At 40.0% G+C, this 144,179-nt stretch overlaps 2 protein-coding genes across 9 annotated transcripts; both read right to left on the reverse strand.

The window, feature by feature from the left end:
• On the reverse strand, positions 8,700 to 18,312 carry PHLDA1 (pleckstrin homology like domain family A member 1). Its single transcript, XM_021092050.1, has 2 exons — positions 13,568 to 18,312; positions 8,700 to 13,120 (listed from the first exon to the last, which is right to left on the reverse strand). The coding sequence occupies exon 1, from the start codon at positions 14,758 to 14,760 to the stop codon at positions 13,594 to 13,596; it is 1,167 nt and encodes a 388-aa protein (XP_020947709.1). The 5' UTR covers positions 14,761 to 18,312; the 3' UTR covers positions 8,700 to 13,120; positions 13,568 to 13,593.
• On the reverse strand, positions 28,627 to 62,698 carry NAP1L1 (nucleosome assembly protein 1 like 1). Of its 8 annotated transcripts, none has more exons than NM_001244316.1 (16): positions 62,553 to 62,650; positions 53,984 to 54,020; positions 49,015 to 49,100; positions 47,508 to 47,610; positions 40,498 to 40,639; positions 39,825 to 39,905; positions 38,884 to 39,012; positions 37,804 to 37,875; positions 36,291 to 36,430; positions 35,704 to 35,849; positions 35,594 to 35,613; positions 33,744 to 33,866; positions 33,015 to 33,044; positions 32,452 to 32,502; positions 30,896 to 30,968; positions 28,627 to 30,209 (listed from the first exon to the last, which is right to left on the reverse strand). In NM_001244316.1, the coding sequence occupies exons 2-15, from the start codon at positions 53,998 to 54,000 to the stop codon at positions 30,933 to 30,935; spliced, it is 1,176 nt and encodes a 391-aa protein (NP_001231245.1). In that variant the 5' UTR covers positions 54,001 to 54,020; positions 62,553 to 62,650; the 3' UTR covers positions 28,627 to 30,209; positions 30,896 to 30,932. The 8 variants fall into 8 exon arrangements, 6 of the variants coding, with proteins under 6 accessions (NP_001231245.1, XP_005664048.1, XP_020946741.1 ...); XR_002343815.1 differs by having other exon boundaries at positions 28,631 to 30,209; positions 32,452 to 32,778; positions 62,553 to 62,688; XM_005663991.3 differs by having other exon boundaries at positions 28,631 to 30,209; positions 30,925 to 30,968; positions 62,553 to 62,698.

A 144,179-nucleotide genomic window follows, 5' to 3' on the forward strand; every position in this document is an offset into this window, starting at 1 on the left:
AACCTTTTCTGGGGAATATTTCTCCTACACAGGAGAGGCTAGAAAATTTAGTCAGTCAAGTAACCTATATATAAACATTGAAATCACTTCAACATTTTTCAGCTTCAACATTTTTCAGCTGGAAACATTCTGTGAATAGTTTAGGAGTCAGGTGATAAACCCCAAGCAGCTTTTTAACCCAGTTTCTAAATGAATGATTTCCAATAAATTTTTGAAGAAGAATATATTCTAACAACCCTATTTTTATATATGTCCATTTCAAAATATACATCTTCCTTCTTTCATGAATTTTCTTCTTGCTTAAGGTTTATATTAACCCACATGGATTATACCTGGAAAATCTCAGTCACAAATCACTTTTTATATATTTATTTTCTTATTTTTTTTATTTTTTAAGGCTGTACCCATAGCATATGGAGGTTTCCAAGCTAGGGGTCCAATGGGAGCTGCAGATGCCTAACTTCACCACAACAACTCAGGATCCAAGCCACGTCTGTGATCCTGAGATCACAGCTCACAGCAACACCAGATCCTTAACCCACTGAGCAGGGCCAGGGATCGAACCTGCATTCTCATGAATACTAGTCGGGTTCATTACCACTGAGCCAGTGTGAACTCCCATAAGTCACCTTTTAAAACAGCAGAATTAAATAGTTTGTTTTCAATGTCTATAAATGCCTTAAGACAGTTTCTATAAGTAAAATTTTTAGGTTCCCTTGTGGCTCAGCAGGTTAAGGATCCAGCATTGCCACAGCTATGGCACAGGTCACAACTACGATATAGGTTTGATCCCTGGCTGGAGAATTTCTACATGCCATGAGTGTGGCCAAAAACAGAAAAATTTTAAGTAAAAATGTATGGGTTTTGGGGGGGGGAGGGGAGAGATGTGATGTTTAAATACTTCAAGGGATGATTTGCAAGAATGACATTTTGAATTTATATAAATTATCTTCCAAGCCTTACAAAGGAGAGTCACAGTGGAAAGAGCATTAATTAAGGATCGAGGGAGCTAGATTTGAGTTAAAATCCTGTCTTTGACTTTAATTGGCTGTACAACCAGGGGTAGGTCACTGGCCTTCCTAGCTTCATTGTTTTCCTCTGCGGAAAGGGGAGGGATGAATGAGACTTTGTTTGAACTCCAAAAATTCTACTTTCAGCTCTGATTTCAACTCACCATTCAGGTAGAGAAGAGGTATTATGGTCTCTGATTGTATAGAAAGCAAATACACAGCAGGGTCCACATGCTGTTGAGACAGCCATGCGGCTCAGATCTTCCAGCAGCTACAGGGCACTATTTATAGGCTACATGGATGTTGATTAGAACCCCAGGCAATAATTACAATTATCCTATAGAGAGCCAGTACATTGTGGCGAGGATCAGATTCACTCTCGTGCCTGCAAACACAACTCATACACTGTTACCTACCTTTAGAGTCTCCTTTGCTGTCAGAAGCAAGAAAAATTACTGAGTTGTTCTCCCATGGAGACCAGAGTCATTCTGTCCAGTGGCGGTGTTGAATCATGGCAACAGGAAATTACACAGGGGATCTGACACTACCACAAACCAAAGCTTTGTAATAGAGGTTTAGGTAGGGTGGAGCTGGCCCTCAAAGCAGGGTGCTCAAAGCTTTGAGGAAGCCAGCTGTGCTCAGTGCCATTTCAAATCCTTCAGATGTCTAGTTCCACAACCAAAAAAACTGCCCAGTCCACCTTCATGGAACATTAAAGTTACCAGGAAGAAAAGTGTGTGTGTATACACACACACACACACACACACACACACACACATATATATACACACAGATGTACATACACAAATGATAAATGTGTGCATATATATGTATACATTATATATATACACATACACACACACAAATGTTATGCATACTGGGATTTACTTGGAAGGCTCATTAAAGGCAGGTATGTGTTTAAAAACTGCAGACAAGATTTGTAGAAGTGAACATCTCTCCAGCAGCTAGAAACTAGAAAGAGAATATGCCTCCAACTGTTGCAAGTTTGGCCTCTTTGACTGTGATGATTCACAAAGCTGGTCTGCTCTTTGGAGGTGATGAGTCAGTCTTGACAGAGTAAGCCACACCACTCAGGAGAATTTGCTACAGCAAAGTTCAAAATACTTGCAAAATAACTAAACCGACAGCTTCAGTAGGAACTGAACTGTATGAACTATCAGCTTCAAGAGAAAGCCAGTGGAGGACAGTGACATAATTAAAACTTTTAAAATCCTCAAGAGTCATTTCCTGTTTCTGTAAGGTAGCTGAATACTCCTTTATCAGTTGCTTCGAAAGCCCAGGATGTCTGGTCTTAAAGGACTGTGGAGGGGTTTCCTTGCTCTGTTAAAAATGACTTCTGGCATTGAGGGTATGCAATGTAACCACATTGACTACTTCTTCAAGTTTTCATTTCTGGCATTAACTAATCATCCAATGCATCAGGTGAACACCCTGGCAGGGAGCAAGTCACTTCCACATGGACCCCACCTCAGAGCATCTCATCAAAGGGTATCAAAGTCATCCTCTTTGTCCTTGGGTCCTAGCAATCCCTTCAAAATAAAATCAGATTTAGGTCTTTTTTTTTTTTTTCGTCTTTTTACGGCCGCACTTGCGGCACATGGAGGATCCCCGGCTAGGGATCTAATCAAAGCTGTTGCTGCCGGCTGACGCCAGAGCCACAGCAATGCCAGATCTAAGCCGAGTCTGCGACCTACACCACAGCTCACGGCAACGCTGGATCCTTAACCCACTGAGAGATGCCAGGGATTGAACCTGCAACCTCATGGTCCTAGTCGGGTTTGTTTCCACTGCACCACAATAGGAACTCCAAAAATAAAACCAGATTTAAAATAACCCTCAGACTAGGGAGACTTGCCTCCATCAACAGCCCTCCTGAGATCATCTAAATCTCCAAAGACATCCCGCCCCAACCTATGCCATCTTTGATAACCTGACTCACTTTGCAGGGAAATGTGGCCAGGGGTAGGGCACACACATCATGGCACTCATTGCCTTTCTCTGTTGTGAAGGTTTCCAACTAGGTCTTTGGAACAAAACAAAGAAAGGAAGAACACCTCACTAAATGGATTTATATGGCCAGTGAGTTTATTACTCAGGTTCTTCTGTGTCAATAATTCCAGACAGTTGCAATGTTATATTCATTTGATTCCTTCCATTTGAATATAAATATAAATTTGGCTCAAGTACTACAAAAAATGAGGGATTACCTGATGCTATTTTTCTAGTTTTGATAACTTCTCTTTTCTTTTTGTCTTTTAAGGGCCACACCTACAGCATTTGGAAGTTCCCAGGCTTGGGGTCAAATTGGAACTGTCCTGCCTGCCTATGCCACAGCCACAGTAACACAGGATCCAAGCTGTATCTGCGACCTACGCCACAGCTCACAGCAACATTGGATCCTTAATCCACTGAGCAAGGCCAGGGATCAAACCTGCATCCTTACGGATACCAGCTGGATTTTTTTTTTTTTTTGTCTTTTTTGCCATTTCTAGGGCCACTTCTACGGCATATGGAGGTTCCCAGGCTAGGGGTCTAATCGGAGCTATAGCTGCCAGCCTATACCAGAGTCACAGCAACGCTGGATCCGAGCTGAGTCTGCAACCTACACCACAGCTCACAGCAACTCCAGATCCCTAACCCACTAAGCAAGGCCAGGGATGGAACCTGCAACCTCATGGTTCCTAGTCAGATTCGTTAACCACTGAGCCACGACAGAAACTCCACCAGTTGGATTCTTAACCTGCTAAGCCATACAGAAATTCCAACACTCTATTTCTTAAATCCAAATTATTGGAATTGGAATACACATATGTTTTCTATGTCCATATATAGATATACAGGTATAATAAGTACACAGATGTAATATCTAATCCCTCTTAAAATGGCACCCAGAAAATAACAATGTTTTCATTTACGTAATGCTTCTCTGTGAGTAAAGTATGTAAATGGTGCACTTGAAATCATGTGGATTTCATTGCCACTTCATTGTACATCCATAATAGCTCCTTGAGGGCAGGGCTATTATTTCTACTTACAAATGAGTAGACTAGGACTCAGAGATTAAGCGAGCTGCCTAGTGTCATAAGACTAAGCAGAGTTAGAACTAGAATCCATGGAAAAAATAAAAATCATTAAAAAAATTTTTAATAAAAAATAAATTAAATTTAAAAAAAGAACTAGAATTGAAGTCCATGCTCTTTTCGATATGATGTATGCATGAAGATATGTACTGCAGGAGTGTTGATAGCAGCATGAAAACAAACAATAGATGACAACAGGCAAATGAATGAAATAATACATCAACTCAATGGGATATTATACTGTCATTAAAATTACCATTTTAGGTTCCCTGGTGGCTTAGTGATTAAGGATCTGGTGTTGTCACTGCATGGCTCAGGTTAGTGCTGTGGTTCTGGTTCAGCCCTTGGACTGGGAACTTCTGCATGCCATGGGTATAAGCCCCCCAAAAAATTACCACATTTTTTTTTCTTATATGGCCACACTCATGGCATATGGAAATTCCTGGGCTGGGGAGTGGGTCTGAGATGCACTGGCGACCTACAGCACAGCCATGACAATGCTGGATCCTTTTAACCCACTGCACTAGGCTAGGATCAAACCCATGCCTCCACAGCAACCTCAGCCTCTGCAGTCAGATTCTTAACCCACTGCGCCATGGTAGGAACTCTAAAACTACCACTTTAAATAATAATAATGAGGGTGAGAGCTTCCATGGATTTACTGCTTACTTTGTGTTGTGACAGGAACAGTGACAGCTCATCATGTAAACTATCTAATTTTGGGTTCATAACTATGAAACAGGTACAATCACTGTCTGCATTTTACACATGAAAACTGAGGCTAGAAATGAGGGAAGCAACCCCATTTCCCATCGCATCCAAAAGAATCAAATACCTAGGAGTAAACCTACCTAAAGAGACAAAAGACCTGTACTCTGAAAACTATAAGACACTGATGAAAGAAATCAAAGATGACACAAATAGATGGAAAGACATACCATGCTCTTGGATTGGAAGAGTCAATATTATCAAAATGACTGTACTACCCAAGGCAATCTACAGAGTCAATGCAATCCCTGTCAAATTACCAAGGACATTTTTCACACCACTCGAACAGAATATTTTCAAGTTTGTTTGGGAGCACAAAAGACCCAGAAGAGCTAAAGACATCCTGAAAAAGAAAAATGGAGCTAGAGGAATCAGCCTCCCTGAATTCCCTCCTTATACTACAAAGCAACAAACATCAAAACTGTATGGTACTGGCACAAAGACAGAAATAGAGATCAGTGGAACAGGATGGAAAGTCCAGAATTAAACCCACACACCTACAGCCAACTAGTCTATGACAAAGGAGGCAAGAATATACAATGGAGAAAAGACAGCCTGTTCAATAAGTGGTGCTGGGAAAACTGGACAGCCACATGTAGAAGAATGAAATTAGAACACTCCCTAACACCATACACAAAAAGAAACTCCAAATGGATTAAAGACCGAGATATAAGACCAGATACTATAAAACCCTTAGAGGAAAACATAGGCCAAACCCTCTCTGACATAAAACGACAGCAACATCTTCTCAGATCCACCCTTAGAGTAATGACAGTAAAAACAAAAATAAACAAATGGGACCTAATCGAATGTAAAAGTGTCTGCACAGCAAAGGAAACCCCAAACAAAATGAAAAGACAACCCACAGAATGGGAGAAAATCTTTGCAAATGAATCAACTGACAAGGGATTCATCTCCAAAATTTATAAACACCTCCTGCGATCAATACCATAAAAACAAACAACCCCATCCAAAAATGGGCAGAAGAGTCTAAACAGACAGTTCTCCAAAGAAGACATACAGATGGCCAAAAAGCCCATGAAAAGATTTTCAACATCACTCATTATTAGACAAAGGCAAATCAAAACCATCAAAACCACCTTACACCAGCCAGAATGGTCATCATCAAGAAGACTACAAACAATAAATGCTAGAGAGGGTGTGGAGAAAAAGGAATCCTATTCCACTGTTTGTGGGACTGTAAATTGGTGCACCCACTGTGGAAAACAGTATGGAGATGCCTCAGAAAACTAAAAATAGAACTACTATTTGATTCAGCAATCTCACTCCTGGGCATCTATCCAGAATCATGACTCGCAAAGACACATGTACTCCGATGTTCATTGCAGCACTATTTTCAATAGCCAAGACATGGAAACAACCTAAATGTCCATCGACAGAGGAGTGGACCAAGAAGATGTGGTATATATACAATGGAATATGACTCAGCCATTAAAAGGAAAGAAATAATGGCATTTTTAGCAACATGGATGGACCTAGAAATTATCATGCTAAGTGAAATCAGTCACACAATGAGACACCAACATCAAATGCTATCACTGACATGTAGAACCTGAAAAAAGGACAAAATGAACTTCTTTGCAGAACAGATATGGACTTGCAAACTTTGAAAAACTTATGGTTTCCAAAGGAGACAGGTTGTGGGGGGTGGGGGGATGCGCTGGGGGTTTGGGATGGAAATGCTGTGATGATCATTGTACAACTATAAATGTACTACATTCATGAGTAATAAAAAAAAATGAAAAAAAAACCTGAGGCTAAAATAAATTAAATCTCTTGCCCAAGGGAACTCAGCTAATGAGATCCAGACTTTTTAACTCTACAGCAGATTTTCTCAACCTTGGCACTATTGACATTTGAGGCTGGACAATTCTTTGTTGTAGAGGACTGTCCTGTGCACTGTAGGATACTTAAAAGCATCCCTGCCCTCTACCACCATTTGTGAAAACTAAAAATGTTTCCACACATTGTCAAATGTCTCCTGGGGGAGAAAAATCACTCCAGGTTGAGAGTAACTACTCTAAAGCATAAGCTTAATCATTGTGCTCCCTTTCCAATACCACCAGCCTTCCTACACAAACATGGGGGTGGAAATATATATATTCATTCACACACACACACACACACACACACACACACACACAGAGTCACAGACAAGATTCCCTGAGAAACAGTTTCCAAGACTCTGAGATTTGACAATATGAGGTTTTGAGGGGAGGGGAGAGGATTCTTAGGTACCTCACCTGTGAATAAGCAAGGGGAACAAGGTTGAGCCGAGGGAGAGTTGAACTACAAAGCCAACTCTTTGTTGAGATAGGCCTCAGCCACTTCTACAGGGAGCAGGGGAGCTGAAATGCCCCTTTCCATTTGTCCTGACTGAAGACCACCAGTCCTAGTCTTTACCCACTCCCCACAGGAGGGAAGTGTCCTAGGATGAGATGGCTCCCTGATACAAGGCAGAGGACGATTCCAGGGAAAGGACTCATTGACAGCATGACAGATGCCAACAGTCTCATACCTGGGAACCAAGTACCCTCTCTGTCCTGAGGTGGCAATGTAGGTGGGGTACCACAGAAGCCTCTACAGACACACATGAATATTTTGATTGTTTCATTGTGACTCACTTAAAATACATACACATGTGAACCAAGACTGGAAAGTGATAAGCAAATGAAAATAGCAGTACTATACATAATGGCTTTTTTCTTTTTGTTAAAGTTGAAAACAAAGGTGTTGTCATCATACCGTTCTCATTTAAAAGAAGTGCTGAGGTCTCAGGTAATAAAATTCATATCTTTAAAACACCATATATTATTTATTTATATGGTTATAATGATCCCCAAACCTGCTTATTTGCCTAAAAAGCAAGAAGCTTCCCTTCATAGCAATGCTAGGTACTAACTTATTAAACCTAAGCACTAACTTATTAAACCTTCTCAATAACCAGAAAGCAGAGACCTTTATTAACTCCCTTTTGCAGAGAAGGAAATTGAGTTTCCAAGAGGTTAAGTAATTCAAGATCTACAGAGCATTTAAGTGGTGGACATGAGACTTGAACCCTTGTATATGACTCACAAATCCTGGCTCTTACCAACCCTGCTTTACCACCTACTTCATACATTTATTTCACATGTACCCCTGAAGTTAATTCACAGTGGCAGTGATTTGTCTTCTCAGATTTAATTTCTTCTTTAAAACAAACAAAATAAAAACAGTAGCATAATAAATCTCTCAATGTAAGACTATGCTAAGAGATAAAAATGGGCTTCAAATTTCCTATTTTAAAGTCTTTTTGAGATTTAAAGACTTTTAGATGCCAATCAAGACCATAAGTTATGCTACTTTCCATTAAAGAATCAAGTCTGTTTTCTGCTCTCTATACAACACGGGAAGCTTTATACACCTATTTAAAAGATGACTCTCTCAGAGTCAAGGCTTTACCTTCTTCAGGAGGGACATGAGAGGACTCAAATCTCTCTGGGACCCAAGAGGGAACTGCCTCCAAGCTCATTCACTAGGGATCATTTCGTATTCTCTGGGCACTATGGAAAGAGTCAACGCAAATGCATTAGCATTCTAAACACAATAATTATATCACCAACAAATCTGAGTGAAGTTTTATATCCTATATTCGAAGTGTCCACGTACTTTTTAAAACGATTTTAAAATCTCCATAAATGCTCCCTCTCCCCAGAATGGTCATGGCCTTTACAATGGCCAAGCCCTTTAGCTCTTTCCTCCCATAGGAATACAGTGTATATGCCAGATGAGTAAGACCTTCAAAAGGTCCACAGGCCGGTCATCTCAACAGATACTTTATTTGAAATGGAATGCATTTTAAAAATAAGAAAAATAAATCACATCTCTCCAAAATCATTTCAGAGACATGTTTACACAAATTATGACCACTTCATTAAGCTCACAAAAGAGATAGTTTGTAAAGCATATGATACATGGCGATGCTTGCTTTTCAAAGCTGGCTTGTGCATTACTCTGAAATTTTAAGCAGAAGGCTGATGGGGAATGTAACAGAATAGTTTTTTCTTTCTTCTCAAAATAAATATAGTGATCTGGAAGGATCACCTGTTGTTAAAATCTGCTTCCCCACCACCCAGCCGATCACCAGCAGGCCAGCTTCAAAACAGGTTAAGATTTTTTTTGTTTTGTTTCCTTTCCTTTTCTTTTTTGGCCCCACCTGAAACATATGGAAGTTCCTGGCCCAAGGTCAAATCTGAGCCACAGCTGGGACCTATGCCATAGCTTTGACAATGCCAGATCCTTAACCAACTGCACCACAGCAGGAAATCCCCAGGTAAGAGTTTTTATGCAGCTTTTATGTAGCTGCTTCTAAAGGTCCAGGGTCCTTCTGCTTCCGTCACTGGACAATAATGCCCTTTCTAAGAAACCCTGTTGGTCTAGGACATACCACCCTGAACTCGCCCAATCTCGTCTAAGAAATCCTGTTGGATCCTGTGTACTCCATTTGGCAGATGTCCCGCCCACAAAGTCACAGATCACTTTGCCATCCAATCTCATGTAAATCGAGATTGGCTATTCAGCACTGCACCCTTTAAACCATGTCAAGAATTTGGAAAATAGTTCTTAAAAACCCAACCAATACAATTCTACAATTAATGCATCTTAGGTAAAGAAGTGCATTTCTCTTGAATCATGGCTAAGTTTAATATTGAGCTCTATAATTCCCAAATTTAAATTTTATTCTGCTAAGACCATTTTATTGGTAAAGCAAAAACCAATTAGTTTGATATTTACAAAAAAATCTGAAACTCACATATTTATAGGCCCATCCTCATCCTACAATTTTTATTTTCTATGAGATCGCTTCAGTTTCATTCAAGTCTTAGATCCCTCTTCTAAACCTACCATGGAACAGGACACTGTAAACACTTGGAGCCAAGCTAAAGCCAAGTCACCTTCCTTGGGAACAGGAAAAATGGGATGTGTTAGAAACTCACACACTGGCAACAAACTCGTATAGTGGCAGATTTAAAATGAAGAAGTCTTTAAGAGAAATAGTGTTTGGTATATGACAGCAAAAAAAGTTAAAACAAGCTTTTTAACTTAAACCAGACTTCATAACAGTGTTAGAGGAACTTTTTTAAGCAACAAATTGGGCTTTGTTTTTTTTTTGTTTTTTTTTTTTAACCTCCACTGGAAAAATATGTGAAGTGAAATTATAAAATTAGTTTGATTTCTCCATGATGAGAGAATCAACCTTCCTCTAGGAGGGAAATGTTCATTTTGAAAGGGCCCTTTATAGCCATTTACTCTGACCTCAGCACTCCCTGTAGGGCATACGCAGATCTATGTGGACTTCCACTAAGAAAGTATATCCAAGGGGTTTCATATCAGTGCTAGTCATTCTCAGGGACCGGCATGAGAGCAAGTAAAAGAAGCACTGTGTGAAGCAAGAGAAACTACCTTCTGGGTGCTGGGGTTACATATTTTTTCCTTCTTTCATTCATTTGTCCCAACAAATAGTTATTGAGATCACTGTGTATGAGGCTTGATGCCAACACAATTTCAAAGACAAAAAGTCCAGTTTCCAGATAGGACATTCCTTTAAATTTTCCAATCTTTTACATTTTATGTTTGTTTAAGGGGTGGGTTTTCTAGTGGACCTGTCCTATCCTTCTTCCTTTTTGTGGGATGAAAGAAGTATCTTTACCTTTCTCCATGAAGGTGATTTGTCCGGCCTCATAATCTCCTAGGTGGTTTGCATCGTTCTCTTGCAGATAAAATAGAGCCACCAACACATTAAATAATTTGCATTTGTATTTTCTTTTGTTGAGTATTGTTAAGCATGCTCATTTGTTGTTGTTGTTTATTTGGAAAAATTATTAAGCCATAGTAAGTGTTACGCAACAAAAATCATCCTACTCCTCTCCTAATTTCTGAGGTTTCACAGTTAAACACTAAGAGGGGTTCAGACTAGAGAATCACTAAGAGAGTCAACTCAATATAAATGTCACAGCAGAGCAAGGACTAAGAGCTGTGTAAAAATAAGACAAGGAGCCATGATTCTGGTGGGCATGTTAAGAACCACAACTACTGCAGGAAAGAAAAAATTCTAGCAGTCAGGAGGGAGCCTGAGGTTTTTTTTGTTTGTTTGTTTGTTTTGACAACCCTACCTAGCCTATAAGTAAGCTAACAAGATACAAATGCCTTAAAAACCTACATGAATCTTAACTTTTAAAGTATTTGGTCTGGATTTTACTTTTTTTAATTGAATAAGAATTTGAAAGAACAATCCTAACCTGGAAAAAAGGCTGTGGTTTAATTGGGGTTAGAGGATCTGCATGTATTAAAACGATAGTACAATGAGGCATTATTAAAACATAACAGCAGTAGTTTCAAAGAAGTCAAACCCAGCTTGACTTAAGAACTCTTGAGATCTGCTCTCTGAGCCTCCTATTATGTATGGATTTTTTCACAACTGCAACTTAGCCTCTTGAAGTGGGAATCCACTTAAGTTTTGCTTGCCATTTGCTTGAATTGTATTTCCCCCTGGCACTTTCTGGATTAGCATTATGATCTCAAATCTTCATCATTTACATATTGCACTGAGAAATAATTTGACCTTGAAACTGCTTTTTAGATGGAGGAGAATAAAGATATTTATTCATTTTATGAAATTCTATTGCTATTTCTCACCTATAGAACTTAGCAGCGGCTTAATACTGACCACTCCAATTTGGTAGCTGGAAAAATACTGATCAAGACTTTGTGAAAAAGATAATGGAATACAGAGACCTGTTAGTAAAGCCATGCAGATAGGAAGTGATTTTCCCCAAGAGAATTTGGGAGCATCTATGGCTCTTTTTAAACTTAAGTAGCATCTGCCCTTGTGGATTTTGACCATCCTTTTGATTTAACACAGAAGAGGGTTTGTTCTACCTTTAAAAGCACATCCTCTTCTTCCATCCCCCCAACACGCTCCTCCCTCAGAATCTTGAACAAGCTGCTGCTAAAACAAGACTGGGGTTGTTTTCTTACTGCAAATCCAGTGTTTATCCAGTCCTTCCTTTTTCAATTTCTGAGTTTAGCTAACCTAACAACAAAACATATAACCCTCGGATTTCTCACAGAGCAATAAAAAGCAAAACAGTTGGTGTCTCTGATCAACATTATTCTCAGAATGCAAACAAAAAGCTATGACTAGTCCTTTGAAATATTTACAAACTGTATTTCAAACTATGAGATATTAGAATATGCTTTTAGAACAAAGGAAAAAGGCCAAAAAATGTGATTCATGTAAGTGTGCAAAGCTCTTAGAGAAGGGTAATCTCTACTGTGGATAAGAACACAAATGTGCTCTCCATCAAGTGAAATAATTATTTTTCCCCACTATGTTTTTTGAAATGAAACATCTAATGCATTCATACTCAGAAATCATAGAAAACTCCTTATTAAAACCTTCACGTATAGATGATCTAAGCAAGGCTTTTCCTATAGCAAACCCAGCTCTCTCATATTTTCAGGATATGATCATCCTGCCATCAGTTGGGGTTATGGTTTAAATATTTTGAATTAGACATTACTACTGATTCCTTTTAGAAAAACAAGTAGATTTTATAATTATACAATTCTGAACATTTAGCTTCTTTAAATTTCTATTCTACACAAAATATATGTCGAAGAAAAAAAAAAAACTTCCCAAAAAAAAAAAAAGTAACATCAGAGAGTTTAATTTCAACTACCTGGTATAACAATGAAGTGTCAGACCTTCTGAAAATGCCCTAGGAATAATGGACTCTCAACGTGTCCCCTCCACCACCCTTTTACTTTCTTCTTTCCCAAGATTAGAACTTACTAGGGAGCAGGTTTTTGAAAATAAAGTTTCTTTTTTGAAAAATGGCCTACATTCAGAAATGTCTTAGAACAAGCATTTTAAAAAAAAACCTAATAAATAATCATAAATCAAAATACATTAAAATAAAATTACAGTACATCATCGCTCCTAGAAGGTCCATCATACTGGAAGATCCTTTTCAAAGGTTCATAAATAAAGCCTTCTGGACTCGAGATCATTTCTTGCATTGTGATGAAGAGTATGCAGAAAACTAAGTGAAATCACAAGTTATCAGTCGGGTTATGTCCAAACTACTTGATCTGCTGCGGACTGGGAGACTGTTTTGCTTTCGATCCAAGTGAAGACAATAGAAAGGTGCTTGTCCCACTTCCTCAAGTCCTCAAAACCTGAAAAGAAATGACACGGATTTAAGTGAGTGGCTCAGACTCCTCCAAGACCCAGTTCTCTTCAGGCCTGGCCGGCGGACAAAGCACGCTCAGAAAGACATCGGGATCGCTCCCTTGAGTGCTGAGACACAGTCCAGTGGTGCTGGTGACAAGGAGAGAGTCAGCAGCGACGCTGGGTGCACACCACAGAACATGCGTGTCAGCGTGGGCGGGAGGCGATCCCGAAGTCTCTGCCTGGCCGGAATCCCGCCACCCTCCCCTCTCTGCCCTCTCCTCTCCTGGCTCCAGCTTGCTTCCCTTCTTTCCACCTCACAGAAAGCTGGATTGATTTCTCATTTTTCCACTCAAGAGCCAAACCTGTGAACAGGTTTCCTACTCCTAACACCCTCAACTCCCCAGACCCACCCCTCCGAAGGGTCCTTAGTACCCAAGTTGCCAGAACCTCACCTTGTCTGGCCCAGGTGCTGCCCTCTTCAGGCAGAGTTGGAGGTGCTGCGGAGAAGCCGGTGACCGTGCGGCTGCGAAAGCGGTTGTTGGTGTGCGTGTGGATGCGGATGCGAGTGTGGATGCGGATACGGGTGCGGGTGCGGATGCGGATGAGGGTGGATCTGCTGCGGCTGAGGCTTGGGTTGTGGCTGGGGCCTGGGTTGGAGCTGTGGCTGGGCTTGGGACTGGGGCTGAGGCTGGGGCTGAGGCTGGGGTTGGGCTTGGGGTTGAAGCTGCGGCTGCGGGGGCTGCTGCTGGACCAGGTGCTGCTGCTTCTGCCGCGTGGACTTGACCGCCAGGATGGCCTGTCGATTCTTGTACTGCACCATCTGCAGCGTGATTTCGGCGTTCCACCCCTGGTCTTGCGGGCACCGAAAGTCGATCTCCTTGCCCTCAGCCATCACCACAGTGAAGTACATATACTTGCCCTTGCGCTCTACGCAGTCCACGGTCTTCATGTTGGAAAAGTGCAATTCCTTGAGCTTGACTGGCGGCTCAAGGCTGGCCACAGCGGGGCCCCCGGATTGGGACGGCTCAACCGACCCCTGACCGGGTTGTTGCTGCTGCTGCTGCTGCTGCTGGTGTTGCAGCTGCTTGGGCGGGATGAGCAGCAGCCCCTCCTCGGTGAGAATGCAGCACTTTTTCTTCCAGAGCTGCAGCAACCCGTCGCTGCGCTTTTCCAACACACCCTCCTTCAGCGCCTTGCAGCCGCTGCTTTCCAACATCCTCCCGGCATAGGGCGAGCCGCCGATCGGCTCGGCCTCTCTACTTCCAGCTGCCCTGGCCGGGGGCAGCAGCAGCAGCCGCGCGCCGTCCTCGCCCCAGCGGCTCCCGCGGCCACCCGCCCGGAGCGCGCAAAAGAGGCTAACGCGCAGGAAGCAGAGAGGCTGTGGCGGCGGCGGCTCGGGGTCGGGGCAGCAAGGTAGCCGCGTCCTGATGCGCCACAAGGTCCCAGAGCTGCGAGCCGCCGGGCCTCTGCCTTCCTCCTGCAAGCGCTCACTGAAGGGCACTGGCCGGGCCCCCTCGCGGCGCTTTTGAATGGACCATCCCCCCCACCCCCGAGTGACACCCAGCGGAAAAGGCGGCTCCTGGCGCCCGCGCCGCGGGGGAAAGCCCAGCTCTGAAAGGCGCTCTGCCGCCGGCGTACGCCTCATTAACTTGGGGCCTTTCCAAAGCCGGCCGCGTCCACGCCCCCCCGCATCCCTCGCTCCGCCTCTCGCCGCCCACTGGCTTCCGCGCTCCTTGGCCGGGATCGCTGCAGGGCCCTGAGCCCCGGAAACTCCTCTCCTCCGCCTGGGGCCACAGCCGCCCGGCGAAGAATGCCGACGCGCAGAGGGTGCTAAGAGGCCATCCCCAGCCCTCCCTCCTCTCCTCCCGGTGGGGCGCTCTGCTAACAGCTTCAGAAAATGTTGGGACTACGAGGGTGGGTACAACTACCAGACACTGTCTAGTATGCCAATCCTCTGCCCTTGGGAACCAGCCCTGGGGATTCGCGCTGGGCTCCAAGATCCCGTAGAGCCCGCGTCCTGGCCCAGGCGAGTTGGGAGGCTGAGGGTGAGGCTCGCGAGCCGAGAAAGAGTGCCCCCCTTCCGTAAAAATCTCAGCGCACAAAGGCAGTGAGGACAGGGTGTCTTCACGCTCATTCGCTTACGGTCACTAACTAGCCCTTCTTGGAGCTGAGTGGCGATACTTGAGGCAATAGCGCTACCGTCTGTCCCGTTTGGAAGAGGTAGGGGAAAGAGACCCACTTGAGACCTCACCTTCCTTTACTCGGGCCAGGAGCTCAGGCAGGAGCCTCTCTTCACCCGTTCGCAAGCTCTCTAAATTCCTTCTTAACCCATCCGTACAGCCTACAGTATCTCACACATATTTGAATGTGAATTTGTAACTCGTCTTACAAACCCAGGAAATGACCCGCATATTTCAAGGCGGTCGAGCCCTCCAAAACCTGCAGGTTGGCCCTGCGGGCCCCTCTTTGCAAACGCCCAACGGTTTAGATCACTTGTGACCTCATTTACCAGTAATGTGGGGAAGGAAATGCTGCACTCGCCCCTAGCTCCCTTCTACTCCGTTTAAACAATTTCTATAAATTCTGGGAAACATAGCAGAATAAAGAGCATAAACTGAGACCAAAGCTCTTGGGGAAATGTATTAAGTACACAGAGAACCCCAACTAGGTAACGATCTTAAAAATATGAAGAACTACACAAATTAAAAAATAAATAGGAACAAATGTCTTAAACATACCTCAGATAGGTAGTGTTTGATAAGTACTTATTGAACACTTATTTGTTCATGACCCTGTTCTAAGTGTTGGGGATAGTGTTTTAACATAATAAAGAAAAAAATGCCAAAAACAAACCAATAAAAAAGAAATCGGGGTGGACAAGTCAGAGTGGCCCAGGTAAGAGGAAAGGCTGCTCCTTGAGCACAAGGACAAAGGGAAAGCTTGGCTCATCTGTAGTTTCATCTGGCTGGAACAAAGAATTCAAAAGGGAGACAGATGAGCTTGCAGAGCTGAGCAAGAGTCAAATTCTTTGTGTGTCGTGCTTAAGAAATTCGAAGTTAATCCCAAGGTAATCAAGAACAAAGGGTAACTTTTAAACACAGGAAGGTCCTGAATTTTAATCTAAAGAACAACTTTCCAGCAAATGGGACAATTCAAGCACAATCCTGAGACCTAAATTGTACTTAGCAGGTTCTCAGGGCCTTCACATTGTTAATGAATTAGCACTCTTTTAAGAGAATAGCAATTATTAAAATTATGTAATTTTAATTTCTAGTAAGTCCACATTTAAAAAAAAAATCTATACACCAATGACCAACCCTACACCTAACATCTCAGTTTTTTCTCTACCTTTATAGGACAAGTGAGCATTCCTGAGAATTTCTACATGACCAGCTGTTCCTCTTTTTAACAGAATGCAATTCTTCAGCTCATTTAGAAAGGATACTTCTTTTAAATGGGTAATTCAGAGTCTCTCAGGGCAGGTGTAGTTGGAAAAACATTTCATATGGGAAAATGATACAATACAAGCTTGAGTGGGTAAAAATATGATGTATTCTGGAAGTCCAAGCCATTTTCTTAAGAGATACACACGGTTTGGTGTTTGCTCACCTTCTGCAGTTTATCAGGATGTAACAAGTGCATTCTATCTAAATTACTTCACACTGTCTGAACAACCAGCACGATTTTCAAGAGCACTTATTTTTTTATAACTAGACTTTAAAACTCAGAATATCCAGTTGGGTATTTCAGGACTTAGTGACTTTATAAATGGCTCAGTGTACAATTTGCCTTCCCAGACCATAATGGAATTGATTATTAGAGATCTCAGCGCAGGAATCTTGTAGATTGATGACAATTTTGTTCTCAATTTCACCAGTCACCACCAACTCACAAAAATGACCACACTACCATTTTTTAAAGACAAATAAATCCACAGAAAGCAAATTGCAGGAAATAACTGTTTCCCTAAAAAAACCCCACAACTTCAGTTGTATATACTGAAAACCTACAAACGTCACTTAAAAATTACTAAAGTTTAGAAAATTCACTAACAAATCATTGCTTTGGAAAAAAGTCTGGAAAGCCTATTAGGTAGGGCCTGCCAGATAAAGATGTCTGTTGGGAGCATCTGACATGGCTGATCATCTCTTGGATACAGTTCTTCACTGACTTCAAGGTATCACCTAGTTTTCCTTCCACTTTCCTGGTCAGTCTCTCTCCTCTACAGGTTCCTCCTCTTCTCAACCTTTTAATCTTTGAGTCCTTGGTTCTCTTCTTATCTACACTCACTCCTTTGTTGATCGCATCCAGTCTTATCCTTGATTGCATCCAGTCTTATCCTTTTCAATAACAGCTATATGCCCAAGACTCCCAAATTTATCCAACTGCTTGTTGTCAAAGAATAAAACAAAGACCACCAAAGTTAAAAAATAATAATATTAACATGCCAGGCAAGGGCACATATACTGCTGAGTAGTTCACTAGAGGAGAAAATCTGAGGGGTTTTTCATAGAAAACAGGGTTCATAGAACTTTTGCTTAAATAAAAAATTTAAAGAAAGCATGCCAATAGGATGGAGTCCATAGGCTTATATAAGATTGGTTGAAACAAATTCCTAGATAGAAGTGGTTCAGTAAGGATCTGGAGGCAAAGATCATGGTTAGAACGGCTGCAGTAAAAAAAACAGCCTTCAGTTGTTATATATTCCAGGTCACTTGTTACTGTAAATTGAATTGTCTCCTTTACCCTTTCCCTACAGTACTATTTGGGTATCTGACAGAGAACTCAAATATATGCACTCCCAAATTTACCTCCTCACCCTGACCTGTTCTACCTACCTGCAGCCTCTCAGTTGGTAGCAATTTTATCTGTACAGCTGCTCAGGCCAAAACCAAAATTCTTGGAGTGGTACTGCTCTTAAAACAAGCCAAGGGAGTTCCCGTTATGGCTGATGGGGTTACGGGTCCAACTGGTATCCATGAGGATGCAGGTTCCATCCCTGGCCTAGTTCAGTGGGTTAAGGATCAGGCACTACTGTGAGTTGTGGTGTAGGTCACAGATGCAGCTCCTGATCCTATGTTGCTGTGGCTGTGGTGTAGGCTGGCAGCTGCAGCTCCAATTCAACCCTTAGCCTGGGACCTCCCATATGCTGCAGATTCAGCCCTAAAAAGCAAAAAAAAAAAAAAAAAAAAAAAAAGAGAGAGAGAGAGAGAGAGGTTTCCTGGTTAAGGACCCAGCATTGTCACTGCAGTGGTGCAGTTGCATCCCTAGTTCGGGAACTTACAAATACCATGGGTGCAGCCAAAACTAAAAACCAAAAACCAAAAACAAGCCTGTGGAGGCCACGAGCTTTAGAAGAACCAATACTACGTGTCTATCTGGAACTCATACTCTTTCTAGACTACATTTCAGTTATTCAGGATTCCAAATACCCTGCCTAAATAATTTTGGCTATTTCAAAGTGTGTTATATCACCACTGATTTTGAACATATAGGCTAGGATGTCCACACAAATGTGCAGAAGGCCTCTTGCCATTTAATTCAGAGGCAAGGATGGGAAGAGAAGGAAGGTGAGACATGGGCAAAGGATCAGCTTTCTCACAAGAAGTTTCTGGCATAGGACTTTTAAGGATCTGAAATCAAACCTGTTCCAGGCACTTATGAAGATTTATTTGTCAAGAGAGTAGTGTTGGGTGCATTTTCATTTCACAAGGCTTTAAAATATTTAATCATTGGTGTCTCCATTGTACTCTTGCCCCAGAACTACAAATGTTTAGAAGGACGCCTACCTTACAATAATCCTTTACTCACTTGCCAGTTGAGTCAAGAAATCCCATCAGTTATGTCTTCAAACTATATCTATATTCTGTCCATTTCTCTCAACTTCCTTCATTACCGCCCTGATCCAAATCACCTCATCTCTCCCCTGAATTACTGCAAGGGCTTTGCCTCGACTCTATCCTTGTTGTCTTACCATCTATATTACAATCTCTTTGTCATCTCAATCACTTTCTTCAAGTCTTTGCTCAATGAGACCTTTGCTAATCAGTCTAAAATTGCAACCATCCAATTTCCCTTAACTTTTCCCATAGCATGTATTACCTCCTAACATACCGAATAATTTATAATGCCTTTTGCTTATATTTCTGTTTCCACTCTTGTAGAATGCAAGCTCTTTTAAGATGGCAAAGATCACTGTTTTGTTGTATCCCAAACACCTAATAAATTTCCTAGCACAGAGTAGGAGCCTAACATATGTAGAAATTTTAAATGGACTCAAAAGCCTGAATCTGTCATTAAAAAAAAAAAAATCAAATGTCTTTGAATACTTTTAACAGATTTTTCATCATGCATCCTACTTTAAATTTTTTTCAAACTATAACAGGACTTCATAAAAAAAAAAACTTCTGAAACTTGTCTTATTATTTATATTTGGTATACTTTAAAAAATGGATTAACTACTATATATGTTAGACCTCTCTGAACTTTAAACGCTATTATATTTTATAAATGCTATGTAAAATAAGTGCTATAAACCTTTCTTTTTCTGAGCAACATACAATAGGTATTTAAGTATCATCCCATTGCTTGCTTGTAAGAGTAATTTTTTAAAAAATAAGAAACTACACATGGAACTGAATTGCTAGCAGTTTCTCTTAGTTGGCAGTTAGTCAGATATTTGCTTAGAAGTCCATTAATCAACACTGGCTTAAAGACATTTAACAGAATTTAGAAAGTTATTGTGTTCACTTTCATTTACGACTTGATTATAAGATTATAAATTGCTTAACCTATAAACATCATAATTTGCAATATACAGTAGGAACTCATGAAAAAAGACCATCTTGAAAGATTTGGATAAAGTTCAAATATCTAAAAGAAACAGTTAAAAGCCCAATAATCCATGAAAATACAAGTCAGGTCACCCTCAACAGTGCATAAAGGTCCATCCAGACTGCAATGTTCTTCACCATTCAACTCTTCATTTCCTAAAATACTACTTAGTAAAAATACTTTTTTAAAGAGCTTATTTCCAAAATGCCTAGTTGAAAAAGTTAACTCTCTTGAACTGAATACAGAACTATCCAGGTTTCACATGTGTCCTTTTAGCTGCCTTCCTTTTCACCTTATGTTGATCAACTGTGCCTCCTAGTGATCAATTTGTATAACACAGCTTAGAGCAATTCAGAATAGTAAAGGGTCTTAGGTGCTCTATCGAAATGTTTAAAAAACTGTTAATACAACCCTAGATCAAGCACTGCCAATCAGCTGTCTGTCCTTTCTATTCTGCCAATAGCCTAATTTATGTTCTCTTTTCTGTCATTCACACTTTTGTAACAGTCCAACCACTTGAGTCCATACCACCCAACACACTGCCTTGCTACTTCTATTCCTAAAATGTGACAGAAAAATTTCAGTCTCCTCCTACTGCATATTCTAACTCCTTAATCTGGCATGGAAAACCCTCCACAGAATAATAAAGCTCGACTTGCCTTTACAATTTAGACTTTCCTTCTGCTCAACCCTAAGTGAGCTCTATCACTTACCTACTTGTGCCGTCTTAGCTTTTCCAAGACCTCTGTAACCTTTCATTTTTCAAAGTCCACCTTAAATTCCACCTCTTAGCTTTCTTTTGGCTGAGTAATTCCAAATCATATTGCACTACTTCCAAATGGATCAGGAGTTAAGTGTTTTCATCATTGTACCTAGTAATGATGTTAGTAATGTTAGTATCTAGTAATGTTAGTACCTAGTAATGTTAGTACCTAGTAATGATGTTAGTAATGTTAGTAATGATGCTGATTGCTGATTGCTAACTGAGTGCTTAAACTGAAGGCTAAATGTCAGTTCTGTCTGAAAATACACTGACCTTCAAAACAGGGGAGGCACACTAAAGACATTTTGCTAAAAATGGTCAGCAAGTTAACTGGGTTCAGGAGAATCTGGTGGTACATTAAAAGCACTAAATTCAGAACATGAGACACTGTATGCAAGCAAGCAATATTATATTGACACTGACTTCTGAGTCATCATCAAGGGTGGCAGCAGAGAAACACCAGGCATTCTCACAGTGACAGTGGAAGCCCTGAACTTTGAGCACTGCCCTAGCAGATCAGCATCTCAGCCTCTGCCCTCCATTAAGAGCCCACAAGCACCTTTTAGCCTAAATCCACTTCTACTCAAACTAGGAATAATGCTCCTGTTGTTTGCAACTGGAGTTTCTGATGGATAGCCAGTGGGCAAATCTCTTCACTTCAGGGACTGGATTACAGGGGCAACTCCCTCTTCCAGTCTTCAATCACAACATAGCACATAGTCTGAAAGAACAGACTTCGGTTTGATCATTATTGATATATTTTTTTTTTGGCAATTTTTTTTGTTTGTTTGTTTTTGCCTTTTTGCTATTTTTTTGGGCCGCTCCCGTGGCATATGAAGGTTCCCAGGCTAGGGGTCGAATCGGAGCTGTAGCCACCGGCCTACGCCAGAGCCACAGCAACGCGGGATCCGAGCCGCGTCTGCAACCTACACCACAGCTCACGGGCCAGAGCCACAGCAACGCGGGATCCGAGCCGCGTCTGCAACCTACACCACAGCTCACGGCAACGCCGGATCCTTAACCCACTGAGCAAGGGCAGGGACCGAACCCGCAACCTCATGGTTCCTAGTCGGATTCGTTAACCACTGCGCCACGACGGGATCTCCATGATATATTTTTTAAGTGAGTAAATCAGTGAAAGAGCAAAGGCCTTTTTTCGGCATTAGAGGAAAAAATAAAAGTAGGGAGTGTAGATAATTCTTTCCAAAAGTTAAAACGAAGGGAAACAAATGGTATAAACTTGCTTGGGGGCTGCAGGAAATGGCAAGGTTACTTTAGAAGTGGAACTCAGGTTTGTATAACAAGGATTGGAGCACGATGGGTGTGTCACAGGGTAACTGACAAGAAAACCAAAGAGCAAAAGAAATGGAATTTAAAAAATTCTGTAGGGTAGCCGGGTCCAGAAAGGTGGAAGAAGGCTTTTTATCAAAGACAGAACTGGGGAAGCCTTTTTATGGCAAGCTTCCACACTGCCTCTAAACCTAAATTAGGAAAAGAAAATCCCCAAGTTAGAGACAAAATCAAAATCACCATACAACTCATGACTACAAACTAATAATCACTGTCCTTTAACAGTCAGAAATTATAACATTCAGCCATTTTTGTTTCTAATGAGATTCCATTTACGCTTCTGCTTAAGTTACTGTCTCGACCTCACTCGTGCATGCAGTTAAGATATGTAAGATAAAGCAAAAGGCCCTGGACCATGGGTTAAGACTCCAGTTAGAACTCATCCTTCGGGCTGTATCTGTAAGTTAGCTTTCTGAAACCAGTTTACCTATTTCTAAAGTCCAGCTGTTTGCCTCACGTTGTTCCAGGATATCCTCCATCCCTTTTCTCAACCTGAAGCTCTTAAGCCTGTAAGGCTGATGTGGCTGTCTTCCCAGCCTCTGATCTTCCAATTCGTAACAATCTTAGCTTCAGCCTTAGATGCCCAGGTCTATTATATTTACCAGCCTCCCTTTGATGCTTTAAGCACAAATCATAGGTTCATCTCTAAAGATGGCTGGATGCCAGGAGTCTTTTGCCTTGATAGCTAAGAGTGGCAACAGCCACTTCAGACAATAAAGCAATTTTAAAGATGGAAACCATCTGGCATGGACAGCAAAGCAGAGCATAAAGCTGGAACAGGGGGGAGTACAGGCAGAGGCCAAAAAAGTTGACATCAAATGTGCAGCAGTTAACTTTTTTTTTTCTTTTTAGGGCTGTACTTGCAGCATATTGTTGTTTCTGGGCTAGGGGTTTAATGAGAGCTGCAGCTGCTGGCCTACGCCACAGGAATGCCAGATCTGCAGCCACAGCTGCAACCTATGCTACAGCTTGCAGCAACACTGGATCCTTAACCCATTGAGGCAGGCCAGGGATCAAACCCACATTCTCATGGACACCAATGTTGGGGTCTTAATCCGCTGAGCTACACAGCAACTCCTGTTATTTAACTTCTATCCTTACATATAGAATTACCATCCTCAAATAACTCTAAGAATAAAGTATTCTTTCCATTATCTTTTTTTTTTCTCCCAGTCTTTTTAGGGCCACAAGCACCGCATATGGAGGTTCCCAGGCTAGGGGTCAAATCGGAGCTATAGCTGCTGGCCTACCCCACAGCCATAGCAACCCCAGGTCCAAGCCTTGGCTTGACCTACACAACAGCACACAGCAATGCCAGATCCCACTGAGGGAGGCCAGGGATCAAAACTGCATCCTCATGGATACTAGTCAGATTCGTTTCCTCTGAGCCACAATGGGAACTCCTATTTCTATTATCTTAAATGGTTGAATTTTTAAAAATGATGATTAAAATTTATAATGCAAAGTCCCACTGAAACTAAATTTCCATATATAAATTGCAGCCCTTAAAAGATATCAGTTCTTCTCACCTTCCTCAAATCTTATTCCTCCAGGAAGATGTAGAGTGCTCTCCCATTAAACCAACAGAATACAGAAGTGATGACTTCCCAGGGCAAGTCCTAAAAGGATAAAACTTGGCCCAACTCTTGGACTCCAGCCACCACTCTGTGAAGTCTGGGTAAAGTTCTGGACATATCTCACCTGAAGCCTTATCCAGCATAGAACACCGGTGCATGAAGAGCATTCAGATGATTCTAGTCCCTATTCTTTAAAGCTGCTTCCAGTGAGGCTCAGTAGTGCAGAAATGAACTATCTAAGCACAGTCAGTAAAATAAATCTTGTTGATATTTCAAGTTTTGGGAATGGTTTTGTTATGCAGTACTAGGTAACTGCAAGTCACCAATACAACTCTCCACATTCTGATGGTCCCACTGAGTTTACATAATATAATCCAGCTTTGTTGTTTTACTGGTTTTCTCAATATAAGCAGCTCAGCAAGTAGAAATGTGACACCTACAAAAACTTGTTGTATACCTACCACCTTCCTGGACTAGCACTGGAAGTTAAGGGAATACAGTAATGAATGAGTATTCCTAAAGTACTTCTTGAACTGGCAAAACCAGATCAGAACTGAAGAATCAAAGAAAGCAGGTATTAATTTAAAGAAAAAGAACCTATGTTGAGCTAGTAAGATATATGCATGAAAGACCCGGTGGAAAGAAGGAAGTGAAAGAAAAGACAGCCAGGCATGATTGAAAGAGTCCAATTGCAGGCTAGACAGGTGTTGTTGATGTCCAAGTTGCTCTAAAGGTTCTAGGTCCACACTCCAAGCCATTTGTCTAAAATCACAAGTGGTCTAAAGACTGACACGTTTGTCTCTCTCTCCATTCCTAGACTGTCCAATAATGTGCAAGGATCCAGGTAAATAAATGTTGGGGATGGAAATGGATGGGCTGAGTAATGACAACTTGGGTGTTTTGGAGCATGAGCTATCTAAATATAATCAGATTTCACTTAGTTTTATCCTAGATGATTTCTCTGGATTTAACAAAAGAAAATAAACATGCATTTTTTAAATGAGATTTTGTAAAAAAGAAAAAAAAAACTTGACTTTAGGTAAGGGTAACAAATTATCATTCTATTTTTCTTAACAAATATCAAAACCCTTCAAAATAGGGGCATGGGTTTATATTTATTATCCAGTCTTAGTCTCAGGGTTCTTTCATACACCAAGTAGGGATACTTCTAAGCCAAGAGCCATTTTGCCTTTAGAACCAAAAGCAAAAACAAAACAAACAAAAAAAGAAAAACCCTTAACTGCCAAAATCAATTACAAAAGGTGATTCCCAATCACAAATTCTTGGTTTTCTTATGTTTAGGAAGCATGTTCATTAACTGCTCATATTGTACATACATCAGGTTCTGAGTACTCTCTAACCACTCCAAGAACTAATGTGTTCCCTGGTTTCTGCTCACCACCATCTCACAAGACATCAAAACAATGAGGCTGAATGAACAGGTGGAAGATGAACTCCAACGCTTATGTTTAACCATTCTACTAACGTTTTATCAATATAGTCATTACAAGATGGTTATGGTAATTTGTTGAGGGCTCCATGAGGTTTTTAGTACAAAATCTTTTCCACTTTTATTCATGATTTTTTTTATTCCTATAGTGCAACCTCACCTATAACACCCAACTGGATGAGCTACTACTAATCTAATGTTCTTGAAGTTAGTTAAAAAAGCCCACTGAGCGAGTCCAGGGATCAAACACACATCTTCAGATACTAGTCAGGTTCATTTCCTCTGAACCACAACGGGGAACTCCTGTACTTAGTTCTTAATGTATTTCCTAAATCTATCACATGAAAAGGCCTAGAAATACAAACAACCTAGAAAAATGCAAACCCATCATGTGGACTTATCTAAGTACCGCTTCCCATTAAAGGGAACCAGGGATCCTTGGGGAAATAGCCAGTTTCAGAGCTGGGACAAAGCAGACTAAGAAGCCCGGAAAATTTGTTTGAGCTGAACAAATTGACGTTGACACATGTTCCATCCCTGGCCTTGATCAATGGGTTAAGGATCCCGCCTTGCCGTGAACTGTGGTGTAGGTTGCAGAAGTGGCTTGGATCTGGCATTGCTGTGCTGTGGCGTAGGCCAGGGGCTACAGCTCAGATTCAACCCCTGGGACCCTCATATGCCACCAGCAAGGCCCTAAAAAGACAAAAAAAAAAAAAAAAAAAAAAAAAAGCAGCACAATGCCTTCAACTTTGTAAAGTAGCTTAGAAAAAAAGATATATGCATGACTATAGAATTATGCAGCAAAATCAGTAAATGGTGATTTGAGCAAAGAATATACAGGAATTTTTCAACTAAAATAGAGAAAATTTGCAATCAATAAGGACTGCTCCCCTGCAAAAAGCCTAGAATTTGACTTTTTGAAATTATCTTTATGGAAAGATCATCATCACGTGAAATACTCTATAACTAGGTGCTCAGTGTCTTAAACCCTTTAAAAGGACTTCTACAGCTAAGCCTTCCATTCTTTCACTGCCTTGAATGGGCCATCCCACTTAATGACCTTCACCTGAACTGCTCTGTTGAGCAGCTCCATCCCTCACTATACAAATTCCCACTCTTCCATGAAATCCCAGCTAAAAGCTCTCACACAAGGTTTGAGTGTTGTAAGAAATCACTTCATGAAAAACTTGAGCCACAATTGCCTAGCTTCATAGTGGATGAAAAACTATGAATAACATTGTTTTGATGAGTTCTGTCAACTTCCAGCACTTGGCATTTTTCATCACTCACCCCCGGTTCTTTCTTTTTAAAATACCTGAAGAACTAGCCTTGAAAAAAAAAAAAAAAAGTAACACCCCACAAGACAGCGGAAGTGGTACGGAAGCAGCGGACGTTCTTCAAGTTCACCTACCTCGGCCTGGACCTGGACCAGAGCTGCAGGACGTGTCCTATTAACAGCGGACGCAGCTGTACGAAGCAGCGCCGTCTGTGGGAGGCGGGCGAAGCGGCACTCATTGCTGAAGCGCCTGCGAGAGGCCAAGCAGAGACGGTGCCGCCCAGAGAAGCCTACGGCAATAGCCACACACCTGGGCCTGTGATGGGAAAAACATGGTGGGCAGCCGCAACGGTAGGACTTCTAGCAGGTGTAAATCAAGCCTGAGATAATCTGCCACTAAATTGAGTTCTCAATCACCTACTAGCCCTGTGAAGCACCTTCAAGCCCAAGGTGGCGCCACCCACTCCTCCCGCTTCATTTCCCTGAAGTAGCCTGCTGGCCAATAAAGACAGACTTCTCATTAAAACCCAACGAAAAAAATCACACAGGAACTAAAAGGTACTGTTTTTAAGTAACATTTTCTCCTGAGTTTCAAGATAAGACTCAAAATAAGAGCTCTACGAAAGTTATAAACTCTCAACTTTCAATATGAAAATTAAGTAACTGAATTAACAACTTATTTCCTCCTGGCAATTTATTATTTCTAAATTGTTATGCTCCATTACTCACTTATTTTATACTTAGGAAAATTAGTCAATACCTTAATTTTTTTAACTTAAAAACCTAGATGTACAGTATAATGTCAAATGGAAGAAACACAAGATACAGAATATTGTACTTTTTGAAAATGTAATTAACTGAATACATTGTTTTCTACTTGATAAACATTTATCCTTAAATAAATTCCACACTCCAGTCAATGTTTCCATTTCTCTGAAATCAGTAAGTAATCCTTATTAATCAGTCTAAGAACCTGGTTTTTATCCATAAATATCCAGATTTTTAAACCAGTATACAAAATCACCACTATATATATCAATAAGTTAATCTCAGTTAATTTCACCATCATTTACATTTACTTTTCAGCTATTAGAGACTGGGTGCTTTAAGTAGTAAATCACCTAAATTATAAATATGTGTCTTCAAAACAAAATCCATTTCACAATTACCAAGTATATATACAGTGCAGAAGATTAAAAACTACATTAGCATATATTTCTCTTTCCTAAGGTTCCTATAAAGAACATATGCTTTTTCTAAACTACCCATTAATTCTGTACATCTAAAATAACATTTGGCTAGATTTAAATAGTAAAAAATATAAAGGCTAAAATTTTTTATAAGACTAACCCGTTAAAAATGGACTCAAATTCTAAACCAAGCCCTAAAACCAAGCATTCAAAGAATATTTAAATATTAAAGTTTAATATTTCTGCATGGTATGATGAGGTTTTCACAAACAATAAATTCAAGCTTTATTTTTATTCTCAATAATGGGAATGGCCTACAACTCAGATAACCCAGATTCATACTGTCTCACAAGCAGCAGTAATATAAACAAGTCAATTCCATTGTCTTAAGGGCCTTATCATACACCAATCAATACCATTAACCTGTTCAGAGATGAAAATATTTCTATCAAAGCTAATGTCTCCTTTTCAGGTTTACATGTTACTAAATGAGTTAAAAAGGAAAGAGGTAGAATCCCATTTTTTAAAGTACTACTCTGTAAGCCAATCCATACAATTAAGACATTTTTATATCATATAAACACTAGTAGTGCTTCAGTGGACAAGATAAAAGAACTCTGAGATCTATTAAAAACCAATCAATTTATAGAACTGTTGCTGTCTTATTAGCATATTTGAATAATAATAAAAAGACAGTAAAAAATTTTCAAAGTATTACTTTATAACTGGATCATATGGGATTTTACCATTTCGAGAGAGAAAAAATGAGAGAACTTCTTGGTAGTCACTGCTTGGGCTAGAGAAAACCATAAACTGAAAATGTAAAGACAAAATTCAAAGAGTCTCAAAAAATCTGTGGTTTACTCAGTATAATCTGTAGAACTGTAGAATTCCTTCCTTTCTAAATCTTTCAATAACAAACTATTTAGCAGGTTTGCGGAGGTTGCTCTTAATACACAAATTTACAGGCCATCATGGCCAAGGATAGAATATTCTACTCAAAACATCTCTCCACTCTTCAAAAAAAAGTATATATATTGTTTAAAAAAAAAAAACCCGAAATATCACCAGTACATTTTATAAAATTAAATGCAAATTTTATTAAGGATTTCAAATTACACAGTTCAGATTTTTAGAATGGAATAGAACCATTTTGAAACTAAAGAGATGGCAAAGATGAACACTGATATCCCTTGAAACTCCAACTTTATTAAGAAATGACTCCTCTGCAAACCATTCCCCCTTTTACAACAAGATGAAACAATATCTACCTCTTCACTTTGGCAATAGCTATTTCCTAAAGGAATGGGGTTGGGGGGAAAGTAGTGATTCTGCTACTTTTTTAAAGTTCATCAAAAATGGGATTCTATCTTTAGATTAAAATTTTTAAGTTCATAAAAAGCTGTGTTCAGATGAGCTATGGGTACAAAAACAAAAACCAGCAAGAATGTCTAATCAAAACAACCAAAATCATTTTGAAAGTAAAGAGGAAAAAGAGATATTCTCATGACATTTTTTCCCTACAAACTACTGCAATTGGTTAAGGATTTCCAGTAGTAAGTTAAAATCTCAGGAGAGGAATGGATAGTACTATACAAATAAAAAAATGGATAGTACTATATACTTTTATATTCCAAGACCTTAAGCTGTATACCTCTAAAAATTAACCCAATGTAATTTCATTAAGAGCAGGAACTCTAGGTCTTCCTAAAACTACAATTGTTAGTCCACCCTCACAGTCAAAAGTTCATCCCCAAAAGTAACAGTAATTAGCCTGAGGTATTTTAAATGTGGCTCTATAGCTCTAATTAATGGCATTTCCCTCTGCTAAAAATGGTCTTAGTCCCATAATGTCTGTAGTATTTAATATGGTCATAATTAAAATAGCTGGAAAGAAAATCCTTGGACTTCTGTGAAACAGTTGTTGTTCATGAATCCACTTCTACTGAAATAGGAGCTACACAAAGATCTGCAAGTGTTGCTGGAGCAGATCCAGAATAAAGGTATGTAACCTTTGTTTTCCAGTTTAATTATCAAACCTTGGCATAAATAAAATGCTGAATATCACATACTTGTGGTAAAAATAAGTCCAAATTTTTGAGCTTTTAATGAAATTGAGAAACATTTCATAAAATTTAACTTAATATGCCTTAACACATGTGTGAGGTAGTTAAGTAAACAGTACTACCCATTTTAATACATAGTAAAGTAAAAGGCATGGGTAAGTAAATGACATATTCGTACTTTAAGCTCTAAGATTTAGAAATTCATTGTAGAAGGCCTGGGACCTTCTCTATGGTTATAACCAAAGGAAATGAAATTTAACCTTTTTAATTTTTATTAAAAACATTAAATCATTTAAGATTCTCTCTTTTTTTTTCACACTTTATTAGTAGATGTAGTACCTCTTTCAAAGTTGGAAACCTTTTTCTTCAATAATATGGCAAACTGGGTACATAACTTAATTCAAGCTAGGCCTGTGCTACCTGAATTAGTACAAAATTAAGACATTATCTTCTGAGAACTAAAATTATATTTGACATTTTTATTTTAGGCTGTAAAAACAAAAACAAGCAAACAAACAAACAAAAAACTTGAAATAGGCTTGTCAAATGATGTAAATTCATCCTTTCCAGGGAAGCAGAAGGTAGACCCTACCACAAAGAAAAGATTCTTAGTTAATAGAAGTTAAATTTAAAAGTACAGTTAAAATAATGAGGCTTTACTTCAGAAAATACTAAGTTTTATTCACTTCCCTGTGGTAACCAATAACCATACTATGAGTTAATAAGGTGTCTTTTATAGTAGCTATCTCACCTGAAATACAAAAACTGATTAACAATCTAAGTTATCAGGTGTGGTCTTACTGGAAATTCTTAACCATATACTTGTTTTGACAAGGTTTGTTTCTTAAATGATTAATTATCTTGGTATAAGTCACTCTATTTCTGTAACAAAGCAATGAAAGGCACTGGCTAGTGCAAGCAAACTTAAACCCATTCAACCATCAGCTGAAAAAAATACTTTGGTTCTTCAGGAAAGAAATCAGCAAACAAAAAAGTATGTTTCATTTCACAGTTCTGTTCATGTTCATAACTGTAATCTAGTAATTACATGTCTACTTACTCCAAGAAGAACCAAACTATGTAGCAATGAATGAACATGCATGAGAGAATTTGTGCGTTCAATATATCTGGCAGAAAAATTAGTTAAAATGCTAAGTAGAACAAATTGGTCTTTTAAAATATCAGTTCCTTTCCTTTAAAAAAAAAAAAAAAAACTTCTCAATCTACAAAAACATAAGGCTGTAAGTAAATAATAGTTGTGTTTAGGCTATTACAGTGCAGGTTTATCCTCAAGGCCACATACATCCTGCTTCACTGCTGCTTGCACTCTGCTGGGTTTTGATCCTTCTGTTAAAGGAAAACAAGAAGTCAATCTATCTGTTTCTACCTGCTTCAGTTAATTTTTCAATAATAATTATCTTAATTATCACATTATCTCACTGTTATGTCAAAATTTCTGGCAAATTAAAGAAATGATATAGGAATGATTGTAAATTATAAATTCAACCATTACCAAGTCAGGAAAATGCTAAAATGAAACTCCCTGAAATTTTACACTGTAAAACGAATTCCATAAAATCAAACACATTACACATTAAGCCATAATCCCCAAATAAAATAGCCAAGCAATATATGTTGTCCTATTACCAAATATTTTTGCCTTTTAATAGATCAGTTATTCAAAAATACTGGGAGTTCCCACTGTGGCTCAGTGGTAACAAACCCAACTAGTATCCATGAGGATGAAGGTTCGATCCCTAGACTCACTCAGTGGGTTAAGGATCCAGCATTGCTTTGGCTGTGATGTAGGCTCCAGCTGCAGCTCTAATTTGACCCCTAGCCCAGCAATTCCCATATGCCACATGTATGGCCCTAAAAAGACAAAAAAAAAATTCCACTCCTAATTTAGCAGTTAAGGCCAATTCATACCTGTTAGGATATTTGATTTTTTAACTACCTTCTCTTATCTGCTTACTAGGTATCTTCTGGATATTTTACAGCATAAGCAAATGAATGAATATGTTAAAGAGAAACCAGAAGTTTCAGATAAAGCCACGTAACATACTAAAGGAATTTTGTGGGAGATAAAGGCCTTTCCTAACCCTGACGTGACAACTTCCCAGGATTAAGAGACTGGGACTTTTCAGATATGGAGAATAAAGGTGATTGGGAAACCCTAACAATAATATTGCTCCCCATTCCTTTTTTTGTGTCTGTGTGTGTATTTTTTTAGGGCCACACTCGTGGCATTTGGAGGTTCCCAGGGTAGGGGTCTAATTGGAGCTGTAGTGGCTGGCCTACACCAACAGCCACAGCAACGCTGGATCCTTAACCCAATGAGCAAGGCCAGGGATCGAACCTGCGACCTCATGGATACTACTCGGATTTATTTCTGTTGAGCCACAACAGGAACTCTGCTTCCCTATCCCTGAGCATGCTGGCATTCAGATGATTTATAAACTAAACTTTGTTTATAAGCTTTCCTTTGGGGAGAAAACAACCTAAGAACACAATATCTAATTAAAAATTCCTCTTAAAAAACCCCTTTTTTTTTTTTTACAAAAGAAAGTGTCCAAGATAATGTGTCATTAAAATAGAATCCTAGGGTTATTTAGCCTGAAGCTCTGAAAAATTTGTCAGAATCCAAAATAAAAGTTTCTTAGGAAAGGTGCACTGAAATTACATGTACTGTTGAAATGCCAGTGAGGAGAGATTTATTAAAGACTTTTAACAGACAAAAATAAATTTTATATTTAACTTTATATTCAGAATCACCAACTCATATTTAACCTGCCTTAAATTTAATAGAAAACAGCACTAATTTGCTCACCTTTGGGTCATAGTCTGGATCATTTTCCTCATCTCCTTCTTCTTCCCCTTCCTATATTAAAGTTCAAAATGCATCCATGAAGTAGGTACATAGTAGGAAGAAATGGCTCATAATGTAGGGAGAATTTAATACAAGTTACTCTATAAGTCAACAGATTTTCATGATTACAGAGTTTGGAGACAATGCAATTTAATTTGAAAGCTTCTAATATGAAAAATTTCCCAACACAACTTGAGACATCCAGACAGGTTTTATTGAAAAGATTTACTGCAGCCAACGTTGAAAAAGTTTACTGCAGCTTTTGACTTCTTCAAAGAGCTGATAACCCTGCAGCAGAACAGAATTATTTGAAATAAAAAAAAGTTCTGAGTTGTGCAATTTATTTATTGAAACCTCATACATACATTGTTTTTGGCTGTAGAATTCTAAAATCATATTTTTTTTTCAAAAATGTTTTTATCCCGTATCACAGAATTAATGATTATAGCAAAGGAATACATATCACTCAATTTGCTTCTCAATGTGTTAAACAGAGAATTATTTGCTCATTTGGTAAACATTACCTCATCCGCTTCTTCACCTTCTTCATCATACTAAAAAAGGGAAAAAAAGAATGACATTTGAATGACGCTAACAAACATCTGAAAGCTGCATTTAGCTATCATCCCTAAGGTGACTGATAATAAATTAAAACAAGGACAATACCTGTAGGAATCACTAAGCTCAGTGCCATTATCTAAACCTACCAATTTTAAGAACTCAGTATAATCTTCAATAAAGTGTGATCAGATAACTATGTCGGTAATACTTCTTGCCTGTACTTTGTGGAACACATCACACATAAAAGACCTGAAGCCTATTTGAATGATGGCCATTTAACAACAAAAATATTCAAAACATTTGACAGCAGCCTAATTTTTACCTTAATTGTTACTTACTATTCCTATGAATAAAGATTCCATGCTTCCTAATGAAGATTTTTATCTGAAAAATGTCCTAGGTTGTTTTGTTTGGTCAAAGACATGTACTGGATTTACAACACTAACCCAACATAGTAAAGTTTTACTATTTCAGAGTAGCCTTCCTACTAGGAGGAAAACAAAAACTATAATAAATGAACCCCCAAATCCTAGGAGGGCCTCTTTAAGACAATTCAGGAAAGTTATGTAATCAGCCTAATTTTGAATTATTGTATCTTTATAAAAACTGCATCCATTCATTAAAACTCTCACCTACACTGACTATCATACCCTCACCAAAATGACTTCACTGCATGACTCAGACTCACTTACATCATCATCATCATCTTCAATAGCTTCTCCGGTAAAGTATAACACTGATCTAGGGATTATACGCTCACGTAAAAAGTGACCAATTTCAAAGTCTGCAGCAAGGATGGCTTCAGCATCATCATCCTGTTAAAGAAAAATAAAAGCTTACACACACGTAAAAACAACACAAAACCCAACTTAGTTATTTAATTTGGTATATGTGGGACTGTTGGGTTTAAATAACATGCAGAAATTTCCAACTTCATTTTTAACTTTAAATTTTTAAAATTAGCTTACATGTTCATGACCAAATGTCATCTACATATACCCAAGGCTTATAGGCTTTTGACATGAAGAAAATAAGTTAGCAGGCCAGTGTACTTACTCGAGAAATTGTGTGAAATAAAAGCTAGAACTGGTTAACATTTAGTTTTTTCTAGCTTAAAAGATACAAAAACAACTTTGTTTTATGACTAATTTTCTTTTTAAAATCATTATTGAAAACACCAAATGGAACAATAAGAAAGAATCTCAGGCTTTTATAAACAACATCATGCATACATGACATAAAAAAAGAACACAGGATCACTTCACAGTTCCTCAAAGACAAGATCCAAGCAGCTATGTAATGCCAAGTGAGATGTAGTCCTACTGATAAAGGTTAAGTCAGCCTAGGATTTCTATTTAATGGCAAAGTACAGTCCAGAAATGCTGCTAACACTATTCAAAATTAAAATTATCTCAGCATTCCCACTGTGACACAGCGGGTTAATGATCCAGAGTTGCCACAGCTGTGGCTTAAGTCACAGCCGCAGCCTGGACTTGATCTCTGGCCCAGGAACCTCCATACACCACAGATGCAGCAGAAAAAGGAAAAAAAAAAAAAAATTAAAATTATCTCATTTAAGTTCTGTAATACTAAACAATGAGTAAATATTCTGTGAATTTCTGAATGTGTATTCTGATTCATCAACATAATCCACTCTAATAACAATAAAACAGTGAGAGGAACAGACTTTGAAGGAAAGAGGTCTAATCACAGGCAGGGGTATTTTATCTATAACTGTTCAAGACTGTTTTGCTACTATCATCATTATTTGGTGAAAGACTTAAACCAAATTCAAAACATATCTAGCCTACCCTGCCTGTGTAGCTTTCTTCTTTAAGGTTGTTCCTTATTCTAAGCTATTTGCCAAGCACATATAAAAAAACCAAATTTCCCCTGGAATAATAACCACAAAAAGAATCCTAACCAGAATGTGGCTAGAGTTTAGTATAGTACTGTATAAATAAATGACTTAATATATTATAGTTTCAACAAGGAAGAAAACTATTTTGAAAACTGACTGAACATTTGAATCCCTGACAAAGTATTTGCCAGTCTGAAGACAAAGGAAAATCTTTAGCCTTTCATCATTTCTCAGTGGACACACAATTTTTTTTTTTTTTTTGTCTTTTTGCCATTTCTAGGGCTGCTCCCTCGGCATATGGAGGTTCCCAGGCTAGGGGTCTAATTGGAGCTGTAGCCACTACCCTAGCCAGAGCCACAGCAACACGGGATCTGAGTGGCGTCTGCAACCTACACCACAGCTCACGGCAACGCTGGATCCTTAACACACTGAGCAAGGGCAGGGATTGAACCCGCAACCTCACGGTTCCTAGTTGGATTTGTTAACCACTGTGCCATGATGGGAACTCCAGAATTTTTTTAATGGAATAAATTTTCAGACACGTAAAGTCCTTCCTCCATGCACTACAAGCCTCACAACAAAGTGCTAGTGGCAACTATCCCACTCCCCAACACTTAAGAACCAGTCTTTTGACTGCATATGTAGTAAACAATACAACAAATAAGTAACAATCCAGCTTACCAGATCTCCACTCTCAGGAACTGCAAAACAGAGAAGAGAAATTCGAATGAATAAAAACTTAAAGCTTTTAATCAAACAACCATAAATACCCAAAATAAAATACTATTTACCTTCAGGAGGGGCAAAAAAATTAAAGAAAGAGTCATTGGAAACTGTTTTGGTCACAGTACGAACAGTTCCGCGTCCCTTGTGTTTCTGCTTCTTCTTAATGGTTTTCAAAGTGACATTCTTCCCTTTTTTCCAATCTATCTGGCACCTGCCAAAACAAAAGGGAAAAATTACCTATCACAATTAACACATTACTTTCAATTGCTAGGAGAGCTGAAATTGTTCTAATCAAATATTTAATTTCAAATTTTAGAGGGGAAAATTGATTTAAATGCTTTCTATAGCAGTACAAAGAAGATAACTGTTATTTCTAAACAAATTTTTTTCAATAAACATATTTACAATTAACACAAACTCAAAATAGTAAATTTAAGCATGCACTCCTTTGGGAAAATATCTGTAATAGTCTATAGAGAATTCTAGAAAACTGCATAAGCTCTTCTCAGAAAACATTGTACTGAAATGTTTGGAGATAAACTTGTACGTATGTGTGTAACAAGCAGTTACACTAGAAAATACCAAATATCACAAATCATAAGTAAAATTAAAAAGATACAATATTCTGTTAAAGTAGTAAAATTAAACTTACCCTGTACAACCCATAATTTCTGGTCCATCAAAAGAAAAGGGATCAGAATCATCAGGTTCTGACCTCATCCTATATGTCTTTGTCAACACTTCGTTTGTGAAATATTCATTGGGTTCAAAGTGAAATTCTAAGACAAAACTCTTAAAAGAAAAAAAGCATAAATAGTAATTAAATTCCTATATGATAAATTTCAATGCATTAGTAAGTAAAGCTTAATCTGTGATTTTTATAAACATAACTTTAAGCGATAAAAATGTTTTTCCTACTCTGAGAAAGGAAAAAAATAATCCCAAATTGTGTTAAAAGCAAAATGTGGCACAAAATAATGTGAAAATTAATTCAGCTTATGCTGCAATTTAGTAACACATTTATGAAATATTTTAGGTACAGTTTAAAAAACTGACCAAGACCCCCCTTCCTCCCTCCATCTCTAGAGAAGACTTTAAATCTCAGACTAGAATCTGAGCTTGACAGAGAAAAAGCTCAACTTGATCATAGGTAGCATAAGAATCTACAGGCTATAGAATCTTTACTCATGCTTTACATAATATTGACAGTTTTGGGGAGAAGCTATTAGTTAATCTTTCATAATGGAGAACTGGGAGCCCTCTAACATCTTCTATTTTATTTAATTCCTAGACACATGCCTTTTAGTACATAATAAGTATTTTCTTTTCTTTTTTTTTTTTCTTTTTTGTCTTTTTGCCATTTCTTGGGCCGCTCCCACGGCATATGGAGGTTCCCAGGCTAGGGGTCGAATCGGAGCTGTAGCCACCGGCCTACACCAAAGCCACAGCAACGTGGGATCTGAACCGCGTCTGCACCCTACACCACAACTCACGGCAACGCCGGATCGTTAACCCACTGAGTAAGGGCAGGGATTGAACCCGCAACCTCATGGTTCCTAGTCAGATTCGTTAACCACTGTGCTACGACGGGAACTCCGAGTATTTTCTTATTCAAGTTCTTTTGCTATTATCTTTAACACATTTTTAATCCATGATAAAACACTGACTATATTTCAAAAATAGTTTATGTTCAGAGGGAGGAAAAGGAATAAACATTGCATCACAATTATCGACATCCAAACATTTCTTTCCTACCAATAATTAAAAGTATCAATCATCAGGGAGTTCCCCTTGTGGGCTCAGCAGAAACGAAACCAATTACCATCCATGAAGATGCAGGTTCGATCCCCATCCTTGATCACTGGGTTAAGGATCTGGTATTGCTGTGAACTGTGGTATAGGTCACAGACGGAGCTCAGCTTGAATCTGGCATTGCTGTGGCTGTGGTACAGGCCAGAAGCTGCAGCTCTGATTCAACCCCTAGCCTGGGAACTTCCATATGCTGCAGGCATGCCCCCCACCATAAAAGTATCAAGTATCAGTTTTGATTTCTTCTCAATCCCATGTCTAACCCTTGAATGTCACCTCTCTTTAGAAAGTTCCATTTATCTTATCTATAAACATCTAATGCTATGAAATTGAAAATATTTCAAAATTCTTTTTACCATAGGCTGACCAGCATCTGAGAATTTCACTTTAATATCCTTCAAGTGCTTCAGAATAGGTTCATCATGTTCCTTCAAATGAACAAAAAAATTAAAATGAGTATATAAATGGCATTTAAAGCCTAGTGTTCTGTTTTTAGAATAGAATATTATTGCTATAATATTGTCATTATAATATACATAATATATATTATAATATTGTTATTATAAGTACAGTAAGTCTTAGCTGAGACATTTCACGTTAAGTTTTGTGTACAATTACGAACCCTAAGACTTACTCTCCAGGTTGTGCCTTATACCGAAGCTAGTTTACTTAGTTCTACCTACTTCTACCTCTATCAGCTATAAAAAAGGTGACTCAACAGAGAACTACATCATTACAGACTGAAAGCCTGAAAAGTTCAAAACTAAGTCTAAGTAAAATTTAGATGTTTGCTTTAAAATGTTTCCCAATCATAATTGCTGCCTTTCCCAGCTACTTCATGTTCCTTTCCTACTTTGCTAAAGAAAAAATGTAATAAACAGTTATCATTTTGAGATAGTTTCTCTTCCTTGAGATTACCTTCCTACAATCACAACACAAGGCAATAAGTATTACAATGCAGATAGTAATACTGATTACTTCAGATTAGAGAAGCAAATTTTCCCAGAAGGTGACATCAGTGTTGGTTTCCCAGAGAAAGTGACAACTGTTCAAGAGTTAAAGATGTTTACAGTATTCTTTTAAAATGCAAATGTCCCTTGGAATAGCTGTTTCAGACTAAAAGTCTCTGGGGTAGGACAAATGAAACACTTCCCTCCATACTCCATATAGAAGGCACAGGCTGTATGAGAAAGCATCAGACAATAATAAGCAATTACCAAAGGGACTGTTTCATTATCTAATTTTTGAAAATGGAATTATAATTTATCTGGTTACATTAATCAAAGCTGCAATTTTCCTTCTACCAGTAAGAGTTCTTTCAGAAGAAAGCAATCATTCTATAAATGTCTACGATAAAGAGACTAGTCATCACAGCCATTTAAATTTCAAAGGTTTTACCCTTCGAGGTAAACTTGTGTTTTTATGAGTAGAATTACCTGAACCATATCACTGAGCAAGTCAACATTCTTAAAAACAGTCAACCAAAATTCAGGAATTCCCTTGGGGTCTTCTTTTTCTTCATCTTTTTTCTCATCTTCAATCTTCGCCTTTTCTTTTAGCTCCTCCTTAATAAAATAGAGCATTCAGTAATGAATACCTAGATTAGACATCTTGAAAGATTTTTTACATGCCCTTAACATACAGGCATTGATAAAGTTCAGAAACCAACAAACCCTTAATAACTAATTTTAACTTTTAGCCAAAGAAGTTGAGTCTAATTGTGTAAACACTGCTATTATCCATACCAAACTTTACTCCTTAGCATGCCACAGAAGTGACCCGAGCATTGCGGTGACAACACTGGATCCTTAACCCACTACATCACAAGGGAACACCCTAAACCTTACTTCTATATAAATACTTCTACCATCATACTCCAAAAAGAAAGTCACTAGGACCATGAGCTATAGGGAAAAGTTTTAGCTTCATGGGGAAAAAAAAAAAAAGACTTAAGCAGAGTAAACAGGAAAAGCAAATGAAATATAAGACTTGTCCACTGCCTCACTCCCTCGGTGTTCTTAAATATTCTATTCTCTTAAAAAAACAGCATTAAAATATCAATGCTGGAGAAACAGGCCATATATAACAGAGCACTGGATCTGTGTCACAGTTCTGCCATCTCTAAGTTTTGGGTAGGTCACTTAGAAGCCTCTGTTTCCACTTGACAGATGGGAATGATCCTCTGGTATGTCATTATGAAGTTCAAAGGCAGAGTTTATATGCCTGTGAACTTTACTATAAAAATGCAAGGAAAAAGGGAATTTGGGCATAGATGGTGGTAAGCTTAACAGTGGCTCATCTGCACTCACTAACCATCTTACAATAAAGAAAATATTTCCAAGATATAAAAACACACTAAATTAAAGTTAGTACCAACCGAAATTTCATCTTCCTCATCTGGTTTCCATTCACATTCTTCTTCCGTAGGTTCATAAATGGCATTAATGATCTCAAATCGCTAAAATCATTAGAAAAAAAAACTGCATAAAAACACTGGCATACAAGCTAAAACTAGCCATTTCTCATTCAAAATGTTCATTTTTTTTTTTTTAAGGCCACACCCACAGCATATATAAGTTCCCAGGCCAGGGACTGAATCTGAGTCACAGCTGAAACAATGCTAGATCCTTTATCCCACTAAGCCAGGCTGGAGATTGAACCTGCGCCTCGGCAGTGACCCAAGCCGCCCCAACCCACTGCACCATGGTGGGAACTCTAAGAATGCTTATAGATTTAATTAATGTATACCACAACTTGAACTGCTGTTACTGACAGTCCTTCTAAATACCTCTAATAGTCATTTTGTTGAGAGATGTAATGAAAAAAGTTTGTTTACATTTACAAAGCTTTATTATATTCTTGAATTTTTTTTGGCTGCACCTATGGCATATGGAAGTTCCCAGGCCAAGAATCGCTATCCAAACTGCAGCTGCTGGCCTACACCATAGCTACTTCAACACTGGATATTTAACCTGGATATTTAACCTGCTGTACCACAGCAGGAACACCGTATCTTCTTAAATTTTAGATAAAGTATGAGAAAGCATTACCTTATCAAATAGAGGCTGATAGAGAACAGCATATTTTCGTTCAAGATCATGAACTTCCTCATAGAATTTGGCTTCTATCTGTGCACATTTAACTTGAAGGTTTTTGAGAGCATTCACTCGTCTTTTTACTACCCTAGGCAAGCTGAAAGGTTAGAAAGCACCAGTTATACAGCATCACAGTAAAACACAAGTCACATTTCTTTTATCACACTGAAACATAAAAGTTAGTGAGTGATAGGTTTCCTATTTGAAGCAAAAGGAAATTCAAAGTTATTAAAATTCAAGAGATATAGATACACAGACCTGTCCTGACCATAAAATGTTTCAAAGGTGGAAATTAAACCAAGTACAATAAATTGGTAAGAAATTACAAATCATTGAACTTCTTCTGTAGCTCAGCAGAAACAAACCCACCTAGGATCCATGAGGATGAGAGTTCAATCCCTGGCCTCACTCAGTGGGTTTAAAGAACTAGCATTGCCATGAACTATGGTGTAGGTCACAGATGCAGTTTGGATCCAGTGCTGCTATGGCTTGTGTAGGCTGGCAGTTGCAGCTCCAATTCGACCCCTAGCCTGGGAACTTCCATATGCCACAGGTATGGCCCTAAAAAACAAAAAAAGAAAAAAGAAATTGTAAATCCTATCACCAACCCTAAATCTTTCACTGTAATCAAGTTTAGCACTGGACTTGTCAGTGCTGGCATCTTAGGTGTAAAATGCAGTATAGTTAAAAAGTCACAGACTAATTATCCTAACTCTAAGAATAACAATGACAAACTAAATTAAAAAAATTTTTTTTTCTTTTTTAGCCACCTCCATTGCATATGGAGTTCTCAGGCCAGGGATCAGATATGAGCTATAGTTGCAACCTATGCTGGATTTTTAATATACTGTGCTGGGCCAGGAATTGAGCTTGTGTCCCATGCTCCAGAGACTGCCAATCCCTTTGTGCCACAGCGGGAACCCCCTGAATTAATTTTTAAAATATGTATAGGTGACCCTTGAACAACACAGGTTTGGACTACATAAGTTCACCTATATGCAGATATTTTTCAATAATAAATATACAGTACTGCACAGTCTTTGGTTGGTTGAATCCATGGATGCAGAGGAAGTGAAGATACAAGGGCTGACTAGAACTTATATGCAGATTAACTCCTTTGTTGTTCTAGGGGTCAACTGTGTATCTTTTCCTATTAAGGAAAAGGAATGGTATCCAACATCACTATTTTCTATTTTAGTCTATGTGTTTAATTTGGAATTTGAAACTACATTAAATAAATATGTAATGTTTTATAAAGGATGTGGATTTTTCAAATAACAACTTTACTGAGATATAATTCATATACAATTCACCATGGTTACTCAGGTTATACACACCTAGTTTATGAGCCCCTTAAAAAATAATTAAACTTATAAATCCCTCTACCACCCAGAAAGTATTTCACACTCAAGATCTCTAAATTCAGAGAAACTGTACAACAGATCCTAAATCCAGGTTAGAACTTCCTACCAGATAGATTATTGTAAATTAAATAATTCTCTTATTTAACCGCTATTTTAGTTAAGGTATCAGAAGTAAACAAACAAAACAAAATGAAACAAAAAACCCTAAAATATCAACTTTTATTTCTCATAATTAAAAGTAAAATGTTCTGTCAAGGTGATCAACGAGCTTGGTCAATCAGCCTCCCCCAACTCCACATCTAAAAAAACAAAACAAAACAAAACAAAAAACCCACAATGCTTTAGACACTTTAGAACCAAGAAGGAAACAACTATTATTTCACATTCACAACCCCATGAGCGGCTTCTGATTAAAACTGAGGGCTAAGGCTGTCTTTAATTGGTACAAGCAGAGTGAGCAAGGCAGAAATGCGGTAGGGGGTAACCAGGGTGAGGACGAGTTGGAAGAAAGCTTTCTGCAAGAAAACCTGCAGACTTCAACACTCACTGCCTGTCACCTTCACCCTTCACAGAGCCCAGTGCCAGTGTTCTCAGGATAACATGAGGAGTTGATAAAAGCTGGACTGCCTCAGAGCCAGTGAGCACTCACTCTTCTACTCACTCCAATCCAGGAACAATGGATTACAACCAAAATGCCTCCTCCCTAAAAGCCAAGAAAACTGCCTGGAACTGTCAGTCAACTGTAAGTCACAAGTGACTGGAGCTCTCCCATGTCCTTTCTCTTTAAATGCCCTTAGACTGTCAGAAACCAAAGTCTAATTTTCACTCTTCCCTCAATACTCATTATGGGAGTAACTAATGTCACCCAGTGTGCCTGAACTATAAGGCCAAAATAACTGGGCACTTGAGGAGTACTAATATTTAACATCTGAAGCATTATTAGAAAAACTAAGAAATTTCAACAGGCATGTAAATAAATTTAAAGAGATGAAGGAAAGTACTAAAGGGATACTATGAAACGAGACCAAGAAATCTAAAACAAGGTGGGAATATTATTAAGTATGAAAAATACAGTAACTAAAATTACCAACAAATAGGATAAACAGGATAGAAGATAGCTTCAACTGAAGAGAAAAATCCATGAGGTTGAAAAGCTCTCCAGAAAGGCAGAAGAAAAGACAGATATAAAAGCTATGAGAGGAGTTCCCGTCATGGTGCAGTGGTTAACGAATCCAACTAGGAACCATGAGGTTACGGGTTCAATCCCTGGCCTTGCTCAGTGGGTTAAGAATCCGGTGTTGCTGTGAGCTGTGGTGTAGGTCGCAGATGAGGCTTGGATCCTACAGTGCTGTGGCTCAGGTGCGGGCCAGCAGCAACAGCTCCACTTCAACCCCTAGCCTGGGAACCTCCATATGCCAGAGGAGCAGCCCTAGGAAAGGTAAAAAGATCAAAAAAAAAAAGAAAAGCTATGAGATATGGAGACACAGATGACAAATGTAACAATAGCTGAAAAAGAGAAGAGAAATGGATATCTGAAGAAATATGGATGGTAAGTTTTTCAGAGTTAAAGCAATATAAAAATCTTTGCTCAAACCAATAGACCTATTAGTGAGATTCATGACTATCAAAGATAAAAGAAAATTCTAGAGATATTCAATGAAAAAGCAAGTAACCTGCAAAGGAAAAGGAGTCAGAGTGACATGAGGCTTCACAGAGAACACTGTATACAAGAAAAAAATTAACTGACTTTTTAAGATACTTAAGAACTTTAAACTTAGATTTTTTAGTCAAACTATTTCAGATATGAAGGCAAAATAAAAATTGTATTAGGTATTTGAGGCTTCAGGAAGTATGCCACAGATCACTAAATTGATGAAAAATAATTTTGAGGAAGTAAAAAAAAAAAAAAATCCAGGAAATGCCATATAAGGTATAGGTGAGTCAAAAATAATCTTGGTAAATTTTACTGTTGCCTTGATGGGAAAAAAAAAAGAGGCCCAGAGGAAGTATATTATTGGTAAATTTAAGAGACCAGTGGAGATAAATAAAATTAGGTATTAGGTAATGAGCCACTTTACCATAATAACAAAAAACAGAAGGCATTAACTTTGAAACTAGCAGAAGACAACTTGATCTACTCAATGGAAAACAGAAAAAGGAGAAAAAAGTACCATAAATAAAAAAATAAGAAAAGAGAACAGCAATTAGGTTCAAAAACAACACCACTTCTAAGACATGTAAAGGGTTTGAAATTACTAATAAAGAAGCAAACAATCATACTAGTTTAAGATGCAAGGATGGAAAGTCATGCCAGATAAATAAAAACCAAAAGAAAGCTGGAACAACTAAGTATGAGACAAAACAGAATTTATGATACAATCCACAACTGACATACAAGAGAAAGATAATGAAGATCCTTCCCAGAAACTGTTAGATTAAGCAGTTAACCATTAAGTAGAGATAAAGAAAATCTGAAATACAAATTAATTTGCCTGAGCTACTGATTTCAGCATCTAGATCTTCACACTTAACATTCATATAAAATTTAGAAAAACAGAGTATTTTGGCCACAAAACATATAGATTAATTTTTTAATTAAATAAACTAAGCATTCAATTAAGAAAGTGGAAAGAGGAACAGACTGAACCCAAATAAAGTAACACTAAAGTCAGAAAAAAGAGCAACAATAACAAAAAAAATATGCAAATGGAAAATCAAGGGCTGCTCTAAAAACATTTGAGACAAAAAAAAGATTGAGACAACAGGCAAAAGTAATGAAGATGTAAAATACAGAATATGAAAGGGAAAAATCAGATTTTTAAAAATATGAATTATACACCAATCTATCTAAAACCCAGATAAAATGCATACATTTTTAGGAAAATATAAAACTCCACAATTGGCACAAGAAAACTTGAAGAGGTCAATTAGTATGTTTAAAGAAAAAAGACAAATTCCCCAGGACCTCTAGTCCCCAAATCCCAAAAGCCCAAGTCAATTCTTTGAGGAGTTCTACCAATTGTTCAAGGATTTTCTATCTTATACAATTTGGTCCAGAAAACAGGAAAAAGTAAATGCAGCTCTGTTCACTTCTAGGCAGTTGAAATCTCGACTCTAACACCGGAGGATAGAGTTATTATCCCTGAAGTTTTTTTTTATTGCACATACATATATAAACACACACAAACATGTATATGCACACACAAGTTCTTCTCACTAATGAATAAGGTCCCTAAATAAAACTACTCAACACACATTTCCAAAGATTTTAAAAAGTATGTATTTAAAATATACACTTAATAGATTCAGTGAAAAAAAGTCAAGACTATTGATAAAGGAAAAAAGATCATAAAAATCAGATACCAAATTAATAAAAAATTATATATTCATTCCTGGTTAAGATAAGAAATGAGACAAAGATGCCCACTTTTAATGCTAATGCTTAACATAGTACCAAAATCCTGGTCAGTATTAGAAAGAAAAATAAACATGCGGTGTGCAGGAGTAGAGATATAAAACTGCCCTTATTTGTAGATAAGATCCTTTGGACTATGGGAGGAAAAAAAAGTTACAAATTACTATATATAATAAGTATGGCAAGGTTTTTGGACAGAAGATCAACTTAAAAAAATAATAATCAGGAGTTCCCATTATGGCGCAGCAGAAACAAATCTGACTAGGAACCATGAGGTTGCAGGTTCGATTCATGGCCTTACTAGTGGGTTAAGGACCTGACATTGCCATGAGTTGTAGTCACAACTCGCAGCTCGGATCTGGCGTTACTGTGGCTGTGGCATAGGCTGGCAGCCGTACCGCCAATCAGACTGCTAGCCTGGGAAGCTCCATATGCAGCCCTAAAAAAGAAATAATAATAATAAATAGCACTCCTTTATCAAAAACAGCCAACCAGAAAATACAGTAAAAAAATACTATTCACAACAGCAACAGAAATACAGAAGAATTATTCAAGAAGAAATCTTTGTAAGAAAAGACACAGAATATGATCTGAATAAACACAAAGATACAAATGAGACAATTTAATGCCAAAAAAATTGGAATTCCTATCAAAATTTTAGGTTTGGGGGTTTTTTGTTAGTATTTTATTTTTTTCAAGTGAACTCTGATAAACTTACTCTCAACCATATGTGGGACACAGGGCTACAGATGGTAAGGTCAACCTTAAGAGTGTGTTCCATGGTGGGTGAGAGGCAGTAGGAGAAAGCAACTCACTCCACCAGATATTGACATATTATGTAAAGCTATTAAGTAGGTCAATGACAAAAAGAGAAAAGACAAAAAGACCAAAGAAGAGTGCTGCTAAGTGACAAAGGTGTTCATGAAGAATCTGGTATGTAATAAATGTGTTAACGCAAATAAATGGGGAAAGAATGCATCTAGCTCATCAAAAAAGAAGGAAAGAAACGGGAACTGGAGGCCTATTTAATACAAAACACAAAGGTGATCTCTATAGGGATTAAAGATCTAAAGGTGCAAGGTAAAACTAGTCAATAGGAAATGTAGAAGGAACTAGGACTGACATCTTCAAAAGAACAAACTATAGGTCGAAAAATTTAACTACTTAAAAATTAAGGATTTGTTTAATGGAGGGCACTATAGACAAATAGAAATGACCCAAGAGATTATTTACAAAGTCTAAAACTATAAGGGATTAAAACCTAGAATACTAAGAACTCCTACAAAACAAGAAAAAGACAGCAAACCCCAAAATGTGAATGGACAAATGGGTACAAATAAGCAATCTAAAAGGCTTACAATCATCATGAAAAGAAGCTCTAAACTCATTAGAAATCAGAAAGTATAAATAAAACAAAACGAGCCTGCATATCTTAGACTGGTAAAGATAGAAAAAATATAAAGCTGAATGATGCCAATTATTGGCAAGGACACAAGGGTAAAGCATCCTTCACATACTCAACACAATTATTGCAGAAAGCACCTCAAAGTACTTAAGATGTGCATACCCCATAACTTTCAAATCTACTGCTAAGGACACATCCCAAAGAAGTCCTTATGGTTTCTTAAGAGGACATGAACAAGAACGACCATTACAATGGAGTTTGTGTGGATGGAGTCTGGACACAATCCATGTGTCCGTCAAAGGAAAGGCATATAATAAAGCATGATGGACACATCACAGAAAACCAAGCAACACACAGAAGCTAGAAAACTACTGACTATAGAGATACATATAGAGAGCAATGTGGATAGATCTTAAAATCATAAAGTTGCATAAAAAATTATAAGCAGAATAAGATATTTGGGCTATTACTAATGATTTATATCACCAATGAAATAAGAACTCTGTGTTTCTTCCAATTCTGTGCATTTCTAACAAATCTCTAAGCAAATCTCAGAAATGATTAAGATCAGTATTAATTCCTACAGAAATGAACCAAAACAAACTTTAAGACCAGCTCCGAATTGCTACTTAGCAAAATTTTAAACTCCCAATAGTCCTAGATACTAATGAACATTTGCTTTCAACTGTGACATACATAGTCCTAGATGGCCTTAAAAACAGATACACCTGCAATGTTGATTATAGAAAGATAAATAAGGACTATGAAAAAGAACTTGTACCTTTCAATGTATCCTGTTGGTGTTTCTACCAGACCATCAAGTCTTTCTTGAAGGGCTGCAAGAATCTGAGGATTTTGCATCATCTGAACAGTCAGCTGACGCGCTTTAAAAAAAAGGGCATCAAAAGAAGGATTTTATGAAAATGTATTATGCTATTTCAATAGGACAACCCAATCATGAAGTTTTCCTGACTATCCCACAAATCACTGGTATGAGTACAGAGGCAACCAGCTAAAGAAAATTCACTCTAGGAATCCAAACAGGAAAAGTTCAGATTTCTAATGATGTTTTAATGCACACCGTTTCTCGTAACTACAATGAACAATATCCTCTCTTCCCACTATCTTGTGTTTTACCCACCTTGTGTTTTGGGAAGCTTAAGGCTTCATCCAGATGCCTATCTATGATCCTTGATAACCCTTTGAAGGCAGACAACACATATAAGAAAACTGCAAATACAGTGACAGTTTCTAGCCTGGGAGAAAGATGGTCAAACAAAACGACCTGAATGTTTCTTTGTATAATGTACTTGTATCTGAATAGAAAAGTTGAGATTGTCAAAGGGTATAACTAAAGCCAAACAAAATTTGGTTATTACTGGCATCTAAAAATTATCCTCAATCCAAAAATAAGCTAGAAATTATTCTGCTATCTTATCTTCCTCAACAACACAGGCATTACAAAAACTGTCATTAATTTCCCCAATTATATTTTTAAAGGCTAATTTACTTCTAATGGTAATTTGACTATTGGACGATGCATAGTTGTGACGACCTACATGCTTTTAGAAATATCAATATTGGTGACTAAAGATACAGTCCTGTATCTTCTAAGAAAACACTGCAAGATGAAAGCTGAAGGTGCAAGTTCAGTATTCTTTCCACAATTAACCTCATTCTGGCTTAAAAATCAGAAGTTAAGTCATCCAGTACCTTGATAATCTTGGCCCCAATCTACAAGGTACCCTAAAGCAGCATTGATTCCCCATCACCGTTAATGCCCCCTTTAAAAATAATTTGCTAAAGAAAATTTTGAATGGTTCTGTCTACATTTAATGTGTCTTTTTGATTGGTTGGAATGGATTAAAAAAGACTGACATACACAGCACATATTTTCAAGTCTAAGTGTTGTTTGTTTAGAAGAAGCACCACTAAAAACAACCCCTACATGTAACATTTCTAAATTCAGACAAAACTCACAGGCAGTTGTTAACAAATGATGCCATGTCACTCCAGCAGTAGAGGGTACATACACAGTGACTTCTGATGGGTCACTGTATCCACACCTTCATTCCTTACTACCACTCCATCTCTCTCTTCCCCTCCTTTTTTTCTTCCCTCCCTCACCCTCCCCACCCCAAACATACATTCACACATAAAACTGTTCCTGCAGGTATAGGCCAGTTGGTAAAGTAGACAAGTATCCAAAATGAGAACAGCATTTATTACTACTCTCTACAAGACATGTGTCAGCTATCACTGGCTCCTGAAGAAATTTAAAATAATACCTTTGATTTTTGTTTCTTCACCAGTTTCTTCTTCTTCTACTTCTTCAACATCATCCAAATCTTGATCAAGTTCAGACTGTTCTTTGCTATAATATCATAGTATTACACCAAGGTTCAAATGCACCAATTACAAAAAAAAAAAAAAAATTACAGAAAAACTTCATTTTCTAGGTTAATATGACTCTTTCAAAAATATGAAATAAGAAATCCAAAAGGTAATTCAGTTTTCCTTCTATCTTCTTATGTAAAACAAGTACAAACTGGAAGTACTTAAGATTTCATTTAAAAGCATATGGTCAAATATAAAGTTTATATTTCAAGTTTTAAATATGTGGTTTGAGAGATTTTGACTCCGAGAATGTAATGTCAGGAAGTATGTGTTTTCCACCTACTATCTATTGATTTCAGTCTTTCTAGTAACAGCATTCTGATTTTATATGAGATAGTAACACACCAAACTAAAAAGTCTACATATCCCAGCCTACCTTTTAGCTAGATGTGGCTATAGAACTGTATTTTGGCAGTGAGATAAAAAAGTAGTAGTGTAGAACTTATACACACACACACACACACACACACACACATATAGCCTCTTTAATGGGATAGTAAACAGCTAGAGGCCTTAACAGGGATATGATGGCTAGCGCTTCAGCAGCCATGTTGGACCAGAGGCATCCTAGAATGTAAATCACCAGCTAAGAATAAATAAAGGTACCTGAAAAAACTGAGGGATCCTGTTAAACAACTCTTATCAGCCTGTACTTACTATCTTTGGACTTTCTACCTTTTTCTTCATTTCACAGTGGAGATGGGAAAGAAGACTGAAGAAAACCTGACTCAACTTCATGCTTAGAGTAAAGACAAGAGGACGGCACCATTGAAAGAGAAGGTAAAAGGTAATAATATTCCTCCCCCTTCATCTTAAAAATCTAGTTTTTGAACACTGGATTTCAATCACATTAAAATGGGAAATTAGTATATCTAAGTCAATATATAGATCATCATTTAATTCCTTGTGTAATTTTACATTTTAATATTTGGTTTAGAAAATTAGTTCCTTTCATATCTAGAAACAATATTTGAAAAATTACTTTTCATTTAGGAACAAAAACTATCTAATTTTCACAAAGGAACAAGTACAGAAAAGGTCAACTGTATCCGGTAGAAAAATTTGTTTCTCTCAACTAAGGAAAAAAAACAACCAGCCTTCACATCAGAAACAATGCAGATTATGTTGGCAATATCTTTTACTTAGTATAAATGTGTGTGTGTGTGAGTGACTGGGTCACTCTGCTGTAGAAAACTCTCAGAACACTGCAAACCAACTACAATGGAAAAAATAAAAATCATTTTTAAAAAAAATCACGAAAAAGGGTAAATACACTTAAGAATTAAGGGTCTATAACTAAAGGTAATATGGAATAGCTCTTCCTCCAGTATCACTTCAATCATTTGTTGAACATCTAAATCTTAAAGTTTTGGAGTTCCCATCATGGCCCAGTGCTTAACAAATCTGACTAGTGTCCATGAGGTTGCGGGTTGGATCCCTGGCCTTGCTCAGTGGGTTAAGGATCCGGCATTGCTGTGAGCTGTGATGTAGGTTGCAGACTCAGCTCGGATCCCATGTTGCTGTGTCTCTGGCATAGGCCGGCAGCTGCAGCTCCAATTAGACCCCTAGCCTGGGAACCTCCATATGCCAAGAGTGCAGCCCTAAAAGGACAAAAGACAAAAACAAAACAAAACAAAAAAAAAAACTTAAAGCTTTAAAACAGGATTCTACAAACTATGTCACCTGGCCAAATACAGCTCATAACTATTTTTGTAGATAAAGGTTTATTGGGACATAGCCGCATTAATTTATTTACTGTCTACGGCTTCTTTAAGACTACAATAGCAGGGCTGAACAGAGACCACATTGTCCAAAATGCCTCAAATGCTTATGATCAGGTCCTTTACAGATAAAGTTTGCTGACTCCTGCTTTAAAGAACAAGGATCTTCCTCTTCTACCCTTGTTCCAATAGTAAATAATGCAGTAGGAGGAGTAGAGCAGAATCACACTTTCACAACCCATTTATTCTTTTAAGTTCAAGACAAAATGAGGGCTAGAAGGCAGGCTGCATATACTCCATCTGATCTTAATTCTTCCAAAATCCCCATAAATGTATGATAAAGGGGTTTTTAAATAAACACTGAAGGACAAGGAAACAAGAGCAGCAATTTCACTGAGAAGTGAAATGTAAGTTAGCATTGGTAAAGCTCAGAACCAGCCTAAAACACAGAATCTTAAAAAGGACAGTTCTACAACTAAGGGCTTGGGATGAAGGTGGATAAAATATGGAGGACCAAACAAAAATTGATCAACAGTTAAATCCTTAGATTCTCTCCCCTCATTCTAGCAGAAGTGTTAACAATTTCTTCTCTGGAAAGGAAAATGAGGCCTTAGATTTGAGGACCACAGGACAGTGTACACACTAGAAAGCTAAAGGCAGACACCCTCCCTAGCTGCCTTTTCCCAAGTTAACTCCCAAAACACTGGAACCCAGATCTTTATCCAAACACTCTTTACTGGGGTATCTGACCAGCTCAGAAAATACCATTCTTGACACTGGGGATTCTCACAACAAATGCCCACCCTGATGAGCCCACAGTAAATTCTAAATTGACAAGCCCATCCCTCCAACACTGAAATCCTCCATTAACTTAGGAAAAAAAAAAAAAAAAAAGGCCATTCAACTATGTATTCCTCCCCAACCAATCCTAATGAGCAGACAACTAAGTATTACCTCCTAGTTGAAGAAAGCCTCCTACATTGAGTCCAAAATAGAGGAAAGAAAAATTTAAGACCAGACTATACAAGGGAAAGAACAGAGAGAGAAAAGATATTACAATTGATGAAATAAGAAAAAGATGCTATAAAAATAGGAACAGAGAGCAAAGGAATGCTTCAAAGCTAAAATAATAGAGATTTAGAAATGCAGTACAGGAGTTGAAAGGTAAAAGTTTCTTCAGCTTTGCCCAAAAAGAAGAGCAAAGAGACAAAGATGGAAACTATGACAAAAGGTAATTAGAAGAACCAGTCCAACATAACATAACAGAAGCTCTGGAAACAGAAATCGGGAATAAGACAATCAACAAAGTCAAGAATATTCCCTAGAGCTATCAAGTTGTCAGACTGAAAGGATACACCACCCTACGCCTAACAGAAGAGATACAAAAAAAAGACCCTCCAATGTAAAAATTTCTGAACTCTGAAGGCAGAAGAGCTTCCAGAAATAGATGTTTTTTTAATAAAAGTGTCACTTACAAATGATCAAGAATTATAACTTTGAACTTCAACACAGCAACACTAGAAGAGAAATGCCTTCAAAATTCTGAAGAAAAATTATTCCCAAACTACAATTCTACACCCAAACTAGCAAGCACAAGGGTAAAAAAGTCATTTTTAGTCATGGCATCTCAAAATAATTTACCCCCTTTGTACTCTTCCAAGAAAGTACTAAACCAAAGAATCGAAAGAAAGAAAGAAAGAAAGAAAGAAAGAAAGAAAGAAAGAAAGGAAGAAAGAAAGAAAGAAAGAAAACAACATAGGATATAGCAAACAGCAAACACAAAGAGAATAAACAAAAGGAAACCCCAGGAAGATAATAAAATTAATCCACAACGACAACTGTGTAACCAAGGTTAAGAGATCCACACTGGAGCAGCGTGATTCAGGACACAATCACTCTGTGAGCCATTACCACTAAAACACCTGCTGCCACCCTTTATGCTGAAGAAAGTATGCATGGGAGGGATAGCCAGATTCTTACTAGTACTTAAATGTGTTGCCCTTGTGATAAAGTTTCCTGCCCTCCCACCTCCATGTTCTGCTGCCCACAACAGCTTGGGATAGCGCATCTTAACCCCTCCACCCTGATGTGTCTCTTTCACCTACTCCTCTGAGTTGGCAGGCTACTGTGAAATTACAAACACCAACAAATAGGATAGCTTATCCCATTCTCCCTGACCACACTTCTGCAAGACATCCATCCACACTAGGCCCTGCCAGATGCCAACTTCAATAAACCAGTGTTCCCAGGATGCACGACCTTGCCCAGTGACTTCTCCAAAATATGCCCTTATAAAGACTCAGGAAAGCAGGAGTTCCCTGGTAGCCCAGCAGGTTAAGGATCTGGCACCGTCACTGCTATGGCACAGGTCTAATGTTCAATCCCTGGCCTGGGAACTTCCACATGCCACCAGCATGGCCAAAAAAAAAAAAAAAGAAGGCAGCCCCAGCGCCCCCCCCAAGGAAAGCTGAAGTCAGACCATGATCCAGACAGTCTCTTTTGCTTTTTATTTTCCTACCTTACATCCTTCAACTAATATTGATAACATTGCTTTTTTTCCCTTAACACAGCTAAGTTTGTGACCACTGTTCAAAACTAAGCACTGATTAAGAATAAGTAGGAGGTAAACTCTAAAGAAAAACAAAGAAGTGAATTAGACAAAAGCCCAGAGTGTACTGACACCTCTGTAGAGGAATGGAGGATGCAACTGAGAAGGGGCACACATGGCTTCTAGCAGTAATGTTCCATTTTTAAAAGCTTGTACACAAGTCTCCTGTTATTTTTTTAAACTCTACATACATTGTACATATGTTTTATCTTGTATGTATGATACTTTACAAGGCAAGTAGTAAAATCTTTGAGAAATTGTAAAATTCCCCAAATATTTATGACTCATTATTGTGCTCAGCACTTTCCTAAGAATAAATACTGACAAATGGTTTACTATATTTATGACAGTGATTATGTATACTATATTTTGTCTTGGATACACTGTATCCAACTTTTAAAATAGTAGGTACTAAACATTAGTCATTATCACACCTTTTCATAATACATAATTAGTACTGCTATTAACTACATCACACAGTACAAAGTGATGCTAAATCTCTGAAAAACGAACCAATTATTTGCCACTTACTTGTCGATGTCTGCCATGTTGTACGAATGCCAAGTCTCTATGGAGAGAAATATCAATGTTAAGAAGTATATGTTTTTAAAAAAACAATAAAAACATTTAAGTTGAAACCCTTTAAATCAATACCACATTAAAAACTATTCCAAGAAAAAAAATATATAATCCCATTAAAAAAGGCAAGAAAAATCATCAAACATAACAGACTTTCACACTAGCCACTGAAGCAAATTTTCAGAGGATGCTGTTTAAAACAAGTTAGTACGTGGCTTTAAGAATCTATTAGGGAAGAGTTCCCACTGTGGCCCAGCAGAATCAAATCCAACTAATATCCATGAGGATCCCCAACCCACTGAGGGAGGCCAGAGATCAAACCCGCATCCTCATGGATACTGATGTGGATCAGAGCTTGCATTGCTGTGGCTATGGTGTAGACCAGCACCTGTAGCTCCAATTTGAACCCTAGTCTGGGAACTTCGGTATGCCACAGATGCGGCCCTAAAAAGCAAAAAAGAATCAGACAAGGATTTTTCACAAAGCACTGTGTAAAAGAACATGACTTATGCTAAAAGCACAGTAAAGAAATACAGAGTCTTTATTCAAATTCCTTTAACAACCATAAAATGGTCAATTTTTGTTTAAATTTTTGGGCTACTTAGTACCTCACAGGGAAAACCCACTTGATTTTTTTTTTTTTTTTTTTTGCCATGCCGAAGGCACGTGGAAAGTTTCTGAGCCAGGGATCAACCACTTGATTTTTAACAGTATTCATTTATCAAATTCATGATAAAAAGCAAAAATCTGCCACATGCTGTACTCATTATGCTCCCTCTAATAATATCTCTTGAGTTTAATAATTCTTGTTAGAGAGTTCCTGTCATGGCTCAGCGGTAATGAACCCAACGAGTAACCTTGAGGATTCAGGTTTGATCCCTTGCCTCACTCAGTGGGTTATGAATCCAGCGTTGCCATGAGCTAGGGTGTAGGTCACAGAATCGCTTGGATCTGGTGTTGCTGTGGCTGTGGTGTAGGCTGGTAGCTGCAGCTCTGATTCGACCCCTAGCCTGGGAAAAAAGACAAAAGACAAAAGACAAAAACAAACAAACCAAAAAACCCCATGATTCCATTCTAAGGTGGCAGAGTTGAGGGAAGAAATTTGTCCAACAATCTGTGGAATTGTATGCTTTTGTCACTCCTCTTGTAAATGTCATGCCCTAAGTTATTCTGCCTCCACAGCTGAGAAGTGCGTTTTTATATATATACATATATATATATAAAGAAGCGATTCCCATACCTACACTCCAAAACCAACAGTCCTGAGAGTAGACCCAAAAATCTGCATTACAAACAAGAAATCCAGCTTCTCAGGCAGGTGGTCTCAATCAGATCACATAGAGAAACACATCTGAGGTTAACACCTACATTAATTTTTTTTACTGCAGTCAACATTAGGTAATGTCAAAAAGAATTTTATTTATCAGACACAAAATTACTTTCCATGAGCTGAAGAATTTCCATTCCTTCTAGTGACAAACTAGATCATGCAGACCAACTCTACCAATGAAAAATAATTAAAAGTACGGAGTAAAATATTTGTTCAGATCTTAAAAGCCCAGACAATGCTAATAAGATAGGAACAAATTACCCCCAAATGAAGGCAAAACAGGAAGCAAAAGGGTTAAGTGGAAGGAAGCCACTTAAGGCAACTGAGGGCAACTGCCAATTTCAAATTTAAACTACTGTGAGGTGAAACCAAAGCCCTGGACTTATCCAAGATAGGGAATCTTTATAGCAAACTTCCCAAATTAAGCAGGAACCTCTAAAGTGCTATGTTCTCAGAGATAATAAACAAGTTCTCCTGAACAAAAGCCCAAATTTACCTCATCAGTGTTGCCCCCTAAACCTTAAGCTATGAGTTAAAGGAGTCTTTGACAGGGTTTCTAGGCACCAGCATATCCAAATGTAAATGAAAGGTGCCTTCATCCTAGACCTTAAATAATTCATATTTTTAAGAACAACAGGGGCAACAGAAAAGAACACAACAGAAACCTATCCTATCAAAGACTTAAATGTTGTCGAAAAGACCACAAACATAACTGTAAACATAGGAAAAAAAAAAAAAACATGCTTTTTAAGTTTGAAATTATAGTGTCTGCAGCATTATCTACAAGAACCAGTCATTTATTAAAGGTGATTAAGCAAATCTGGAAAAGAACTAAACAGAACTTAAAGAAATAAAAATAGCAGAAATCAAACTAAATGGGTCAGTTTAACAATAGGCCATACACAGCTAGAGAGAGAATTGAGTTGGAAGCAAGCTTCCCAAGTATGGCAGAGACTAAAGGGTGAAAAATACTGAAAGGATGTTTTAGGATACAAAAGTGTAATAAAAGACTTAATACAAGTTCTAGAAGTAGAGGAACGAATGGGCAGAATATCTGAAGAAATTAATAGCTAAGAATTTGGAGTTCCGTTGTGGTTCAGTGGGATCTGGCATTGTCACTGCAGCAGCTCAGGTGCTGCTGTGGCACAGGTTTGATCCCTGACCCAGGAACTTCAGCATGCTGCAGGTGCAGCCAAGAAAAAAAAAAATTCCCAGAACTAATGGAACACAGCCCTACAAATCCCAATCAGGATGAATAAAAAACCCACACAGATATCCCAGTGAAAAGCAAGACAATAGAGACAGGACCTCAAAAGCACACAGACTTAGATTAACTTCAAAGGCACAAAAGACTAATAGCTGTTTTCTCTTCAATATAAGACACCAACAGACAACAGAATGGGTTGAAAATAAGGATCTTAGAATATTAGAGCCAACCAAAACTTTCTTTAAGAATGAAGATGAAACAAATACTTCCAGGCAAAAATATCTCCAGCACTCTCGTTAATAAATTCTGTAAGAATAGTCTCAGGCAGAAGGCAAGTGATCCCAAATGGAAAGTCTAAATAAAGATACAGAGTTTCCACCATGGCACAGTGGGTTAAGGATCTGACTGCAGTGGTTCGAGTCCACATAGAGGTGCAGGTTCGATCCCCAGCCCAGGGTAGTGCGTTAATGGATCTAGTGTTGCCACAGCTACAGCTCAGATTCAATTCCTGGCCCAGGAACTCCATGTGCTGCAAGTGCAGCCATTTAAAAAAAAAAAAAGGATAAAGATACAATAAATGAGGAGCAATAAGAATATGAATATCAGCATAGAACTAAATAAATATTTTTAAAAGAAATAATATCACCACTGGCTTGTGTGTGAAATTTAAACTACCATAACATTAAGTCAGTGGTGAAGATAAGGGGGAAATGGATTATTCTAATGTTCTTAATTAAGCATGTTGTAATTTCTAGGATAACTCCAAAATTTCAGGATGGAACTTCCAAAGTAGAAGAAAAATCAGATAAAATATACATATTTTACATCAACCTACAAGAAAAAACAAGTTGGACAAACATAAAGCTCACACACACAAATCAGATTTACACCTAAACGTAAACCAACTAAAAGCTCTTTTAAAACTATCAGATTAGATTTGAGAAAATTCAAATATTTCCCACATAGAAGAAACACATCTATAACATAAGAATAGCAAGAATTTCAAAGTAAAATACAATCTTTAATCAAAAGATGGTATCGCTGTATTTACATTGGGAAAAAAAGACTTTGAGGAAAAACATTTCTAGAGATTAAAAATTTGAAATAAAATGTTCAACTCACTACCCGATGCAGGTTTTACAAGATCTCAGTGGAAAGACATGGTTCATGACAACATAAATGAAGGCAAATCTTAACCTAAGAACTTGAACAGGAAGAAAATCCTCCACTGGAAAAAAAAAAAGGGGGGGAGTGATTTAATCAGACCATCATCTGATTATTTTGTGGTCTTGTAATAGCTAGATGTCCAGACATGTGCTATCCAGTAACCTACCATTCCAGTAAACCTGATTTTGAGTAAGTTCTTCTTACTTTCAATGAGAAGGAAAGAAAGCTAGCACTTACAGAGCCTATTCTATAAAAGACTATTAAATGCTTTCCTCTTATCTGCAGATAAAAATATTAAGCAACTTGCTCTGCAACAAAGCGAAAAAACAGAATTAAAATCTGACTTCCACTACCTATGCCCAGTCCATTATTACAAAAGCCAAGGCACCTCGGCTATCAGCCTACTGCCGCATACACTATACAGTAACCTAGTTATATTCCTTTACAGAAAATAACTACTTCATGGTGAAACAGCCAATCATTAAAATCTACAAATGTTTTAAAGTAAAAGAGTTCAAGGTACCCAGTAATAATATCCCAAGGATAAGACTTCCCTTTATCTCAGACATCATATCTCATTCCAAATGCATTTTATTTAATATTTATTTATTTATTTATTTATTTATTGCCATTTCTTGGGCCGTTCCCTCGGCATACGGAGGTTCCCAGGCTAGGGGTCAAATCGGAGCTGTAGCCACCGGCCTACACCAGAGCCACAGCAACGCGGGATTCAAGCCACGTCTGTGACCTACAGCTCACGGCAACACCAGATCATTAACCCACTGAGCAAGGCCAGGGGTCGAACCCGCAACCTCATGGTTCCTAGTCGGATTCGTTAACCACTGAGCCACGACAGGAACTCCCCAAATGCATTTTAAACAAATCTTTATTTGGGACACTGCTATTCTATTAATAATTTCAGTGGTCCAGAGGCTCATGACTTTACTTGACTCTAACACAACCTCACAATTAGTACATCTCATTCTTTATACTCACTTTTTCACTTCAGAGATACCAAAAGTCAACTTAGAAATGACTTGTATTAAGAGTCTCAAGCCAAAAGAACTATTTGAGAACACTATCTTCTGTCCTAGGGATTTCATTATTTAAAGCATCATCTGACCCAACAGAAGAGAAACAAAACCTGGACTAATATTTAGTGAAAATTCACTCAGCGTTAACAAACTGAAACAATTTATTCACATATTAGACATATGTTGGAATAAAACGTCATGATTTTAAGGGCTGTAGCTTTTCCTTGAAGCACAGGGAAACCAAGCAAGAGTACTTTTAAATTTCAAGCAAATACATAGCATAACAGCTTAAATAAGGGAACTCCCTTTATATCAATATAAAATCCTTATTATAAATCATCATTGCTCAGTTATGTAACCTTGGATAAGTTCTTAACTGCTCTATATCTCAGTTTCTTTATTAAATAAAATGTTGATACTGTCTATCTCTAGGAACATTAAATGAGTTATGTATGTAATATATGTAGAATTTAAAATATTGCCTGAATTAACCACGCATTAAGTGCTAACTATTATTTTATGCCTACGGTGCTGTTTCTGTACCCTTTACCTTAGAAAATGCAAAGTAGTTAATAAACTCTTCAAAATTATAGCCCCCTTGTCCAATAAATATCAAAAAGCACAAAACTTCTGAACAAGTAAAAATATATCAAACTATGAAGCAGTAAAAGGGAGAGTTGGTAACCAGAAGACTAGAAGCCACTAGCAAGCCCAGTAATGTGACCCCATGGTCTGAAGTCAATACTTAGCAACTTTCTTACAAGAATGAATGAAAGCAACACTGCTTACCTCCTAACCCCTACTCTGCCCCCAAAGGAGAGAATTTATTCAAATGAAATTAGAATGAAGAGGGACTTAATATACTACCATTTAATCAAACCCCTTCCTGTATAGATGGTTTATACACACACACACACACACACACACACACACACACACACACTACTCCATCTCCCACTTGCCCCACTTTCTTTTCCTTCAGAGCACTCACCACAACAGATATAAAGTGCCTGTCTGGCTCAAGAAGGTATGTGTCCAAATAGACACGTATTTCTTCAAAGAATCAACTAATAACAAAAGTAATTACAGGTTTGATTAGACTTAAGGATGGATAGATTATTAGTTTTCTGAACTGACCAGATTCATTCCTGCTTTCAAATTTCAAATTCTATTCAAGCAGAAAAGGAGCAAAGCAGTATTTTAACATCTTCACAACTTGAAGTCAAGCATTTTTAGCCTCTTTTCCTACAAAAGGACAATGTATTGAATACATTTTGGGGGGTTTAGAACCAGTCATCTGGAGGCAATATGGGCAGGTTGAATAAATTAGTTCTGATATGTGTTAGATTGTGTTTTTGTTTTTATTCTCTAGAGGACAAGGATCATCATGTGTCATTTAGCATTAGCTTAATAATTTTCCCTGTCAATAGATCTAATGTCAAAAGTAGGTAGGTACTTTGCAACAGATAAGAACCTTCATAAAAATTTTCAAGCTGGTATAAAAGGACTAGTCAAGTAAATGGCATAGGAGCTCCCATTGTGGTTCAGCGGTAACGAACCTGACTAGTATCCATGATGATGTGGGTTCGATCCCTGGCCTTGCTCAGTGGGTTAAGGATCTGGCATTGCCATGTGTGCTGCAGTGTAGGTTCCAGATGCAGCTTGGATCCTTCGTTGCTGTTGCTGTGGCATAGGCCAGCAGCTCCAGCTCTGATTCAACCCCTAACCCGGGAACTTCATATGCCATGAATGCGGCCATAACAAGCAAAAAAGAAAGGAAAAGAAAAAAATAAACGGCACATTTTAGGAGTTCCCTGGTGGTGTAGTAGTTAGGACTTAGCACTTTCACCCCCAAGGCCTGGGTTCAATCCCTGGGTCTAGGAACTGAGATCTCACATCAAGCTGCTACTCACTGCACAAAAATAAAGAGAATAACTAGGGAGTTCCCTGGTGGCACAATGGGTTAAGGACCTGGAATTGTCACTGCTGTGAAACAGATTTGATCCCTGACCCAGGAACTTCCATATGCTGTGAGTGTGGCAAAAATAAAAGTAAACAGCACATTGTAGATTTGGGCCATTAATGTGAATTCAAACAACTCTGAAACAAGTGTGAGGCTTCAGTCCCAGAAAAATCACTGTAAACCTCATTTACCTCCTGTCAGTCAGCTTTAAAGAATTTATTCTAAATATACGGTTTTCCCCTTTATTCAATAAAAGGTTAGATATATTACTTCCTAAGTAAAATTATGTAAGTAGTATTAATTAAAGCCAACAAAAAAATAGGACCTAAAAGGTGATTTGAAAATGTATTTTCGATGCTACCTATTTTCATAAATGGCCAATTTCGTTTTGCAGTTCAGCTCTCCTGAAATCAGGCAAGCAGTGTTAAGTTACAAGCTTTCAAGTGCAGTCCTTACAGAATTAAGTAATCAGAGAAAAAAACTGGGGCCCCTTGAAGACGTCCTGTGTCCTGCACTTTCTTCTCATACTCCAAAAACCCAGCCCTGCCCTATAGGAACTTATTCCCCCGCCTTCCTCCCCTGCCTCCTTTTTTGAGGTCAAAGAGGGGGCACTGACAAGGCAGCAGGCTACAAACATGGCTCAACATTTATACTAACACCTCATTCCAGCCTCCACCATAATCCTACTCACCTTAAAAACACTCTTATAATGGGAACTTCAATAAATGAACTAATTTGTAGGAAAGCAACAGAAGTCCTAGAAGAATTAAAAACTTTGAAGGCCAAGTTTTTTACTTCCATTTAGAAATGCTCAGGATTAGACTGATTAGGATCAACTCCTCAAATAAAAAACCCTGGTTCAAATTCTAACTTGTACTTGAGATATACAAAAGAATCTTTTGTCAATAACAGCTAACGTAAGCGCTTTACATGCATTAATTCTTTATTAATTCTTTAAAATCGTAGCAGTCCAGGCCCAGCCTCATCCATCAGGTAACATTCACACTTTGCTACCAATAAAGGTTAAGACCAAAGGGAAGTAAGAAAGAGTCTGAAACCCAAGAGGTGGACTTATTGGCTCACTATTCATTTTTACATCCCACCATCTCCACAACTTTATGGACAACCAGAAAGAGGTTTCCAATCTGGCCAGGCCACGGCCACGGCCACGTGTCGAGGGAACCCGCCGGGGGTTTTCCCCTCCCCGGCCCGTTGCCGCCTCCAGTGGGCGTGGAGCCCAGGAGCCCCGCCGCCTCCCCGCCCCGGGGCCTGGTCCCCTCACAGCCCCTCCCTCCCATCGGAATTCGCAGCCTCTGCAGCTCTTTCCATCCCCCAGCGGCCTCCCTCCGGGGATTATTTTTGCGTAAGCGGGGGCGTGGAGACAGCGGTGGGCTACACACAAGGGCCCGGCCCGTGCCCGAGGCTCCTCCCGGTCCCTGGCGGGGCGGCCGCCGCCTCCTCCAGGGCCCCGGGCGTCGCCGCGGCCTCGCACTCACCCGCGCGGGGAAGCCGGTGGAGCTCAGGGATCCTCCACACAGATCAGCACGACTCCCCCACCCCAACCCTCCCAGTCCGCTCGACTTCCGCGCCTCTCCCGATGTGGTCCCGAAAATATCGCCGACCGATGCCGCGGGCCCTCTCCCGCTGTGGGGTCGAAGATCCGCGGACGGCTCAGGCTCTGGCCTCACAAGACACCCCAGGAGGCCCCAGGCGGCTAGCGGCCCTGGATCGCGATCCCTCGTCCCTCCACCCCTTCCCTCCGCAAAGTCCACCCGGCCGGTTCTACGTTCCCCCTTCCCTTTCGGGCCCTCGTCCGTTACCGATGGCTAGCACGGGGAGCCAGGCGGCCGGAGCTGCGCAGGCAGTGACTCAGGGCGGCGGCGGGAGGCGGCGCCGTGAGCAGATGGCGCTAAAAAAGACCCAAGAGCCCGCCGCTTGCGCTCATATACAATTAGCGTCACCACGTAGGACCCGCTCCGCCGCCCTCCCCCTGGCCTCGCTGTCTCCTAGCAACGCGAGCGGGAGGCGGGCCCAGGGTGAGTTGCCTAGCAACAGAACCGTCCTTCTCCCCTAAGGCAACCTCCAAACAAACCCTCTGCGCTAGGCTTGGGTTCCTCCAGTTCCCGCCTCCGCCCCCTACACGCCTCCAGCAGTCTCTTTTCGCCCTGCTTTGCTGGAAAGGAACTTTCAACCCCTTTAGTTCCTGGGAAAGTCCCTCTTCTGCACGCCTAGTCCTCGGCCCACCTCGCCCCCCATGGCATGGTACCCGGAAGGGCGAGGGCGGGGACTAGCTAGCAGGTCCAGCCTGCCGCATCCTGACTGTGAGCACGCCGAAGTTCCCATCCCTGTCCCGGCCTAATTCCTGCAATTCCCGGGTCCCCGGTAACCATTTCCATTTTTAACCCTTGGAACAACATTTCTTTCCTCCTGACCACCTCAGTGGCGTCTGCTGCCGGTTTTGCCTCTAACTCAGTGGGTCTCCATGGCTTCCAAGGATGTTCGCATGCGTATCTCTCTTCATCCTTTTACCAGACTTGCAATACCTCATTTCTGCTTTAAGTTCTTTTGATGGATGAAAAGGGCATATTTGTGTATTGTCTGGATGCTTTGTAATAAGGACGCTGCTGTTTCATCTTTTTGAAAAAATAAATCCAATGTAAATCCTCAAGGCCTCTGAAACCTCATGGCTATTTTTCAGCTGAAGCTGGATAGACTAATATTAACTCTTAAAACAGTGGTTCTCGAAGTGTGGTCCTAGGGTTTCCAGACTCTTTCAAAGGGGAAGTCAAAGGTATTTCCACAATAATACTAAAATGTTAACTTCACTTGGCACTCGCGTTCTCTCATAAGTGTACACTGGAGTTTTCCAGAGGCTACATGACATGTGATATGGAAACGTTGAAAAAAGAAGCAAATATTAGAATCTAGTCGTCTGCTGTTCAACTAGACATTAAAGAGATTTGCGAAAGCCAAACAATGCCATTCTACTCATTTTTTTGTTTAGAAAAGTAGTTACTTTTCATATAAAAGATTGTTTATGTTAATATTTAATCAGTTTGTTGTTTAAAATGACATAATGAATACTCTTAAAATTTCTTAATTTTTTGAGGTATTGATTTACAGTATTGTGTTAATTTCTGCTGTACAGCCGGGTGATTCAGTTTTTTATATATATGTGTGTATATGTTTTATATATATATATTCAGTTTTATATATATATACACACACACTTTTTTCAATGTTCCTTTTCCATTATGGTTTATCATAGGAAATTGACTATAGTCCTCTGTGCTATACAGTGGGACCTTGTTGATTATCCCCTCCATGTATAATAGCTTACATGTGCCTAACCCCAACCTCGCACTTCATTCCTACCCCAACCCCTCTCCCTCTCCCTCAGCAATCACAAATCCATTCTCCTTGTCCATGAGTTAATTTGTTTTGTAGACAGATTCATCTGTGTCATATTATAGATTCCAAGTACAGGTGATACCACATGGTATTTGTCTTTCTGACCTGCTTCATTCAATATGAGAATCTTTAGTTGCATTCATATTATTGTGAATGGCATTATTTGTTCTTTTTATGGCTGAGTAGTATTCCATTATATATATGTACCATATCATAATTTCTTAATTTTAATTTTGAAGATGAGAATATAAGTATCTATACTGCACATAAAAGTTCTTTGGGGTCCATCATTTTTAAGAAGGTAAAGGAGTCCTGAGATTAAGAAGTCTGAGAACTCTTCTCTGTTGTATTCCTTGAAACTTCAGACTGCCTACAGTCATCTATTATAATCCTCACAGTTAGCAATTACCTCTATTCCATTTTAGAAGATACAGTTCTTTTCCTAGGTGCTCCCTAACCTCATTGAAATTAGTTGCCCTTCCTACTCTGTGCTACAGATGCCTCAGTTTATCTATTTGATTTTGGGTTTTTTTTTGTCTTTTGTCTTTTTTGTTGTTGTTGTTGCTATTTCTTGGGCCGCTCCCGCGGCATATGGAGGTTCCCAGGCTAGGGGTTGAATCGGAGCTGTAGCCACCGGCCTACGCCAGAGCCATAGCAACGCGGGATCCGAGCCGCGTCTGCAACCTACACCACAGCTCACGGCAATGCCGGATCGTTAACCCACTGAGCAAGGGCAGGGACCGAACCCGCAACCTCATGGTTCCTAGTCGGATTCATTAACCACTGCGCCACGACGGGAACTCCTATCTATTTGTTTTGATTCTTCATGTGATCCTTTTTTTTTTCTCAACTTTCTTCATATACATCCTACTCGACAATGATGTAAGACTAAGAACTCTAATAACATCAGTAATGACTCCTCATAAAGAAGCTACAATACACAAACTAGGTAGACCAATATAGAGTATGTCAGTACGCTTGGCAAAAATTTCAATGGAGGCCTCAAAAGCGCTGCAATCTAATCAAAGCTAAATAACTTTGACCTCCTTTTCATAAACGTTTGAGTTTTGAATCACTAAGACCAAATTGAGAAGTTAGATGGCATCATGGTTTCTATCCCACTCTAGGGAACCCCAATTTCAGGCATTGACTTAAGGCTCCTAATTTCTGACACCCCCACCCCCATATTTAAGGGCTTACTTATCATTACCAGTTTATATTCTCTCTTTTTCCTCTTCTCCAACTTTTTCCTCCCTTTCGTTCAGTTATCCTAGCCAATAGAAGAAATGAAACACTAATACATTGCTAATAATGCTTGCCTTTTAATGTGATCTTTTGAACCACAATTTGTAAATCTAAATCTCTACTATTTAGCCTAGGGAAAAGCAATCATTTGTGCATTAATTCAACAAATATTTATATGTTAGAAACAACTTGAGACACTGGAAATACCGCATTGAACAAGAAAGATAAGTTTCTTCATTTAATTGAACTTCCATTCTGGTGAGGTGGGGTAAGTGATAGACAAGCAATGAAATAATTTTATGTATTTATTTTTAATTTTTTTTTTTTTTTTTTGTCTTTTTTGCCTTTTCTAGGGCCGCTCTCACGGCATATGGAGGTTCCCAGGCTAGGGGTCGAATCACAGCTGTAGCCACCAGTCTACGCCAGAGCCACAGCAAAGTGGGATCCGAGCCGCGTCTGCAACCTACACCACAGCTCACGGCAATGCCGGATCATTAACCCACTGAACAAGGCCGGGGATCGAACCCTCAAGCTCATGGTTCCTAGTCGGATTCGTTAACCACTGCACCACGACGGGAACTCCTGAAATAATTTTAGATGTTAATAAGTAAAAGAACTGTAGAGAAAATAAAATGAAAAAAAGGGGGGGAGGGTAGAAGGTAACTGACCTGAAGATACCATTGAGCTTTTCACATGGCTTAGACCCTCTTAGGGTCTAATCACACAACATAGTCACAGATCTTGGACCAAGCTAAAGTTTTCATTAACATCCTTTTTTCTTCATCCCCATTATTTTTATTTGGTAGATGTTTATAGCACTGTAGTCCAGTGGTTTAGAAGTGTAGCTCTGAAAAAAAAAAAAATCGTGGCTTTGTTTCATCCTTATTCTATTGTAAAATTTTAAGCAGCATGTAAGGAGTTCCCCTGCATAGCGGGTTAAGGAGCTGACATTGTCACTGTAGTGGCTTGTGTAGCTACTGTTGTAAGGGTTCCATCCTGGCTTCCACATACCATGGGCATGACCAAAATAAATAAATAAACAAACAGCATGTAAGTTGCTTAACATGCTACCTGACAGATAGTAAACACTAAATGAAAGTTAAATTTTGGGAGTTCCCATTGTGGTGCAGCAGAAATGAATCCAACTAGGAACCATGAGGTTTTAGGTTTGATCCCTGGCCTCGCTCAGTAAGTTAAAGATCTGGCGTTGCTGTGAGCTGTGGTGTAGGTCACAGATGTGGCTTGGATCCTGTGTTGCTGTGGCTGTGGTGTAGGCCAGCAACTGTAGCTCGGATTAGACCTCTAGCCTGGCAAACTCCATATGCCAAGGGTGTGGCCCTAAAGGGAAAAAAAAAAAAAAAAAAAAATAAGTTAAACCCCTTACTGAGGTTTTGTTTTTAGTTTTGTTTTAATGATGAAGTCTACTCATATCTGACTCTATTCTTTGCAAAAAAAAAACAAAAAAATTTGTCTTTTTGGGGCCACACCTGAGGCATATGGAGTTTCCCAGGCTAAGTGTCAAATTAGAGCTGTAGCCGCTGGCCTACACCACAGCCAAAGCAACACAGGATCCAAGCCACGTCTACAACCTACACCAGAGCTCACAGCAAAATCAGATCCTTAGCCCACTGAGCAAGGGAGGCCAGGAATTGAACCAGTGTCCTCATGGATTCGTTTCTGCTGAGCCACAACAGGAACTCCAATATTTTTTTCTTTTTATGACCGATTCTGTGGCATATCAAAATTCCCAGGCTAGGAGTTGAATCAGAACTGCATCTGCAGGCCTATGCCACAAACTACAGCAATGCCAGATCTACATCTTACACCACAGCTTGCAGCAACTCTGGATCCCTAACCCACTGAGAGAGGCCAGAGATCGAAACTATATCCTCATGAATACTATATCAGGCTATTAACACCCTGAGCCACAATGGGAACTGATGCAAAATATTTTATCAAAGCTATCTTCTCACAAATTTGAAAACAAATTTTCCTGAGCTGAAATAACCCACACTGGTAACCACAAAAGTACTATATTCCACATTCTAAATATTGGGCACTGACACTGTAGAAATCAACCATACAAGTCAGTGATAGAGATGCTATCTTAAATATGCTTGTGTCTGTAACTTCCCTAAGTAGTAGGAAAATACATAGCTTGAAGGTTAGACATATTTAGCTTTGTCTTAACATTGCGATCTTGCAAAAGTACTTACACACTGTTAGGCGTCCCCCTTCAGAATGTACATTAATAATTCTAATAAAATTTGCCTCTTCATCAGCATGATATAGAGAGTTGTATGTAAGACCCCAGAGCACTGATTACATTTAAGTACCCGATAAATGTTTATTTTCTCCCCTCACAATTAATCAGTAAGTAAAATATCTAATGGCACCAAGAATAATGATCATCCAAACACAATACATTTAAATACTCAATCTTAGTTTTGAATCTGGTTGGGTTTTTTCCCCCATTTTTTCCAAATTAATACATAAAATCAATCAAAATTCCAGTGAGGAATTGTAGACGAGTTGCCTTAAATCTCTCCCTCTATATCCAAAAGAGAATTAACAGATTTTTTGATTTGAAAATATTTTAACTTTGGAGTTCCCATCATGGCTCAGCAGAAACAAATCTGACTAACATCCATGAGGATGTAGGTTCAATCTCTGGCCTTGGTCAGTGGGTTAAGGATCTGGTATTGCTGTGAGTTGTGGTGTAGGTCACAGATGTGGCTTGGATCTGGCGTTGCTTCAGCTATGGTGTAGGCCAGCAACAGCAGTTCCGATTCAACCCCTAGCCTGGGAACCTCCATATGCCAAGAGTGCATCCCTAAAAAGCAAAAAAGCAAAAAAAAAAAAAAAATTTGCTGCACCAACAGGATGTGGAAGTTCCCAGGCCAGGGATCAAACCCATGCCACACAGCAACCTGAGCCACAGCAGCAACAATGACAGATCCTTAATTCACTGCACCACAAGGGAAATCCTAGTTTTACTTTCATTTTTAACTGAAATTTGTATTGAAATGATTACAGATTTGCACACAATTTTACAAAATAACACAGAGATCTGGGTAAACTTCACCCAGTTTACCACAATGGTAATAACAATCTTATTCAGATTTCTCCAGTTTTACTATGATCCACTTGTGTGGGTTTGTGTGTTTAGTTCTATACAATCTTAACACAGGCAAGATATAGAAAAGTTCTGTCAACACAAGTCTCCCTTTTAAAGTTGTTTTCTTTCTTTTCTAACTTACATGCCCAATAAAGGTTTTACTTTTTTTTTTCTTGTTTCTCACAAATAGATGACTTAGGGAGAACACAGGCTATTCCTTTGTTCAACATTTCCACCTGAACTATTTGTATTAGCCTTGCAATTGGCTTTCCCTATTACCAATCTCATCCCTCGCTGGTCTACATGCCAAAGTTTTGGCTCTAAAATACAAGTCTATGGAGTTCCTGTTGTAGCACAGCAGAAACGAATCCTAATAGTATCCATAACGACGTGGGTTCAATCCCTGGCCTCACTCAGTTGGGTTGGGGATCTGGCATTGCCACGAGCTGTGGTGTAGGTTGCAGACGCGGCTCAGATCTGGCATTGCTGAGGCTCTGTTGTAGGTCAGCAGCAATAGCTCGGATTAGACCCCTAGCCTGGGAACCTCCATATGCTGCAGGTGTGGCCCTAAAAGGACAAAAGACACAAGACACAAAACGAACAAACAAAAAAACACCTACTTTGTAATAAAAGGCTCTTTGATGTCTACATGACAAAAGAAGACCTACAAAGCCCATCCCAATTAGAATCCATCCTATTTTTCTAGCCATACCTCTCACTACCCACTTTCACAAACCCCATACTTTATGATTTTGAACTATTTACCAGACCCCCCAACATGTTTTTATGTCCTCTGCTCTCCCCTTCTACTAATTCTTCAACATCTAATTCAAATTTTTATCTCCTCTGGGGAACTTTCCCTAATTCACCAAGGCAGGTCTGGCTGCACACTCCTGCTTGTTTTCAGACAGTTCTTTCCTATATGTCTGTATGTATGTTCTCATGTTTTCTTCTCCCTCAACATACACTACACAAGATTGTCAGCTGCTACAGGGCTGGGTCCTTGTTTTGTATATACCCCTGGCTTGAACAATGACTGCTATACTGCAGGCAGAGCCTTCAATAAATATTTTTTTAAGAGATGAAATGGAAGGAAAGAAGCAAGAAAGAAAGCAAAAGAAGGAGAGAGAAAGTAAAGAAGTCACTGAAAACAAACTAGAGGTCATAATACTTTATTAAATCATCCTTTTTTTGAAGACAATTGCATCAATTCTACATTTATCATAGAGTCTATGTGAGAAAATGTGACAATCTCATCTATGCAAGATGTTTGGATATGATGTGAATATTGTTTGAATATTTGGACATTATTTTCCCTGATGCAAGAAATAACTTGATGATGAAAAGAAAGTGAAGAAATATTGAAATCTCTGAGATCATAATGAAGAAAGACAATATATTTCATGTTATTATTTGGAGACAATGGAAGTGTCTGTTATTGGGATAATTGATGGTGAAATGTACATCATAGAGAATTATGCAGCAGGACATGGAATGTAATGTGACCAAAGGGGATAAATCTGTAAAATGCAAAATAAAACGACAATTTTGGGTGGGCTGCCCTGCATGGTATGTGGAATTCCTGGGCCAGAAATTGAATCTGCTCCACAGCAGTGATCCAAGACACTGCAGTGACAACCCCAGATCCTTAACCCACAAGAGAACTCCAAAACCACAATTTAATATTGTTATACACCTATTAGAATTGTTCAAATTAAAAAAAAAAACTGATGGTATAAAATGCTGGTATAGCTGTGGAACAATAGAACACATTCGTTCCTGGTATGAATGAAGGATAGTATAGTCATTAAGTCACTTTTTTTTGTTTGTTTGTTTTGGGTTTTTTTGATGTTGTTGTTTTTATTTTTGTTTTTGCTATTTTAAGGCCACACCTGTGGCATATGGAAGTTCCCAGGCTAGGAGTCGAATTGGAACTGTAGCCACAGGTCTACGCCACAGCCACTGCCACAGCAACAGCCACAGCAACGCAGGATCCAAGGAGCGTCTGCAACCTACACCACAGTTCACAGCAATGCAGGATCCTTAACCCACTGAGTGAGGCCAGGGATTGAACCCTCATCATCATGGATCCTAGTCGGGTTCGTTAACCACCAAGCCACGAAGGGAACTCTGTCATGAAGTCAGTTTAACAACTTACTATAAAGTTAAATATATGCTTACCATAAATCCCATCAATCTCATACCTGGGTATTTGCCCCAGTGAATTGAGAGCCTTGTTTGCTTGCATGTACACATGCACACACACTTAGAGGTGAGTATTTATAGCAACTTCATTCCTAACTGCCCAAAACCAGAAGCAACAAAAGATGTTTTTCCATAAGCGAATGGACAAATAGTGGTACAATGGAATACTGCTCAAAAATAAAAAGGAACAAGCTACTAATTCACTCAAGAGCATGGCCGAATCTCGAATGTATTTTTGCTAAGTGAAAGAAGCCAGATTCAAAAGGCTGTATGTTATATAATTCCACTTACATGACATGTGGCAAAGGCAAAATTATAGGGATGGAAAAACATCAGTGGTTGCCAGAGATTCAGGCGGGGTCAAAGGTTATCTCTGAAGGCACTATAGAGGGAGGGGATTTTTAAGGGCAGGGACACTTCTATGCTCTACATTTAGTGGATAACTATAGGCTTTATACATTTGTCAAAGTACATTTGCTGTATTCAAATTTTTAAAAAATCAACCAGGATGATGAGGAATCCCGGGATGGAATGTAGGCTGTGACAAATTAACTTTATTACAAATATATAACTTCATTGAAGAGGCAGATAGAAAAGGAACTGATTTTGGAAAACAATTTTTTGACTAGATATTATAAGCCTAAGGCAAAAAGAGTGTTACATAAACTTTGGTAAATCTGTTTCTCATAGTGGTATTAGGAATTTAAAAACGAATATACCTGTGCACTAGGAAATCTATATTAGTTTTCTAGGGCTGCCATAACAAAGTACCAAACTGGGTGGCTTAAGCAACAGAAATTTATAGCTGATATTTCTGGATACTTACAGTTGGAAATCAAGGTATTCTCAGAATCGGTCCCTGCTAAGAGCTATGAAGGAAGGTCTTGTCCAGCCTTCCTCTCTGGCTTATAGATGTTCATCTTCTCCCTGTGTCTTTACATCTTCTTTCATCTAGGTATGTGTCTGTGACCAAACTTTCCCTATTTTTAAGGACACTAGTCATACTGGATTAGGGCTCAGGCTAATGATCTCATTTTAACTTGCTTATCTCTTACCTCTGTAAAGACTATATCCAAAGGTCACATTATGAGGTACTGGAGGCTAGGACTACACATATGAGCCTTGGGAGAACACAATTTAGCTCATAATTCTAGGCTCCAATAAATAAATAAATAACTGTAGATAATGGGAGCTGGGTCTCTCATTATCAGAGAAAATTTCATAAGCAAGCAAGGCAAGAAGGCTAAAATGAGACCTGTGGTGCTGGATTAGGGCCAAAATATCAATAGAAATTCATGTTTATAGATAGATGATAGAGATAGATAGATAGAGTTGTTTGTATACATAGGTTTGTATGTATACATATATTTCCTAGCTCTATCCATTGATTGGGCCTAGAAGCAGTGACATGGCAGTAGCAATAAGGAAAACCAGCACACAGATTTTGATTTCTAAATACCATTTTCCAAGAAAAGGAGAAATGGCTGATCCTAGAACTGGGGAAGGAAAAATACAAGATGAGTCTTGAGCATGTTATAATGCCAGAAAGAAAGGAAGTCTGAAAAAAGATAAAATAAAAGTGATGGAAGCATGTCGAAAAGACAGGAGCCACTGGCATAGGCCAGTGGCTGCAGCTCCAATTAGACCCCTAGCCTGGGAACCTCTATATGCTGCAGGCACTGCCCTATAAAGACAAAAGACAAAAATAAATAAATAAATAAATAAAGATAAAAATTAAAATTAAAAAAAAGGACAGGAGCCAATCTGAAAGAGGGCCCAATGGCCAAAGCTGAAACACTTTTCTGCAGCAAAATAATGATAGTATTGTATTATACACCAAAGAATAAAATAAATCTCCACAAATCCATAATGATACAAAATTATTGAATACATGCATACATACATAGTGGAAAGGTGACAAATCTTCCTTATAGAAGAATTTCAGAGAATGTTTCTCTCACCACCCCTCTCCCTTAGTTGTGGACTGAACTTAATGGGACTCCCCTCCAAAGAAGAGTATGGAAAGGGAAAAATGTTAACTTCATAGTGGAGACACCGGGCAAACAGTATTTTAACTAAGATGATCAAGGTTAACATCATCAGTTATCAGTCATGTTAATATCAAGTAGTCCCTGATGTGATGGGGCAGGAATTAGCATCTCCATTTAATTAGTACACTGCATTAATTAAATGCAAACATATATGTACTAACCACATTATAATAGGGATAGAAGGGAATGAAAGTGGAGTACAGAAATGAAAGGGAATCAATTTATTAACATAGAAAGGTATTGTCGGGGAGCAGGGAGGAGTTACAGGATAAGTTAAACAACAGCAATGAAGGAGTGGAATGTGGCTCTGCACCTTTTGCCAATACTAGACATTCAATATCTTTCATTCCTCAATATTCTGCATCTGCAGGACCAAGTTGTGGTTCATAGTTTGGAAGGTTATTTCTTAAAGCTAGCAGAAGTAAAGAGCAGTAAAATCAGATTTGTATCCCTTGTAGCAGAGGAAATTTGAACAATAGGAGGAAACTAGAGATAAAATATAGAAAGAAAAATCAGGAGTTCCCGTCGTGGCGCAGTGGTTAACGAATCCGACTAGGAACCATGAGGTTGCGGGTTTGGTCCCTGCCCTTGCTCAGTGGGTTAACGATCCGGCGTTGTCGTGAGCTGTGGTGTAGGTTGCAGACGCGGCTCGGATCCCGCGTTGCTGTGGCTCTGGTGTAGGCTGGTGGCTACAGCACTGATTCGACCCCTAGCCTGGGAACCTCCATATGCCGAGGGAGCGGCCCAAAGAAATAGCAAAAAGACAAAAAGACAAAAAAAAAAAAAAAAAGAAAGAAAAATCAACAGCAACAACAATAATAATGACTAACATTTATCAAATGTCTTCCATGTTCCAGACATTGTTCTACAGAATTTTACAAACATTAGCTCATTTAATCCTCACAAGAATGCTATGAGTTACTGTGGATGATGAAACTGACATTCCAAGAGATGCAGGACCTGTCCCTAGGCCATACAGCCCCATACATGTCAGAGGCAGGATTTGAATCTAGGCAGCCTGGCACCAAAGCCTGTATCAGTCATCATCCTTTCTAGTGAAATGTATGATATCTTAGAATTCAAAGAATTCACTCTAAGAGAAACAGGCATGTAAACAGTAGTGATTCAATGTCAGAGAAAAGAGTATCAGAAAAGAGAACACAGAAGTGACACGGAAAACAAATCTTGAAGAAGAAGTAAGAACCTACTGTGTGATAAAAGCAGGACAGCACTCCTGGCAAGAGAATAGCCATATGGAAGAAGCTTGGGTCTAGTTGTTCAAGGACTCACAGGAAATACAGTGTGGAATACAAAACCATTCAAACAATAACTTCCGTCTTTGGCTGTGCACACGTTTTGTATACAGAAAAACCCTCATCAAGGCATGAAATGTATTGGTATCAAATGTTTGTTAATTGAATTTGGGCCTATCACTTCGGACCTACTTTCAGTTGTCAAGCTGAATCTCTAATTTAACTCTAGAAATGTGATTTTTTAGTAATAAAAAATGCACTTACATAGTTTCACACAGTCAAAGGTTTAAATTTGATTTAAATCAATTTAAATCAATCTTTCAAAATTTTATGAAGCCATCTCTTTTACAAATTGTTTTGAAAAATATGGTACAGGAGTTCCCATTGTGGCTCATCAGGTTATGAACCTGGCATGGTGTCCATGAGGATGAGGATTCAATCCCTGGCCTCTCTCAGAGGAGTAAGGATCTGGCATTGCCCCAAGCTGCGTCATAGGTCAGCTTGGATCCTTGTTGCTGTGGCTGTGGCATAGGCCTACAGCTGCAGCTCCTATCTGACCCTTAGCCTGGGAACTTCCATATGCTGCAGGTGGGGCCATTTAAAAAAAAAAAAAAAAGAGAGAGAGAGAAGGAAAAACAAAAACAAAAACAAACAAACAAACAAACAAAAAAACAAAAACAGGGCTGAGCAGCAAACACTATAGTTTACCATGTGCTGGGTATTGTTATTTTTTTAGGGCCGCACCAGTGGCATATATATATACAGAGAGAGTTTCCCAGGCTAGGGGGTCAAAGCTGAGCGACAGCTGCCAGCCTACACCACAGCCATAGCAGTGAGGGATCCAAGCAACATCTGCAACCTACACCACAGCTCATGGCAATGCTAGTTCCTTAACCCACTGACCAAGGCCAGTATGGAAACTGAGTCCTCATGCATGCTGGTCAGATTCGTTTCAGCTGAGCCACGATGGGAATTCCTGGGCATTATTCTAAGTTGCCTATATGTTTTATCTCATTTAACTCTCACAACCACCCTGTGAGGGAGCTACTATTACTATCACTATTTTATAAATGAGGTCACTAAAATACAGAGAGGTTAAGTAAGCGATGCAAATTTGCCGTTAGCTTAGTAACTGGCAGAATCAGGATTCAATAAAATCAGGTAATTCCAGCCTGAATGGAAAAGACTGATGCTATTTGGTTCTCTTAACTCAAGTGTAGTTCGGTCTAGATCATGGTCACAAACTCATACATCTACAGTTGTGTGGCCAAGACCATATTTTGCGAAGCCAGCTAGGTGGAGGACAAAGAGAGAGGTTGGGACTGTGAACAACAGGAGACCACTGGCCTTATTTAAAGGGAGCAGCTATCCCCAGCTCCAGCCAGCTCTCATCACACAGCCTCAGTACTATTAGATTTTCCAATTTTTCAAGAGAAGCTGTCTTTTACGAAATCTTCCAATATTGGGAAAAGGAGTACACAAAATAAGCTCAGTTCTGGACATGCTGCATGTAAGCTAGTTGTGATGCTTCAAACAGAATTCTGAATGTACACACAGTTCAAGTGGATAACTTGAGTAGCAAGAACAGATTTAGAATCTTCAATGCAAGGAGTATAGATGAGGATGCCCACAGAAGAGGTAATAAGAAAATAAGAGGACCAGGAATGCTAGCATTTAAAGTGTTGGCAGGGAGTTCCCACCATGGTGCAGCAGATTAAGAATTTGACAGCAGGGAGTTCCCATCGTGGCGCAGCGGAAATGAACCTAACATCCATAAAGACGTGGGTTCAATCCCTGGCACAGCCCAGTGGGTTAAGGATCCGGTGTTGCTATGAGCTGTGGTATAGGTCGCAGATGGATCCTATGTTGCTGTGGTTGTGGTGTAGGCTGGCCACTATAGGTCCAATTCAACCCCTAGCTTGGGAACTTCCATATGCTTCAGGTAAAAAGCAGGAAAAAAATAATAATAATCTGACTATAGTGGCTCAGGTCTCTGTGGAGATGAGGGTTTGATTCCCAGCCTGGCACAGTGGGTTAAAGGATCTGGTGTCACAGCTGTAGCGTACGTAGGTTGCAGTTGCAGCTTGGATTCAATCCCTGGCCCAGGAACTTCTGTGTGCTATGGGTGTGGCCAAAAAATAAAAAATAAAGAGTTGGCAGAAGAGGGAGAGTCAGTTGATGTACTGATTCCCTTGGGTGTCTCTGGGTCTGATTCCCAGATCTCAGTTAGAAGAAATATTACAAATTCAAAGAATAATTATTTAAAGCCCAACTGGATGGAGTTCCCATTGTGACTCAGAGGCATAAGAACCCAACTAGTATCTGTGAGGATGTGGGTTCAATCTCTGGCCTCACTCAGTGGGTTAAGGATCCTGTGTTGCTACAAGCAGTGGCATAGGTCAAAGATGTGACTCAAATCTGGCATTGCTGTGGTGCAGGCTGGTGGCTGTGGCTCCAATTCCACCCCTAGCCTGGGACATTCCATATGCCACAGGTGCAGCCCTAAAAAAATCTAATAAAAAATAAAGTCCCATAACCCAACTGGGTTAGACTTTCTTGTATCAAAAATTAGCACCAGGAGTTCCTACTGTGGTGCAAAGGGTTAAGGATCCAACTGCAGTGGAGAAAGGAGAACCACCAGAAACAGTCCTGGGTCCACTAAACACCAACTCTGAAGAAGAATGAAAGCTTGCATCTACCCTGATCCTTGTCTGTGGTCCTATTTTCCACTCCAAAACTAAAAGACCACCTCCTATTCTCTCCCAAAGGAGGGCACAGCTGTTAGGGCGTTAGTGACCTACTTGGCCTGGCAAAGCAATAAAAGCTATTTTATTCTCCTTCACCCAAAACTCTGACTCTGCGTTTCTTTCTTTCTTTTTTTTTAGTGAATTTATTACATTTGTAGTTGTACAATGATCATCCAATTTTATAGGATTTCCATCCCACAACCCCAGCACATCCCCCCATCCCCCCAAACTGTCTCCTTTGGAGACCATAAGTTTTTCAAAGTCTGTGAGTCAGTATCTGTTCTGCAAAGAAATTCATTCTGTCCTTTTTTCAGGTTCCACATGTCAGTGAAAGCATTTGATGTTGGTGTCTCATTGTGTGACTGATTTCACTTAGCATGATAATTTCTAGGTCCATCCATATTGCTAAATATGCCGTTATTTCTTTCCTTTTAATGGCTGAGTCATATTCCATTGTGTATATGTACCACTTCTTCTTGATCCACTCCTCTGTTGATGGACATTCAGGTTGTTTCCGTGTCTTGGCTATTGAAAATACTGCTGCAATGAACATCGGAGTACATGTGTCTTTGGGAGTCATGGTTTTCTCTGGATAGATACCCAGGAGTGGGATCAAATGGTAGTTCTATTTTTAGTTTTCTGAGGAATCTCCATGCTGTTTTCCACAGTGGGTGCACCAATTTACAGTCCCACCAACAGTGGAATAGGATTCCTTTTTCTCCACACCCTCTCTAGCATTTATTGTTTGTAGTCTTCTTGATGATGACCATTCTGGCTGGTGTAAGGTGGTTTTGATGGTTTTGATTTGCCTTTGTCTAATAATGAGTGATGTTGAAAATCTTTTCATGGGCTTTTTGGCCATCTGTGTCTTCTTTGGAGAACTGTCTGTTTAGACTCTTCTGCCCATTTTTGGATGGGGTTGTTTGTTTTTATGGTATTGATCGCAGGAGGTGTTTATAAATTTTGGAGATGAATCCCTTGTCAGTTAATTCATTTGCAAAGATTTTCTCCCATTCTGTGGGTTGTCTTTTCATTTTGTTTGGGGTTTCCTTTGCTGTGCAGACACTTTTACATTCGATTAGGTCCCATTTGTTTATTTTTGTTTTTACTGTCATTACTCTAAGGGTGGATCTGAGAAGATGTTGCTGTCGTTTTATGTCAGAGAGGGTTTGGCCTATGTTTTCCTCTAAGGGTTTTATAGTATCTGGTCTTATATCTCGGTCTTTAATCCATTTGGAGTTTCTTTTTGTGTATGGTGTTAGGGAGTGTTCTAATTTCATTCTTCTACATGTGGCTGTCCAGTTTTCCCAGCACCACTTATTGAACAGGCTGTCTTTTCTCCATTGTATATTCTTGCCTCCTTTGTCATAGACTAGTTGGCTGTAGGTGTGTGGGTTTAATTCTGGACTTTCCATCCTGTTCCACTGATCTCTATTTCTGTCTTTGTGCCAGTACCATACAGTTTTGATGTTTGTTGCTTTGTAGTATAAGGAGGGAATTCAGGGAGGCTGATTCCTCTAGCTCCATTTTTCTTTTTCAGGATGTCTTTAGCTCTTCTGGGTCTTTTGTGCTCCCAAACAAACTTGAAAATATTCTGTTCGAGTGGTGTGAAAAATGTCCTTGGTAATTTGACAGGGATTGCATTGACTCTGTAGATTGCCTTGGGTAGTACAGTCATTTTGATAATATTGACTCTTCCAATCCAAGAGCATGGTATGTCTTTCCATCTATTTGTGTCATCTTTGATTTCTTTCATCAGTGTCTTATAGTTTTCAGAGTACAGGTCTTTTGTCTCTTTAGGTAGGTTTACTCCTAGGTATTTGATTCTTTTGGATGCGATGGGAAATGGGATTGCTTCCCTCATTTCTCTTTCTGATCTTTCATTGTTAGTGTATAGCAATGCCATCAGTTTCTGTGTGTTAATTTTGTATCCTGCAACTTTGCCAAATTCATGGATCAGCTCTAACCGTTTTCTGGTAGAGTCCTTAGGATTCTCTAGGTATAGTATCGTGTCATCTACACATAGTGATAGTTTTACTTCTTCCTTTCCAGTTTGGATTCCTTTTATCTCTTTTACTTCTCTGATTGCTGTGGCTAGGACTTCCGAAACTATGTTGAATAGTAGTGGCGAGAGCAGACATCCTTGTCTTGTTCCTGATCTCAGAGGGAATTCTTTCAGCTTTTCACCATTGAGAATGAAATGTGGGTTAGTCATATATGGCCTTTATTGTGTTGAGGTAGGTTTCCTCTATACCCACTTTCTGAAGAGTTTTTATCAGAAATGGGTGTTAGATTTTGTCAAAGGCTTTTTCCATGTCTATTGAGAGGATCATATGGTTTTTTACTCTTCAGTTTGTTACTGTGGTGTATCACACTGATGGATTTGCGGATATTAAAGAACACTTGCATCCCTGGGATAAATCCCACTTGATCATGATGTACAATCCTTTTAATGTATTGTTGGATGCAGTTTGCTTTTATTTTGTTGAGGATTTTGCATTGATGTTCATCAGTGAAATTGGCCTGTAGTTTTCTTTTTTTGTGGTATCTTTGTCTGGTTTTGGTATCAGGGTGATGGTGGCCTCATAAAATGAGTTTGGGAGTATCCCTTCCTCTGCAATTTTTTGGAATAGTTTCAGAAGGAGAGGTGTTAGCTCTTCTCTAAATGTTTGATAGAACTTGCCTGTGAAGCCATCTGGTCCTGGACTTTTGTTTGTTGGAAGTTTTTTAATCACAGTTTCAATTTCAGTTCTTGGGATTGATCCATTTATCTTTTCTATTTCATCTTGGTTTTGTCTTGGAAGATTGTATGCCTCTGCTTTTCTATTCAGCACCAGTGGACAGAGGCCAAGCTTTGGCAACACACATGTGGAAATTCTGGGTACAGGGTTGAACACAGGCCACAGCAGTGACAAGGCCAGATCCTTAACCTGCTGAGCCACCAGGGAACTCCAACTAATTTTTTTAATGCTGGATTAAATAAACTAATTAAATAAACATGAGTCCATGACTCAGCATTGGAGAGGAAATTAGCAGCCATCTTTAACACCCTTAATCGTTGTCTTGAGTATATGAATTTTAAAACATTCTTTTTTAATCAAAATAATTTACCTATGTGGCAAGAAGTCTGCTTCTCTTAGTTTCAATAATCAGCACATAAATATATGTTAATACTTAATTCAGTCATTCACTTATAAAGTTTTATTAAGCAATTGCTATGTTTAGATGTTGAATTTGGTAACACTGAGGACACGATTTTATGATCTAGTTGAGGATATATCCCAAATGAATATAAAAGAAAAAGTGTACTTAACAAGGAATAATATTCTATGAAAGTTACATAACCCAATGTCTCAATTTTCTTATTTGTAAAATGGAAATAATTTTCATCCCATAGGACTGTAACAATCATTATATAAGATAATGAAGTTGAAATTAGAAGAATGATTTCCACTTTCACAGCCCAGTCTGCCCAGGAAGAGTACCCCTTAGTGGAGACTTGACCCACTAAAATCCAATCTTCTTTCCTTCCTGGGTACATGGCTGCCTTCCTAGACTAAATTCCTCAGCCTCCTGTGCAATGAGGTGTGGCTGTGCTACCGAGTTCTTGCCAGTAGAACAGGAACAGAAACGGCATGTGCTGCTTTTAAGCTTGGGTTTTAAGACCTTGGATTGCCCTCTCCATATTCTCATCGACTTTCTAGCTATAAAGCCTAGTTTGGTGGCTAAGGGTCTTCAGCAGCGCGATGAGGACACACCCCATGGGGAGATGGAGAAACCTAACACCTGCCTGGCTGACCAGGACCACCCTCTTCCTAATGGTTACATGAAAGAGAAATAAGCTCCATGCTCTTCAAGCTGCTGTCATGTTGGGTCAATGTTACAGCGATTTGGTCTCATCCAAGCCACTAAAAGAATTCAGCTGGGCTTAAAGCTTTCACACGTGTCTTTGTGTAACTAGGAATATGATCACAAGAAGTAAGTGGCTCAGTGATATGTCAATTTATTTCTGACAGGCCTAGGCAGATAAAACAAAACCAGGAGGTCGATGGATGAAGGAAAGGAACAAATACTACTTTAAGCTATTGAGAAACATTTATTCCAATGTAAATGAGGCAGATTTGCAAATTATGGGACAATAAAGGGAAAAATGTGTTCCTTTCTGCCTTGCAAACTTACTAGATGGTATAAGCTTCAAGAACTAATAATTCCAGAGTTCCTATTGTGGCTCAGTGATAAAGAACCCAACTAGTAACCCTGTGGACGTGGGTTTGATCCCTGGCCTTCCTCAGTGGGTTAAGGATCCAGCGTTGCCATGAGATGTGGTTTAGGTCACAGATAGAGCTCACATCCCATGTTGCCGTGGTTGCGGTGTAACCAGAAGCTGCAGCTCCGACTCAACCCCTAGCCTGGGTGGGAACTTCCATAGGCTGCGGTGTAGCCCTAAAAAAGCAAAACAACAAAAAAGAACTAATATTTTCCCTTCTCTTGTGTGTTTGGAGTGGGGACCCAGCATTATTTGTGTGTGTGAGTGTATGTGTGTGTGTCTGTGTGAGAGAGAGAGAAAGAGAGAGACAGAGAGACACAGTGAGACCAAGACAGAGAGAGAAAAAGAGACAGAGAGAGGGAGAAGAGAGAGAAAAGACTCCAGATCTAATCATTACTATATAGGTTGCTGGACAAAAAAATAGAGTCCAAAACTCATTCTGGTGGAGAAACCTCAAAAGGTGTCACACTGGAGTATGTACACATACTTTGGCTGCCCTTCAGAACTTGCATTGCTGGGTGATTCTCCTGGGACACCACCATAGACAATGTTTGTGTCCTCCTGAAATCCATGCATTGACATCTAACCCCAATTTGATGGTATTTGGTAGTGAAGGCCTTTGGGGGTGAGCAGGTCATGAAGAATGGAGCCCTCACCAGTGGGATTAGTGCCCTTATGAAAGAGACCCCCAGAGGCTCCCTGGACTCCTGTGCCAAGTGAGGACACAGCAAGAAGATGGCAGTCCCTGAATGGGGAAGCTTGTTCTCAGCAAACGCCAAATCTGTAGACCCCTTATCTTGGACTCAGTCTCTCCAGAACTGTAAGAAAGAAATGTTTGTTGTTTAAGCCATACAATATATGGTATATTTTTTCTATCAAACCTAAATGAACTAAGACAGATAGCCACCAATGCCATCCCACCCACCTACATACGCACTGTTCCATGGGACTTGGAGTGATGAAAGTCACCATTAACAGCATCCCTGAATGCTGTTCTGTACTGAATAACTCAGACTCAGGGGAAAGAGAAAGGATCCTGGTACAGGCCCTGGGGGTAGAGGATGAGTAAGCAGATGGATAGACCTAAGAAGAAAAGGAGATGAGGACCTAGAGATACCTGCCAAGAACCTAGAATGCTCTTGTTCAATGCAGTAGCCACTGCCCACATGTAGCTATTAAGCACTGAAACGTGGCTGGTCTGAAATAAGATGCTGTAATTATAAAATACACCTCAAATTCCAAAGACAGAACAAAGAAAAAATTTGAGATATTTCATTAACAATTTATTTTTCTTTCTTTTTCTTTTCTTTTTTTTTTTTTTTATGGCTGTACCTGCAGCATGTGGAAGTTCCCACGTCACAGCTGCAGCAATGTCGGTTCCTTTAACCCACTGTGCTGGGCTGGGGATCGAACCCATGCCTCCCCATTGACCTGAGCCACTGCAGTCGGATTCTTAACCCACTGTGCCAGAGCAGGAAATCGGATAACCTTTAATGTTAATTTCATGTTGAAATGAAAATATTTGGATATATTGGGTTAAATATATTACTAAAATTAATTTCACCCATTTCTTTTTACATTTTTTTAAATGTGGCTACTTAAAACATTAAAATCACATTTGTTGACTTGTATTACATTTCTGTCGACAGCACTGGACAAGACTAGGGATCAGCAAACTTTAACCCAAAGCTCAAACCCAGCCCTATGCCTATTTTTGTAAATAAAGTTTTGTTGGAACAGGAGTTCCGGTCGTGGCAAAGTGGAAATGAATCTGACTAGGAACTATGAGGTTGCAGGTTTGGTCCCTGGCCTCGCTCAGTGGGTTAAGGATGCAGCGTTGCCGTGAGCTGTGGTGTAGATCACAGACGTGACTCGGATCTGGTGTTGCTGTGGCTCTGGTGTAGTCTGGCAGCAACAGCTCCGATTAGATCCCTAGACTGGGAACCTCCATATGCCTCAGGTGCGGCCCTGAAAAGACAAAAAGACAAAAAAAAGACCAAAAAAAAAAGTTTTATTGGGACAGAAACAAGTATATTTGTTTGCATATCACATATGGCTGTTTTCCCCATAATGGCAGAGTTACACTGCTGCAAAAGAGACAAACAATTCAAAGCTTGAACTTATTTACTATACGGCCGTTTAGAGAAAAGTTTTGCCACTCTATGGTCTAAACTATGGGAAAAGTTGTAATTAACATTCAGCTGAAAATTATTTTCCCATGAACCTTATCATTACTATTAGTAACCCCAGCTTCATGGAAAGCCTGAAACAATTATATAGGCTTCACTGGGATGTTGGGGAAAATAAAGTGAAGAAAATAGAAAATGTGAGACTGGGTCCCCAATCCGCATTCATCCTTCTGCAGGCAGGCATTTGTGTAAGGACAGCTCTACCCTTTCAAAGAATTTTAGGTGGAGACCAACATCAGGGTGTGTGTGTGTGTGTGTGTGTGTGTGTGTGTCCTGTTTGAACTGGAAATGATAAGGTGGGACCTCATGCTGACAAACAGCACAAAAGGAAAACCTTCAAAAATAAAGTTTCTGTTCTATGTCTGGTAGTGGGGTGATGGGTGAATTGTACTCTTTGCTAATCACACACTACACAGGACAGAACAGCGTCCTGGTTAAAGGGTGGAGAAATGTAGGTTTGTAATCCTGGTACTACCACTCTAGCAATTCTACTTGAGGTTTGTAAAGATAAGATGAAATCATGTTGAAGTGCCTGGCACCTGTCAAGCATATAGAAGCTTCTTATTGTTATCTTTTCTTTTCTTTCTTTTTTTTTTTGTCTTTTTTTTTTTTAGGGTCGTGCCTGCAGCATATGGAGGTTCCCAGGCTAGGGGTCTAATCAGAGCTGTTGCTGCTGGCCTATGCCAGAGCCACAGCAACACCAGATCCAAGCTGCATCTGCAATCTACACCACAGCTCACAGCAACGCCGGATCCTTAACCCGTTGAGCAAGGCCAAGGATAGAACCTGCAACCTCAGAGTTCCTAGTTGGATTCACTTCCACTGCGCCAAGACGGGAACTCCTTGTTTTCTTTTATAAACAAAATACTGGTCAATTTAGAGAGAAAGATGTATAAATGATCTTAATTTTTCTAAATAATAGGAGTTTTGGAGAAAACTGGAAGAGCAATAAGAAGGAAATATAATTTGTTTTTTGTTCCTAGATTCTGACCTAATAGAGCGAGGCTGTGTAATAACAAATCATTCTTTTGCTTTTGGCTCATGCTTTTGATCCTGCCTTCCCATTCTCCTGCCTATAACACCTAGGTATACAGAAGGGATGGCATGATGAGAATGAGCCCTACTTGAAAATGAAAGGCTGCTTTTTGCTTTTCTTTTTTTTTGTTTGTTTGTTTGTTTGTCTGTTTGTTTTGCTTTTTAGGGCTGCACCCATGGCATATGGAGGTTCCAAGGCTAGGGGGTCCCATCAGAGCTGTAGCTCCTGGCCTACACCACAGCCACAGCAATGAGGGATCCAAGCTGAGTCTGCGACCTATACCACAGCTCATGGCAATGCTGGATACCTAAACCACTGAGTGAGGCCAGGGATAGAATCTGCATCCTCATGAATCCTAGTCAGGTTCATTTCCACTGAGTCACCAGGGGAACTCCTGAAATGCTGCTTTAGATTTGCCAAAAGATTCCCACTTTCTGAAGTCCTCTCTCTCCTCTGCTAGCCTACTGTGAGGGGCTATTCCATTTCTACCGCAGGCCTGAAATCCACCACCATCCCCTTTGCCCAGAATTACTCTAAAAGTTGGACAATGTAATTGACTCCAGATGGTCACAACTATAATACTTCTAAGGAGAAGGAAAGGAAGAGGCCTGGATATTTATTTTGTTGTGTGTGTTTTGGGGGGTTTTGTGTGTGTGTGTTTGTTTTCCTGCCATTGGAACATGATTTGCTTCCTATTTCTAGTTAAATGGTTCAGAACCCTCTTCTCTGGGGCTGGGACTGTTGCTACTGCCTGTGTACGTGGAGCGTGTGGAGTGTGTGTGGCCATCAATGTTACAACTTTGTGCTAGCAGGCGCAGTTTTTTCCAACCTTCTTTCTAGGCATAAAACTCAGAGTCCTCTGTCCCAGATGGTAAAGGGCTACTCAGCTTTGACATTCTGTTTTTCTGCCCCAGTTCATGAAAAATATTGCCTTAGAAAACTCATCAGGTTTTCTGCAGTTATGAACTCTGAATCCTACCTCCCCGGAGCCAGTGAGAACGGCTCTCTCAGAGTCTTCTGAGATTCAGGATTTCAAAATGAATAACCCTGAGTAAGGGCTGCATTTGATGACAATCTTTATATGGCCCCTTTCTGAGAATATTCTTTCCATGAAAGCTCCCAATCCTGCGTCCAGTTCTTACAGTAGGAGGGGGAGAGGAAGGGGAAGGGGAGGAGGAGGGGGAGGGGAGGAGAGGGAGGAGGAGGAAGAGGAGGCGGGTAAGTGAAAAACCCTTTGGATAAACCTCCTACACTCTGAAGATTTTTTGCTGTTGTTCTCAGGCTTTTTGGTGAAGCTGCTACTAATCCCTCAGTAGACTGGGCCGCAGTTAGCCAACTTTTAGGGGTGGGCTGATCCTCCAATCTTTTTGTTTCATATCTTGAAAAACATGCTGTTTAAAAAGAGTTTTTCAGACCTATAAATAATTAGCAATTGAAACTACCAAAAGCTCTTTCTCAATCTTCTTTAAAAATATATACAACACTGAATTAGACAATAACAGCAAATAGTTACTGAGCTCTTACCAGTGGAGTAACTGTTCCAAAGATTTCACAGATGCCTACCCCACTTTCACAACCTTCTGAAGTAACTACTGTTACCATTCCCATTTTCCAGATAAGGAAACTGAGACATAGAAATGTTATACTAAAGTTCTCGTCGTGGCTTATCTGTCAATGAATCTGACTAGCATCCATGAGGATGCAGGTTCGATCCCTGGCCTTGCTCAGTGGTTAAAAGATCTGGTGTTGCCGTGAGCTGTAGTGTAGGTTGCAGACACAGCCCAGATCCTGTGTTGCTGTGGCTGTGGTGCAGGCCGGCAGCTGTAGCTCTGATTAGACTCCTAGCAAAAAAAAAAAAAAAAGAATCTAAAGATCTAAAGGGGCTCATATATAGGAAGCACTGTTACAATCTTCCTTGATAGAGAAACTGGAGAGTGTGGTGAATAGGGCTTTGTAATTAGACAGTAGAGTGTTTAAATTCCTTTGGTCCTCTTAACAGCTGCATGATTTGGGAAAAGTAAATTCATCACTCTGAACTTTACTTTCTCCATTTGCATTGTGAAAATAACAATACCTTCCCCCCAGAACTATCGTGTAGATTTAATAAGAAAACCCGTGCTTAGTAGCAACTTGGTAACACAGCCTTATTGTTGGAATGTGAAATCCTTCTCAGCTGTTAGGACAGAATAACTTAGGGCATGACGTTTATAAGAGGAGTGACAAAAGCATACATTTCCACAGATGGTTGGACAAATTTCTTCCCTCAACTCTGCCACCTTAGAATGATCTTTTTTTGTCTTTTGTCTTTTTAGTGCTGCAGGAGCATTCCCAGGCTAGGGGTCAAATCAGAGCTGCAGCTGCCAGCCTACACCACAGCCACAGCAACACAGGATCAGAGCCCCATCTGCAGCCTACAACGCAGCAACACCAGATCCGAGCCGCATCTTCGACCTACACCACAGCTTACAGCAATGCTGGATCCTTAACCCACTGAGCAAGGCCAGGGATTGAACCCAAGTCCCCATGGACACTAGTCAGGTTCATTAACCACTGAGCCATGACACTAACTCCCTGATCTTGGTATTTCATAAGGTTCTAGGAACCAAATTGGCAGCCTGTAATTTTAATCATTCCAGGACAGTACTGTTCAATAAAACTTTCTGCGATGATTGAAGCATTCGGTATCTGCTGTGTTCTATATGGTAGTCCCTAGCCACATTTTCGCTCTTGAGCACTTGAAGTGTGGTTTCAGTGATCGTGGAACTGATATTTTCACTTTATTTGATTTAATTTTTAAAATTTTTTCATTTTTTTCTTTTTACAGCCACACCTACAGCATATGGAAGTCCCAGGCTAGGGGTTGAATTGGAGCTGCAGCTGATGGCTTATGCCAAAGCCATGGCAATGCCAGATCCCAGGCACATCTTTGACCTACATTGCAGACTGCAACACTAGATCCTTAACCCACCGAGCAAGGCCAGGAATCGAATCCACATCTTCTCAGATACTCTATCAGGTCTTAACCTGCTGACCCAAATGGGAGCTCCTAATTAGATAGCCACATGTGGCTGGTGACTACTACACTACACAGCATAACTCTAGATGATCCAAACAATTATTTATATCTGAAGAAAACACCCTAGAAAAATCTGTAGACATCATAACTTTCTCTTTCCTCTCCCAAATGCAGGATGGGAAATAAAATGGCTTAACTATTTAATGAACCACACAGGAATAGCCTAAATGGAATCAAGGTATGATCTGTGCTCACCCCTAAATTGTAGATCAATTAGTTTTGAACTATGCAGCTTTCCTCCGTAATCTGTTTACAAGTTTCATAAACATTTACTCTTATATTATCACTATAATGCTTTATACCATCATCTTGGGACTACAGCTAGAAATAAGAGCTATGTCACAGATCCAATTTATTTTGATGATTAAGGTGATTGGAGGAGTTCCCTGATGGCTCAGTGGGTTAAGGACTCAGCATTGTCACTGCTTTGGCTCCGGTTTGGTTACTGGCCTAGGAATTTCACATTCTGTGGGCATGACAAAAAAAAAAAAAAAAAACAAACAACAACAACAACAACAAAAAAACCCACCTAAAACAGGTGATTAGAATAAATGCTTTCCTGCTCTAGAAAATAGCAGGGAGGTGAGGACTCCTCTATGTTGTTGACATTCCTCTCTTTCATGCAGAAAATGTCATCCTGAGAAACCATCAGACCAATTGGCAGTTGTCAAAGTTCTCAGTGAATTTTATCCCTGAGCACAAAGAGTTGTATCCATAGTCAGCTTGCAACATTTTAACAGCACTGTTAGGCAGACCCCAAAGGTACCTAAGCTCATTTAGCAGCTTGGGAGGTGCCACTTTTGCCTGACTCATCTGCAGTCCTGGAGGGCATAATGTTCTGCTGCCCTTGTTTTCCATGTGGTAAATAATTTGGGGACCGCAATCAAGTACTTAATTAAATTTTTGATGAAAGAGTTTGATTATATTTACCACCCTTGCCATCTACACCTCTTATCAATGGAGTGGAAATTCTGTCTGGTTCAGAATACCAAGCTTGGGATCTTTTCTTTCTCGCAAAACAAATTTGCTCCCCATTACTTGGTACCAAAAATATGACTCTCGCTTTAGCCAACCACATAAAATATCTTCATTTCCCACACTTACTAGAAAAATTCACTCAAGAATTGAGATATGTCACTTTCTAATACTTGAGAGTGGAAGAAATTGTTTTATTATGACCACTGTTCATTATTTTAGATTCATTTGGTTTTGCTTCAGTATTGTTAGGTAATCATATTGCTCTCATTTATTGAGCATTTACTTGTTGTCAGAAGGATTACACAAGTTATCTAATTCACACAACAAATTTATGAGTGGGATTCATGTTACATTTTACAATATGGAAACCAAGGCTCAGAGGGAGTATATCAGCCAAACAACAAAACTTGTAGGGGTACAACCAGCCTGCACACACAGATCCTTCTGACTGCAAAGTCTGAGCAATTACACTCCAAACTATACTCCGTCTTGATTAACTGATATCAGTGTAACTGGGCTGTGTAATCTGTTATCACCAAAAACATTTTGGGAGTTCTCTCACAGCTCAGCAGGTTAAGGATGAAGCATTGTCACTGCTGTGGTATGGGTTCAATACCTGACCTGGAACTTCTGACTAGTATGGGCACAGTCAAAAGAAAAATATGTAATGTAAATTTTTAGGGAGCATCCATAAAATAATTCATTACAATAGCATTTGGTTGCTCTGTAAAACCACAGATGTGGTCATTTCTGTCACTTGGTGTCTTTGAGTTCAGTTTAAAGAAAAACTGAACTTCATGTGCATGTTATTTTCAGATAGAACAAAAGCCCAATATGTTTTCACTTGGGTCTTTGTTGTTGTTGTTGTTGTTGTTTTGTCTTTTTAGGGTATATGGAAGTTCCCAGGCTAAGCGTTGAATCAGAGCTGCCACCTACACCACAGCCACAGAAACGTCTTCAACCTACACCACAGCTCACGGCAACACCGGATCGTTAACCCACTGAACAAGGCCAGGGATCTAACCCACATCCTCATGGATAATAGTCAGGTTGGTTACCACTGAGCCACTACAGGAACTCTTCCATTTGGGTCTTAACTGTCAAGAAACTTGGCCAGATTCATTGCTGAACTATCACAATGCTCTTCCATCACATGCTTAGTGTTTTATTTATTTATTTATTTTTTGGTCTTTTTGCCTTTTCTAGGGCTGCTCCCGTGGCATATGGAGATTCCCGGGTTAGGGGTCTAATCAGAGCCATAGCCATGGCCTACACCAGAGCCACAGCAACGCGGGATCAGAGCTGTGTCTGCAATCTACACCACAGCTCACGGCAATGCTGGATCCTTAACCCACTGAGCAAGGCCAGGGATCAAACCTGCAACCTCATAGTTCCTAATCAGATTCATTTCCACTGTGCCATGACCAGAACTCCAAACAGTAGGTATGTTTTTATCCCTATGTTACATGTTAAAAGAAAAGAGGCTCAGAGTTCCCGTCATGGCGCAGGAGAACTGCAGTTTTAAAATTTCCTCTGGAAAATATATAAAACAGTTTTACTATAATAAAAATGGAAATTGAGTTGAAACGATGTCATTGTTTTTTGTTGTTGTTGTTGTTGTTGTTGTTTTGTTTTTGTCTTTTTGCCATTTCTTGGGCCACTCCCTCGGCATATGGAGGTTCCCAGCTAGGGGTCTAATCGGAGCTGTAGCTGCCAGCCTATGCCAGAGCCACAGCAACGCAGGATCTGAGCCGCGTCTGTGACCTACACCACAGCTCACGGCAACGCCGGATCCTTAACCCAGTGAGCAAGGCCAGGGATGGAACCCGCAACCTCATGGTTCCTAGTCAGATTCGTTAACCACTGCGCCACGACGGGAACTCCCGATGTCATTGTTTTTAACCTCTGCATTATTAATTTGGAGAAGACAAATAGGGTCTTAACCTTCTGTTTAGAAGCAAACATCATGCCTTAGAAGCAAGAAAAGATCATGCCTCTGTGAAATAATTAATTCTTACTTCAGAAAGTTATACCCAAAAGATGACTAAGGAAAACCAGCATCTCCTGCCTTTGAAGGCTTTAGTCAGCCATCATCATCAAGAATTGAGATGTAAAAAATATCATTATGGGCTCAGAGTTCTCAAAGTTAATTTTAAGACTCTCTTTTCTGCTTAGAGCTTGCCTGAAAAGGATAAGCATAAATTAATTTTCACATGGGTCAGCTAATGAACTCCAGACACAGGTGTTAGCACATTAACAATAGAAAACCTGAACCCAAAGAAGACGTCCATTTTTTTTCACAGCATTGCCTTCGCTGCCTCTGCCTTGGTATGTTGTATAGAATTTAAGAGAAGCTGTGCATGCTAATTTATCTTTACTGGTACTTTTCCTCTGTGCTTTTCTCATGTTCAGAAGGAAAGATGCTATAAAAACAACTCTGAGGTGTGGCCTCTACAAACTGTCTCCTCAGAAGGGCCAACCCTTCCACTCAGTAACCTGGTATCTATACAGTCTGCTCCTCACTGCCAGACCCACCTGCCTGAAATACAAACAGAAATGCATTTGATTTGTGAGGTACCCTCTTTGCAAATAAAAGCATCTCTGCAAAGTTTCTTCTTAGCACCTAAGATCAGCTGCACTGAACTACTGGTCATTTTGATGAGCAGGAGTTAGAGGAGAGAGGATTTTAGAGCATGGAGCACCTTGCAGTGTCCATCTGGCCAGGTCAGGAGCCAGAGCAGAGAGCACAGGACAACCACCTGTGCCCTGGTCATGTGGAGAGAGGTGTTTGCAGAGCAGAGAAGGGGTGCAGAAGGAAAGTGGGTGACAGTACAAACCAAAACATATCTGTTTAAATGAATTATTTTACATAAAGCATTAAGAACAGTGCCTGGCCCCTAATAATATGAGAATAATAGGTATTTCCTAATCATTGGTCCTAGGGCTAGTCAGTTCCTACAGCAGAAAGTGCCATTCTTTCTCCTTCTCCCCCATCCTCCCTTCTTATCACATGGCCTGCTGTTGCCAGGGCTCAGAGATCTGACTTGCACAATTCATGGTACAGTTTCATTCTCTGTTAGGTGAAAAGGCCTCAGTGAGCTGGTCCTGGAACCCAAACAGTACTTACTCTATTGTTTCAATGGAAAAGATGTTTTGAGGACAGTAAGTCCTCAATGAAGCATTGTTTAGGCAAAAAAGTGTTCAGCATTGGTGAGGTTTAGAACATGCTACCCCCCAGAATGGCACCTTGGCATTTTGAATATTTTAAGCTGAAAAACTTGAGAAACAGCAGGTACAGGAAGAACTCTCTGACCTTCCTCTGAAGCAGGTCACAGACCCTCCTGTGAGAGGTACCCTTCCTACACCCAGAGGAAAACAGTATCCCTATCTCTGAGATGGACAGAGGAATACAAGTGAACAGGCCTTGCTGTTTCCCCAGTTTCCTACCCTTAGCTCACACCCTTTTGTCCTATCACATTTTCCCATGACTTTCCACTCTTCATTTAGACCTAGTTTAAAAACACTCAGATTAGGAGTTCTTGTTGTGGCTCACTGGGTTAAGAACCCAACACAGTGTCCGTGAGGATATGGGTTCAATCCCTGGCTTTGCTCAGTGGGCTAAGGATCTGGTGTTGCCACAAGCTGCATCATAGGTCGCAGATGTGGCTCGGGTCTGGCATTGCTGTGGCTGTGGCGTAGGCCGGCAGATGCAGATCAGATTCAACCCCTAGCCCAGGAACTGCCATATGCCACAAGCGCAGCTTTGAAAAGAAAAAAACAAAAAACAAAACAAAAAACCCCACTCAGATTAACTGTTTCTCTAGGTCTCTTCATTTCCTTTTTTTCCCCCTTGTCTTTTTTAGGGCTGCACTCGAGGTATATGGAGGTTCCCAGGCTAGGGGTCTAATTGGAGCTGTAGATGCTCACGGCAATGCTGGATCCTTAACCCACTGAGCAAGGCTAGGGATGGAACTGGAAACCTCATAGTTCCTCGTCGGATTCGTTTCCACTGCGCTATGATGGGAACTCCCTCTAGGTCTTCGTTTCCTTATGGAGGTTACCATGTCATGCAAAACTTATATTAAATATATTTGCAAGTTCTCCTCTTGTTAATTGGTCTAATGTTCGGGGCTCTAGCCAGAAAACCCAGGGAGGTTGAGGGAAAGAGATTTGTTTTCCAAACAATCAATGTCTAGACTTTGGGAATGGATTACATATGTAGGTTGAGGGCTCCCTGTATGTTGGAGGTTTATTTTACTTAGAGTCTTGTTCTCCCTTCTTTCCTGCTTTTGTTTAGTTTTTTTCAATTGCAAAGGATCATTTTTTTTTTTTTTAACTAGGCCAGCAGCATGCAGAACTTCTGGGACTGGGGATCAAACCCTGCTACAGCAGTGAGAATGCCAGACCCTAACCCACCGAGCCACCAGGGAACTCCCCAAAAATCTTTTTGTTTAATCTAACAAGATTCCACATAAGGAAAACAAAGAAAAAATGCTATGCAAAGTGACAGAAACTTGGAAAGGTAGCTCTCCTGAAGGGTAGAGTCCTGTGGGATACAAATACTTTAATAAGGGCACATAGTTACACAGAGAACAGGAATTAGGGGCCTGCATATCTAAATGGAATTGACTATACCAAGCAACCAAAATGTCATCACTTGGAGTTTCCGTCGTGGCTCAGTGGTTAACAAACCCGACTAGTATCCATAAGGATGCAGGTTCGATCCCCCTGGCCTTGCTCAGTGGGTTAAAGACACAGCACTGCTGTGAGCTGTGGTGCAGGTTGCAGACACACCTCAGATCCCATGTTGCTATGGTTGTGGTGTAGGCCAGCAATACAGCTCTAATTCAATCTCTACACTGGGGACTTCCCGTCGTGGCGCAGTGGTTAACGAATCCGACTAGGAACCATGAGGTTGCGGGTTCGATCCCTGCCCTTGCTCAGTGGGTTAACGATCCGGCGTTGCCGTGAGCTGTGGTGTAGGTTGCAGACGCGGCTCAGATCCCGCATTGCTGTGGCTCTGGCATAAGCTGGCAGCTACAGCTCCGATTAGACCCCTAGCCTGGGAACCTCCATATGCCGTGGGAGCAGCTCAAGAAATGGCAAAAAGACAAAAAGACAAAAAAAAAAAAAATCCCTACACTGGGAACCTCCATGTGCCGTGGGTACAGCCATAAAGAGACGAAAGACGCCCCCCCCCAAAAAAAAAGTTATCACTCAAAGAAGTTTTCAGAGAATCAATATTTACTATTTATGTTCCTAGGAAAATTCACTCACTACAGCTACAAAGAATTTTCCCTCTCAGAATTTGAATGAACAAGAGAGTGATGATAACTGCTTACAAACTAAAAGCCCAAGGCACCACTAGCCCATTTGTGTTAGTGGCCATAACTACCAGTTTGGTTCATGACAGAATTGATTCAATGGTAACAATTGACTTCAACACTAAAGAGCACATAAAAGAAGAGATCAATCATGTCTCAGCCTAGTTTGCTAGCCACAGAACTCTAAAAATAAATAAATGTCACCAAGGAGAGCTTTAGAAGAGAAATGTTATCTACTAAAAAGGATACATTAGCCCTTTGTGTTTTTCCAAAGCCATTACTGAATGACTGGGGCAATTTGTATGTCTTAGACCTGCAGTTTTTATTTATATTTTGATTCCTCAGCAGTATTTGGGTTTAGTATTTTTTCTTAGAAGGAAAGGATAGGAAGCAGTTTGTTTCAGTTTCCTGAAGTATGCATACTTGTCGGCTATACACAAAAAGATGAGTATTACAGCCCTGGAGGTGGACCTGGGAGGCCTCTCAGCCCAAGATTGTAGATGTATGGCCTTCACATTAATATTCTATATGTAGCCTTCAGTTCTCAGAGAGAAGGACTGAGCTGGGTGGGAGGTAGAGGGTGACCAAGACCTCCACCAAAGACAGAAAGAAATTTTAAAATCACAATGAGGTGGAAATAAATAGGTTCAGTATGAGCCATGGAGATTTTTATACCTTCTATTCATGACTATTGATACTAGATTCCATTTATAGTGGTAGTATAGTTTTCTTTCTAAATAAACACTTTACATTTTAAAAGTGTATTAAATTAAAGTGCTTACTACTATGGTATTTAGGTATAACAGTTTCTGAAACTGAGCTTTTAGCTTAGAGAAGAGCACTGGTTGGGAGTTCCCACTGTGGCTCAGCAGAAACAAACCTGACTAGTATCCATGACTAGTATCCACTTGGCCTCTCTCAGTGGGATAAGGATTGGGCCTTGCCATGAGCTGCAGTGTAGGTCACAGATGTTTGGATCCCATGTTGCTGTGACTGTGGCATAGGCCAAGGGATGCAGCTCTTATTTGATGCCTAGCTTGGGAACTTCTATATGCCCTGAGTATGGCCTTAAAAAAAGCAACAAAAATAAAAAATAAAATAAATTTTAAAAAGAGCACTGGTTTTTACAGCAACTCTAGCACTGCCCTGGGGAACCTTAAGTGATATACTGACTTTCTCTGAACTTCATGATCCTCAACTACAAAATGCTGGGATGAGAAACACAAACCTGGGAGTTCCCGTTGTGGCGCAGTGGTTAACGAGTCCGACTAGGAACCATGAGGTCGCGGGTTCGATCCCTGGCCTTGCTCACTGGGTTAAGGATCCGGCGTTGCCGTGAGCTGTGGTATAGGTTGCAGACATGGCTCGGATCCCGCGTTGCTGTGGCTCTGGCATAGGCTGGTGGCTACAGCTCCGATTGGACCCCTAGCCTGGGAACCTCCATATGCCGTGGGAGCGGCCCAAGAAATAGCAAAAAGACAAAAAAAAAAAAAAAAAAAAAAAAAAAGAAAAGAAACACAAACCTCTCGAGGCAATTGTGGAGAATAAATAACATGTGCTCAATTAATAGTCCCTTTCCTTCCCTTGCAGATATATGAGAAAAGCAACCAAACTCTTTCCTCATGCAACACTCACCCCCCATCCCCAGCCCCCCACCTAGCCCAAAGACAACAAACTATAGGCAGGGAGTATTCAAATTGCTGGATAATTTTGTATGCACACCAACAGAGGCTATATTTGTAGTCCAACATATTATATTTGCAAACATAAAAGGCAGAAAATTTAAATATCCCACCATAGAACTTTCTTGTGTGTTCTGGGGGCACTGTGCCAAAGTGTGACTGGTCTGCAGGCCAGTTCTGGGCATTCCTGACCAAAACTCAGAGCAACAGGATATATATGTGTGCAAAGAACTTACATAAAATATAGAAAGGAGAAAGAAGTTTATCTAAAACCCCAGGCTGGGTCAGATTAAAGTCTTCTGAATCGTGGTCTAATATTTTTACATGGTCATAACTGTGATCATAGAGTTACCAACTTGTATGATTGGATTTGCTATTACAAAGAGTTCTTGCACTTACAACTCAGCCTTCCCAATGCAGTCTACAGTTAATTTTACTCTTGCTGGTTATGGCTTCAAAAATTTTCCCCTCTTAATCTGTGACCTTGTGACAATTCTTCCTTCAAGGCCCAAGTCAAGCCCATGTCATACATAAAATCCACTTCCAGATCCTTCTTTCTGGAGTCTTAACTACCTGGTCCACTCATTTCTGGCTCAGATGATACCACAGACATTGTTTTTTGTTTTTAGTTCTTTTTCTTTTTAGGGCTGAACCTGCAGCATAGGTTCCCAGGCTAGGGGTCGAATGGGAGCGGCAGATGTCCACCTATGCTACAGCCACAGCAATGTGGGATCCAAGGCATGTCTGCGACCTACACCACAGCTCACGGCAATGTCAGATCCCTGACCACTGATCGAGGCCAGGGATCAAAACTGCAACCTCATGGATACCAGTCAGATTCATTTCCGCTGCACCACAATGGGAACTCCGGCCACAGATATTGTTAACCATCTTTTTACCTGACTGAGTCATCTCTCCCTGGATCCAAGAGCTTCTCTTGGACTTCACATTTTTTTCCTCCTTGAGTTCCCATCGTGGGTCAGTGGTTAACGAATCCGACTAGGAACCATGAGGTTGCTCAATTCGATCCCTGGCCTCGCTCAGTGGGTTAAGGATCCGGGGTTGCTGTGAGCTGTGGTGTAGGTTGCAGACGGGATTTGGATCCCACGTTGCTGTGGCGTAGGCCAGCAGCTACAGCTCTGATTCAACCCCTAGTCTGGGAATCTCCATAGGCCGAGAGTGCGGCCCTTAAAAAAAAAAAAAAAAAAAGGAGTAGAAGATATTTTTTTCCTCCTTGATGAGCAAGTGCAGTAGTTAATGCTGTACACTGCATCTTAGAATGGATGCTTATTCTAAAAAATGTGTTGTATCATGGATTAAAGGTAATCACATGGTGAAATGAAACAATGCCTGGCCAGTGGACTTTCAGCAACTTAAAATTCTCATCCTAAGCAATTGCCTTCTAAACATTCCTTCAGAGAGATTCATTTCCCTGAACAATTACTCATCTCTGAGTAATAATTCCTGTGTTCTCTCTTTAATAACTACATTGACTGAAAGACAGGATAATGCTAAAAGTTAGGATAACACTTTTTATGAAATATATGGATGTGCATCACAATAAGTCTACTTATCATCAGTCACCACGCAAAGTTATAATAATGTAATTGACTATATTCCCTATGCTCTACATTATATCCCTGTGACTTTTTTATTTTCTACCTGGAAGTTTATACTCCTTAATCCCCTTCACCTATTTTGCCCATTCCCTCACTCCCCTCCATCTGGCAACCATTAGTTTATTCTCTGTGTCCATGAGTCTGTTTGTTTTGTTAAGTTTGTTCATTTCATATGCTCTTTAGATTCTACATGTGAGATAATATGGTATTTGATCTTAAAATACATATATATGAACCTGGAGTCCACAATCACTTCTATTTTTAATTTGTGAATTTGTGTGTGTTAATTCATAAATTTACCATCTGTAGCCATTTCCTTATAAGTTGCAAACATTTAAAAAGAAATATTTACAAATATAAATGATTTAAAGACATAATTATTTTCATAAACAGGCTTTTAAATGCCTCTTCGGTTGATATAGTTATATCCAATTGTATCTAATTGTCCTTTTTTTTTTTTTTGGCTGCACTTGCAGCATATGGAAGTTCCCAGGCCAGGGACTGAAGCTGCTCCACAGCGTGACCCAAGCTGCTGCAGTGAAAATGTGGGATCCTTAACCCACTGTACCACATGGGAACTCCTAACTGTCCTTTTCTTTGCAAAATTTTTTTCTGTATCAATTTTTAAAACCCAAGATCTTTTCTTTAATATTTTTCCAAAAGTAAGAAAAATTTTACTTCTATACATTTTTCCAATACCTTGGTGATGGCCAATTTGTATGTCTATTTTTTTCTTTTCTTGGCCACACCTAAGGCATGCAGAAGTTCCCAGGCCAGTGATCAAATCCATGCCAGAGCAGTGGCAATATCAGATCCTTAACCTGCTGCACCACCAGGGAGTTCCTCATCTATTTTTTAAAGTCATCTTTTCAATTAAAATCTTCATCTTTTAAAAATTTCTTGTACGGCAAACTATTGCATTTAGAGTGGATAAGCAATGAGATCCTGCTGTATAGCACAGGGAACTATATCTAGTCACTTGTGATACATGAAGGAGAAAAAAGTGAGAAAACGAATGTATATATATATGTTTGACTGGGTCACTTTGTGTACAGCAGAAATTGACAGAACATTGTAAATCAACTTTTTTTTCCCCCTCTTTTTAGGGCCATACTCATGGCACATGGAGGTTTGCAGGCTAGGGGTTGAATCAGAGCTGTAGCTGTCAGCCTTCAACACAGCCACAGCAACTCAGGATCCAAGCCATGTCTTCGACCTACACCACAGCTCACAGCAATGCTGAGCCAGGACAGGAACTCTGTAAATCAGCTATTTAATAGAAAAAATAAAAATATAAAAAATTTCCTGTACTAATAAAAATTAGATGATACATACGCATTTAGAAAAATAAGAAAGTACAGATAAATTAAAAATTTAGGCGTTCTCACTGTGGCGCACCAGAAACAGATTGGACTAGGAACCTGAGGATGAAGGTTCGATCCCTGGCCTCGCTCAGCGGGTTAAGGATCCAGCATTGCCATGAGCGGTGGTGTAGGTCGCAGACACAGCTCTGATCCTGAGTTGCTATGGTTGTGGTGTAGGCTGGTGGCTACAGCTCTGATTCAACCCCTAGCCTGGGAACTTCCACGTGTGTATCTCATTTGATTCTGGCTGTATGATTATAACAGTTACAGTAACAGTTTTGCATATAAGAAAAATGAGATTTGGAGAGGGCACTTGATCAGCTAAGATCACACAGCCAGCATTGGGATTCCCAGACTCTCTTCTCACTCCCACTCTTCACTTTCTGCTCCTTCTCACCTCTACAAACCAACTCCCACATTCCTTCTAAACAAAGCTTTCTCACAGGCTGTTCCCCCTTTGGAGTATTCCCTACCCTCAAGTCCTGTAAACACTTACTTCTCTTTCAAAATATATCAGAATCCAGTCTCAGTGTAACTTTTTCTTTCCTTTCCATTAGTTGTTTAGCCTAATAGAGGTCAAGGTTCAATAGCCTCTAAAGGTGATATACAAAAAGGGTACCATTCAGATGTAAAGCAACAGGGAAGAGTATGGTCTATGGGAAATGGGACAGACTAATAAATTTTCCAACAAAAGGACCAGTTGTAGCTTTTCAGCTGCCAATGTATAATGTCTATCCTGAGCCATAAGTAGCAGGGAAGCAGATTTTTTAAAAAATAATACAAATGGCAAGGATGGCTAAATTTTTTAGATACTTTCTTTGTGCCAGGAACTGGGATTTCAAGCCTTTCAATGTGGCATCCTTGCAATGAACTTAAAAAAAAAAAAAAAAAAAAAAGAAAAAGAAAAAAAAATCACGGAGTTCCTGTTGGGGCACAGTGGAAACAAATCTGACTAGGAACCATGAGGTTGAGGGGTTAGATCCTTGGCCTCGCTCAGTGGGTTAAGGATCTGGTGTTGCTGCGAGCTGTGGTGTAGGTCGCAGATGTGGCTCAGAGCCCGAGTTGCTGTGGCTGTGATGTAGGCTGGCAGATGTAGCTCCAACTGGACTCGCAGCCTGGGAACCTCCATATGCTGCAGGTGCGGCCCTAAAAAACAAACAAAACAAAACAAAACAAAATCAGAAGAATTGTCCTCCCCAGTGCTCTCAGATTTGCTGTGGGTACTACTCACCTTCCTGCTGGTCAAACCCAGCACTCTGGGCGTGGTTCTTCCCTTGGATGCTTTTCTTCCTCTGCAGATGCTAGTGAATCTGCAGATGGGTTAGGTCTACCTTCCTCCTTCGTTGCCCTGTACATATAGCATCCTCAGCACCACTATATAAGACAATGGATTTCCATGGTTTCCTTCACACATGTTAACTGAAGAGGATTACACACTAGGAGGGGGATACTTGAAGCCGTGGACTTAAAATGGCTCTTAAAAAGTCCCAAAGGAAAGGATGGGTTTTTTTGTTTGTTTTTGTCTTTTTAGGGCTGCACCCATGGCATATGGTGCAGGCTAGAGATTAAATCAGAACTGTAGCCACTGGCTTATGTCACAGCCACAGCAATACCAGATCCAAGCCTTGTCTGCAACTTATACCACAGCTCAGGGCAGCACCAGATCCTTAACCCACTGAGTGAGGCCAGGGATTGAACCTGCATCCTCATGGATACTAGTCAGATTCATTTCTCGAGTCACAATGGGAACTCCAATGGGATCATTTTAAATATTCACATGATCCTGTTTGGATTTTCCCACCCTTCTAAATTGCTCTTTTTTTTTTTTTTTTTTTTTCTTTTTTGGCCACCCAGTGGCATATGGAGTTCCCAGGTCAGGGATCAGACATGAGCCGCACTTTTGGCCTACACTACATCTGCAGCCTACGCCCGATCCTTAACCCACTGTGCCAGGCCAGGGATCAAACTTGCATCCCAGGGCTCCAATCCAATTACAGCACAGCAGGAAATCCTAAATTGCTCCTTTCATCTTCAGATTTTCATCTTTCTTCTTTCTAAGTTTCCCTGTGTGAATCTCCCCTTACCTTTAAAAAAAGCTCCATACCCTCAGCATAAGGAGGTTCCCAGGCTAGGGGTTGAATGAGAGAGGTAGCCGCTGGCCTATATCACAGCCACAACAACACCAGATCCCAGGCACATCTGCGATCTACATCTTACAGCAATGCTGGATCCTCAACCCACTGAGCAGAGCCAGGAATGGAACATGTATCCTAATGGATACTAGTCACAACTCCCATTTTTTTTTTTTTTTTTAACTGAAGATACTTTGAGGAGCAAATACAACGTGCTTTCAGGTTAAATATAGGAAAGAGAAAATATTTTTCCAGCCATTTCCTAATTTACAAGTGATCTTCCTCTTCAGAATCCCTAAGTCTTGGAAATTGTTTTTGTGCAAAGCAGTGTTGTTTCCATTACCTACCCCTTCCTCTTCACATCTACTGGGAATTAGACAGGCCTATTTTCTTAATAATACAAAATGCACTTTTTTCTTTCTTTGTGTGTGTGTGTGTGTGTGTGTCTTTTTGCCATTTCTTGGGCTGCTCCCACGGCATATGGAGGTTCCCAGGCTAGGGGTCCAATCGGAGCTGTAGCCACCGGCCTACACCAGAGCCACAGCAACGTGGGATCTGAGCCATGTCTGCAACCTACACCACAGCTCACAGCAACGCCGGATCCTTAACCCAGTGAGCAAGGACAGGGATCGAACCCGCGACCTCATGGTTCCTAGTCGGATTCGTTAACCACTGAGCCACGACGGGAACTCCTACAAAATGCACCTTTTAGTTCTGACTATATTCTTTGCTAGGAGCCTTTGTTATTCTCATTTCCATTTGAGGATAGGGGAATAAGTGACTTTTCTCTTTCATTTGCATTAGGTAAGAGGCAGATTTTAGTCTTGGGGCTCTTATCCTGAATAGGCCCTTTCCAAGGCAATGGGAGTGGCCCTACTGATGTATTCACATGGTCAAATGGATTGTGTAAAATTTGTAAAAGTTAGATATTTCCACCATACATAGCTAAGACCATTTTCTCTTTCCATCCCAAGTTCTCTTGTCACACTTTCTTTTATGTCTAATTGGTTTATTGCAGTGGCCACAGGTATTTGGGGGACTTGAGTAAGGAACGTACAATTGGAAATACAAGCTGTTTAGGATACATTTTTACAAGTCTCATCACTTCTGTGTGTAGGTAAGCTACGGCTAGACTTTCTGCTGTAGAAAGAACTTCCAGAACTAATCTACTTGCCCATTATCCTAATTTATCAACACCATTAAAAAGTCACAAAGCCAGAAATCTCTCACAATAAGTACATGCTCTGGAAGGGCACTGGAAGGATGTGGTTAGATGAAGAAAAACATGCCAAAACAAGACTATTTTTCTACTTTTCCTACAGAAAGTGATACAGTACAACTAATCATATAGCATATGGAGGTTCCCGGGCTAGGGGTCAAATCAGAGCTGTAGCCAATGGCCTATGCCACAGCCACACGGGATCTGAGCTGCATCTACACCATATCTCACAGCAATGTTGGATCCTTAATTCACTGAGTGATGCCAGGGATCAAACCTGCATCTCCTGGATGCTAGTCAGATTTGTTTCCGCTGAGCCACAACGGGAATGCCGAGCCATGTTTTAAAGAATAAAAAATAGCTTATCATGTCGAGAAAGAGAAGTGTATCCAGGGCAAAAAAAGAAAAAAGAAAAAATAAATAAATAAAAGTAGTAAAATTATGGCAGAGGCATAAATTAAACATGGTATGTTGGGAAAAGGAGAAGTTGAATAAGATGCATATAGGAAGGAGTGGGGCAGATCATGGACTTTCCTGAGAGGTTTCTAAGAAGTGTGTCACCATTACATTTGTGTCTGGGTAAGTACACTCTAGGTAACTTTATGTGGCTTCATGAATACAGGGAGATTTAATATGCAAATATACTTTTAGTTTAGTTGGCATTTTTGAACATAGTGTCTTGGACTAAAAGTTGCTGAGACTTGATATCCCTCAGGTGGAGTTCAAAGCTGTATTAGGAGGGATCTGAAGCATAAATGACTAATTCTTATGAGCAGAGATATCAGTGACAAGCAGTTTTACAAAAAAATGTCTAATTTTCAAACTGAGCAAAGGGTAGTATTATTTAATATGGCTACCCTTTGATCTGTGGCCCACCCACCAAATTCCTCAAATAGACTTGTCTGGTTTCATACATAGTATTTAAAATCAGTATCATGCAGCTGTTGTGCTACTATGCAGAAGTTCCTTGGGTTTGTACTTTCATAGTATTAATTTGAAATTCAAGATGATATAAATCTTATTTTATAAATTCAACCCAGTTGATTCTGAAACAATATTTCAAGCTGAATATATTCTTAAAATGTAATTTTGCTAAAAATTACACCTTTGTAGGCTATTGGCTTTTTAAAAATAAATTAGTACAGGTTATGCTTAATTTTGAGCTAATTTTCCTTTGGCAAGGAATTAATCATTTAAGTGTTTTAAAGTGTGGTTCTAGGAAGGGTCCATCGTGACTTAGTGGTAACGAACCCAACTAGTATCCATGAGGGTGAGGGTTCAGTCCCTGGCCCTGCTCAATGGGAAGGATCTGGCATTGCCATGAGCTGTGGTATAGGTTCCAGATGCAGCTTGGATCCTGTGTTGCTGTGGCTGTGGTGTAGGCTGGCAGCTGTAGCTCTGATTAGACCCCTAGTCTGGGAGCTTCCAAATGCCACAGGTGCAGCCCTAAAATAAAAAAGACCCCCCCAAATGTGGTTCTATTATCACGATTTATGACCCAGGCTAAGAATAAAATGGAGAGATTAAATAAAATTTATTTAAAGGGTAATACTAAATTAATTTACCAGTTTTTATATGTATTTCTTACCTTATCTAAAACAAATGTCTTCCTTAACTTTAATCTCTACAGTGAGTATACTTTCAATAATGGTTCAAAAAAGCAATGTCATGAGTTAATATGCATCTTCAGTGATGCTGATGAAAGGATGCACCATACTTATGCAGGAGCAGCAGACTGAAAATAAAGATAATATAACAGTCAATATTTTTCTTTTTCACTTAAACTCTTGCCCACAGCAAGTCTAACCTGACTCCTCCTTTGCCTTTTCTAAGATTCATGCTAATCACAAAACAGAGGCAGAGAAACTAATAATCACTATCTACCTTCCACGAACTTTCCAAAGTAATGTTGTCTACATGGTCATTTTTAAAATCAAATGTATACATGTAAGGATAACTGGATAACTTGATCCCCTTGCTGTACAGTGGGAAAACAAAAAAAAAAAAAAAAGAATTTCCCAAATCCATGAGAAATATAACAATAAGCAAATAGAAAAATATACCTAAGTTGTGAAAAAGTTTTTCCAGAGCTGGAAATACTAATGTCTCCTAAATAAAAATGTTCCATTCTACTAAAAAAAAAAAAAAAAAATTTATCCTCTAACTCAGCTTTGCATATTAAAAGGTAGGTGTGGAGTATGAATGTGTAGGGGTGTGTGTACATATACGTATTTGAAAAATTTCCTCCAGACAATTCTGACCTCCCCAAATACACTATTGGATCAAGAATCCATAGCTTTCAGAAAGTGTAAAATCACATTTACCAGAGCATCACACTCCAGGAAAGGAATGTCACTTCTGATTTGCAAATCTCAGAGGGGAGGGAGAGAATACCTTCATTTGTCATTCCTTCAGATTCTGAGGCAAGGGACTTTGCCATCAACAGCAGAGAAAAACACCTTGTTCTTTCTGAATTTCCATCACCATCACAAAGAAGCTGTAGGCTAACATCATTCTTTCTCCCATCTTCAGATACAATAATCTAAATTAAAGAAAAAAAGGATGTTAAATGCAAGGGTACACATCCCCAAGCCAACACACTAGTATGGTTTGTTAAAAGAGTTATTCTATATCAATCATAATCCTCCAAAGGAGGTCTGACGTGGGGCAGGGGTACATCCATCAATCGCTCGTCACATGGCTACTGGGCTGCCATTAATCATTTAAAACAATCGTTCAAAGTGATTCATGGTAGGCAAGCAATTTAAAGGCACTGATAACATTTAAAGGTAAGTGGCAAACAAAAATATTGAATTTCTTTTATCTGGTAAAGTTTTCTCATTTATGAATTATTAATAATCATCTCTAAAAATGATCTCAAAGCATTAAGCAGTCAAATTCAAGTTCCTTCTTAGAATGCCTGACTGAACAGATAGAAGACACTAAAGCGTGTCCAGTTCCAACATAGAGAAATCAAGGCCCTTGTATACCACGCTTTATCAACATTTTGAACCCCTAAAATGCTGTTTGAAAAAATCAGTGATAATCAGGATATTTTCGAAGGAAGCTTTACAAAATATGAATGCCCAGGCATCACCCATTATCCAATCATGTGTTCAGAGAGGGTGGAAACAAAGAAGCATGGCCTGCACCTGCCTTGTCAAGATGAGGCTGAGCTTATCCTTTGGTCTATGGGGTTCTCATGTTTGGGTTGGCTCAAGTTCACAGTATTCCTTGGGACACTAAGCTTAAATCTCTTGGAACTTGAAATATGTTATAATGTTGAACTCAATGTAGCTATCCTCCAAGCAATATACCCCAGAGAGCAATTTCCAGAGAAGTTAGGTCTATTTAACCATATCAGAAGGAAAAAGGAGGTTGGTTGTTCAGTGGGACACTACATGAGCAAACATTTATTCACTTCTTACTGTATGTTCTAGATCACAACATGTACTAAGAAAAATGGAAGGAAACTCTATTACTTACCTTTACACAATTGCAATTGTAAAATAAGATAGGGAGTTCCCATTGTGGTGCAGCGGAAACAAATCCAACTGGGAACCATGAGGTTGCAGGTTCGATCCCTGGCCTTGCTGAATGGGTTAAGGATCTGGCATTGCTGTGGCTGTGGCTGTGGCCAGTGGCTACAGTTCCAATTAGACCCCTAGCCTGGGAACCTCCATATGCTGAGAGTGAGGCCCTAAAATGACAAAAGACCAAAAAAAAAAAAAAAAAAAAAAAAAAAAAGGCTCCCCTAAAAAAAATAAAAAATAAGATAGCTTTTTTTTTAATAAAAAATAATCAAGTTTCTTCTTGATCTCTGTATAAGGGTAGAAACCCTGTAGAAGTATTTAAAAAAATGGAGAAAATTTTTTAAAAAATTTAAAATAAAATAAAAAGAAAATATGGATTTTTTTTGGTAGGATCCTGAGTTAATCCGAATGGGAAAGATGGATATAGGAGGTCTAAACTGCATTGCTTATTCCAATATTGAGATAGTTCTCAGCACAGCCTAAGGGACAGAAGGCTTGGGAGCCTTGGGACTTGAGGAGAGATAAGAGAAAGGTCCCAGATTGCTGATAAGGACCAGCCTAAGGCAAGATGACGCATGAGCACTTCCCAGGTTGAAAAAATTAAAGAATTATAGTAGCTAAAATTCATGCGCTGTAATATCTTGCTATACAACAAGCCTGAATGAGGGTGCCCAGTGCCTGGTTGAGCGGAGAGGGAGGGGGAGGGGTGTGTGCCCACAAGTGGGGTGAGCAACTCTGAGAAGTCAGTAGTACAGACAGGAACTGGAGTTGGGTGGGCTGAGAACTGAGCTTATTTGAGAACATTGATATTAATATTCACAGAGAAGAAAAATCATTTTGGATATCTCTGCTTAAGTTTTAGAATGCATGACCCATGTATTTAAAATGTTACTCTTGGGGGAGGGAGTGGAATGGACAGGAAGTTTGGGGTTAGTAGATGCAAACTATCACTTTTTTTTTTTTGGCTTTTTTTAGAGCCGCATATGGAAGTTCCCAGGCTAGGAGTCAAATCGGAGCTGCAGCTGCCAGCCTACACCACAGCCATAGTAAAGCAGAATCTGAGGTGCATCTGAAACCTACACTGCAGCTCATGGCAACACCAGATCCTTAACCCACTGAGCAAGGCTAGGGATCAAACCCACACCCTCATGGATACTAGTTTGTTACCACTGAGCCACAACGGAAACTCTGCAAACCATTACATTTAGAATAGATAAGCAATAAGGTCCTACTGTATAGCTCAGGGACCTATATCTGGTCTCTTGGGATAGAACATGATAGAAGATAATATGAGAAAAGAATGTATATACATGTATAACTGGGTCAGTTTGCTGTACAGCAGAAATTGGTACAACATTGTAAATCAACTATACTTTAATTAAAAAAAGAAAGTTACTCTTAAACTGATATCTAAACTAAGTATGCTTCTAATCTGAAAATATCCAAGAGGAGAGGTAATTGAAGACATGGACTTTGTTTTATTTTGTTTTTTTAATTTTTTTTATTACTTAATGAATTTTGTTACATTTATAGGTATACAACAATCATCACTATAACCAAATGAGGACATGGACTTTGAACTGAAACAGACTGGGGTTCAAATGCCAGCTCTTAGCCTCAGTTTCCTCATCCACAACATGGAGATACTTGTTGTAAAGATGGAATCAAAGACTCTAAGCTCAGCCTTAAGAATGTGTCTGGAGCATGGCAGGGGTTCAATAATAGACATCATTATTATTAGCCTAAATGTGAAATATTCTTTGATCCAATTCTGTGACATTGGAAGAGTTCTTTTCAAAGATGTTCACACTATCAAAAAAAGAAATACTTTTTTCTTAAAAATGTTACATTATAGACATATCATTATTGTCACACTCTAGATTAGTCAGGACTCTTCTGGTTGCATGTGACAAAAGCCTTCGACTTAAACAGTCTTAAATAGAAAAGGGAATTTGTCCAAGTAAGTGAAAATGTGAGGGCCATGACATAAAATTATCAAGAATTTCTTTCTTGGAGTTCCTGTCGTGGCACAGTGGAAACAAATCTGACTAGTATCTACGAGGATGCAGGTTCGATACCTGGCCTTGCTCAGTGGGTTAAGGATCTAGCGTTGCCGTGAGCTATGGCGTAGGTTGCAGTCTTTGCTCGGATCCTACGTTGTTGTGGCTGTGGTGTAGACTGGCAGTTCTGATTCAACCCCTAGCCTGGGAACTTGCATGTTCGGCAAGTGCGGCCCTAAAAAGCAATAAATAAATAAAAAGAATCTCTCTCAGCTCCACTGTCTTCTGCTGGATTTGGCATCAGGCTGACCTCTCCATGTAGTAGTTACTGTCAGGCTTGGATTTTCATTGAGAAGATAGAAACCTTCTCCTTAGGATTCTCTTGAAAGTCCCAAATTTGAGTCTCACTGCTTCTGAATGAATCATGTACCCACCATGGAACCAACCCATGGGCTAGAATAGAGCAATACTCTGATTGGCTAAGCCTAGGACACCTGCCACCCCTGCAGCAGGTGAGGTGTCTCAACCATCACACGTGGGAGGGAGTGGCTCTCTAAGAGAATTAGAATGTTACCACAAGCAAAATAGGACATGGATGCTGTGTAGACATTCACAAAACCCCCGAATGTCCTGAGAATAAGGACAGCAATGATGCAAAAAAGCTTTATGTACCACAAGTACCTAAAGAATAGAGTTTGATCCACAATGTGGTAGAAGGCACTTTATAATGGCATTACCTAGACATCTATTTTATGATAATTAATCTTCTCTTAAAGAGAAAGTGCATCAATATACCATCAATACATAGCTAACTATGTCCACTGCATAATGAATTTTTTTGAAGTTTCTCAGCATCTCCTGTTTTGTTTTACCTTTGTATTTATTTCTACTTATACTACTCTAGTAGGAAGATTTTCTTTTTTTTTTTGTCTTTTTTTTGCTATTTCTTGGGCCGCTTCCGCGGCATATGGAGATTCCCAGGCTAGGGGTCTAATCGGAGCTGTAGCCACCGGCCTACGCCAGAGCCACAGCAACGCGGGATCCGAGCCGCGTCTGCAACCTACACCACAGCTCATGGCAACGCCGGATCCTTAACCCACTGAGCAAGGGCAGGGACCAAACCCGCAACCTCATGGTTCCTAGTCGGATTCGTTAACCACTGCGCCACGACGGGAACTCCAGGAAGATTTTTTTTAAAGTGTCTTTCCAAACAAATCTTAAATATTTTTAGAGGCAGCTAAAAGAATTCTTTTTCCTTGAACCATACATTGCTTCCTGTTTTAACCCCTTCTTGCCTTCACTCCTTGTATCTCCATATATTCTTGCAAGGCTTACTTAAAAAAAAAAAAAAAAAGCTATCAGCAAGAAAAGATAACAGGTATGTAGTCATTTCAGTGGAAGTTGCTATGAAATGATAGACTCTTAAGCACCTCACAGCCAGGAAAAGCCACACGATGTTGGCATAATTCAAGGCAGGAGAAAACTGGTGTATTTAGAACATCTATTATTGTTTTCTGATGGTATGGTTCTCCATGCATTCACTAGGAATTAATGGTTATATGATTATAATAATGAAATTAGATATGTGGCAAGGATGTAATTCTAGTACATTGGAAAGAATTCCTCACTCTTTGGAATTCTTCAGGAACCAGAGTTGAAAGAGAACAGAGAGGTAAATAAGAAAGTAAGCAGACTCTTGCTTTGATCTCAGGATTAGCCAGCATCCCTGGTTTGTAAAGGAAACAGTGCCAGACGAGGACCACACAAAGGAACTCGGGAGAAAAGCCTCAAGGGGGAAGTGAGCTTTGAAATCCAATCAGTGAGGCTATTTCTGATAGTCCAGGAAGTCAGGTGAAGTACTGCACCTACAGGTGAGGTCACCTTCATGAATGGTTCCCAAACCATTAAAATCACCTCAGGAGTATTTAAAAAGCTGACTCTTAGCTCCACACCAGGTACACTTAGAATGGCAATGGGGATGGGCTGTGGGATGGAAATCCTGTGAAATCAGATTGTTATGATCATTATACAACTACAGATGTGATAAATTCATTTGAGTAATAAAAAAATTAATTAAAAAAAGAAAGAAAAAATAAATTTAAAAAAAGAAGAAGAATGGCAATGGGGAAGCAGAGGATGAGGTGCTTAGTCTACGCCAAGCCTTGTTCTAGGCACTCCTTATTTTAAGCACTATTATTAAAACAGCCACTAATATATTATTTGACTCATATAGCCATCTCATTCGTCAGGTATTGGTCCCTATTATTTGAGGAAGCTGAAACTCAGAGAGGTTAAGTAACCAGCAGCAAGTCACAGAGCTGTGATTCAAATCAAAGTCTGCTTCTAGAGCTTTCTTAACTGCTGCACTCTGCCAGACCTGGAAGTTAGGCAATCAAGATACACTCAAACTAGAAGTTTTATCGTTCTTATTTAGCAGCCAGAAAAACAGAAACAGTATCCTTTCTTATGATGCCATTCATTTCATAATCTTTTAAAAAATTAACCTTATTTTTTGAACAGGTTTTTGTTTTGTTTTGTTTTGTTTTATTTTTTGCTTTTTAGGGCCACACCTGCAATATATGGAAGTTCACAGGCTATGGGTCAAAATAGAGCCACAGCTGCCAGCCTAAGACACAGCCACAGCAATGCAGGATCCAAGCCACATCTGCAATTTACAGCTCATGGCAATGCCAGAAACTTAACCCACTGAGCAAGGCCAGGGATACAACCTGTATCTTCACGGATACTAGTTAGGTTTCTTTGCACTGAGCCACAACAGGAATACCTGAACAGTTTCAGATTTTTCCAAAAATTGTGATGATAGAGAGAACTTCCATATACCCTGCACCCAGTTTCTCCTATTATTACCGTCTAACATTAATGTGGTGTATTTGTTACAGTTAATGAGTCAATATGGATACATTATTAAGTCCAATGTAATCTTTTTTCAAGTATATTGTTAAGAATCAACAGATTGGAGTCCCATTGTGGCTCTGCGGGTAACAAACCCGACTAGCATCCATGAGGACATGGGTTAGATTCCTGGTCTCACTCAGTGGGTTAAGGATCCGACGTTGCCGTGAGCTGTAGTATAGGTCACAGACACATCTTGGATCCCCCATTGCTGTGGCTGTGGCATAGGCTGTCAGCTACAGCTCCTATTAGACCCATAGCCTGGGAACCTCCATATGCCTTGTGTACAGCCCTAAAAAGACCAAAAAAAAAGGAATCAATGCATTGCTCAAGACTCAGGGTAAGTATGACTCAAGTGGCCTTGGACAAGGAATTTAGCTATTGATTTTTATTTTACTCATCTTTAAGATGGAAATAATAAAAATAGTGATTTCACAGGGACATGTTGGTACGTTTGAAGACAGTCCCATACCTAACACTCTTTTTCCCTGCCTAAGTCTGGTAGAGGCCAAAATACTTCAGTTAGGACTGCTAAAGCCAATTAAGAAATGGATGAACTTTTATCTGCAGCCATGTGGTGTATAATATCAACTTCTAAAATAGAGCAAATTTGGGGAGTTCCCATCATGGCTCAGCAGTAACAAACTAACTAGTATCCATAAGGATACAGGTTCAATCCCTGGCCTCACTCAGTGAGTTAAGGATCCAGTGTTGCCGTGAGCTGTGGTGTGGCTTGGATCCTGCACTACTGGGGATATGGCATTGGCCGGCAGCTGTACCTCCAATTCGACCCCTAGCCTGGAAACTTCCGTATGTTTTGTGTGTGACCCAAAAAAAAAAAAAAAAAAAAAAAAGACAATAAATAAATAAATGAAATAAAATAGAGTAAATTTTCAGAACAGGATACCCTGGCCAGGGAAACTGTGGGAGCACAGAGGAACAACACACACATCAGCCAGGAAACTTTCAGAAGGAAGAAGCAGAGAAGGAGTAAGACCAAGGTCTTTTAGTTTTTGAAAAGACTTTAGGAACTCTGACAATCAAAGATTTGGGGATCCACTGGGACACACTAGAGGGACAATGAACACTAAAATCTAATTTGAGCAGAAAAACATTTTTTTTTTCTTAAAAAACCATAGTTTGCAATTTGGAATGCAAACTCTATACCTAGGTTTATATCCTCACCATTTCCTGAGAAGGTATACTCCTTAAACAGACTAAAGTATAGATATTGCTTAGCCAACATTAAAAATAGGAGCATGTTTGAAATTTGCACACTCATACTGCTCTGCAGACTTCCTGCAGCCACCCACAACTTTTTCCAGCTTCTCTCTGTGGCTGCAGACCCAGCATATCCCTTTCCTAAAAAGGTTTCTTTCTAGCTATATATTAATGCAGAGACCATTGATACGCTTCTGTGTCCGCAATAATGCTTTGTCCTTCCTATGTTGTCCAAGGGGCACTGGATTCTTTCTGCACAGAGTGTATTAGTTTTCACACTGGCATGGGGAAGTGGGAGGCAGTGGGTCAGTATTTTTTGTTTGGCAGAGGCTCAGCATGAACTCATCATGACCTATAAGAGAGTAGGTCAGAATGGAAGGTGAATCAAAAGTTGGGATACACATTTTTTTCTACCGCGTTTTCTTTTATTTCTTTTTAGGACTGCTCCTGCCGCACATGGAAATTCCGGGCCAGGGGTTGAAACCAAGCTGTAGCTGCCTGCCTACACTTCAGCCACAGCAACACAGGATCCAAGCCACATCTGCAACCAACCTACACTGCAGCTTGCGGCAACACTGGATCCTTAACACACTGAGCAAGACTGGGGATCGAACCCACATCCTCATGGGTACTAGTAAGATTCATAACCTGCTGGAACTCCTCTGCTGCTTTTTTATTTAAAAAAAAAAATTTAATTCAGGGACGGAGAAAAATCAGCCTATTTGCTCATGTCTCCCAGTTTCTGTTCCACTTAGCAATTTTCTCTTTGTCTTGTTCTAAATATATATTAGGAGCTCCTGTAAGTGGCGCAGCGGAAAAGAATCCGACTGGGAACCATGACATTGCTGATTCGATCCCTGGCCTCACTCAGTGGGTTACAGATCTGGTGTTGCCATGAGCTGTGGTGTAGGTCACAGACTCGGCTCAGATCTGGCATTGCTGTGGCTGTGGCTTAGCCAGCAGCTATAGCTCCATTAGACCCCTAGCCTGAGAACCTCCATATGCTGTGAGTGTGGCCCTAAAAAGACAAAAAGACAAAAAAAAAAAAAAAAAGAAAAAAGAAAAAAATACATAATTATCTTTTCATTCTCATACTCTCATTAGACTTCTGAATTAGTAATTATTTGTTAGGTGCTACATCATTTAGCTCTTGCTGCAGCTTACCTGATTGAAAAAAACAAGCACTTATTTATTTATTATTATGATTTTTTTTTTTTTTTTTGTCTGCAACCCAGCTGAGCTCAAATGTCCTCATTGTACTCTCTCATTTTTATCAGGCCAGCTTGGTGACCTCAGGGTTCCAACCATGGTAAAAGATAACAAGGCTGGAATTCCTCTTGTGGCTCAGTGGAAATGAATCTGACTAGTATCCATGAGGATACAGGTTCGATCCCTGGTCTCACTCAGTGGATTAAGGATCCAGCATTGCCGTGACCTGTGTTTGTAGATTGCAGACGCAGCTTGGATCTTATAAAAGATAACAAGGCCTAATGTGCTAGTCTCTGCCTGCTTCATATTTGTTACTCTCATTGTCCAAATCAAGTTACATATCCAAGCCCAGACTCAAGGTGTGGTGAAACACACTCCCTTCTTATTGGGAGGAACTTCAAATTCACACTGAAGGGCTGTGCCTCCAGGGGTGGGGAAAAATGGTGGCCATTTTTTGCAATCTACTACGAGTGCCTAGTTTGTGAAGAGCTCAACATGGAAAAAGTAGATAAGGCATCTGCCATATGGTTTAATGGCTGGAGTTTATATTTTGTTTTAGCTGTATGTCCTGATGGAAGACAGATTTTGCAAGTCAGGAAAATCCAAAAAAATCTCATTCAGCAATACAAACCCCTACTTTTTTTCACCATTTTAGTTTTCAGTTACCTGTAGAACCAGCTGCCATGCAGAGCAGTCTCACAGGGATGGCAGTGTGGTGATTATGGGTAGCTGAGGAAAGGCTCCCTGAGCTCTATCAGAGCAGGCTCCTCAAGATGGTCAAGTGAGCCTTTATCCTTCCGTAATGCCACCACGGGCTAAAAGGTGACAGTCACCCTTCCTTCTCATGAGAACAAATAGATGTGACATCCCTGAGGAGAAAAAATGTGCTCATTTATTTTGTTTTGTCTTGTTTTCGTTTATCATTTTTTAGTTTTTTTAATTTTTAAAAAATTTTTTGCTTTTTAGGATCACACCCGAGGCATATGGAAGTCCCCAGACCAGGGGTCAGATGGGACTTGCAGCTGCCAGCCTATGTCACAGATCTCAGCCATGTCTGCGACCTACACCACAGCTCATGGCAATGCCAGATCCTTAACCCACTGAGTGAGGCCAGGAATCAAACCCACATTCTCATGGATACTAGTCAGATTTGTTTCCACTGAGCCACAATGGGAATTCCCTTGTTCATCAGTTTTTAAAATTCCATATATGAGTGAAATCATAAAGTATTTGTCTTTGTTTGACTTATTTTGCTTAGCATTATACCCTCAAGGTCCAAACCAAGTCAAATGAAAACAGATACAGAGAACAGAGTAGTGGTTACCAGAGGGGGTGAGATGGGAGGTAGGGTGAAAAGAGTAAAGAGCAAGCTATATGGGGATGAATGGAAACTAAATTTTTGGTGGGCAGCACATTGTAGGGTATACAGAAGTATAATATTGGACATGTGAGACATATAGTGTTATAAATCAATGTCACCTCAAGAAAAATGCATATATGTGTGCATGATTTTGTGAAGAGGCAAACTTGGTGACTGGAAGAAAGGACATTTAGCCAAGACCCAATCCCTGGATAAGAGACAGAAAGTGAGACAAAACTCTGGGCAACTGTCACAAAGTGAGCCCATGCTCCATGTGACAATGTCTGGGAATCCTTTAGTCTGAGGAGAATGGTAACTCTAATTAGTCTGGATGTCAGTGCAACTTGGCCCTATTTTTCAGTTTCCTTGTTTAGAATGAGGGACAATCAGGTTGTACTAAGACCTTTTCTCCCCATCCCCTCCTCACCCATGAACATGTTTTGTGGATTATGGGTTTTAGGAAATACTCCCCACTTTTCTAAATAGCCTGCTTGGTACAGGCCCCTGATGGGGACAGAAGAAAAATTTCCTTTTCTGAAATGCAATAAATTTCAGCTTTGCTTGGTGTTTTCTAAGACAAAGCAAAGTTTGAGTGACAGGCAAATAACAGAGTATTGCCTGAATTTTCCATATCCCCCAGTTTTGAAAAAGCCTAGGAGAGAGAAATAAATGGAAAAACATAGCCTTGAAAGGGAATTTACAGTTACATGGATCAAGACTACCAGGGAACTCTCAATCCCAACCTTTTTTTTTTTTTTCCAATGGCCACACCTGCAGTGTATGGACATTCCCAGGCTAGAGGTCAAATCTAAGCCACATCTGTGACCTACACTGCAGCCACAGCAACACTGGATACTTAAGCCACCAAGCAAGGCCAGGAATAGAACCTGCATCCTCACAGACATTATGTCAGGTCCTAAACCACAGCAGGAACTCCCCAACTAACTTCCTTTAATAGATGCCCATTCACGTGATAATGTAAATATTGTCAAAGTGTTGACACAGATCAAAAGATGAAAATTGTTGTCCGTCATTTGAACAACTGCTATGATGTGATCTAGGTTCTGGCTTCAAGTTCTTACCCTGTTTTTCATGAGCTGAGTTTCTTCATTGTAAAATAGAGATAATGATGCTCAATAACTGTGTTACTGCTCAGCTTTTTATAAGCAAGCAGATAGCTAATATAGAACGGTTTATTGCTTTGATTGTACAAAAACCATTTACTATTCAGGCATTATAAAAGCTCCACTAAAATGAATCATCTCAACACTTTAGGAAGAACTAAAGGTAATAATTAAAACAGTCACCATTTGTATGGTACATAGCTTGAGTTAATTAAACCATGATCAAAGGGCCTGCATTCTGTCTGTAAACCATGCAGAAGTGCAATAAGAACTCAGGAATGAGCCATGTGAAATCTTCCAAAGCCTGGAGTACTTATGAAAGGCATACTGGAGAATAAATCACTGGGGTTGTCTTTTAAACGGTAAACAACACAAGCACCAAGAACTTCAGTTGGTCCTGAAATTCACTGCTTCCCATTTAGAAGCTGCTTCTAAATGTGGCAGCTCTCCCACTGCCTAATTAAAATGCCTTCACAGAACAGCTTCAAATCTGACAAGGATGAATAGTTGCCAAATGGACCCTTTCTTTGCTAGGCCTGTAGATCATTTGCCTCCAGCTAACAGGAATTGGCACTAAAAGCCAAAAGTGGGCCATCTGAAGGCTTAGGTCATGGGGAGAGACTGTTCTGTGATGCTCAATGTGGGATGAGCACTGTGGTGTAAGCTCAGAGTATTCTATCAGTAAATTGGACATAGCTAGGTTATAAGGTAGGCAAAACGCTGTTTAGACTTAACATGTCTCTGGTGTGTGCAATGGTTTCTAGTTTCTTTCATGATTACATAAAACATCCAAGTTATGTCAGATTATGTCTCCAGTTGTAGATGAGAATTGGAAAGAATTATGGGGTAATGGGCTGGTGTTGGGAGATTTGTGTTCAGATTCAGGCCCAGTTATTGCACATCTTAACTGGATTAAACTCTGGGCCTCTGTTTCCTCATCTGTGAAATAGATATTGAGGCAGAAAGTTAGATTAGGAACTTTTAAAATACTTTTCCTATTTTAATAGCTTCTTATTTTATGGCTAAAGGTAGTAAGGACCAATAACTTTCTTTCTTTGTGTTACTTAAATTGTCCCATATATCAAATCCCTTTTTTTTTTTTTTTTTTTTTAGAGCTGCACCCACTGCATATGGAAGTTCCCAGGCTAAGGGTTGATCACAATTACAGCAGCCAGCCTACACCACAACCACAGTAATGTGGGATCTGAGCTGCATCGGTGGCCTAAACCACAGCTCATGGCAACGCTGGATCCTTAACCCACTGAGCAAGGCCAGGGATCAAATCTACATCCTCATGGATACTAGTGGGATTCATTTCTGCTGAGCTGCAATGGGAACTCCCTCCAATCATTTTAAATTTATATAGAATTTTAAAATTATATTGAGTCTGTGGTCTATTACCCTTCAAAGAGGCATATTAAGGAATCTTACTGCTTTGATCACCACCTGGGCTGGCAATTTAGTAAGAACTAAATTATGCTGTATGAAACAAAGATCTGTCTCAATAGATGCAGAAAAAGCCTTTGACAAAATCCAACACCCATTTCTGATAAAAACCCTTCAGAAAGTGGGTATAGAGGAAACCTACCTCAACACAATAAAGGCCATATATGACTAACCCACATTTCATTCTCAATGGTGAAAAGCTGAAAGAATTCCCTCTGAGATCAGGAACAAGACAAGGATGTCTGCTCTCGCCACTACTATTCAACATAGTTTCGGAAGTCCTAGCCATAGCAATCAGAGAAGTAAAAGAGATAAAAGGAATCCAAACTGGAAAGGAAGAAGTAAAACTATCACTATGTGTAGATGACACGATACTATACCTAGAGAATCCTAAGGACTCTACCAGAAAACGGTTAGAGCTGATCCATGAATTTGGCAAAGTTGCAGGATACAAAATTAACACACAGAAACTGATGGCATTGCTATACACTAACAATGAAAGATCAGAAAGAGAAATGAGGGAAGCAATCCCATTTCCCATCGCATCCAAAAGAATCAAATACCTAGGAGTAAACCTACCTAAAGAGACAAAAGACCTGTACTCTGAAAACTATAAGACACTGATGAAAGAAATCAAAGATGACACAAATAGATGGAAAGACATACCATGCTCTTGGATTGGAAGAGTCAATATTATCAAAATGACTGTACTACCCAAGGCAATCTACAGAGTCAACGCAATCCCTGTCAAATTACCAAGGACATTTTTCACACCACTCGAACAGAATATTTTCAAGTTTGTTTGGGAGCACAAAAGACCCAGAAGAGCTAAAGACATCCTGAAAAAGAAAAATGGAGCTAGAGGAATCAGCCTCCCTGAATTCCCTCCTTATACTACAAAGCAACAAACATCAAAACTGTATGGTACTGGCACAAAGACAGAAATAGAGATCAGTGGAACAGGATGGAAAGTCCAGAATTAAACCCACACACCTACAGCCAACTAGTCTATGACAAAGGAGGCAAGAATATACAATGGAGAAAAGACAGCCTGTTCAATAAGTGGTGCTGGGAAAACTGGACAGCCACATGTAGAAGAATGAAATTAGAACACTCCCTAACACCATACACAAAAAGAAACTCCAAATGGATTAAAGACCGAGATATAAGACCAGATACTATAAAACCCTTAGAGGAAAACATAGGCCAAACCCTCTCTGACATAAAACGACAGCAACATCTTCTCAGATCCACCCTTAGAGTAATGACAGTAAAAACAAAAATAAACAAATGGGACCTAATCGAATGTAAAAGTGTCTGCACAGCAAAGGAAACCCCAAACAAAATGAAAAGACAACCCACAGAATGGGAGAAAATCTTTGCAAATGAATTAACTGACAAGGGATTCATCTCCAAAATTTATAAACACCTCCTACTGCTCAATACAAAAAAAAAAAAAAAAAAACAAACAACCCCATCCAAAAATGGGCAGAAGATATAAACAGACAGTTCTCCAAAGAAGACATACAGATGGCCAAAAAGCCCATGAAAAGATGTTCAACATCACTCATTATTAGAGAAAGACAAATCAAAACCACTATGAAGTACCACCTTACACCAGCCAGAATGGCCAGCATCAAAAAAATCTACAAACAGTAAGTACTGGAGAGGATGTGGAGAAAAAGGAACCCTGTTCCACTGTTGGTGGGATTGTAAATTGGTGCACCCACTGTGGAAAACAGTATGGAGATGCCTCAGAAAACTAAACATAGAACTACCATTTGATCCAGCAATCCCACTCCTGGGCGTCTATCCAGAGAAAACTATGACTCCCAAAGACACATGTACTCCAGTGTTCATTGCAGCACTATTTTCAATAGCCAAGACATGGAAACAACCTGAATGTCCATCAACAGAGGAGTGGATCAAGAAGAAGTGGTACATGGAATATGACTCAATGGAATATGACTCAGCCATTAAAAGGAAAGAAATAATGGCATTTTTAGCAACATGGATGGACCTAGAAATTATCATGCTAAGTGAAATCAGTCACACAATGAGACACCAACATCAAATGCTTTCACTGACATGTGGAACCTGAAAAAAGGACAGAATGAACTTCTTTGCAGAACAGATACTGACTCACAGACTTTAAAAAAACTTTTGGTTTCCAAAGGAGACAGCTTGGGGGGATGGGGGGATGTGCTGGGGTTGTGGGATGGAAATCCTATAAAACTGGATTGTGATGATCACTGTACAACTATAAATGTAAAGAAATGTAAGAAATTCAATGAGTAATAGAAAAAATGCACATTAAAAAAAAAAAAAGAAAAGAAAGAAATAAAGATCTGGAGCTCCTATCGTGGAACCATGAGGTTGCTCTTTCCATCCCTCGACTCACTCAGTGGGTTAAGGATTCAGCGTTGCTGTGAGCTGTGGTGTAGGTTGCAGACGCGGCTCAGATTTGGCATTGCTGTGGTGTAGGCCAGTGGCTATAGCTCTGATTAGACCCCTAGCCTGGGAACCTCCATATGCCACGAATGTGGCCCTAGAAAAGACAATAAATAAATAAAAATAAAATAACTCTGTTCTTGCTATGAATAAGTTCCACAGCTTAGCGACAGGAAACAGAGGGGAGGAATATAAAGCTGTTTCTTTATTTTAAAAATAATAGCTTACCCTGGAGCTTGGGTTAGGTAAAATAGTCATTTGGACAATAGGACTTCACTTCCCAAAGCTCTGTTTTTATCTTTGCTGCTAAAAACTCACAGGCTACATTTCTCACTATGGTATTGATTTGGTTTTTAATAGTCTTAGTCCATCTGACTAGTCAAAAATGCCTAAGAGGGATGTGGGTTCTAAGAAATTAGAAACAAGGAGTTCCCATTCTTGCGCACTGGGTTAAGAATCCAACTTCAGTAGCTCAGGTTGCTGTGAGGTTTGCTCCCTAGCCCAGCACAGTGGGTTAAGGGTTCCAGCATTGCCACAATTGTGGCCTAAGTTGCAGCTGCTGCTCAGATTCAAACCCTGGCCTGGGAACTTCCATATGCCCTGGGTGTGGCCAATGAAAGAAAGAGAGAGAGAGAGAGAAAAGGGAAAAGAAGGAAGGAAGAAGAAAACAAAACCCATTTCCCAGACCCCCTTTCTCAGACCCCAAGATAGGGACAGAATAAATGTTTGTATGGATTTTACATATCTTAAAAAAAAAAAAAAAAAGAAAAAGAAAACAAAACCCAGTAAAAACCTAAGTAGGCTGATAGCTAAAGTCAATTTAAGAGAGTGTTCAGTTCAAATATTTTGGTTTGGGCTTCCTATTTGCCAGAGATCCCTGTTCTCTACCTGTAACAGTTGATTTTATGTGCCAACCTGGTTAGATCACAGTACTCAGATATTTGGTTAAACACTAGTTTATATTTAGATATGAAGGTATTTTTTAGATGAGATTACCATTTAAATCAGTTGAGTAAAGCAGATCACCCTCTACTATGTGGGTGAGCCTTATCCAATCAGTTGAAGGCCTGAAGAGATTAAAGGCTGAGGTTGCCAAAGAAAGAATGAATTCTACCTCCAGGCTGCCTTTGGACTCAACGACTGCAACATCAACTCTACCTCTGGTCTCCAGCCTGCCCACTCTGAAGATTTCAGGCTTGCCAGCCCCTACACCTATATGAACCAATTTCTTAAGATCTTAATAGGAGAGAGTGAGAGAAAGAGGGAGAGAGGGAGGGAAATATGTTGGCTCTTTTTATCTGGAGAACCCTGACTGATATACCACACCATTTTTGCTGCTTCTCATTTCTGTAATCTGGTTATTCAAAACAGACCATAAAAGCTGTTAGGTCTAAAGGAGTAGATGGTGGTAAGTTGTGAAATTGGGTTGGTATCACAGTACCAAGGTTATATTCCCTGGATAAGCCTTTTATCTCTCCAAGCCTTAATGTCTACATCTGTAAAATGGGTAACCATACTGATATGGGGATAAAATGATAACAATAGTAATGAGACAAAAAATGCTTACTTTTTCAGAACACTGACAGTGTGCCTTGAACATGGATTCTCTTTTCCTTCCTGCACAGCCTTATAAGGTAAAACTGAGGTTCCCAGAGACTAGGGGGGGGCTTGTTCAAGTTCACACAGCCAGCAAGAAGTAGATGCAGAATCAGAACCAGCACCATGCTACCTCCACAGCACATGTGAAGACGCCCAGTCTATGCCTGGCACAGAGCTGATGTTCAATATGAATTCTCTTCCATTTTCCCCTTTTCACTGCCTTTTGTCTGATTACTCAGCTGTTTCTGCAAATGTCAGAGGCAGTGAAAGCAACAAAGTGTTGTACCATTCAATTTATAGCTTTTAGGCAGTCAGGAATCTGCCCCAAGGTGATTCATTCTGCAACTTTCTTGACAGGAACTGAATGTAAAAGCAGAGACTGCCTGTTCCATTGCAGCATCTCCAGTGGCCTCAGTATTCACACCAGCCAGTGGTCAGGCTGGGGGCTGTGGTAACCAACCAGACACAACCACTCTCTATATTGCTGAGTCCATCTCCAGAGCCAATCGCATGCTGATGTGTTTGAACACATGCCTCATGGCCTACACTGTCATGGTGTAATTTAGATGTAAGAATGAAGACTGGATGGTAGTCTGCATCTCCCCTCCTTGCTTGGTGCTGCCCAGGGAACATGCTCCCTTTTCCCACTGGGTTATATTGATGGGGAAGCATTGGAAGTGAAGCAAGAGCCATCCTCTCTCTGAACCTCCTCTCTTCTCTTTGGAAAACACTGAAGTCTGTTCCATTAGCACAGAGAGTGCATTTAAACATTTTTAAGTGGTTTTTTGGCAAACCAGAGAGCTGTTCCAGGACAGGCTACAGACACTGTGTCTGCAGCTATTTATCATAATAATAGGCATCCTTACAATATCAATATCCCTCAATGTAACATCATCTCTTTGAATATTCATTTCATGTGAGGATGCTTATGTTGGTACTAAGTTATTCTATAATTCCAGGGGAAGAGGTTTTGAGGGTCCTCTGCAGTTGACACAACAGCTGCTATATCCATGCTTGGATTTTGATCAACTTAAATAATTTAAGTTTGAGGGTGTTTTACCAAGATTGGTTTTATTCCAGCTGATTACTTCAGGGCTTCCAATATAAATGCTAATATAGGCACAAGAACTTTTTTTTATTAAGCTGTTGCTGTAAAACATATTTTTAAAAACAATTTAAAATTTTAAGACTTGAATTGTGCATTTTCATAGTCTGATGCAGTGCACGCTTGGCATTTGTTAACAACTGTATCTACAAACACAGTGTATAGATCAGAAGTCACAAATGTTGAGGTGTTGATTCCTTTCCAAGCCTCCTTTCCCTCCATTCTTCCCAAATGATGTCAAGCTTCTTCCTGGCTCATGAATATTTCCTTCTTTTCCATGCCTTGCATGTGCTATCCCCTTGGTCTACTGTGACCCTCCTGTCCTTCAGCCTCTTCTTCCCACTACATCTCCCCAATTCCTCTCATCCCTTGACACCTAGATCAAATGTCATCTCCCTCAGGAAGGCTTTCCTGATTTTCCTATACTACTTCTTTGGAGGTTAGTATCTATTTATTCCCTACAATCCTCCAAAGGGATATAACTCCAAATGCAGTTAACTCTGAACTATCTACCTAACTATCCTGGAAGGGCTGTAGAGACCTGAAAAGAAATCCACACTTCTTGCAACGAGGAAGTCTGAGATGACTCTAGACTGTCTGATCCAGTGCCTTAAGGATAAAACTATGTCTTCTAGGATTATGCTCATCCCATTGGGCCAGATGGCAAGACTAATACAGATTCCTTGAAGAGGATTTGGAAAGCGCTTAAAAAAAAAAAAAAAAAAAAAAAAAAAGAGAAGGAGAGATGGAACTTATTCCCGATCCAGTGATAACCTCTGTTGATATTTAGTGAATATCTTTGTGTGTGTGTGTGTGTGTGTGTGTGTGTGTGTGTGTGTGTGTGTGTTTTCTTATTAGGGCTGCACCCGTGGCATATGGAAGTTCCCAGGCTAGGGGTCAAACTGGATGTACAGCTGCTCACCTACACCACAACCACAGCAACAAAGGATCTGAGCTACATCTGCGACCTACACCACAGCTTGCAGCAACTCCGGATCCCTAACCCACTGAGCAAGGTCAGAGATTGAACCCATGTTATCATGGATACTATCTGATCTTGAACAAGATCAGAGTGAGCCACAATAGGAACTCCCTTTGTATTTTGTTTTGCTGTCAATGTGTATGTCTAGACATATTTTGATTCTCTCCATTCCTTAGACCACAGGGCAACCACTCACCATGACCGTGCTCATTGGACTGTGTGTTTTCTTAGTCAAGTTTGTATTACAGTTGCCATATATATAGAAAAGTTCACACACAGATCAAGTATACAGCTTGATGAGTTTTTATAAAACAAAGGCACCCATGTAACCAACACCTGGATCAAAAAACAGTGATCCTAGAGCCCTAGAAGCCCCTCTTGGATTCCTTTCTAGTTATTACCCTCCCTCACAAATGTAATCATTATGTATACTTCTAATATCAGGTCATATTTCTCCCTGTTTTGGAAGGTTTTCATAAACATAATAATCCAATATGTACCTTTGTGTGCATGTGTGTATGTGCAAAGCCCAAGCTGGTTTTAGGTTGAGGAAAAAACTGAGGGTATCCTCTGGGATGAATCAGATAGTGGCTATTTTGCATACATAAACATGCTCAAAATATAGGGAATAACTTATTTATCCAAGACCCACCATAATATCAGGGTTGCCTCAGAGCCAGAAGACACCACCATACCACTGCTAGGCTTAAGCAGTGGGAAGTGAAAGACAAAATGGAATTCAAATTCAAACTGGAATTAAAATTCAATTAATAAAAAAAACACAGGACTAGCTTCCCCCCATCCAAATTATTTTGTTTTATTTTATTTTATTTTATTTTAGTCTTTTTAGGGCTGCACCCGCAGCATACAGAGGGAGGTTCCCAGACTAGGGGTTGAATCAGAGCTATAGCCACTGGCCTACACCACAGCCATAGCAACTCAGGATCCAAGCCATGTCTGCAACCTACACCATAGCTCACGGCAATGCCATATCCTTAACCCACTGAGTGAGGCCAGGGATGGAATCAAACCCGTGTTCTCATGGATGCTAGTCAGGTTTGTTAACCGTTGAGCCATGACAGGAACTCCCACCAAAATTATTTTAAACATGAGAAAGGGTTTGGCCTCCTGGGAAGATTCTAGATCTGTGTGTGTTGAACACATTTTCTTGTGCCAGAAACTACAGTTCTATGGATCTGATGAATCATATCTATTTCTAAAAGGAAAAATGAGGATAAATCCAATAAAAATAGCTACTTTTATTAACCACCTCTCATACATGCCAAATACTGGTATATATACACATACCAACCGCTTCATATAAATGTATCTTACACTCCTCAAGAGATGTTATTATCCTCATTTTACAGGTGATGAAACTAAGGTGAATTTGCAGTTATGATCACCCAATGGTGCTGGAATGGGGCTAGCTGGTGAGATGGTCAAAGAGTGTTTTTTAAAGGAAGAATCTTAAGAATGACGAGCATTCAAATATTCGAGCATTCTTAAGAATAAGAGCAAATAGATGCGATATCCCTGAGGAGAAAAAAGGTGCTCATTAATTTTGCTTTGTCTTGTTTTTGTTTGTTTATTATTATTATTATTATTATTTTTTTTTTTTTTTGCTGTTTTATTTTTTGCTTTTTAGGGCTGCACCCACAGTATATGGAAGTTCCCAGGCTAGTGGTCAAATCAGAGCTGTAGCTGCCGTCCTATGCCACATCCACAGCAATGCCAGATCTGAGCTGTGTCTGTGACTGCAGCTCATGGCAATGCCAGATCCTTAGCCCACTGAGCGAGGCCAGGGATAGAACCTGCATCTTCATGGTTACTAGTCAGGTTACAGTCGAGCCACAACGGAACTCCCATACTCTTCAGTTTCTACTAGCCTTCAGGACAAGAAATAGGGTTAAGGCCAGTCACTGCCTGAAAAACCCTCTTCTCACCTGCCAAGAAGGGAAGGGAAACATCCTTGGAAGAATGATGACTACAGCTGGTTTAAAGTAGTGCCAAGACACTGGCCACAGATTACTCTGGAACATCCTGTATTAACAAGAGGCCTGTCAGCATCTCACCAGGATCAGGCCTGGAAGGTCCCTTCAAGGATCTCCTTCTGGGCAAGGAGCTGGCACTGCTTTCCCCAAATCCCTCATCTAAGGCCCAGTTGGCAAGGGATATTAATAATCAACACTGTTCCAGAAAATAAAATATAAATACAGAATGGGGCCTATTCTCCTGAAGAAAACTGACTGAATTCACCAAATCTTTTGCAATGAGGTTCTCTGAAGGATCATCCTTATAGGTCTGAGGAATAACTTGATGAAGGAGGCTTAAGAGGCTGATGCAGGGAAAACTGGTAAGAAAAAAAGAGCTTTCACACTTTTATGTTGAGAAAGCAAACTTTCTCCACTGTTTATGTTCCTCTGGCTTCCAGCTTTCTGGTCACTGCAAACACAAGTGGAAAGTGGGAGTGGGGAGCTGGGCATAAGGGGAGTGGTGAGGTAAAGAAGAGGGAGGGAGAGGAGGAGGGATGTGAGAGCTAATGGGCTAAAACACCAAATAAGAGAGGCTGTCAATTAAATTTAAAATAATGCTTAAATCTGTCAATTAAATTTAAAATAAGCAAGTTAACAAATTAATAATAAAGTATGGGAGAATGACAGCTATTTTAAAATGGGATATGGGAAAAATCAAAAGCAGCAAGACAAAAAAGGGAGTTAAGACTAGAGCCAAAGATTCCAAATTAACATTAAGAAATAATAAAAATAGAATAAAATATTTATAATTTTTGAAAAGACAGAGGGCTAGTGAACTGAGAAATGAAAGCTTTGAAATGGAAAGCTATACAATTAAATTGGAGCTAAAGAAAAATGATAAAAAGAAGAAAAAATTAAGGTAAGTGTAATTTAAGACATAGAAGAAGATAACAAAAAAGGGAACTCATAACAACAAAACTCAAAACAACAAGCTGGCCAGCCAGTCAAGGGAAAGTAGGAATGAGGAAGTTCTTTGGACAGCAAGGCTTTTCTTACATAAGAATTCTCTTGAGGCCCATCCCTGGTGGCAGGTTTTTTTACTTTGGTTACCTATTCAGCTATGCCTACCTCCATTCATTCATTCTACAAATATTTACTGTACCAACCTTGGAAGTCAATGGTGTGAGTCAAATAGAGAAAAGCTTAGCCTCCATGAAGCTCATGGTCTAGCAGCAGGAGATGGTGGTAGGAGAAAAAGCAGATATTAAACAAATGACTACGCAGGAGAATCAATAATTACAGCATTCTGAAGAAAAACCCCGGAGTGCTATGGGGATATACGAACTAGCAGCCATCAATTGTATGTACATTGGGAATGCGAGATGTGGAGTGAATGTGGAAATAGATGGACATCAGGGAAGTCTTTTCTTCCAATATGTTTGTCCTGAGATATGAAGGATATATTAGAAATTAGGAAGTCAGGGTAGAGGTAGCCAAAATATGTCAAGGCACTCTAACAGGAAGACTTTACTGCCTTTGAGGAACTAAAAGAAGGCTGTGGCTGGAGCAGATTGACCTAGCAAGGGAGAAGTGTTATATGCAGTAGAGAGGATGGTGGGGATCATGTTAAGAATTTTGGTGTTTATCTAGGAGCAAACGGAAGCCATTTGTTTCCTTCAGGTACTTATAAAATGACAAAAAAGTGTTTCATCCATTTGTCTGTTTACTTTTCTTCTAGTGGATGGGAGTTCCTGTTCTTTGCGGCAGGGGCCATATCTATCTTGTATATCATTGTACTCCCAGATCCTATGCAGTAGAGTATCAACAAATATTTTGAATGAATAAACAGCAAATCCTTTTAGTAGGGCCACAACCAAAGTCCAAGTCTTCTCCAAAATCTGTGCTCTTTCAGGATGCCATATTACCACCTCAGTAGTTTGCTTATAGTCCTATAGTCCTATTTGCTCATTGATAAGGTAGATGTTAGATGTCTCCCTCAATGCTTTTGCTGTCCATAAATTAACAACCCAACTTCTGAAGCATTGGTTACTTCTGAGAGTTTTGAAAATTGCTCATGAATTCTGCTACCTTCCATGACGGTATTATTTATTTATGTATTAATTTATTTATTTTTGCTTTTTAGGGCCACAACTATGGCATATGGAGGGTCCCAGGTTAGGGGTTAAATCAGAGCTACAGCTGCCAGCCTATACCACGACCACAGCAACTTGGGATCCAACCCATATCTGTGACCTACACCACAGCTCATGGCAACGCTGGATCCTTAACCCACTGAGCAAGACCGGGGATCAAACCTGCAACCTCATGGTAACTAATTGGATTTGTTTCTGCTGTGACACAACGGGAACTCCTCTATGATGGTAGATGGAAGCCACAGCTGGCTACTGGTGACAAATTGTCCACGTGGAGGAAAGAGTTTATCATTACGTATCCACATGCCCTGGCATTCTTTTCCTGAAGAATTAACACATGCAGAGGCAAACTGCTTTCCCACCAACAATTTTTACAAGTCTCAGGGAAATCTTAGTTTAACACTTGGCTTCTTATTAAGTTTTTCTCCCACCAATGGCACACCGAAGGTTCTTAACACCTGGAGCAGATCAGTTTTTTAGCACCCTCTTGTTGTAGAAAACAACATTATTTTTAGTAGTAGTTATGTAATAATCTGGAATGTTAATTCTTTTCCTGTTTTTTTTCTTTAGGTTTAAAATAAACAATGGTTTTCTAAAAAGAATAAATTCCAGTTTTAAAAATACTTCTTTAAAATCAGTAAATTATTACACAACCTTGTAAATCATCTATTCTTCAATAAAAAGTTGTTTTGAAAAACACTGAGGAGAATGCTAAAATAAAATCAGTAAACTATTTCATGCATGAGCTAAAATTTGCACGTAATGAACAAAAATATCACATCTTGCATTTTGCACTCTTTATCACTATTTAAAATTTAAATACAAATGAAAAACAGAGTGGTCACAGAAAATGTCAGAATTAAAGTAAGGAAATTCAGTCTTTGTTTTTAAAGTTGTTATGTTATGACTGTTTATTTCAAATCTAATTTTTAAATTAGGTTGTTGCCTATTTCCCATATTTTAAAAAGTGCTTTGACAAAAATTCTTCTGTGCTTATTCACTTACTGCTTAAAGACAAACTCCTGAATGTGGAATTGCTGGGTCAAACCTTACAAATGTTTAAGGCATTTCATGCTTTTTCACTACATATCAGATGAACTAAGTTGTAAATGAGAAGAACAATTACAGCTTCCTATCTCCTAAGTTTACAATGATACTACTATAGAAACTGTGCCTTAGAAAAGTGAGGGATTTAGAGACTCTGGGACTCAGGAGGAGACAGGGAAGAGCTGTGGTCAGCAGGGAGGCCAAGGGGGAGGCAGAAGAAGCCATCTCCTGAGCTGATTCCCTATAGGATGCTCATTTCAGGATAATATGCCCCCTGACTCCCAACTGCTTAGACTTCTCTGCATCTCTTGCCAAGCCCCTCATTAGACATTAGACTCCTCTGAAGAGATATTTGAAGTTCCTACCCTAAGCAAGGCAAATTTTGAATCACAAGGTACACGGGAGGTGTTTGCTAAACCCTATGGAGTATCTGACTGCCTGGTTTGGGCCACAGGAAAACACTGGGTGTGGTGGGGAGGCGGGTACCAGAGGAGAATGCTGAGACACAGAGAGGGATGATAAGACTGGGAAGACACCCCAGTTCACCTATTTCAAAGTTGCCCAGCATAAAATATTCTCTTTGGCTTTATTCAAAATGACTCTATTCATTTGGCTTTATCAAATGACTCTTTATTCACAGGAACTCAAATTGAAACTAGCACATTGGTTTCATTTATGGATTCAATAGTGCTTTAAAGGATCAGCTGGAAATTTCAGCTTTGTATAATATATACTTTTATACACATGTGCATATAAATGAAATATAGTTTACATAAAAAATATATTCTATATAACAATTTCTTAATAAGCAAGTAACTGAATAATCAAATAAATGCCAGAGTCCACATAAAGGGCTTAGAACAGCACCTAATAAGCGCTGGCTAAATGTTAGCTATATTATGCTAATAGAGTTAACATTATACCCAGATTGCTCATATATAGAATAAAACATTTACTCCACTAAATAAATAAGATATAAAATGATTGCAAACAGGACTTAAACCTCTCAAAGATAAGACCTCCTTAGCCTAGGCAGGAGGTGCTCCTGGGTTTCCTTGTGAGATTCTCCAAATTCAGGTATGCCTTGGGGGCTGAGACAGATAATTAAAGCTCCAGGAGCCATACTCTGTGTTTCTGGTTCTGCAATAAACCCAAAGAGAGGGCTGTGGAGCAAGTGGGGAAAGGTCAGGCATGGCCAGTGCCTTCATCAGCCAAGTCCTAGAGGGAACAGAGGGGAGTGAGGACCAGGCTGGTCCAAAAGAGGAAGAGAAGTTAGATGGACCTCATGGGTATTAATACAAGTCTCATTACAAAGGGCACAAGCACATGGGAAGTCATTCATTGGGGCCATCAATGCAGCATTTCAACTGTACTGCTGGATGGGACTTGTTTGGTTTTGCCATCCTGAACAAATATGGGGTTCTCTTGCTAAGGAGGACAGAGAGAAAGAGAGGCTGGGCAGTCAGCTGGCACATGGCCACATCAGGGCTTGTGCCACAGGAGAGGACTTCCACACTTTGCCTCTGGGACAGGCTGAGCTGCTCTGAATCTTACTCTATTTCTCTTCTGTGCTGTGTACTTAAGTAACTTACTTCACTTTTCTAAGGCTCATATGCAAAGAGATACAAATAGTGCTTACCTCTTAGGCTTGTTGTGAGAATTAAAGGGGACATAAAGCAGCTAGTGTGGCACCTAGCCCTGAGCAGGGACCCAGAAAATATTGGTAATGATTATGTATTTAGCCTGGCTGACCTTACTGGAATTTATTTTTTGCCTAGATTAAGTTTTTCCTTTCTACAATTTAACATAAAGAAACATGCCCTAGAAACTAGAGTTACTTCATGGTGAGGCACAATTATCTAGCAAGGTCACCTTTAAAGGTATTTCAGTAAAACTTTTTATCTGTAGGTGCAGGAACAAGTCTTTTTATCATCTGTCTCCTTAACTGTCACTTATTTTTTCCCCTTTTGTACAATTGGGTTATTTCATCAAACTTAATGCCCACTGAAAGAGCAGCTGACAGCCGCCATTGTTGCTTCACATGCTACCTGACAGCATCGTAGGCTCATTTTTCCACCTGCTGCCAAGCTGAAGAATTCTCAGAATTCTCCCTTTGTTTTGTTCCAGCATTGGTATTTATAAATATGAAAAGAGTCATAGTGAAGATTCAAGGCAAAGTCAGTCCTTTAATTATGGCAACGTTGGGTTTGAAGGCAAATGAGAAATTGTGGCGGGGCGGGGGGGGGGGGCGCGGTGTCTGGCCAAGGAGTCTGACCAGGAAGGGTCCCTGGCTTGATTGCTTGATCCTAAGCCATTCCTTTCTCCATGCTGAGGTCTCAGCTAATTAATCCCTTCGGCCCCCACTGCAGGCTCTAGGACCACAGTGAGGAGGAACTCACAGAGCCCTCCTGGCTCTGAAAAAAGCCAGCCACCTCCAAGCTTGGCTTTGACCTCCCATTCCATCTCTATCCATGTAACTGAGTCCTTGGGTTATTCATCTAACCCGAGATCTCTTCTGATCTTACAGCTCTTCTTACAAGATTGAGTTCTGGCTTGTTCTGACCATTCCTCCAAACTGGGACTGCCTGCCCTGTGGCTGGGGCCTTGCTAATTCATTGCCAAATTTTTCCCAGTGTCAACCAGTGGTTTTTCCACAAGACTCTGTGTCATTGTGTCCTCTTCAATTTCCTGAACCTCCAGGTCTGGCTGACCCGTCTGGACTACCACCCTCCTCCTATTTCTTCATCACACTCACCAGAGCTGGTTTTGCCATTGTGGATGAATGCTCATTGACTCAACAGCCAATATCACATCCAGACCAGGGGGCACTTGTAGGTCCGAGGCACTTGTAGGTCCTGGCCCGTCTATACTTTTCCTGCCAGTGCCTACTGAGTTTCAGCTTTGACCTGGCCCCTACCCAAGTCTGCCATTAGCTGTGTGACTCTGGATAAACACTGTCACTGAGAAGCCATAAACTCAGTTACCTACAGGGATCAGGCAAGTAAGGTAGATTAAACTTGCTGGGTATGGGGCACGGTACACTAGACTGTGTGGTTATTGCCATGCTAGACTACAAGCATCTTGTGGCTGGGTCTCCAGTTTTCCAAAAAGTCTGTGTGTGTGTGTGTGTGTGTGTGTGTGTGTGTGAGAGAGAGAGAGACAGAGACAGAGACAGAGACAGAGACAGAGAGATAGACAGAGAGAGAGACAGAGAGAGAGAGAGACAGAGAGGGCGAGAGAGAAGAGTCTCTGGGCTTTTTAATCTTTACAAGGAATGCATATTCCAAACAAGACTGGGCAAGCCAAGTTTGGCCTGTGAGTTACCAGTCTACAAGTGCTTCATAATAACCTCTCTGAGCCACAGTTCCTCATTTGTGAGAGAAGGAAGCTTTTCTAGATAAAGCCTAGGTTTCCTTCCAGCTCCTACATCCTGCTGAATCTGTGAAGAGAGAACTCTGAAAAGGAAAGAGTCATGGACTATTTTCTATCTTTTCAGTACGAATCAGGAAATTGCCTAACAGGGGAGGAAAAGGAGGAAATAGACATGGGAAACCAGAGGATTCTGTCAGCTTCCTGGGTTCCTCTTCACCCCTCATCAACTCCAGCCCTTCTGTGGCTTCTCTGAATGTGGGCTCCCCACCCCTGGGTCTCTTCAGGATGTGGGTACCAGGTTGCTGCTGTGCCAGGGCACTGCCTCTCCTCTCTGCTCTTACACAGCTCCCTGCTGTCCCACATCATCTCCATGATCAAGCTGAGGCTAGAAGCTGGGGCTAGAAGAGCTCTCTGCTCTCTCACAGATCATGAATGCTGCATCCTGAATGTAAGATTTCCAAAAAGCTCTTCTAGCCCCAGCTTGATCATGGATACTTGAAAAGTCATTCTTTGTGGCTTGTTAATTCAGTTTGCTTAATGTGCATGCTTTTTTTTTAAATGAGAAAGCCAAGAGTTTGTCCTATCTCACGGGCAGTGTCTCAACTGGGGTCTGTTGCTGGAGTTCCTGTTGTGGCTCAGTACTAATGAACCTGACTAGTATCCATGAGGACGTGGGTTTAATCCTCGGCCTTGCTCAGTGGGTTAAGGAGCCGGCGTTGCCATGAGCTGTAGCACAGGCTAGCAGCTACAGTTTCAATTCAACCCCTAGCCTGGGAACTTCATAAAAAAGACTAAAAAAAAAAAAAGTGAAATCAAGTGGGGTCTGTTGAGGGGAGAGCATGAAGAGCACAGGTCCATCAAAGCCACCAAGGAAGCCACTAGACCTGACTCAGAGTTCACTCGCCATTCAGGTCCCTGACCTGTGAGATTAGCCATTAGGCTCTGTGGTCACTGGTGTAAAAGAAACACCTGAACACTCCCCAGAGCCAAAGGATCTTAGAATGGAACTCTTCCTCCCTCTGTTTAAATCAACGGGCAAAATAAAAGATGTAAGATCCCAAAGTGAGTGAGATAGATACTCCCTCACCTCATTAAAAGGAAATGTCTCTGAGAATCTGTTCCATAGTCCTTGAACTGCTCCAAAGAGATCAAGATGAGACTAAGGAGAAAAAGTATGTTTAGAGACAGGGAGTGGGATAGGTATAATGGATGTTGCTAATGCCCCACCAGATCCCCTTGACCAACTAGCCCACCCCTTCCCCACCCAAAACTATATTCAGCTGTCCCCTTCTCTGGAAAATTGCCCTCAGCCAGCCAATACCTGTAGGCTACAAACCCCCCACCCAGATCACCCCAGCAAACCTTAGCCCAACCAGCAAGAAGATATAAGATGAACTCCTTGCCTCAAGATGCGACTGTCTTTGTGATGCAGTTTGTCTGCAGTGTTTTCCCTCTGGGATCAGACTAAAGCAAGTCTCTAGCTGGACATGTTCTCCCTCGGTGTCACAGATGGCCACAAGAACAGAAATCAATCACTCCAGGGAACCACAACAATGAACTCAACAAAAAACCACTGAAGAACCCAAAAAGCCCCCACAAGGAGAGAATTTATTGCGACCATCTGCCCATCCCATCCAGGAATTCCAGCTTTAACCAAGGCCAGGTTCAGCCAAGCAACAAAGTCATTTTCCCTTTTTCTGCACTTTCCCACCTTTGATCCCAGCCATAGAAATAGGTAGCACATCGGAGCTGGGAGAAGGGAGAAAACAGAAGGCCCACCAACTCCTTCCCCATCCCAGGGCTGTGAAGCAGGCTGAGATGGGAGACAGGGAGATAGTTTAACCCTGACTTCGGGTTTGGATTTTTGATTATTATGTGAGACTGAATATATTAAGTTTCTAAAATGAGACTGTTTTATAACTCTCAGTAAATAACACTGAGTGATGTAAGACTTTAATCAGCAGACAAGAGAAATTTTTCCCACTAAATTGAGTTTAAAGTGCTGGAGGGAGATGAAAATAATGTTTGGATCACACTCCATGGGTCATGCTTATATATCGTATGGTTACATAAGCAGGGAGCAGCAGCAGCTTCCCACCGCTTCCTGAAGAGAAACCCTGAACTGATTCAGTCAGCTGCATCCTCAGGCCCCACTCCCGGGATAAAAATGTCCATTGGATAAGAATCTGAAACATCAGGTTCTGAAACTTTTGACTGGCCAAGTGCCAGGTGACTCAGAGCCATGTAATGTAACTGAATGAGTCACATTGTCTCTATAGGCTCGAGAGGAATCTGCTATCTTGAAAATGGTGGCAGCTTTCCTCCATGGCCTTGGTTGGAAATAGGCATGTTCATTCAGTCACTACATTATTGAGCACCTACCAGGTACTGAAGTTGTAAAAACAATGAAACAGAGACCTATCTAATGTGCAAAGATACAGTTTGCTATGTGCTCTCAGTGCTGAGGAGAGAATAATTGGAGCAGAAGTGATGATTAAAGACAAGCTTGATTAGGGACTACTTAAATCAGGGATCAAAGCGTTGATGGACCACTGCAACCACCTGGAAGCTTTAACAACATCCCATGTCCCACCAAGGGATTATGATTTATTGGTCTGGGCTGCTGCCTGGGTATCAGGATTTTTATTTTATTTTATTTTTGTCTTTTTGCCATTTCTTGGGCTGCTCTCATGGCATATAGAGGTTCCCAGGCTAGGGGTCGAATCAGAGCCATAGCCGCCGGCCTATGCCAGAGCCACAGCAACGTGCGATCCGAGCCGCGTCTGCAACCTACACCACAGTTCACGGCAACGCCGAATCCTTAGCCCGCTGAGCAAGGCCAGGGATTGAACCCGCAACCTCATGGTTCCTAGTCTGATTCGTTAACCACTGAGCCACGACAGGAACTCCCAGCATCAGGATTTTTAAAAAAATTCCCCAGATAATTCTAGCATGCTGTGAGGGTTGTCAACTACTTTTGATCATCATAACAAACCAAGTAGCAAAGTGATAACAAGGGTATCAAAATTTTATACTCCTATGAAAGTTTTAGTAGGAATTTTCATGCTATGAAATGAAAGCCAAAGATAAACATTTTAATGTATGCCTTTTGCAATCTTTTGTGTGCCTAAGATATCCAATTGATTAATAAAAGAACTGCCTGGGAGTTCCCATCATGGCTCAAGGAAAACTAATCCAACTGGTATCCGTGGGGATGTGGGTTTGATTCCTTGTGTCACTCAGTGGGTCAGGGATCCGGCGTTGCCCTGAGCTGTAGGTCACAGATGCAGCTTGGATCCTGCTGTGGCTATGGCATAGGCCATCAGCTCTAGCTCTTATTAGACCCCTGGCCTGAGAACTTCCATATGCCACAGGTGTGGCACTAAAAAGCAAATACCTACCTACCTACCTACCTACATACATACATAAATAAAATACCTGAGAAAAATATTTTTTTAATTATCATTAGAGTACATCACTGATTTCTACTTTTCTATAAAATCAGTTTTTGCCAAGTGAACCTGCTTTCAAACTAGTCAATTAAAACAAATTTCCTACATTAAAATGTTGAATAGAATAATAAGACACATTTGTTAATAATAATAATCTCTTGATTTTTCTTAAGGACTTCAACATCCCTAATTCAATAGCAAAAGCTGTCTTATAAAAATAAAATAATAATGTGCAGGATGACAAAACATTCAGATTAATTCCTCAAGTAGTTTGTTTCTGGATGTCAGTTATGGAAAAAGAAAGATGACAAAAATTCCAACAAGATTTTATACAGGTTCCCTTTAAGTTTTTGTTTTAAAGACTTTTACTAAGCTAAAGGTAAAAATTATTCAATAGTAATTTCTAGGTCCATTATTAGTCATCTAACTTATTTTACACTCTGGAGGCAAATTTACCAGATCTATAGATAATAACTCAGGTAATTTAAATAGTTTTTATACACACACACACACACACCAGCCACATGTAGGAGTGATTTTTGCCTATTCCATCAGTGAAATTTAGAAGTGGGGTCGGGTAGGAAAGGAGCCCAGATTTGTTTTTCCCTTGTATATCATTATGTATATTGTTTACAAACTATAAAGTATTTTTAAAGTTCTTTACATCAATTTTTCTCCCTCTTTTTTTTAAAAAAATGTCATTTCCTTTTGGTTTTTTGGTTGCTGTTATTCCCCAGCCTTTCCTTCTATTAATCAAACTGCATTTTCAGTAAGGCCTGTCCACCCACTTAGTTCACTCATTCATCCCTTAATCCACCATGTGTGATATGACCATTAATTGTATTGTAGTCAACTGCCACACCATAGATAATGGCTTCAGAACTTTGAAAATAAAGGACACGTTGATTTCTTTATTGATAGATTGGTAGTTTGCTTCATAGCTCTACTTTCTTTGAGCAAAGTTTAATCACCAAGAGAGAAACTTCTTAGTGGATAATAAAACCCCAAACTAGTGTCTCTGAGCATCCTCTCGTCATACCCTCCCACATCCCCCACCTCAACCCCACCCCTTTCACCAGGTGTCTGAGAACCAGCTCTAAACCAGAGTAACAGACTTAACTACATTCAGAGGCTGGAGAATCTGAGTCATAAACTGTTCCTCTGCTTTCAAAAGTATCTCATTTTTTAAATTCCTTCCTCTCTTCTATTTTGCCTTCTCCTTTTTACTCATGTTGTTTTGCTCTTCTATATATACATTTCATTTTCTTTCTTCCTCTTTTACCTTCTCCTATACCTACTATGTCAAGGCCAGGCCTCCCTAGGCCCTAGTGGCTTCTGAGAGGCTCTAAGCCAGTCCTCTCTCAGCTCAGAACAATGGGGGGCTGTGACAATTAAAGAGGTAAGTCCTAAAAGTTGCAGGGGTGCCTGGTGGGAGCTGTATTCCATGGAGTATCACCACAAAAGAATGCAGTGGATTTTTTTTACAGTGGTTTGTAAGCTAGTTACAAAAATAAATATCCTAAAATGTTTGGAGCATTGATAATAAAGGGTGGAGACTCTAAAGGTGACTACTTTGAAATGAACAACACTAATTCAGCTGTGTGTCAGAACAAAAACAATTCCCATCTGGAGTTTCCCTGTCATTTCCTTTTCCTCATGTGCCCAAGAGAATTCTGACCTGACCAATTTGGCTGCCTGCCCCTCCCCCCAGGTGGGTCCTAGAACTTTCTGATGAAGAACAGAGAGCTAAAGAGAGAAAGAAGAAGGGAAATAGGAACCCAGGGAGGAGCTTTCCTGAGGGTTTGCTAAAATGAAATCCTAAAGGTGATAGTATTAGTACACGGGGCCTTTGGAAAGTGCTTACATAATGAAGGAACTCCCATGAATGGGATTATTGCTCTAGATAAGACCTACAGAACCCAGTCAAAAAGTGGGCAGAAAATCTAAACAGACAATTCTCCTAAGAAGACATACAGATGGCAAAAAAAAAAACACATGAAAAGATGTTCAACATCACTAATTATTAGAGAAATGCAAATCAAAACTACTATGAGGTACCACCTTACAACAGCCAGAATGGCCATCAACAAGAAGTCTGCAAACAATAAATGCTGGAGAGGGTGTGGAGACAAGGTAACCTCTTACACCGTTGGTCGGCATGTAAATTGGTGAAACCACTATTGGAAAACAGTATGGAGATTCCTCAAAAAACTAAAAATAGAATTACCATTTCATCCAGCAATCCTACTCCCAGGCATCTAGCCAGAGAAAACTATGACTCAAAAAGATACATATACTCCATTGTTCACTGCAGCACTATACACAATAGGCAAGACATGGAAGCAACCTAAATGTCCATCGACAGAAAAATGAATAAAGAAGTTGTGGTACATATATACAATGGAGTATTACTCAGCCATAAAAAGGAATGAAATAATGGCATTTGCAGCAACATGGATGGACGCAGAAATTGTCATACTAAGTGAAGTTAGTCAGACAGTGAAACACAAACATGCTATCACTTACATGTGGAATCTAAGAAAAGGATACCATAAGCTTCTTTTCAGAACAGATACTGACTCACAGATATCTGTTGAAAAACTCAATAGTTACTAAAGGAGACAGGTTGAGGAGGGAGGGATGAGCTGGGGGGTTGGGATGGAAATGCTATAAAATTGTGATGATTACTGTACAACTATAAATATAATAAAATTTATTGAGTTTAAATTAAAAAAAAAAAGACCTACAGAGATCCCTTGCCCCTTCCACGATGTGAGGACAAATAAGGTACTAGCCATGAACCAGCAAGAGGGACTTCAGAAGGTCACTCTGCAGCAAGCTTGATCTTTGACTTCTCAACTCTAGAGCTGCAAGAAATAAATTTCTGTTGTTGATAAACAACCTAATCTGTGGTATTTTGTTACAGCAGCCATAAGAGACTGAGACAGGAATCCTTAAAACTGTCCCTCTCGGAGTTCCCGTTGTGGCGCAGTGATTAACGAATCCGACTAGGAACTATGAGGTTGCAGGTTCGATCCCTGGCCTTGCTCAGTGGGTTGGGGATCCAGCGTTGCCGTGAGCTGTGGTGTAGGTCGCAGATGTAGCTCGGATCCTGCTTTGCTGTGGCTCTGGTGTAGGCTGGCAGCTGCGGCTCAGGTTGGACCCCTGGCCTGGGAACCTCCATGTGCCATGGGAGCGGCCCAAGAAATGGCAAAAAGACAAAAAAAAAAAAAAAAAAAAAAAAAAAACCGTCCCTCTCCCCACCACTCTGTTTCAAAGATCACTAGGAGGACACTCAGGACCCAGGATACATTCTTACTTAAGGCTAAGATTTATTACAGGAAAAGGATACAAAGCAAAATCAGCAAAGAGAAAAGGCACATGGAGCAGAGTCTGGAGAAAACCAGGTGCAAGCTTCTAAGAGTCCTAAATCACACGGGATGTGCTTAATTATTCCAGCTACTAGTGACAACACAGAAGTAGGGTGTCCACCAGGGAAGGTCATTAGAGACTCAGTGCCCAGGATTTTTACCAGGGATGGTCACATAGGCACTCTCTGGCAATCATGTACCAAAATTCCAGGTTTCCAAAAGGAAAAGAAGTGTTCAGCATAAACCACGTTGTTTTACAAACAATTTAAGCCCAGTGAACCATTATTATCATTTAGGAAATGATGGGAACCCTCCCCAAATCCATATTACCTGACACTAGCCAAGAGCCAATCCTACAATCAAGCCTTTCTGAGGATAGTAGCCCCAGGCCTGCTCTGACACCTTTCTGCACAGTAGGTATGTTTTTATCCCCATGTTACATGTTAAAAGAAAAGAGGCTCGGAGTTCCCGTCATGGCGCAGAGGAAACGAATCATGAGGTTGCAGATTCGATCCCTGACCTTGCTCAGTGGGTTAAGGATCTGGCGTTGCCGTGAGCTGTGGTGTAGGTCACGGTGTAGGTCGCAGACTCGGCTCGGATCTGGTGTTGCTGTGGCTGTGGCGTAGGCCAGCAGCTACAGCTCTGATTAGACCCCTAGCCTGGGAACCTCCCTATGCCTTGGGTGCGGCCCTCAAAAAGACAAAAGACAAAAAAAAAAAAAAAAAAAAAAGAGGCTCAGTTAAAAGAAAACTGCTACAAATGATCCTTGAAAAATATAGGTTTTGAAATGCACAGGTCCACTTATATACTGATTTTTTTTCTTTCCAATAAATGGGTACTACAGCACCAAACAATCAGAGGTTGATTGAATCCAAGGATGAGGAACCATGGATGTAGAGACCTGACTGCAAAGTTATATTTGAATTTTCAGCCCCATGGGGGTTGGTGCTCCAAACCTCTACGTTGTCCTTGTGCCAACTATGACGACTTCGCTTACAAGTGGTGGAACTGAAATCTAAACCCAGGTCTCTTTGACTCCCAAGCCTGTTCATCAGCCTGTGAATTACAATGCACTGAACTTTGACGAAAGAAATTTGAGAGGAGCAATAAGTGGTACTGAAGGAGTTAAGGACATGCCACCCCAAAATATGCTGCTTTGGCATAGTAATTATTCTGAGCTAAAGGCACTTGAAAAACAGCAGATGCCAAAACCTGACCTTCCTTTTTTTTCCCCTAAAAGCAAGAGATAAAATCTCCATGTGAAAGATGCCCTCCGTGTGCCAGCAGGAAAAAACACTCTTATCAGCAGAGATGGTGTCAAGGCTGAGAGAAAACTCCGCAAACAGACCTGGTTAAAATAACCCTTTAATTCTCCTCAAATATTTTTGCTTATTTATTTGGAAATTGATGAAGCTTCCTCTAGCTTTAGGTAAGTAAGACCCTGTGTTTCTGACTGGTGGAAAAGGCCATGAATAAAATTAATTAAAATATTCATTTATGTTTCCTCTGTTTGGAGAAGAGAGTAGGGCTGACAGGAGCCCATTGAGGTTGATAATGTTAGAAGCACATAACTCTGCTTCTCTGGCTTGTTAGCAGGACTTTCTTTCCTTCGTTTTAAAAAGTTTTGGAGTTCCCATCGTGGCTCAGCAGAAACAAATCCGACTAGTAACCATGAGGTTGCAGGTTGGATCCCCAGCCTTGCTCAGTGGGTTAAGGATCTGGTGTTGCAGTGAGCTGTGGTGTAGGTTGCAGACGCGGCTCAGATCTGGCGTTGCTGTAGCTGTGCTGTAGCTCTGATTCAACCCCTAGCCTGGAAACTTCCATATGCAGCAGGTGGGGCCCTAAAAAGCAAAAAAAAAAGTTTTGAAATATATAGTTATCTTGCATAAAAGTGCATTGATGTTAATATGTAATGGCTTTCTCATTGTTGTTTTAAAGTGATTTAATAAACATTTTTAAAACTCTCAGTTTAAATTTATTTTCTTTCTTTCTTTTTCTTCTTCTTTTTGGCCATGCCAAAGGCATGAAGAAGTTACTGGGCCAGGGATCAAACTTGAGACGTAGCAGTGACAACACCAGATCCTTAACCAACTGAGCCACCAGGGAAATGCTTAATTTCTACTACGGTAAATTTCTCATATTTTAGTAACTTTTCCACAATTGTTATTCTTTGCTCAGCCTAATATGTAAACATTTAGACCTAGTCACTTGTTTGGGTCTTAGTTTTTCTTGTGAGGGCTCCCATTTACATGTAAATAAAGTTTGTATGCTTTTCTCCTTTTATATCTGTCAATGTCAGCCCCAGCCAGAAACTCTAAAATGGTATCTCCTCTCCAGTGCTTTCAGAGAAGAATTTGTTGATTTGTTTGTTTCTTTTGCTTTTTAGGACCGCACCCAGGCCAAATGGAAGTTCCCAGGCTAGGGGTCGAATGGGAACTACAGCTGCCAGCCTACACCACCGGTATACCAACTCTGGATCCGAACTGCATCTGTGAACTATACCATAGCTCACAGCAGATGCCGGGTCCCTGACCTACTGAGCAACCCCAGGGATCAAACCTGGATCTCCACAGATACTATTCGGAATCATTTCCACTGCACTAACATGGGAATTCCTTGTTTTTGCTTTTTGTTGGTTTTTTTAAGACATCATTATGGATGTCTTTTTAACTAGGCTTGCGCAGCTTAGAAACCACAAATCACATTTAATGAATGCAGGAAACTTTGCCACAAGCAAGCAAAGAACAAAGAAATCGAGGTGACAAGGGTATAAATCCTTAGAAAACATCTAAAAATTTCAAGAGATTGTGGATCCTTGATTTGTCCCAGCTCCTGGAGATTAATAGACAAAGTTCACACAGGAAAAAGGAGGTGATTCTAGGTACTTCAAGTAGAAAAACATTAGCACAGGGCATTCCTAGTTTGGCACCTACTGAGACTGTCCCCTTCCTCCTGCCCTGGAGCTCCCCAGGTACATCCTCAAGGTACTGTCATTTCCCATTCTTGGGAGAGGAGTCCTGATTTCCCTGATTCTTTCTCTCCAGCTTGGTTTTAGTGCCAGTCAAGGACAATCCCTGAGAGAAAACTGTCACTTCTACTCAGATGTTTCTCAAAAGAATACCAATCTGACTCTGGATTTCACCACCCTCTTTCCAACCCCTTGTGAATTCTGGTCAGGGTGGTACATATTTTGAAGGGGGTAAAAAGAAGGAATCGTAGCAGAAATATGGGCTGCATTCCTTCCCCACCCCCAAGTTTTGTCTGCTAAATGTTAGCTTGAAATCTGGTAAAGAGAATAAAACAAAGGACAAGATGAGACTCACAGAGTGCAGTCATATGTCCTTGTTTTCAAGTCACAGATTAAAAAAAAAAACAGGAGTTCCCACTGTGGCTCAGTGGTTAACGAACCCAACTAGTATCCATGAGGATGCATGTTCGATCCCTGGCCTCGCTCAGTGGGTTAAGGATCCAGCGTTGCCTTTAACCGTGGCATAGATCCCAGATGTGGCTCAGATCCCAAGTTGCTGTGGCGGTGGCGTAGGCCAGCAGCTACAGTTCTAATTTGACCCCTAGCCTGGGAACCTCCACATGCTGTGGGTGCAGCCCTAAAAAGCAAAAACAAAACAAAACAAAACAAAAACCAAAAAAAACCAACAACCCTCTCTGACAAAAGAGAATCCTGCAGACTTGAACTGACTTATTGGACTCGCTTTCTGCTACTATCCTACAACTTCCCAAGGTAACACTTCTCAACAGTGGAGGTGGCAGGAGCCAGTTTTCCCAGTCCTAAGCTGCTTCTCCTCTTCTTAGTGTCTGTCCTTTGTTCATTTTGCTACTTTTAGGGCCACAATAGATTGAATTCTCCACATTTTCCATATGTAGACTGTAAAACTGAGTGGCACAGAAGTGAGTAAGGAAAGACAGTAAAAACCAAATTATAAGGTGAAAGTTCAGGGTTGTCTATGGATTCAATATGTTCCTTAAAAAGTAAATATATTTTGTCAAAATTAATAGAATATTTAGTTAATCATTTCTCCTAAGACCACATTCAAGAGTGGGAAGATGATATTCACAGCCATCTTCAAGACCCTCAAGCTGCCTCCTTTTCCTCCAATGTGGCTGACATATTTTTGGTGGTGCAGTAAATTGAATGTGTGTCTCTACTCCCCAACAAATGTTATGTCTAAGCCCTAACCCACTGTATCTGGGAATGCAACTTTATCTGGGAAAAAGGTATTTGCAGATGTAATTATGGACCTCAAGATGAGGTCATCCTGGATTAAGGGTGGGCCCTAAATTCAATGATGTGTCCTCATAAGAGATAGAAATGGGGAAAACACAGAGAGACATAGGGAGAAGACCATGTAAAGCTGAAGGCAGAGACTGAAATCACATGCCTACAAGCCAAGGAATGACAAGGACCGCTGGCAGCCACCAGAAGCTAGGAGAGAGACACAGAATCCGTTTTCCTTCAGAAACTCCAGAAGAACCAGCCTAGCCTACACCTTGATATTGGACTTTGGGGCTCCTGAAGGGACAAATTTCTATTGTTTAAGTGTTTGTAATAATTTATTATAGCAGCTCTAAGAAACAAATACACCTGTTAGTTCTCCTTCTTAGAGCTTACTTTCTACACCCAGAACTGCTGCCGCAATTTCATTTAACAGGGGTTGGCATTATTTTTTTCTGAAAAGGGCAAAATAGTAAATATTTCAGGCTTTATGTGCCCTGCAGTCCTGTCATAGCTACTCAGCTCTGCCATTGCAGTGCAAAAGTAGCCATAGACAGTATGTAAATGAAGGGACATAAATGTGTTCCAATAAAACTTTATTCACAAAAGTAGATGGTGGGCCAGATTTGGCCTATGCCATTGTTTACCGACCCCTGCTTTATGATGCTCTCACCTGAAATCCTGGTGCCCCATCTTTTGGCTGTTCTCCTAGAGTCCTCTCTATACCATTTCTCCCAGAAGCACTAGGAGGTTTTCATGCAAAAAAGACTTCAGGTGGCTTGTTTTGATTCCCCAGATTCTCTGACAGAGATTTGCTTTTAGCTCCCACTTTCACCACTGGTTATTTGAAAATAATCATCTGGCCCAATTTATTTCCCACTTTTCAATTTTAAAAATTTCAGTCATGGAATATAATTTTCCCTTTTCTCTTATATCCTATGGACCCATTATCATAGTGGATTTGTGAAACTAACGATGGAGGCATTTGTCACCGTCATTTGATTGTGCTGTGTTGTCAGCTGCTGGAGACTGTGCTTTCAGAGTGCGTGGGTGGCTTCAAACCATTGGGGACAAGAAGCCTCACAGCTCCGCACTGCCAAATGAAGGAAATCACAAGAAAAGAAAGAAGAGGCTGTTTACTGTATGTAACTTTTATTTTAAGATCAAGCACAATAGGAGGGGAGAGGGAAGGGGAGAGAGACAGAGAGAGACTGATCCTTCCAAAACAATAAATGATTATTTGCAGGCAGGAAATATAAGCTGAGGTGGAAGGAGGCAAAACAAACCAAACAGAATTTTTTTTTTTTTCATTTTAGGGCTGCACCCACAGCATATGGAGGTTCCCAGGCTAGGGGTCTAATCCAAGCTGTAGCTTCAGGCCTATGCCGCAGCCACAGCAATGCCAGATCTGAGCCATGTCTGCAACCTACACCACAGCTCACAGCAACGCCAGGTCCTTAACCCTCTGAGCAAGGCCAGGGATCAAACCTGCAACCTCATGGTTCCTAGTCCGATTCTTTTCCGCTATGCCACAATGGGAACTCCACCAAACAGAATTTTGTACTAATAAACCAACATTAGTTACTCAGTCTGTATAGGACAGTGGAAATTTACAAGTGTCAAGGTGAGAGAATGTTTACTTGGATTCAGAAAGAAATATTTGGAGTTGAAAATGGAAGGGAAACCAGAAACCTTCATGAAAAACCTGAGACAAATAGCCTGAGATCTGTACCACATTGTCCCCTCTTCTACTGACTAGTTTAGCCCCTAGTTATACTCCATGGCTGCTGTAACAAACTACCACAAACTTGGAGATGTAAAACAGGAATTCCTCCTCTTCTGGTTCAAAAGGCCAGAAGTCTGAAATGAATATCACTGGGCAGAAATCAAGATGTTGCTAGGGCTGTGCTCCCTTCAGAGGTTCTAGGGGAGAACCTGTTCCATGACTCTCTCAGCTCTGGTGGCTGCCAGTGTTCCTTGACTTGT

Source organism: Sus scrofa, chromosome 5 (genome assembly GCF_000003025.6).
Source record: "Sus scrofa isolate TJ Tabasco breed Duroc chromosome 5, Sscrofa11.1, whole genome shotgun sequence".
Taxonomy (NCBI): domain Eukaryota; kingdom Metazoa; phylum Chordata; class Mammalia; order Artiodactyla; family Suidae; genus Sus; species Sus scrofa.

What these genes read in the sequence shown, in the direction of transcription:
- PHLDA1 (XM_021092050.1), bottom strand. Translation starts at nt 14,760, where the DNA reads ATGAGGCGTACGCCGGCGGCAGAGCGCCTTTCAGAGCTGGGCTTTCCC.
- NAP1L1 (NM_001244316.1), bottom strand. An exon ending in ATGAGGAAGATGAAATTTCG is followed by an intron (nt 39,013 to 39,824) that starts GTTGGTACTAAC and finishes TATTTTATTAAG; the next exon opens with GAGGAGCTAAAAGAAAAGGC. An exon ending in AAGGTGAAGAAGCGGATGAG is followed by an intron (nt 32,503 to 33,014) that starts GTAATGTTTACC and finishes ACTTTAATATAG; the next exon opens with GAAGGGGAAGAAGAAGGAGA.